The 112,118-nt window shown below is 26.7% G+C and overlaps 3 protein-coding genes across 7 annotated transcripts; 2 read left to right on the top strand and 1 right to left on the bottom strand.

Annotated features, from left to right (window-relative positions):
- Window positions 1-8,083: 8,083 nt before the first annotated feature.
- Window positions 8,084-13,873, top strand: LOC135928313 (uncharacterized). Its single transcript, XM_065464755.1, has 3 exons — window positions 8,084-8,860; window positions 12,970-13,089; window positions 13,145-13,873. Exons 1-3 carry the CDS (start codon window positions 8,239-8,241, stop codon window positions 13,741-13,743), a joined length of 1,341 nt encoding a protein of 446 aa, XP_065320827.1. The 5' UTR covers window positions 8,084-8,238; the 3' UTR covers window positions 13,744-13,873.
- A 10,207-nt stretch (window positions 13,874-24,080) lies between these two features.
- LOC135929151 (uncharacterized) lies at window positions 24,081-24,660 on the top strand. The gene is made up of 3 exons (XM_065465667.1): window positions 24,081-24,214; window positions 24,275-24,372; window positions 24,488-24,660. The coding sequence occupies exons 1-3, from the start codon at window positions 24,109-24,111 to the stop codon at window positions 24,653-24,655; spliced, it is 372 nt and encodes a 123-aa protein (XP_065321739.1). The 5' UTR covers window positions 24,081-24,108; the 3' UTR covers window positions 24,656-24,660.
- A 21,658-nt stretch (window positions 24,661-46,318) lies between these two features.
- Window positions 46,319-99,250, bottom strand: LOC135928988 (uncharacterized). 5 transcript variants are annotated; one of them, XM_065465468.1, is made up of 22 exons: window positions 99,208-99,250; window positions 83,221-84,897; window positions 79,515-81,380; window positions 77,020-77,171; window positions 75,323-75,511; window positions 75,179-75,254; window positions 71,281-71,379; window positions 68,199-68,580; window positions 67,351-67,457; window positions 66,156-66,350; window positions 60,404-60,905; window positions 56,796-56,907; window positions 54,772-54,912; window positions 54,543-54,658; window positions 53,444-53,560; window positions 53,329-53,396; window positions 53,152-53,214; window positions 51,025-51,421; window positions 50,390-50,535; window positions 47,357-47,459; window positions 47,231-47,288; window positions 46,319-46,988 (listed from the first exon to the last, which is right to left on the bottom strand). In XM_065465468.1, the coding sequence occupies exons 2-22, from the start codon at window positions 84,746-84,748 to the stop codon at window positions 46,908-46,910; spliced, it is 6,498 nt and encodes a 2,165-aa protein (XP_065321540.1). In that variant the 5' UTR covers window positions 84,749-84,897; window positions 99,208-99,250; the 3' UTR covers window positions 46,319-46,907. The 5 variants fall into 5 exon arrangements, with proteins under 5 accessions (XP_065321540.1, XP_065321541.1, XP_065321542.1 ...); XM_065465469.1 differs by having other exon boundaries at window positions 51,025-51,418; XM_065465470.1 differs by having other exon boundaries at window positions 79,515-81,353.
- Window positions 99,251-112,118: the final 12,868 nt, after the last annotated feature.

The following is a 112,118-nucleotide window of genomic DNA, read 5'->3' as shown; positions in this document are numbered from 1 at the left end:
AATGCCATAGCAATTCTATGGCTGGCCCAGCTACATAATTAATAAGAGTCTTAAAATAAAAACTTCACCCTCTTTAGGAGGAACTGTGCGTATACGACCATTAATCCACATAATATCGTATAAAATCTGCATAAATATATTGTCTGGCACTTGTTTCAAAAGCATTAATTTTAAACCATTTCTTTAATGTTGTACCAGGAATATTAGCTAAGATATTGTTTAAATCAGCACTTTAGTAGAAAGGATCAATTGATTTGGTAGACGAGTCTAGTGATAGACTGTCGGAGAATGATCCGGACTGTATAGCAGAAAAATTTGGATACGATTATATGTACATGCATATTTTTAGATAAAGGCTTAGTATAAGATACCATCCAACAGTTGTTAAATATAAATCCGTTTAATTTTTATTCGGAAGCTAACGCCATCATTTCGTCACAGATATAAAGGATAACAATATTATCCATAGAAAGGTGTCCATCAAATTATTTAGGTAGTTTTATCGACATTTTATGAATGAGGCATAGTTATGCCTTTGAGTATTGGTAGAATAATAGGTTTTTATGCCATTTAATATACTTTATCTAAAATTAATTAAATTAAGACATTAGAAGGATATATTATTTATTACTTTGCAAAATTTGTAGCCCAGCAATATTTACAATTGATCTTGATATAGTAGGTATACTCAAAATAATTAAATATTCTATTAAAATTGCTAAAATTTATTATTAGAAAAATTTACAATCATTTACTTTGCAAAGTTGAGTATTGGTAGAATAATAGGTTTTTATGCCATTTAATATACTTTATCTAAAATTAATTAAATTAAGATATTAGAAGGATATATTATTTATTACTTTGCAAAATTTGTAGCCCAGCAATATTTACAATTGATCTTGATATAGTAGGTATACTCAAAATAATTAAATATTCTATTAAAATTGCTAAAATTTATTATTAGAAAAATTTACAATCATTTACTTTGCAAAGTTGAGTATTGGTAGAATAATAGGTTTTTATGCCATTTAATATACTATATCTATATATCTATTTTACGGACTGAACCGAAGAGAAAATTTATACGCTTATATGTACATCATATTTTTAGATAAAGGCTAGTATAAGATACCATCCAACAGTTGTTAAATATAAATCCGTTTAATTTTTTTGGAAGCTAACGCCATCATTTCGTCGCAGATATAAAGGATAACAACACGTATCCATAGAAAAGGTGTCCACAAATTATTTTAGGATATATTTTTGAACATTTTCCATCAATCATACAGGGACTATAAGGAAATGTTAAACCACATGGTCCATGTGTGTTACAATTACTAATAATTTGAAACAGCATAAGCTCAGTAAATACTTCAATTTATCAAGTATAAGACACATATGACCCTCTTTTCTGGAATTCTATGACATCCACATTAGCGATTACTTTTTTAAGAACATGATAATAAAGCAAATCATTTTTAAGACATTTTAATTATTAATGAAAAACGCGACAAACTAAATCTGGGCGTTTGTTTGGAGTCTGATGAAGAAATAATTCGCGCATAATTTTATCCCATTTAGGGTTGCAGGTGAAAGTAATAAATAATGCAGGCTTACCAAAGCAGCGTACAGTAGCCATTGTGTCCTGATAAAGCTGATGCAATATGCCTTGAGTCACCGGTAAAAGAAGTCAAAATGATTATTCTGCCAAGAGTGTAAGCTTTTCTACCTTAAAATATTTTGCAAGGGGAGAAGGGGGGGGGGGGGTAAACATAGCCTATATTTTGTCAAATAGTTGTAACCTTAATGATGATTAGTTGTCTTCTTTATCTGATTGGCAACCTCTAAGGTCCCACGTTTTTTTAAAAGTCGCTGAATCTATGATAAGAATAGAGAATAAGGTGCATTTCTAATAAACCACCTATTCATCAATGTAAGTTATTCTACATTCCTTTCATACCCTTCCCCCTTCCCACACCACCGACACAAAAATAAGAAAATCCAGTAAATATTTTGCAAAAATAAAAATAAATCAAAATTATCACATCCCCTAACCCCTTGCATTTATTTATACACTATACCCCCCCCCCCCCTTTTTAAAAAAAAATTTATCTTGAGGAATTAACTTAGGATTTAGGAAATTAATAGAGAATTTTATCAAATCATTAAATACTAGAACCATATTAAAGCTTTACGAAAATTAATTATTTATATTTATAGATAAGTTGTGACATTTGATAGATAAATGCTTCATCTAAAGCAGAGATGCACCATACTCACGGTATCGAGATTTTTCAAAATAATAATTAACCTATAAAAAATTAAATTAGCCTATCTAAGCTATGAATTTCTAAATAAACAGGATCTACCAATTTCTTAAGATTAGAGGAAATAAATAAAGAATAAGTAAAATATTAAGCTCCATCATACTGTTTATTGAATGTCTAATATTTTACTTTTAAATAATATCCAACATAAAACCTATATCATTAATAAAGGAAGCGTTGTTAATTCTTTTCCTACTTCTTCTTACTTTTATCATTTATAGTATTGTCCTATATTATGAAGAAAAATCACAGAAGAAAATAAATTACGACTACAACCTTCATTAAAATTTAAAGGCATTAGGCTATGTCTTGATTTGACTTAATTTTAATACTTAATGCTGTTTAACTTGGGCTAAATAGTTTTAAAACTAGAAAAACCTATTTTGGTTATTTTTAAGTATTTGGTGGCAATGTTATTTTTCCTATTTTTTTTTCGTTTTTTTGTATTTTTTCCTTTATTTTTTAGGCTATGCGAAGCTATATAGCCCTAAACAGCCGGTAATTTAGTAATAAGTTGAACTAGGACACCGCCTTAAAGCTTAAATTAAAAATCAAAATTGGTATATAAGAATGGAAACAAATCGTATAATATTTTTTTCTTCTAATTTTAAATGAACCTAATTTTTTTTTGGTTATATTATTTTAAATAAATGTTTCGGTGCATCCCTTAATGTTAACCTACATAAAAATTTTAAAGAGAAATTTTTAAAAATTTAAATTTTTGTAAATCAGAGTCCAAAATATTCTTCTATTTAAAGATTATTTGTAATTTTTAATGAATGCTGAAACTAAAATATTTTCTATAACAATTTCGTCATAATTTCTAAAATTAAATTTCTGCCTAGCTCCTCTAAAAGTTCCTCCTCCAACGCGTTTATGCGTGACAGCAGCTATTCGAGTTGGGATATATGCTAGAAAGTTCATATTATATATGACATGTGTGAAAGGCGTAATTTGGGAAAAGGTTATATCATAGTTATAAATAAAATAACATTTATTTTATTAAACGTTTGGAAATTCATTCGTAAAAATAGCAATGACATCATAATATAAAAATTATAAAATTTACATTTTTTTATAAAAATTTTTAAAATATTATTTTATGATTTTCGACTTCTGTGGAATTTTTCAAAAGATTTTGAAAAATTTAGTTTTCATGGGATATTTTCAGGAATGTTGGTCACGTTTTTAGATCGGGCCGGCAAACAAATGAAGGCTAGATTTATAGTGGAGCTATATCGTGCAATATAACAGCTGATCGAATGTATAATCCATTATTAATCCAAATATTTCTTTTTTAATAATAATTATACATTTTAATAAACTTGTATTTTTTGAAATATAATTAGATATGTTAAAGAAAAAGGTAAATATATATATTTAAAAAAATTTTTTTATAGGAATTAATGATAAAATTAATATTAATATAATAAAAATTGATTCTCAGATTTTATAAACGTACCACTCTAAAGCGAAGCTAAATTCTTAGTCAGCTGCTATAATAAAATGATAAAAAGTATAGTAAATTCAACTCTATAAATCAAAACGTCCTCAGGAATTTGGAAAAGGATAGTAGAGATATTATACTTTTTAAGTAGCGGAATCTATTAATTTAGAAAGTAGCGAAGTTATAATTAATTCTAAAATCATATTCTTTTTATTTAATCTAATTTTTAAATTTATATTTAAAAATCTGCATTATAAATATAGTTTTCAATAATTTAGAATTTTAAATGTCGACGATAGAGATCAGATTATATCGACAAAGTGATTTCCTTGGAAAATAATGATAATATGAAATTCCCTTTTCATAAATTCTCAAAATATTATAATCTCAATAAAAAAAATTAACACCATTTATAAATTTCAATGTATGATATGCTAGAAGGTTTTATCATCAAGCAAGACTTGTAGCTTAGACTTGAGAAAAAATTTATAAGTATTATTTCTAAAAAATTTATCAATGCGTAGCCCAGTCCTTAATCTTTAAAATAAAATTTAAATCAAAGCTGTATCTATAACAGTTTCAGAACTAGATGAGCTTATGTGAAAGTTGATTTTCTGGCACAGTCTAAACATGGTATGTTTCAACTGCCCATAAGTAAATTATTATCTTTATTATCTGGATGTTAAACATGCTTAAAATTCATTTATTTATATATTTAAAAAAAATTATTTCAATCCTTTCACATTTTGACCAATTTTGAGAGAAATTGGTTCAATAGATAAATAAAGGGTGGTCCTGGCCAGTCAGCAAACATGATTATTTATGCCACTTATCTACTATATAATTTTTATAACTATTGCTGTAATATTTTTTGGACTGACCCTAGCCAGATAAAAAATGCCACCTACTATAGATGATTATTTTAAAATAAATTGTAATACGATTGAAAATCCTCTAGACGCATAAAAAATAATTATATTTATATTTGATTAGTCATATTTTTATACATATATTTTTTATTTGTGGAAATAGAGATGCGTATAATATTTTTAAAAAAATTCTAAAGTAGCGTAAAAGGTAGCTAGTGTGTTACGTTTTTAAAAAAATAACGATAGCGATAGTGCGATACTTTTTTTGTAAAATATCAGTAGTGATAGCGAGCTACTTTTAAAGGTAGCATTTTACAACAATCTTATTAACCCTTTGATGTTATAAGATAAAATAATTAAATAACTCCATGATTCTATTTTGTTTAAAAAAATTAATACATTTCCGATACAAATACAAATTTTTTTTTACTTCATATTAGAAATTTTTATTAATAATTAACATATAAAAAAAATTATATATATTTATTTGATTTTAAAAAATAATATATTTTCAAATTTTTATCAAGGAGTCATCCCTATCAATAAAAAATATATTTTGCAAAACTGACTCTAGGGTTCTATTGATGACATAGATGAAAATTTATCAAAATTAAATAATCAGCTATTTAAATTATATAAAATTTAATATTTTTTAATTTTGGTAATATAAGAAAAGCATCGCAATAAACTAAAAAATATAAAAAATCCGATATCGTATGATGATACAAAAGACTTATTAGATAGAGTATCGCGAGACTTTAAGAATTCTGAAATTTAAAAAGGGTTTACTTTTTTATCAGTAAAGTGTATAATTTGAGAATGTTCATACAATATACAAGTGGAGATCCTTTACTCCCCCCCCCTCCCCACCCTTTAATTATAGCTTATAAGCTAGGGTTTACTACAGCTTACAAACCACCCATCAAACTTCCGAGTACAGTCGTTTCCGTAAAACATTTACATTTTTTGATATGGTATATCCGCGTAAAGAAATTGTATAAGAACTGTTGTTAAGGAGCCATATTTAGTTGAGAATTTAACACATACCTCCTTAGCCATAGATTAGAGAAACATGGGTCTAAGTCTAGATGAATTTATGTCTATGTCATCAGTGTGAGAATAATTACTTCTGTATAAATAATATGTATCTCATAATTAATTACTGTTGGAAACACATGATGGCAGGCTAAGATTAAGAAAACTATTTTATTAAAATAAAAATGATTTTTACATTATGATTAAATATATCTAAATTTTTAAGTTTATATAGTATTATAAAATAATATAAATTTGAATATAAAAATAAATGAAATAAGTTAGTAAAAATCGCCATATATTTTATAAAAGGTCATAAGTAGAAATCGCGATATACAGTGTCGTGATAATTTAATGAAACATATTGACGATTAAATTAAAACTCATCCATATAATATTATTTTCTTTGCAAAAATAATTAAAATAATAAAAGGAGTAATAAAAGAATTTTCAATAATGCTTTGCCTATATTTTAATTATTTTTGCAAAGAAAATAATTTTATATGAATGGGTTTAATTAAATCATCAATATGTTTCATTAAATCATCACAACACTGTATTTTATAAAAGGTCATAAGTAGAACTCGCGATATATTTTATAAATGGTTATTCGAATATTATAATTATTATAAATTATTTTAATTAATATTATAATTTATTTTAATTAATATAATAATTTATTTAAATTAATTTTATATTATATTTTTATAATTATTATGATTATTTTATAATTTATTTTAATTTAATTTAATTTTATTTTAATTAATATTTTATTTTATTTTAACAATTACTAAGATAAAAAATATTATTTACTTGTTTTTTAACTAAGGCTGTCCAAATTAGAAGGGGGCAAGGACCGTGAAATTATGCGTGACCTATCGTGTCACGGTGGGTCACGGCGTGAGTGTGAATAAATTAAATTATTAGGCGTGACGGGCCTTCTCAAATTTTCCTAGGGCGTGATCGGGCGTGAACATTAATTTCCGTGAATTACGGAAATTTTAATTTTTTAAATTGTTTTTTTATAAATATAAATTTAAAATTTTATAATTATAATATATATTTTCTAGTTTGGTTCTTTTTTTAGAAAAGAATAATTTTTGAAAACAAAAAATTTCCGCATTTTATAAACAACATCATCTGGTTTAGGACTTTTTGCTAAATTTTGTTTATACTATTTACAAAGTCAGTTATATTTTATTTGTAAAGATCTTCGATCTTTAAATGCAGCAGAAAGTAAAGGAATATACAAGCTAGGCCAAGAGTTAATAAATGTTAGTGTTACATATGGACAAATTATAAAAGATATACTTGTGAGCCGGAAAACTCTTATGAATATTATAGCTCCATAAATATACGATGAAATTAACATTAAGATTAAAGGCATGATCAAGAATAATTACTTGTCCATAACCACTGATTTTTGGACGGATGACTATAAAAATCGAAGTTTTTTAACCATTACAGGACATATTATCATTAAGGATTTTGAATTATAAATATTTGTTTTGGCCATAATGGAAATGAAAACAGGCGTCAATATTAAAAGTGTAGTCAATTCAATTTTAGAAGAATATACAGAAGTAGAAAAATATTTAAATAAATGTATAGTTGTGTGACTGAAAACGGTCATTCCAAGTTATTATGGGCGTATTAAAGCTAAGAGATATAATATATGTTTTTTTTATTATTATTATTAATTCTATTCTCGTAACTCATAAGAATAATACAGTTATCTTTGAAATATTTTAAATGCTGTCATTATAATATACATGGCATAATGATTGGATCATTTAAATTCATTTTTAAATAATTTCCCCGAAAGTATAAATATTGATAAATTAGACTTAAAATTCATTAATAAGAAATTTGAACCTTTATGACCTATCCTATCCTAATCTTAATACTAAAGTAATAAATTATTATATCATATAAAATATGAAGAGATTTTAATTTTATTTATAAGTGAATATATAATTTTATTACACATCCGCGATTTCAAAACGAGTTTGAAATAAACATTATTATTTTATATTAATGAATGATGAAAAAAAAGATAATTTTATAGCTTCTTTTCCATCTTATATTTAATAGGTAGATAGATAAAATGTTTAACACGTCGCACTCGTACCTATTCTCTATTTTCACATTTTACAATAAAAATTGAAGTTTTAGAGTTGATATTTAAAAGAGGAATTCAAAACTTTTTTTGACCTAATAAATTTATTTATATCTTTATAAAATTTAAAATTTTGAGTAAAAATTTAAAATTGGCACCTCAATAAAATACCATTTAGAATGATCATACTATTATGGGTAATAAATTGAAGTGCTAATATTTATTTAAACCGTTATTTATTTATTTTTTATATATCTTATATTTATAATTAAATATTTCTAGATATATTTGACTTATAAAATATGTTTTGGATATACAAACGTTTCACGAAATGAAAAAACAAATCTTAGCCAGCTAAACTCTCATCTTAGAATAAAAAATAATATACTAAATAAATTCCACCCCTTTATTAAAGGTCCGCCGAAAATCTTGGAATACGAAATGCCATTCTCTAATTTTTTAAAAATAGCGCATCCGCTGATACGAAATTTGACTTCTGATTCGATGAATAAATCAGTGGAAATGACATTTTATGATCCAAGTGTGGGGGCTATCCAACCAAACAAAAATTCCTCTTTTAAAAAACAAGGTTCCTCTAATGAATTTAATTCAGATTTTTTAGGAGTACTAAGAAAGATGTTAAACCTAGAACAATGGGTTACTGAATCATCAACTAATAAAAGTAAAGATTTGAAATTAAACAAAACTATTAATCGCCAGTCAAGACCTACTTTAAAGAAAAATAGCAATGATTTCTTAATCAAGCAGCAAAATATTAACCATACCTCAATAAAAAATAAATCAAAAATCAATTTGAAAAGGAATCGAATTCAAGGCGCCTTTAATTTAACTAAAAGGCATCGCACTTTTAAGAATAATATATTAAAGATCGAAAAGGGGATTAGAAAATTTGTTAAACAAGTTAATATCTCCAAAATAAATTATAATAATGTGAAAGTGAAAAATGTATCTATGATGTCAAAATTTCCAAATAAATCTAAAGATAACTTCATAAATCAAATTCGAAATTTAGATTGGAGAATGCTATGGAATTTAGTAAATGGTAAATTTGTAAAATTTAATATTACTATAGCTATATTTTGACAATTATTATTTATTGGTATAAATATATTTAAGCATATTGATATTAAATTTTTTTAAATTTTTATAATGAGCCTCCGTTCAAATATTTTTATAGTTGTTCTATGAAACATTACAGTAAAACTTTAGAGTTAATTCGAATTATAAATAAATTTTCGTTATTGTTAACAAATTTGAAAGTCTAGCCAGAAGCCTGTGTGATCTGAGAGTAAATTATTCATTTAAAGTTAATCTTTTTAATTAACTCCTAGTGATTGTAAATTAAATTTTATTAACTCAGTGCAAAAATATTTACACCCCCCCCCCCCCCCCCCCCATTCTAAATCGAAATTAACAAATAAAAATAAAATTATCTAGATTAACAAATTAATAAAAAATCAAATCAAAATTAGAAAAAAAGGAAATCCAAATCAAAACTACCCCATCCTACCCCCCCCCCCCCAATTTTAGTGACTATTACGTCATATCACCCCCCCCCCCCCGTTGTAGAAGTCGTCGTTTCTCTCTATCTAATAATATTTAATATAGTAGTAGGGTAGAATAAAAACCAAAATGTCCCAGATTTATTTAAAAAAATTATTAGGATGAAAAAGCAAGGTTGGATAATACTTTTGAAATGATAATATAAAAGAATATCCTACTACATTAATCCTTAAATTAAAAGTAATAAAAGATTAAAAATTGTCCCATCCAGTGAAAATAAAACAATAAATAAAAAGTTCTTATATTTTGTAAATAAAATAATATTATTAATCGAAAAAATGTTATATCAGTTAAATGTGTCATTATTAAATATACAACAAAAAATGGTAAACAAACAAACATAGTTTTTATATTAATTTTAATTTATAACATATTGGAATTAAAAAGAAATAAGCTTAAATTTCATGTTTAGAAAAGAAATTATGTTGGAAATTTAATTTTTTTTTAAAAAAAATTTGATCTTGAAAAAAACTTTAATTTGAACTTAAAAAAGTGGAAGCAATTAGTCGAGCTAAACATATTTTAAAATATTAAAAAGAAATTATGTTTGAAATTTAATTCAGTATGATAAAATATCACAAGAATGATCAAGTAGAAAACTTCTTTGCAAAATGTCTTTTGTGAGTTTTTATGCATAAAAAATCTTTCATGATGAAATCAAATATTTTTATCCAAATATTCGTTCTTCAATCATTTTCATTATCTAACATGATGAAATTTCAAGATATTTTCTCAATCTGCATATAACTTTGTCTTTCTTATCAAGTTTATAATATTTGAAAATTTTTTAGAATTTCTTAATGTAATCTATTTTGTATCCATTTATTTCGATAAAATATGATATATACTATAAACTTTTATAAATAATTTAGATATAACAATAAATACATAAAAAATATAATTAAAAATTTGTCAAATCATTCCATTTGTTCCTCGACATCGATGATGGCACCTTTTTAGAATATAAAACAAAGCCCGACACGCTTCGACCCGATAAAAATTTTTGCACAAGTTGCACGACCCGTTAAATCTTTTGCCAGGCCCGCTCTGGTATATTTTTAAAAATTTATCCGCTCCGGCTAGCGGGCTTTTTGGATCTCAATAAGTATATTAGGTCATAGGGTTATAGGGTCTTCAAAACTTAATTTACCAAACCGTTGATTGAGAAATTATTATTTCTTATTTTTGGGATTGGTCGGGAAAAAAATTTAGAGTGGTTCGTATTTAAAAATATATTATTTTTTAAAATTTGAATTTAATCGGTGATATAAATAAATCATGGTTCGATTCCATGTTATTTAACAATTTCGTTCATTTTAGTTTATTCCTATCGTTTGTCCGCGATAACTCCTAATATCAAAAAAAATTAAATTTGTGATTTATCATAATAATATTTAATTTCTAAAATAATATCTTTTGTAATCTTATCTAGCACGTTGGTCATAGACCTGCCCAAAGTGAGCGGTAAATTTTATGAAGGCCCACCCTTTATAAAATTAAGCAGATTTTTTTCTCAATGATACTAACAAACCTTGTACACAGTTGTAATTTAACAAAAATGAGTGGAACTTACCCTTTCCGATTTGTATTATAAAAGAAGATATAAATTTATTAATCTTATCAATTTGAATCCATAGAATTACCACATTAATAATATAGAATGAATTAAGAATATATAGTAATTTCCATTTCATCGTTAATTTTTAATTCATTGAATCTAGAAATAAACATAATTAAATAAAATTTAAATACTAGTTCAAAATACAGAACAACCACTTATCAATAATACTAGATCATTACATCCAACTTTGAAAATAATCCTCCATCTTCTATCTTTTGTAATATTTAAACATGAAAGTAATCTTATTTAATTTCTTCCCCCTTTTAAGTCAAATTATATAAAATCTTTGTTGGTTTCCCCCTTTTGTATATTTAAAAATGAGACATAGTTCACTGTAATACTGGTGATGATTAATTTATTTTAAAATGTCTCATTGTATTGATATTATTTTATTAGTAAATGTTTTAAGGGCGGGTAATGGCCTAAAACTAGCCCGCTTATTATTTTTTTAATATAAATTTCAACAAACCACCGGACAATTTTTTTGCCAAAAAATTATAGCGCTCACTTATTTATCGATTTAATAATATTTTTTCTACCAACCCGTTGTTCTAAATAAAATTTGATTGGTTGGAGTTCTTTATTTTTTTTGGTTACTTGATTATAATATATTTTTTACATACACTTATAAAATGAGCAAAATTTTGAAATAACGTATTTTATAACATAAGCCCACTATATCCACCCATTCCAATAGGTTCAAACCAACCGACCCGCCATTTACTTTGAAATTGTTTTTTTACAAGCAGCCGCCGGTCCATTGTTTGAGTTTTTGTTTATTTTTTGGTTATAGTTTAAAAAATTGAAACATTTATAAAAGTGAAATGTTCAAAGTTTAATGATAATATAACAGTATAATTATATGTTGAAATTTATTTCCAAAAGCATCCCTTTTTTTATTGTCCAAAAATTTATTTGAATTTATTCCAAAGATTTAATTTTTTCCCAATTAACCATAATGTAATAACATATTCTTCCTTAAAAGTCTTTTATTCTTATTATAGTATAACTTTGATAAGTATTTTTGAGTTACAAACCCAACTTAGTTTGATTAATTTATTTTACCATAATTTAAAAAAAGAAATTCTGTTAATAAAATTTTAAATTTCAATGGATAATATAAATGAAAATCTTCTAGAGTAATTTGTTAATATTATCTACTTTGTAGAATATTTATAATAACTAGATCCTATGAAGTGGGCGTCTATGGAATGCCTACATGGATGTAAAAATTGGTATATATATTATAAAGATTAATAATGGTATAAATAAAATAAAATAACATGTTTATTAGACCACATATCCAAAAGATGGGAGTAACAGTAACAACATGTTTTCTAACGGAAAGGGAAGGGAACGGAAAGGGACGGGAATGCAAAAATGTATTCATTCCGGGTCCTCCTGCTTTATGGAGCTCACATTTCTAATCATTATTATTATTATATTTTAGGGAATACACTATTTCTGCAACTTAAAATTATTTTTAGTTCTTAATCAAAACGCGCAGTTTCTTTATAGAAATGAGCTATTTAAAAAAAATTTTTTTTTTATTGGTTTAAAAATTTTTTAAATAATATTTTATAAATATTTTACTAGTCTAATTTAAACAGTTAATATTTATTAATTTTTCAAGCCTCAATTTTATATATTTTTTTCTGAAAGCCCTTTCTCGAGCAGGTATTTTAGGAAACTGGGTAGGGTTAAGTTTGGGTATATATAAGTTAGAGTTAAAATTTAAAAATGTATTTTAAATATTTTATTTTAATGGGTTAATTTTTATTTTAAAAGAAATATAATTTTAAAAAAACTGCGCATTTTGAATATAATACTACGCAATCAATTATTTCTAAAACTGAGAAACTAATGATTTCAAAACTGCGTATGTTATTATTATACTGCACATTTAAATATTACTTAATTTTATAACATTCTTGTATAGTTATAATAAAAAACACTTTATTTTTTAGCTTATTATTTGTGCAGGGATCCCCTACCAAATGTATCTTGCAACATGCATAACCCATGCCCTACGAATTATAGATGCGATATTAGACTCAATTTTGATGATTATGGTTTTTGCTGCAGTGGTAATATTATATAATTTAATCAAATATCTCAATGTTTATTATTATTTTATCACAGATTATAATGGTGTTAAACATATATCCAAAAATTATTTAGAAAATATGGACTTTACAACATGGCAACCTTTGTTATCACCTAATAATAATGATCATTATTTAAATATAGCTAACAGGGCTAGAAAAATCAATTCGTATAGCCACGCAAAGCTTGATTTTAATCAAATTCTGAAACTTAATCATCAAACTTATCTTCCATATACCCGTACCCGTCTTTTGAATAGGAATAAACATTTTTTAAAAAACAATATCCAAGATTATAGACAAAATGCTTATAATACTAAAAAAGAATTTATGCGAGACCCCCAAAACAAATTTTCCAATTTTCTCGATGTGTATTTTAAATTATCCCAGTTGAACGCCAGTAATGTAGCATTCAAGAACAATTTATTACTCATGGATAACAAGAATCGAAACATAAATACGTTGACAACAGGAAAAGTTAAGAATGGAACATGTCCTGCCATTTTGGAATATAATGAATTATATAAATGCAATTCCATAGGTAATTTATGTTACGATGATTTGGGATGCGGTATCAATAATCATTTCAAATGCTGCCCAAGTCAATGTGGACTTCGATGTTTTAAATCAATTTAGATTTTACAATACTGAATACTCTGGTTTATATGTATAAAGCATTCATAATTTTATATTTGATTAAGATCTCCTGAAACCGGTTAATTTCAAAACTGAATAGATTTCTATTTGTTGTTATAATATATACTATATGGTCAATAAAAAACAAGATTTTATATCAATAATAAAAATAATTACAAATAATTTATTAGAGTCTATATAGATATTAAATTAACTTAATAGTAAGAATTTTTTATAAAGCTGACAATTTAGCTTTTAGCACATGATGAGTAAAATTTAAAATTTTATTAAAACTATAAAAATAATAAAAGGTGTTTTAAAGTATCCCAACATTATGGTTGTAATAAGTAGCCTTTATCGTTTGTGCTCTAAGAATTCCTTTTTACCTCTCAGGCAAATATTGCCATACTTACAATCTTAGTATTTTATTGTAATTTATGTGTTTTTTGTTCTATTGTGCAACAAATTAGATTTGCCTTAACGATTTTTGAAGACTAATCAAGGTTATACATAAATTTTCTATCAAATAAAAACTTAAACCCTCTTTTATAGCAGCTTATATTTTTATCATGACAGTACATATAACAATATTAATAATATTAGTTTTTTTATATCATAAATAAATAATGAAAATCTGCATCTAGATAAAAAAAAATATAGTATCTGTATCTAAAGACACATTTATAAAGTATCTATATCTTGATACGTATTTAGAGGCATCTATATTTAATTTTAGATAGATTTTGATAAAATTTTATTTTAGGTTTTATTATATTAAAAATTAGATAATTTAGATATAAAAGGGGCTCGTCTGGCCTCTTCATTAGACACATTGGCCCCCATTAATTTTAAAAATTATATCCGATTGGCTATGAAGAACCCCCCCCCCCCCCCACATCAGGCATCTACAACTGAATTACCTGGTGTAAATCGCACATTTTATCCAATAGAATTTACCCCAGAGGAAGTGAGAAAAGCAATCTCAACCTTTCAAAAAGATTCTGCACATGGTTTTGAAGGCATGGGACCGATATACCTTCAAGACCTAACCATCCCTCTTCTAAATTCTCAAACTACCCTACTCAACAGTATAACTCTCCTTTGTAACAGGATCTTACATCCTATCTTCGCCCAACCAATTATGATTGGAGCAAAACTAATCGCTCTTACAAAACCCAACAAAGACCTATGCCCAAATGCCATAGGCACCCTTAGGAGATTAGTATCACAATTAATTAGGCTTGAATCAATGAGAAAGTCTCCACAATTCTTACTTCAACTCAACTAGGGGTTGGTGTCAAAGGCGGCTGTGAGTTTGCCGCTCATATAACCGCATCTATCTTTAAAATAATCCTCTATAAACACCTAATTAAAATTGACTTTAACAATGCATACAACAAAATAAAACGGTCTGTCTTCCTAAAATCCTTCATCAATAGTTTCCCATGCTACTCCAGCTACATTTTAAGCTACTATGCGAATTCCTCCATCTTACAATATGGTGAATATAGGCTTTCTTCTTCAGAAGGAATTCAACAGGGTGATCCCCTAGGGTCGATATTATTCTTTCTAGGAATAGAAAAAAATTAAAAGCAGCTGCCTGTTAGATTTTCATCTCTGGTACATAGATGATGGGATTATAAGCGGCAGCCCAAAAGAGATAGACAAAGCCCTAGAAATTTTGCAAAAAGATGGGCCAGACATAGGCAATCTCTTAAACATCGACAAAACATAAATCTGTCAGTTCACCTCTCAATCTCCCAACTGCCACGCCTTTAAAGAGGTTATGGCCGAAGAACTAACACATCTTGGCTCACCAGTTGGAGGTTACTTAGCAGTTGAAGCCTTTTTCCAAGCTACTTCTAATAATTTAAACAATATGAAGGAACTACTCATACAACTTCCCACACATAAATATTTCTTCTTAATTAAAATTAATTCAATATACCCAAGATTCTATATGCTCTACGGCCAACTGCTGTTTTTAAACATCCTAAACCCTTAAAAGCATGTGAATCCATAATAAAAAGCATCATGGAAAAAATAACTAATCTCAAATTTAACTCCAATTCGTAGCTTCAAGCCACTCTCCCCTGCAATAAAGGAGGCATAGGGTTACGATCACCCATAGCCTTATCAATTAGTGATTTCATCTCGTCCAGATTGGCAAGCTCCAAAATAATAACTGATCACCTGTCCTTGCCAGATGCACTGCTTGACGAAGCCTATAATATATGGAAAGCCTCAGGAGATGAATGTCAACCACCAACCTCCAATAAACAAAAGGATTGGGATAATCCGATGGTTGCAGGGTCCGTTGATTACCTCTTTTCGACCCTGCTATCTAAAGATCATGCCCTATTAGCTTCATTCAACCAAGGTTCAGGACATGAATACTTGGACGCCATCCCCTCTAAAAATCTTTACCTCGAACTTTCAAATCAAGAATTCAGTTTTGCTGTAGCCATTCGCTTAATTGTGACAACCTCAGTTTCATATAAGTGCACCAAGTGCAATAAGCCAGTAAGTCAAACTGGTCGTCATTGCCTCCAATGCTTCTTTAGCAGTGGACGCTCAATCCGGCATGACAGATGCATTGCTCTCATAGAACGAGCTTTACAGTCCGCAGGCTATCCTGCCACTTTAGAACCCCCAGGTCTCTTTACGGATGAGGTCGACCCGATGGAATTACACAAATTCCTTGGGAGAATGGCCGATATCTAGCGTGGGATGGGATTTCTCCTGCGTTGACCCCCTCTCACCCTCCAATATCAATAAAAACATTTTAAAATACACATAAGATTTTAAAACGAATAAATATGTGGATATTCCTGATGAGTATAAATTCGTACCAGTTGTTAGAACAACCTTAACATCCTTTGGAAGTAAGGCTCTTAACATAATTAAAAAGATTGGCAGAGCCTTAAGAACTAAATCAGGAGCCCAAAAGAAAGCGTCTACTTACGTCAACGTATAAGAATTCAGATTATAAAAACTAATTTCACATGCTTCATGGGTTCATTCCCCGAGGCGATTAATCTAGATTTTCTTCTTCTTCCCTTAATTATTTAGAATCCCCCCCCCCCTTCTTTCTCATATAAACATTTGCACTAATTATAAATGTAATAAGTTATATATAATTTTAATAATTTGGTGATTAATTTAATCCATTACAATGTATATTTAGAACCATTTAGTTTTTCGTTTAAATAAATATTGTATAATAGAAATACTATAATGTAATTATTTGTGATATTTTTTTATAGACATGATAAATTATTTTTATATTTGAATTAAATTCATTTAATAATATGTCCGAGTTTATTTCATTATAAAAAGATTACCAGACAATTTTATTTTGCAATGTAAACAACATGATAAATTTTTTATTATAATTTATTTTATTTAATTTTTAATTATCATAATTTTTATATTAATATTTCTAGATAATCCCTCAAAATAAATCAAAAATATTAAATATTTTGGGCACCCTTTAGATGATATAAATGTTGATAAATTTTGACACTCAACATTTGAATAATTTTTTTAAAAATGAGTATCAAAATTTTATACATTTAATGATAATACCAATATATTTAAATATAGCAATCACTCTGCCGTCGAGTGTATCGATAGAAAGAGTTCAGTATGGCTAAAGATGTCTCTACAGACAAACTAGGGGTGCCAAATTTTGAGAATTTTAATTATTAAAATTTAACAATAATTTAATTTTTCTAAACACTACAGAAGTTTAATATAATTTAATTAAATATTTTGTATATGAATAATTAGAAGCTAAGCATCATTATCTTATTTATATGCCTGTGTATAGATATGATATCAGCACTGTAAATTTTTTAACTTACTTCGAAATTTAATGCTCGATAAGATACTAAATTAAGCATTATACACACCTTACATAAGTAAAATAAAAATGTATCAGTAACTAGATACGTTTTTAAACGATGTATCTGTATCTAGATCCAGTTTTCGACGATATATGTGTATCGGGATCTAGATCCATTTAATAAGTACATTTTAACCACTCTGATGTGTATAATCAATACTTTCCCAATATCTACTTTTTGCAATTTCTTGTTTAAATTAAACATGGCACCATATTATATTAGAAAAAGGAACCATAATAATGTTGTGCGACGGTTTTAAGCACAAGCAATGCAGGGAGCCGCCTAAGGGTGTAAAATAAAGTTATTTTTTAGAGAGCACTTATTTTAAATTTTTGATAGTTAGTAACAAAGTTTTTTAAAAATACTTTTCAAATAAATCGAGAGATATTAGATTCCATTTTTTTCGCATTTGAATGTAAATTTATTTAATTAACCACCCCAAGTATATGTAATATTTTTTTAAATATATGGATTTGGTTGGCTATGAGATCGCGAATATTATTATATTACAACTTAGAAAAATAAGAGATGATATAGACCATTTCACGAAATTTATGTTATTATTGAGGCGAAAGCGAAATTATATGATTCTGAGATTTGCAAGCCTCGACTTTCATCTAGACTGGACTCATTTGATGATTACTATAAAATAACTAGTGCTGTAAATATTACTACAAGAAAGAAACGCGTTACCGTTACTCGTTACATCTGAAAAAAGGAACTCGTTACCGTTACTCGTTATCTTTTCAAAAAAGGAACGCGCGTTACCGACTTTTCCAATAAGTAACGGGCTACTCGTTACTTAAAAAAATTAAATATATACAAAAATAATATTTATTTTTTTCCGACAATATATAATAAAATACTATACAAAAAGAATATATAAGATCGTTTTATAAAAAAAAATTTCATATATATAATTATAATATAAATAATAAATAAAGCTTTGGGTGTTCTTTCTATTTTTATAAAAAAACTTTTAAAATACTATAAATCTATTTAAAAAAAGAAATAAAATTTAGAAGGTGTTGTGCATTTGCATTGTTTAAAAAAAATTATTTAGAAAATATTATAATAACGTAAAATAAATAACATAAAATAAAAAAGAAAAGTAAAAAATCGGATCGGTTTTTTACAGGTATCGCGATCCGATATTTTTGGAAAACGCTAAATATCGGTGCCGATCCGATCCAATATTTAATATCGGCACAGCCCTACTTATATTTTAATTCCATGATTAAGCTTTTCAAAATATTATGAAAGAATATTATTCTATTCTCTTATCTTATCTTATCTTATCTAGCACGTTGGTCATAGACCTGCCCAAAATGAGCGAACGTGAATTTTATGAAGGCCCACCTTTCATAAAATTATGCCGATTTTTTTTCTCAAGGATACCAACAAACCTTGTACCCAGTTGTAGTTTAACTAAATGAGTGGAACTTACCCTTTCCGATAATGTAATAGTAATTTAATAATTATCATTATAAAGAAACATAAATCTTATATGTTTTTGAGTCTTGAATAACCATATTCATGATAAAGAGTGAGTTAAGAATATTTGAATCCATAGACATCAAAATTCCATTTCATTTGTTAAGTCATATTCTTCCAAAAAATGAACCGGAAAATCTTCGCCATTTGGGATGGATAGATAAAATCATAACATTTATATAAAAACTTTACATATAAAAAAAAATAATAATGTTTAAAATAATGATATTTATTCATCTTTTTTTAAAGTTTGTACTGCTGGATATTGAGGTTGAAATATTTGCGTTGGTATATAATTTACATTTACAAAGTGTAGACTTGGTACCATTAATTTTTTTTATTGGTTTAAAATATATCAAATTGGGGCCAAAGAAGGGTTAAATCATCTTCATCTGAAGAAGTAAGTACAATAGACATAATATTCTTAAAATAAATTATAAGATTAATAATATCATTGTTAACATTTACTTTGAATTTTGATTGATTATTAATTTCGAAAAAAAATTTAACAACGAGAATTTAAAATAAAAATGAAGGAAGTGGTTGATATGAATTAAAACTCAGCTTAAATTAATATTAAGAATTAAAAAATAAATAAAATTAATTTTATAATACAATAAAATATATTTTTCTTTTTGTTGATATTTTTAAAAAAAATATATAAAGTAACGAGTAAAGTTTTACGTTACCATTACTCAAAAAAAAAGAAACGCGTTACCGTTACTCGTTATCTCAAGAAGATGGCAACAAATGGCGTTCCTTTACTTCAAAAAAGATAAATCTTACTAAGTATTTAAATCTTGATATAAAAAAATTAAATAATTAGCTAAATTTTAATTGGAGGATATTAATATATCTAAAGGCCTATTAATTCAGAATTTAAATCTCGATGAAAGATTAATTTTAGTAGATAATCCTCCAAGGCAATGGAAGCATTGCATACTTTAAAAAATATTTTGGAATTTCTAAATGTATGAAAATTACTGTACATTTTGGCAACAATATCAATTTTTTAAAATATTTTTCTATCTTTATTTATTTTATCTAAAAATTCTATCAGAAAAGCACAAATTAAAGGACCTTTTCTTTATTAGGGAGAATAAAAATCTATCTCATAAGTACGACATCTTAAAATAAATTGAATTGAATCGACTAGCTTTATATTTAATATACATCAAGAATTTAATGAAAGTGGTGCAATCGCATAAAAGATAAATTCATTTATGGATGTTTAAAATCATCATATAATTTTTACTATATTTTGATACCGGTTATAGCTATATTTTTTGACAATGTTATATCGCTCATAAATATTTTGTATTTTCCAATATTTTATTATTTGTGATCCAAATTATCATTTTTAATATAATTGGCTATAATAAATTTTATATTAATTAGTTCAAATAACTTTTAGTGTTCCAAAAAATTTATTTCAATATAAAAACCCCACAAAATTATTATAAAATTTTTACTTGTTTGATAATCAAACCGAGGTCTTCATCAGATTGCCGGCGAACTCTACAGTGTTATCAATGTAATTTCAAACGGATATCTGCCCTTGCAGGAGCTCACAGAACTTGTAATTCAGCGCTTGGTAACTTCTATAATATTGGAAACAATAGATCGTCGAAATAGAAAATTTAAGAGATTACTTCAACCGTGAATGCCAGAAAAATTAATGGATAAATCCGTAATGCAGATTTCATGATAATCCTCAATCCAGAGATTATTTCCTTCCCACATTTGATAATATGACTGCCAGGATAGAATGTTGAAAATTTACGGTGACTGATCTCAGGGATGTTTATTTTCAGATTCATTCGGTTTAATAAATAATAAATTATCACTATATATGAGTGAATTTTCAATATTTGAGAATGTCATTTATCCATCATGTGCCCCCAATCCTTCAGAGATATATGGAGGATTTTTTAAGGAGTTAGTTAATATATATTGGGATTTACCCAAAATAAAGGAATTATTATTCAACTGAGGGAAATCAAGTTCCTACAAAATTCGGTCCATTTATCTGAAATCCACAGAACTCATAAAAAAAATACATTTATCCTATGATCGTTTCTAAGGCTAGTAAATTATCAATTTAGGCCATAACTACGTATGATAACCCTACCCTGGTATCAGTCAACGAGTCGTAAATTGGCATAGAAATATTGGTCACCCGGAGAAGATATAGAATTTATAAAAGTAAAAACTGCTTTCAGGTAGGACTCCCATATTCGACTGGTTGATAGTAATTTTTGAAAGCAACACATCGATATCGGATTTGAAACTGTTCTTTTGTTATAGCTATAAAACAATAGCAGCGATTGCCTTTGGATAGAAACATCAGCGTTTGAAAAAATTACTGATCCATTTACAAGAAAGTTCACGTCCTGCTCTTCGGTATCGTAAAAATTAACCAATTATATGCAAAATTTTGTGTCTAAAAGAAAACGAATCACAAATAATAAGATTGCAGTAAATGACAAAAGTGAAACCTTAAAGGGAGTTTATGATTTTAAAATTTGATACAGGCAAATCGGATAAGTTGGCGGATTTTCTATCGCGTTTACCAAAAATGTCCAAGATCTCAATAAATAGGTTGAATAATTGAGGGTTATCTCTTTTATACTTCTGGGAAACATCAATAAGATCTGATATAGGTTAAAACACGAGATACGAATAGATTCAATACTAAATAATTTTTTAAAACCTTATTGATGGGCTCTAAAAAGAATTTGTATCATTTGGTATCTTATTTTAGGCCACAGAAAAGAACCAAATTGAATTTCAGAGTAATTTAAAATTTTATATGCCACCTGAAAATAAAAGGACTGGTAGAACGTAATGCATTGTTTTACTAAATATTAATTATTTTATATCATATAAATGAAAATGAAATAAAATTTATTGATAACAAATGATTTATTAATATTATAAATAGCAACCACCCTACCAAATGCTTGCGTAGTCGATTTCCTAAAACGTTTTTCAAAGTTTTTGCGAGGCAAGTTTTTCGTAAAATTTTACTTCCAAAACGACTTTTACAGCTGGTTTTTATAATACAAAATATTTTTATAAATAATATAACAAAATAGTACGTCCACAGAAAATACCAATGTTGGGTCATTCCATGTCAAATGAGCCAGAAAATCAAGATTTTCGGCCGACCCCTTTCAATTTCGATAATAAGTTGTAGACTGGTTATATATGTTCACATTAGATCATAAACAAAATTTTAGCCATTAGCATATATATTAGCGGAGATAATCGGGGTTAAAGGTCCAAAAAATGTCTTTTTGCTTTTTACTGATGTTAAATAATTAGTTTTTAATTTAAAACTAAATATGATCAAATATTGAATCTAATATCAATAGCTAAGTCAATAATTGATAATTATGGCGAAACATCAAAATTAATTTTTATTAAATATGGGTCATCTTATGGTCAGTAGAAAATTTGAAATTAATATTTGGAAATAAATATGATCTCCAATTTTTAATTTTTTCAAGAAATATTATTTGTTTACTATTTTTTTAAATAATATCTTCTACTATTAGAATGGCTGGATATTTATTTTAAAAATATGCGATTTTATTCTCTTAAAAAATAGATGGCGCTATATATAATAGATTTAATATGATAAAATTCATTTTTATATTGCTTAAAAATATTCTCAAGTAAAATATATCATAAAATTCGGTTATATAACTTTATAAACCTCATTCCCCTGATATTCGCAGGATTTAATAATTTTTTTAATATTTAAATGTAAATTAAAAATAATTAAAAAATCCGATAGCTCACGAATAAAAAAGAAGGATCTAAGGAGTGTAGGAAAATTATTAAGGGAAAAATCGAAAATCACATTAATAACCAGGTCTAATATTCTTTTATGGTTATTATCTTAAATTATTTTAAAAAACCAGAAATAAACAAAATTGTAGTTTTTTTCGCAGATCAAAAATTTTTTGCTAAAAATTTATAATTTCAACTTGAAAAGTTTTTTAAGCAATATAAATAACAAAAAATTAACTTTATAAAATTTTGGGTATCAAATGAATTAGAGCATTCTCTATAAAATCTTTTTAAAAAAAATTTCTATGATCAAAGTCTTTGAATTTTGAGCAAATGCTTAACACTAAAATGTTTTTATCTTTTAATATAAAAAATAAACTAATTATTAAAATTAATAAGCGAAATAAATCATGAAAACACTAACAATAAATCGCAGTTGCTAAAAATACAAATTGATTTCTTTAATATTTTTTCACAAATTGTAAAAATAATACTTGATTCATTTCTTTAACATTTTTCTAATTTAAAAAAAAACTAATTTTTTATATTTTTACTGTTGTGATAATTAGAAGCGCATTATTTTTGTTGCATTTAATTAAATAGTTTTGTTTATATAAATTTGAATATTTAAGAAAAATAGTTTTTTTTATATATTAAATTGAATTTTAAAGTTCATGTAAAATTTGTGTATACGATAGTGTTGTGTAATCGGCTAATTTTAGCCGACTATAAAACGGCTTAGCCGAGATTTCAGGTGAATAAATCGGCTAAGCCTAAAATTGGCCCTAAAAATTGGCTAAAATAAATTAGTCAAAAATTCTGCATAGATGCCTAGCATTAATTATTATTTATTTATTTTAGTAAAATAATTTATTTTATTTATATTTAATGTAAATATTTTATTATTATCAACAAATAAACATGATATGATTTAATATTTTTTATTATAATCTTCTACATGAGCATAATGAAATAAATATGAATATAATGGAGAGAAAAACAAAATGCGAAAAAGAAATAGATATAATAAAGAAAAGAGCTAAAAATTTTCTAATTGAAAAATTTAAAATTCATATGCTCCATAAAGTTTCAACATTTTTATTACCAAAGTTCCGACAAATGAATATGTTGTCGTCGGAAGAAATTAATGAAGTAAAAAAAACATATGGAAAACTTGTTAGATTTGATTTGCATAGAAGAATGTAACATCGACGTAGATGAAAATTTGATTTTACCCATTTCCCCAAAAGCAAAGAAAATCCAATTAAAAGGTATTAATAAATTATAAATTCGTTTAGCTACTTATTAAATGTAATATTTGAAATAAATAGCATCCACATCAAAATTAAACCCCAACAGATTGGGGGATGAGGTTGTTACTGAGGATAGTACCGTACATAATGACATAACAAAATATTTAAATCTTAAAGTAACCATTTTTGATAAATATAATTTAGCATAATTTTAAGATGCATATAATATAATTAATATAAATTTAAATTACTTTTATAAATTTATTAATATTGGTTCACTTTTATTTAAAGATTTCAATTGAGGAAGAGGATATACTTCAAAAGGATGTCCTACTTTGGTGGAAACGACAAGAAAAAAATTTGCCAAAGCTTTCAAGATTAGCAAGAAAAATATTAGCAATTCCTGCAACTAGTGCTACTTCTGAAAGAGGATTTAGCATAGCCGGAAGGTTTTTATAACAAAGAAGAACGTGTTTTTGAATCCCGAAAATGTGGATTCATATTATTTTTGCATTATAATTACTTATAATATTTATTTTATATTTAGATTTTATAAATATTTTATTTGATAAAATAAATTATCCATAATTTAAATTGAATATTTTTTAAGCTTAATATAGTAATTTCCTAAATTATAAAACTTATAGAGATGTAATGTTGAAACTATTTTCATTAGATGCTTAAAATAACGGGCTTGGTTAAATTTTTTTTATAAATAATGGGCGGGCGGGTAAAAAATTTCTGACTAATGGGCGGGCGGGCAAGAAATTTTAAACTAATGGGCGGCGGGCGGATAAAAATTTTTAGATTAATGTAGGGCAGGCGGGTATATTTTTTTGAAAACTATGGGCGGGCGGGGTAAAAAATTTTTTAAACATTGAGTGGGCGGACATATTATCCAAAAACCCGAATGCAGACCTCTAGGTACATCTTCACTTTTTATCTAAACATATTATTATTACTTATTTTAATCTATTTTCGTCAAAAAAAATCAAAAAACTTAAAAAATAACGATTATGACAATTGTCACATTAAAATATTATCCTTAAAAAGATCATATAAAAGTTGATGTTATCGGCTCGACTTCAGCGATGGTTATTGTTAGTAAGAAGTTTTGATTCGGATTTAAAATATCGAAGGGGAAAAGAGAACCAGTTATCTGATATTTTGTTGAGGTTAGGTGCGGGCGAAAGTTTGGATGAATCAGTGATTTTGAAAATTGATAATCGGGAAGAATGTCTTGTACGTACGGTAATGAGAAGTATAAAGGGTAGCCCAACGACGTGGGAAGATATACAAAGGTTTACAAGGAAAGATAGAGAATTAGCGGTAGTTAAATTATGTCTAATGGGAAAAAGATCATGGAAAGATGATGATAAAGTTTTCAAAAATATTAAACAGAATTAACTATAGTGGACGATTGTATTATGAGGGGACCCCGAGCTGTTATACCCCGGAAATTGAGGGAGAAAATTTTGAATGTTATACAGTTACTCGTATGAAACAATGGGGAAGAGAGTACGCATGGTGGCCGAAAATGAACGAGGATATTGATAAATTGGGAAAAGAATGTGAGATTTGTAATGCATAGTCTGACATGCCCCGTAAGGATAAAAATAGTACAAGGCCAAAAGTTGTAGAACCAGGAGAGAGGGTTCATGTTGATTTTTTCGAATATGAAGGAAAAAAGTATATATTAAGTTTAGATGCGTTCTTCAAATGGGTAGAATTTGAAGAAATTCATGGGTTAACGGCTAATATTGTGATTAAACATTTTAAAAAAGTATGGTCGTAGTTTGGTATTCCGAAAACTGTGGTATCGGATGGTGGACCAGCTTTTATCGGTGAAGAATTCAAGAGATTCTGTGAAAAAACGGGTGTATATCATGTGTTAACGCCACCGCTATCATCCCAGTTCCAATGGACAGGCGGAGCGGATGGTAGCGACGGTTAAAGGATGGTTGAAGAAAACCAAAAGTGGAAAAGAAGAAATGTGGGTGAAGCATTTGTATTATAATAATGCGATGGGTAATGATGGTTTGTCTCCGGCAGAAAAAATGATAGGCCGGAAGGTAAGAATGTTTTTGGATATGTTAGTATCTTGTAAAACGAATGTAATTGTGGAGGATATTGATAGAAGGGAATTGGAATATACTGTAGGACAGTTAGTATGGATTAGATTATATGGAAGTACTAAAAAATGGGAGAAAGGTGTAGTAATAGAAAATTTGGGAAACAAATTAAATAGGGTAAAATTTGATGATAATAGTGAAGGTGTCAGGCACAGGGATCAGTTGCGGAAGAGAGTGCATAGAAATGGTTGAAAGAGGAAATTGTAAAAAAAGAAAATATTTAAGGATAGTTCCTGGTTAATAAAGATGCAGATTTCAATGGTTTCAATGGTGTAAATAATCGTCTAATCAAGAAGCAACCACTACCCACGTACATCATATGTCCAACGTAAAACAGGAACGACACTATGTTAGGAGGACAACAAGTTATGACGGATACTACGAAAATCGCCTAAAAGAAAGGAGGATGGCAACGTTAGAATCGACTTTCTTAAACAATACTGGGATGATTATCAAGATCTGATTGAGGGTATGAAGTGATAAAGAAGAAATACAGACATAAAAATATTGTTTAAACAAAAAATATGGGAATCATTTATTGAATTCTTATACGCTGATTGATTTTTTTTGCATAGTGATATAACAAATATATATATAATTTTGCCCAGGATTTTTGTTAAGGGGGCGTGTTGTAGTATTCTGTGTATTTAAATTATTATTACAAAAATGTCAAGGATATCTTGTATTTTTATATGAAAAAGAGATAATGTGAAGGTTGTAATTTATTTTATTTGAAGAAGAAAAAAATGTTTTTTAGTTAATTTTTTTTTCGCGTAAAAAAGAGAATTTTTTTTATAAGAGGAATTTTTTTTATATAAAATAATTTTGGTTATAAAGAGTACATTATAGAAATAAAATTATAAGTATTTTATCGTTTAATTAACCCAATCTACAAGAAGTTATAAGAAGTTACAAAATAAACATGTTATCAATACTTATTTTAACATATTTTCGTCAAAAAAAATTAAAAAAACTTTAAAAATAACGATTATGACAATGGTCACTTTTCTACGGTACATCTTCACTAAATTTAATTTAAACATGTTATCAATACTTATTTAAACATATTTTCGTCAAAAAAATTCAAAAAACTTTAAAAATAACTATTATGACAATTGTCACTTTCTATGGTACATCTTCAAACTTTAAAAATAACGATTATGACAATTGTCACTTTTCTACGGTACATCTTCACTAAATTTTATTTAAATATGTTATCAATACTTATTTTAACATATATTCGTCAAAAAAATTCAAAAAACTTTAAAAATAACGATTATGACAATTCTCACAATTAAAAAATATTATCCTTAAAAAGGTCATATAAAATAACATCAAAAAAGTTTAATATAAATATTTTTAAAAAATTATTTTAAAATATCATTTAATAAAAAAATAAATTATTTTACAAAATTGATAAAACAAAATTATAAAAGATTTCACCTAAAAGATGTTTTTTTTATCTAATAAAATATACAATTTAATTCATCAATTAAAGATGTATTTACAAAGAAAATTGTGAAAATTACTAATATATTATATTAAAAAAAATATTATATTTTTACAATAGCAGCATATTATTTTTTTTATTAAAAAAACATCAAATAAATAAATTTATTTTCATTTCAAAATAAAACAATATAAATAAAAAATATTAAATCATATCATGTTTATTTGTTGATAATAATAAAATATTTACATTAAATATAAATAAAATAAATTATTTTACTAAAATAAATAAATAATAATTAATGCTAGGCATCTATGCAGAATTTTTGACTAATTTATTTTAGCCAATTTTTAGGGCCAATTTTAGGCTTAGCCGATTTATTCACCTGAAATCTCGGCTAAGCCGTTTTATAGTCGGCTAAAATTAGCCGATTACACAACACTATCGTATACACAAATTTTACATGAACTTTAAAATTCAATTTAATATATAAAAAAAACTATTTTTCTTAAATATTCAAATTTATATAAACAAAACTATTTAATTAAATGCAACAAAAATAATGCGCTTCTAATTATCACAACAGTAAAAATATAAAAAATTAGTTTTTTTTTAAATTAGAAAAATGTTAAAGAAATGAATCAAGTATTATTTTTACAATTTGTGAAAAAATATTAAAGAAATCAATTTGTATTTTTAGCAACTGCGATTTATTGTTAGTGTTTTCATGATTTATTTCGCTTATTAATTTTAATAATTAGTTTATTTTTTATATTAAAAGATAAAAACATTTTAGTGTTAAGCATTTGCTCAAAATTCAAAGACTTTGATCATAGAAATTTTTTTTAAAAAGATTTTATAGAGAATGCTCTAATTCATTTGATACCCAAAATTTTATAAAGTTAATTTTTTGTTATTTATATTGCTTAAAAAACTTTTCAAGTTGAAATTATAAATTTTTAGCAAAAAATTTTTGATCTGCGAAAAAAACTACAATTTTGTTTATTTCTGGTTTTTTAAAATAATTTAAGATAATAACCATAAAAGAATATTAGACCTGGTTATTAATGTGATTTTCGATTTTTCCCTTAATAATTTTCCTACACTCCTTAGATCCTTCTTTTTTATTCGTGAGCTATCGGATTTTTTAATTATTTTTAATTTACATTTAAATATTAAAAAAATTATTAAATCCTGCGAATATCAGGGGAATGAGGTTTATAAAGTTATATAACCGAATTTTATGATATATTTTACTTGAGAATATTTTTAAGCAATATAAAAATGAATTTTATCATATTAAATCTATTATATATAGCGCCATCTATTTTTTAAGAGAATAAAATCGCATATTTTTAAAATAAATATCCAGCCATTCTAATAGTAGAAGATATTATTTAAAAAAATAGTAAACAAATAATATTTCTTGAAAAAATTAAAAATTGGAGATCATATTTATTTCCAAATATTAATTTCAAATTTTCTACTGACCATAAGATGACCCATATTTAATAAAAATTAATTTTGATGTTTCGCCATAATTATCAATTATTGACTTAGCTATTGATATTAGATTCAATATTTGATCATATTTAGTTTTAAATTAAAAACTAATTATTTAACATCAGTAAAAAGCAAAAAGACATTTTTTGGACCTTTAACCCCGATTATCTCCGCTAATATATATGCTAATGGCTAAAATTTTGTTTATGATCTAATGTGAACATATATAACCAGTCTACAACTTATTATCGAAATTGAAAGGGGTCGGCCGAAAATCTTGATTTTCTGGCTCATTTGACATGGAATGACCCAACATTGGTATTTTCTGTGGACGTACTATTTTGTTATATTATTTATAAAAATATTTTGTATTATAAAAACCAGCTGTAAAAGTCGTTTTGGAAGTAAAATTTTACGAAAAACTTGCCTCGCAAAAACTTTGAAAAACGTTTTAGGAAATCGACTACGCAAGCATTTGGTAGGGTGGTTGCTATTTATAATATTAATAAATCATTTGTTATCAATAAATTTTATTTCATTTTCATTTATATGTTATAAAATAATTAATATTTAGTAAAATAATGCATTTTATCATCAAAGGTATGGCAATGTAGACGTTCTACCAGTCCTTTTATTTTCAGGTGGCATATAAAATTTTAAATTACTGTGAAATTCAATTGGGTTCTTTTCTGTGGCCTAAATTAAGATACCAAATAATGCAAATCACTATAAATCTTGAAATAAGGCAGCGTCATATACTTATGTAATTTAACTTTCACCCATTCGAAGTAAGCATTCACCCTTATTAAGCAATAATTGAATATCCCGACTAAGCAAAATCAATAGTTTCATTCATTATAATTATCAATCGCGATTAAACCACCAACAGTAAAAGCGACCTCCACTCCCATTTGATTCCTATGCATGGTAGTAAGTTTTACCTAAATGTATGAGGGACATAAACGCTGCCCTCCCCATTTATTAACTATGGTTTATAGATAATCCATTAAGTCGATGAAGGGATGGAGAAGTACTAATGTGAACATATCGTTGCGTAATAGTATAACAGTTAACTTAATTAGACTCAGACGATTTTTTAGGTAATAACTCGTCTTATGAAGTTGGTTAAAATTAGCCGAACCAGCAATACTCAAATTCTTTTTAGAGCCCATCAATAAGGTTTTAAAAAATTAGTTAGTATTGAATCTATTCGTATCTCGTGTCTTAACCTATATCATATCTTATTGATGTTTCCCAGAAGTATAAAACAGATAACCCTCAATTATTCAATCTATTTATTGAGATCTTGGACATTTTTGGTAAACGCGATAGAAAATCCGCCAACTTATCCGATTTGCCTGTATCAAATTTTAAAATCATAAACTCCCTTTAAGGTTTCACTTTTGTCATTTACTGCATTGCGCTCTGCGCTAAACATCTTATTATTTGTGATCCGTTTTCTTTTAGACACAAATTTTTGCATATAATTGGTTAATTTTTACGATACCGAAGAGTAGGGCGTGAGCTTTCTTGTAAATGGATCAGTAATTTTTTCAAACGCTGATGTTTCTATCCAAAGGCAATCGCTGCTATTGTTTTATAGCTATAACAAAAGAACAGTTTCAAATCCGATATCGATGTGTTGCTTTCAAAAATTACTATCAACCAGTCGAATATGGGAGTCCTACCTGAAAGCAGTTTTTACTTTTATAAATTCTATATCTTCTCCGGGTGACCAATATTTCTATGCCAATTTACGACTCGTTGACTGATACCAGGGTAGGATTATCATACGTAGTTGTGGCCTAAATTAGTAATTTACTAGCCTTAGAAACGATCATAGGATAAATGAAATTTTTTTCTGAGTTCTGAGGATTTCAGATAAATATGACCGAATTTTGTAGGAACTTGATTTCCCTCAGTTGAATAATAATTCCTTTCTTTTGGGTAAATCCCAATATATATTAACTATCAACTTTACCCCCAATTGTAAGATCACCTTGATACGTTCTGGTCATCGGAGAACTCCTTAGAAAATCCTCCATATATCTCTGAAGGATTGGGGGCACATGATGGTCAAATGACATTGTCAAATTAAAATTCACTCATATATAGTGATAGTTAAATATTTATTAAACCGGAAATCTGAAAATAAACTTCCCTGAGATCAGTCACCGTAAATTTTCAACATTCTATCCTGGCAGTCATATTATCAAATGTGGGGAGGAAATAATCTCTGGATGATTATTATGAAATCTGCATTACGGATTATATTAATTTTTCTGGCATTCACGGTTGAAGTAATCTCTTAAACTTACTATTTCGACGATCTATTGTTTCCAATATTATAGAAGCTATCAAGCGCTGAATTAAAAATTCTGTGAGCTCCTGCAAGGGCAGATACCCTTTTGAAATTACATTGATAACACTGTATAGTTCGCAGGCAATCTGATGAAGACCTCGGTTTGATCATCAAACAAGTTAAAATTTTATAATAATATATAGTATATTTTACTAAAATCTCCTCTAACCCTGCTGGATTTAAAGTATCTCAAGAATACCTGCCCTAAATATTAATTCACGGAAGCCGAAAGGAGGGCACATACAACTTGGTAACTACCTCTGTTGATTCCTTTTCATGATTTGTAAATCTACTAATGCTTCTGCATTTTCTTAAGTCATGTGCTACCTTTGCCATTCACCGTTGATATCCTATCATTCGTACTCATAATTTCAGGGAAATAAAAAAAATTCCCCAATTTCTCTAATCACTGAAGATATGAATTCTAAAGAAGGTCTTTGTTCTGGCCAGGATTCTTTTTTTTGAGTTTGTTCATTAATAATTTTTAAAATTATATTAGGGGAAACTGGATCTGAACGGCATGCATTTCACTCTTTAATAATAAAAATTATTTTAGATCAAAATAAAAGAAATATATTAATTTGGATATGCAATAATTATGCTTAAAAAATATGAATTTGCATTATTCGATGATATTCGATTCATTACGAAAATTAAATCCTTTGAAAATATTTTCAAAAATGAATTATTAAATTTTTAAAAGTTATTTATAGATGTGGAAAAAAGTAAAAAAAACAAGTTCAACAGTAACATACATTTAAGAATAATTTTAAATAAGGTGAATTCCATATCAAATCAACAAAAAAAGTAGATTTTCAACCCAACTCCTTCAGAATTTTTTATAAATTATATTAGTAGTATATACAATAACTAAGAAAAATGAAATTTTACTTCCATATACTACTTACTCACTAAGATATGGGCGTCTAAAAAACGGAAAAATGGTGCATTTTTGACTAAATGCCATTATTAATTGTTAAATATCTCAAATTAAGTTAGAACACTAATTTAAATTTTTATATAGTTTAATAATAGATCTTTGTGAAATATGAATAAATTAGATAGAAACCCGATTAATACCTAAAACCGGAAGTACAAAAAAATGGTCATAGAAAATAGGGTATTTTTTCCAGTTTTCTGTAGATATATAACTAGACTGCTATATGTTTGTACAAAATCCTAGACTAGGCTGAATCTGGTTCTAATAGTTATGACTCTTTATATGGCTAAAATTGATCAAAATTTAACATAAATATCATATTTAAATTTAATTACCTATGTAATAATTTTTATTTAAAAATTGTCTAAATGAAAGGCCTGTTATTATTATAAAAAATTATTTGAGAGGTGAATGAGGCGGGAGGGGGGGGGTGATTGGTTTATTTAACACTTTGGTTAAATTTTCTCTTGAAATTACGTGGCAAAATAAGTTCTATAACTAGGTGTAATACAATCAAAAATTTATAATATTATATAAAATATATATATTGATTCACCCGAATATTTGAATTAATTTTCACTTTCATTTTATTTTCTTCTAGTAGAATAAAAGTATAAAATATTGTGTTCCAGAAATGATTTTACGTCAATAACCTGTTTTTAAGATGATTTTTCATACTTAGATATTCATATAAACGCTGCAAACTATGTCGAGCTGCTAACCATTTAGTAACGCTTCCGAAACTGTCGCAGGGATTTTTATCAAGTGTTGTTGCAAATAAATGCCACTCTGCCTTTATCCCAAAATAACTTTCATGATTGTAGAGGTTAATGAAGTATTTTTCTTTTTATATTGGGTAACTGCCCTATCAGAAAATAATGAACTTTGAGTATTCTGCCCTTTCTTTAAAGAATAAGATTAAATTTATTTGAAATAAATAAAATTCACTTGCGTTGTGCTTTAATAACAACAAAATTTAATTGCTTAATTAAGATGTCTTAACGGTAATAAATCATAAAAAATAGTGGCCTGATTATTAGTCCAATGAAATCTTTGAGCATGGTCCTACACTACAAAGTCATAATATTCTGAAAGATCAGTAATAACTAAGAATTCATCAACATATAAATAATATTTTAAAAGTTTTAAAATAAGGATTGTTGTGAAGCTAAGAATGAGGAATCAAATTAATTAATTTTCCGATTAAATAATCTACAAATTAGTTGGCGGATTTTGTCAGCGTTTCAAGAAATGTTATATAATTTATTGAATTCGCGTCAAATAATAATAGTTGTTCTTTAATTTTTGATTTATGCTAAAAAAGATTTAAAATATTTTGCCAAATAAATTTAAGAGAAAATTTAATCAATGTGTTAAATAAACACATTCACCCACCCCACCTCTAAGGGCTTTTCATTCATGCATAATTTTTAAATAACAATTATTAAGTAAGTATCTATTAAATTTAAATATGATGATATTTCCATTCAAAAAAAGGAAAAGTGTCAATCAAAAAAGGAAAAGTCCCAAAGACTTAAGAAAAAGTTCTATCATAAAAGGAAAAGTGTCAAACAAAAAAGGAAAATTCTCAAATGGAAAGGAAAAGTGTCAATCAAAAAAAGAAAATTCCCATTCAAAAAAGGAAAATCGTAATTTTTTAATTTTTTTTCTTGTCAATTTTTCTTAAATTTTTATTTATTTTTGTTATTACTTCTTATTTTATTTCTAACTTTTTGCGATTTCTTTACTATTTACTTCACCTTTTCTCAATTTATTTTTCTTCTCGTTTTTAATAATTGTTTTGTATTTTGAAAAATAATTTATAAATTTTCCCCTTATTTTTCTTCACCTCTCTCCTTCATTTTTTTAACAATTCTTTACTTTTTTTTCATCATACATACAGTATTCTTTTTATAATTTTTTCTCCTTATAGTGTAATCTATAACCTACATTTCTAAATTTTTCAATCTCTTTAAAGTCATTTTTAATCTTTATTTTTTTGATCTTTTCTCAATTATTTTTCTTATCATTTTTGATAATTCTTTTTAGGAGTTATATTTAATTTAGATAATTTTTTATATTAGAATTTTTTACATATCAAATTATTTAATTACAATTGCTAAATTAAATTAATCGTTTTGTTATTAAAATTAAATAAGTTTGAACTGTAATACGACTCATTCAATATTTTTGAGCAAATAAATAATTTTTTGTAATTATTTTTAAAACTATATTATTTGATTTATGAATAACTAAACGTAAATTGATGTAAATGTTATAATCTAAAGGATTTTAGTCATTTTTGTTATTCCTTCTATTTGTTGAGTATATATTTTAAAAAGAAATTTTTTTTTATAATAAAATATAAAATTATGAAGATATGGTAACAAGAGGAAAAATCATTAACAGTGAAACAAAGGCTCCAATAATTTACGCGTTAAAAAAGGATAGTATCAAAAATATAGCACCATGTTTTAAAGTAAGCTATAAGACAGTGACAAATATTAAATACTCTCATCTCAAAAATGGAATAAAATATAGTTTGTTCAAAGGAGGTTCACGTGCATGCAAGTTAGAGAAACCGAATCAAATATCAGATTCGCAAAGAATACGCGAATTGATTTGTAGATGTAGCCTATATGAAAGAAAAATTTATATTTATCGATGAGAGCAGGTTTTCAATATCAATGAGGCGGTTATATGGATATTCACAAATAAATAAAAAGGCTATTAAAAATGTTCAAGGGATAAAGACAATAAATTTATACTATCAATGCGGATCTCACAATTGCTGGAATATTTAGATTCGAAGTTCTTGATGCCCTTGCAATGCTATATATTTTAGCAACTTTGTAAATGAAATATAAAATTATTTTGAAGAAGGTAACATGATTTAATATTATTTTTGTGATGGATAATGTTCCATTTCATCATAACCATAAAATTAGAGAATCGATAGAAAGAAGTGGGCATTTATTGAAATTTTTACACACCTTACAGTCCTTATCTTAATCCTATTGAAAATGTGTTTTTTTAATGGAGGGAATTTGTCAGAAATATAAATCCCAATAACGAGGAAGAATTAATTTGTTTCATAGAGCATGGAGAGAGAGGAGGAGAATGCAAAAAAATTATTTTAGAAATATTTTTTGTTTAACACTTTTCCTTTTTTTGATTGGGATTTTTCCTTTTTGAATTAGAAACCCTGTATGTTAAATTTTGATCAATTTTAGCCATATAAAGGAGAATAACTCCTAGACACACGTTCAGCCCAGTCTAGGATTTTGTACAAATATAAACAGTCTGGTACGCATTTACTGAAATAAAACTGAAGAAAAAAAAACCTTATTTTCTATGGCCATTTCCTGTTTTATACTACCGGTTTTTGGTATTAATCGGGTTTCCATAATATTTATTTTTATGTCACAAAGATTCAGCTATATAATAAAATTTATCAGTGCTCTAACCTTTGGTTGATTTAATATTGAATAGTATATATGAATAATTTTGAATATTTATGAATAATATAAAATATTTATACATATGATAAGAATATTTAGGAATAATTTCTTAAATTTACAAATTATTTTCTAATAATATAAATTTATATGTATAATTTCGAATAATATAAAAGTATACGAATAATTTAGAATATAAAATTATGCTAATAATTTTGAATATCGAATAATTTGATCAAATAATCGATAAATTATTCAATATATTTTCCTCATTCGTATTAGATTCGAATTTATTATTGGTATGCGTAAAATACGAATCGAATATCAAATAACGAATAATTTATTTTAGTAATATGGATAGTATTATACTTTCTTTCAAAAATTATAGGGGTGGCTATATAAGGTTGCTCGTCATATTTTAAAAAAAATTTGAACTGGCCCAATAAATTGGGGTCAAAAATAAAAGTTTTTATAATATAAACTATTTCCTACCTAGTAATTATTTTTCTAATGAACTACCTGTAAAATTTATATTCATCGTGCGATTTTCAAATGTTTTTTAATAAAATTTGGACAATCTGTAATAATCTCTTTTACAGCTCATTTGTTATAAATAAAATGATTACCCTTGACCTAAAATGTTAAAAGTTAATTTAATATTTATTATACTTTTTGAAATTGCAATAAATACCTTCTTACCTTATAATTGACAATATTTTTATTATCTTATTTAAAATATAATTCATTTCATATATTTTAAATAAAGTATAATAAGAAATTGAATGAATCATCTAATGATCAGGATACGACTAGCATTATAATAAAATAATTATAAATTGTAGAGTTCAAAAAAATTTGAAAAAAAGGAACTTGCTAATGCTCCTTCGTCAGACAAATAAAAAAGGAATAAATTCTAAATAAAAATATTAATGTTATTTTATAAATTTTCTGTGATTTTTATATCCCTTTTATCCTTTTCAATGGTCATATCAGCTAATTATCACAACCAAACAAGTATACTTAATATCTATATTTTATGTCTATGTTTACACCCTACCAAATCCTCCCTCCCATTTAAAAAAATAAATCCCCACTGTTCTAAGTGTATTGTAATTTTAAAATAAATATATATATATATCCTATATATAATCTCCATAATCAAAATATGATCATTTTTGTATCATCTTATAATGTTAAAATATGATCTCGTTTCGTATCATCTTAACGTTATTAACGTTAAAACATGATCGTTTTCATATCATCTTTAGAAATATCTAAATTTAGATTTATGATAGAAATCATATTGGGTAAAATTTAAAATAGAGATGCTTGGAAATTTTTTAATTTTAAATATGGGCTAGACATAGACCTGAAAATTATTTTTGTAGACATAGCAGGCCTGATGTAAAAACCAAGTCCCATGTTCATAGGATTTTGCCACTTATTTCTATTGTAATTTAATAACAATGTTTTAAACTTAATTTTATATTTAGAATAAAATTTAAATTTGTGATAGAAATCATATTGGGTAAAATTGAAAATAGAGATGCTTGGAAATTTTTTAATTTTAAATATGGGCTAGAAATTGACCTGGAAATTTTTTTTTGTAGACATAGCCAGGCCTGATCAAAACAAGGCCCATGCAACTTTCATATTCCGAATGTATTTTTAAATGAATTATGACTTTATATTTTATTTCAGTTCTTAACTACCAAAAATATTATGGTCTTTGGCGAGCTAAAATTTTCCCAACATTATTATGTGCATGAACCTGGCTTGGGAATTTTTTTTAATATTAGATATTAGGCATAGGTGTAATATTTAGCACAGAATATTTATATGGGTCTCAGGTAACAGCTAATTTAAAAATATTTTTACTCAAAAAATAAAATTCACTCTAAGACTTAATGGGTTGTTAGCCTGAAGTAGGATTGAGCGGGATTAAAAGTATAAAAAATAGATATGGTTTTTAGAGATTTACATATCTCCAGGCTTAGGAAAAAAATTTCAAAATCATTATGGGTTGGCCAGGTTTGAGAAAAATTTTTTAAAATTATTACAGGTCGGGCTGGGCTTGGAATAATTTTATAAATTATATAAGGCTGGGCTTGGGGAAATTTTTTCAAAATTTATCATCTTGTGAGTAGTTAAAACTAAATCAGAAGGAGATCTGATGCCGAGACCCCTAAATTTTGTTGGGAAGAATCCATTAAATTAATTCATTATTAAAACTAATGAGATAATGATACAAATCTCCCTTTATAATTAATTATAAATTTATATTACTTGATTGTGTATATATTATAATATTGTTCTTTTTAACCTAATTTAATTATTTTTACTATTTATTTTTATTGAAAATAAATTATAATTTAGAAATAAATATCATTAAGATTAAATAATACTATAGGTAAATTTCAATTATTGAAATTTATATATTATTATTTAATGAAATTTAAAAAAATAAAATCTATTAAATACATGCATGACAAAAATTAAAGACGTAAGTTAAAAAATAGTAGGTATATATTCCTGAATAGAAATCCTCTGGACCTGCAAATTTCTAGTGAAATTTTTTGTCTCAGATATAGGTTTTATTTGGGTTCCCTATAATAAATGGGTCAGGCTCGGACCGAAAATTGAACCTTCAAGGCTCTAATGTAAAACCATAAAATTTCTTAAAAAAGTGTAAATATAACTCGACTTAAGGCCTGTCAAGCGGATATGGGGGAGAAGTGTGGGTCGAGCGCCATAATCTCCTCATTCGAAAATTTTGGCTAGACCTATTAGTGTACAAAGAATAAAGATAAATAAAACTTTTGATTATTTATAATGGCATCGTAAGCTCCTCCTATCATTTAAGCCTTCTAAAAACTTTTATTAAAAAAAATTAAAACATACTCAAAAATACAAGTTGCTCAAATCAAATAGATAATATTTTAGGCGAGTTGAGCACGTTTTCGCCCATCTCTGTTGATATCTGTAATTTATTACCTCGTTAAACTCCAATATAGGAGAATTAATATTTAATTTTATATTTATTCCTAAATTACAGTATATCACATAAACGATGATCCATATCCGTGCCTTTTAAAATCCTTGTGTATCTATGAATTCGAATGGTTGTGTTATGAACGATGTTACCAGAGCTGCAAACCAGAAAGATGCTTCAAAATATGTATGAAACGTTATATGAAAAAGGGCTATTAGTGATATCGTTAAAAGGGAAGAAGAATATTTATAATGTACTTTACATTTAAATTATGTTTATAATTTAAAATCATAAATAATATATGTTTTTTTATAAATAAAAATTAAATCTATTTCATTTTATATTTTATAACAAACAAATGAAAAGTTTGATAAAAAAAATGATATAAAAAAATGAGCCTAGTTCGAATACAAGTAAAACCTAAATATTTTGCAAAACAGCCTGGTTGGAGGTAAATAATAAATACCTAATTTAAATTTATATAGGGGAAATGTGCCATGAATGGGCATTTTTGAAAAATAATTAAGCTTTGGGTTTAACCAAATAAATTTTATATCAATGTGTAGATTAATTATTAATATTTAAAATAAAATTTGAATCAGAGCTCTATCTATAATAGTTTAAGAGCTAGATGAAATTATGTGAAAGTATTTTTTCTGGCCACTATGTGTTAACTGGCCATAATATATTATTTAAGAATTTTATTAAATATGAAATAATACAATATAAAATATTTGAAAAATACCTATGATAATGGAGGTCCTTGAAGTTGGCGCCGACTTGAGGATCAATTAGCAAAACCCATGCCAATATTTAGAGTCTTAATTGATCCTAATTGATCTTCAAACCCGACATCAGCGGAATCATTGGTAAATGAGTTATAAGTAAAATAAGGAAGTAAATTTTGAGCTGGCGGAAATTTGAGGATCAATTACTGAAACTTATACCATTGTGTAGCCCGTTATGATCTTAATTGATCTTCGATTCGGACAGCAGCAGAATGAACTGTTACTGAGTTATGAGCAAAATAAGAAAATGTGCCAACGAAAATATAAACGATCATGTTCTGAAACTTGGCAATTATTTAGTATTCAATATGCACGTTAATAATCTCCAAACCGCATATCCGTATCAATAACCGTAACCATAACCGTTTTAAAAGCTTGAAAGCGAAATTATTTTTAAAAGTGAGGATCAATTACCGAAAATTATGCTAAAGTGTAGTGCTTTTATTGATCCTTCAAACTGTATACCAGCGGAATAAACCGTTCGTGAGTTATGAGCAAAATAAAAAATGTTGGCATTTTGCCAAAATCTAAAATAAAAATGTTTATGTTTTGAAATTGGCAATTATTTAGTATTCAATATGTACGTTAATTATCTCTAAACCGGATATCGGTATCACTAACGTTACCAAATTATAACCGTTTAAATAACGTTAATTTAACCGAATTATTTTTAGAAAGTGAGGACCAATTACCGAAAATTATGCCAATGTGTAGCCCGTTAATTGATCCTCCAAAATCTTTAAACCGTATATCAGTGGAATAAACCGTTCGTGAGTTATAGGTAGAATTTTAAATTTTGGCTATTCGAGCAATCATTTTATAATTAAAGCCAATATTTAGTGCCTTAGTTGATCCTCTGTATTCTTTAACGGAATGTAAAAAAAATTTAAGGAGAGTGAGTTATCAACAATAAATATTTCAAGGTCAAATTAAGACCTGGCAAATTATGGATGCATTAAATATGAAACTTATATCATTTTTTTGTACTCTGTTGATATAAAAAAAAATTTTCGACCACCAAATGGAGTCTGACTTGTAATTTTATTAATTACTTTGTCATTTTAATAATTTCTAGAAAAGAGTTTGGATATAATTGATATCTATCTATAGAAACTAATATAACGATAAGCAGATGATGTAAAATCCTATGAGGTTGAGAAATAAGGATTTCAGGATTTCTATCTGCAGTATACATATAGAAATTGACATTGTAACTCTACAAACAAAAAAGGGTTTCGGCACAGAGTTAAACCCTTTTCGGTAGGTAGAGTTACAGCGTCAATTATATGTCTTTTCTCATCTGTTTTATCTACTGAAGTGTTTAATGCCTGCAAAGATAGTCTTTGGATTAAGGTCTTCAACCGTTATTAAAATAAGCGCTTGTAATCAGTGATTTGAATATGGATATAACTGTTACAGTTAGTGATGCCGATATCCTGTTTGAAGATTAATAATGCACATGATGAATGCACTAAATAATTGCGAAGTTTCAAAACATAATCTTGATTATTTTCGGTTTTGGCAAAGTGCAAACTTTTTTATTTTGCCTATAACTCACGAACGGCTCATTCTGCTGGTGTACAGTTTAAAGATTCTGGAGGATCAATTAACGGGCTACACGTTGGCATAATATTTGGTAATTGATCCTCACTTTCTAATTCTGCTAACTTCCAATTTTTAAACGGTTATAGCTCGGTTAACGGTTAGTGATACCTTTATCCAGTTTGTAGATTATTATCGTACATATTGAATACCAAATGATTGCCAAGTTTCAAAATATAATTTTTTTTATTTTGCTCATAACTCATGAACGGTTTATTCCGCAGGTATACGGTTCAAAGATTCTGGAGGATCAATTAACTCACTACACTTTGGCATAATTACCTTAATTGATCCTCCATTTCTAAAAATATTTCCGTTAACTTCACGTTTTTAAACAAAGGTTATATCTCGGTTATGGTTAGTGATGCCGATATCCGGTTTGTAGATTATTTATTAATGCACATATTAACTAAATAAGTGCCAAACTTCAAAATATAATCATTTTTATTTTAGGTTTTAGCAAAGTGCCAACACTTTCTTATTTTGCTCATAACTTACGGTAATTGATTCTCAAGTCGTTCCGCCAGCTTAAATAATTCTGCCAGCTTCACGTTTTTAAAACGGTTATGACTCGGTTACGGTTAATAATACCAATATCAAGTTTTGAGATTATTAACGTACTTATTGAATACTAGATAATTGCCAAATTTCAGAATATGATCTTTTATATTTTCGGTCAACACTTTTTTATTTTACTCATAACTCACGAACGGTTCATTCTGCCTTTTTCGGATAGAAGATCAATAACTGGCTACACAAAGGTTAAGTTTAGGTAATCGATCCTCAAATCGTTCCGCCGGTCAAAATTCACACTTTCTTTATTTTAGTTGATATCTCACTTTCCTTTAATTTTTTTGACATTCCGTTTGAAGAATACGGAGGATCAATTAAGGCACTAAATATTGGCTTTAACTAAAAATGATTGCTCAAATTTTAAATTTTGGCATAATGCCAATACTATTCTATTTAGCCTATAACTCACGAACCGTTCATCCCGTTGGTATCCGGTTTAAAGATTCTGGAGGATCAATTAGCGCACTACACTTTGGCATAATATTCGGTAATTGATCCTCACTTTTTAAAAATAATTCAGCTAACTTCACGCTTTTAAATCGGTTATAACTCGGTTACGGTTATTGATACATATATGCGGTTTGGAGATTATTAACGTACATATTGAATACGAGATAATTGCTAAGTTTCAGAACATGATCTTTTTTGGGAAAGTGCGAACACATTCATTCACTGCTATCCGGATAGAAGATCAAAATGGATCAATTAACGTGCTACACAATGGTATAAGTTTTGGTAATTGATCCTCAAATCGTTCCACCAGCTTCAAAATTTCACACTCTCCTTATTTACTTATAACTCATTAACCTTTGATTCCCCTGATGTCTGAAGATCAATTAAGACTCTAAATCAGCGTCTACATGAGCGGGAGGGGTAGGAATAGTTTGCATCCTATTTTGTTAAGGGGGTAGGGGGTAAGCTGCTTTAATGGGGGTAGGATAAATTTTTTGGAGGGTTATCTATTAAATTTTGAGATGAAATAGTGCAAAATTTATTGCTGTAAAAATTATTCTTTTATTATAGTATTATTATAATACAATTCATCGACCAAATCTATATATTGATAACAATCATACACATTGTTTTCCAAATAAACTATCCTTTTTAATGTAATTTAAAAGGTTTAGATATTTTAGCAAGCTCATAATGCCAGAATAACTAATTTATTGTAAATAATGGAGGTTTTAATTGAATTTATTATCTAAAAAATAAATTCCTTATATTCACAAAATATAGATAGTTGGTAGTAGATATAGATTAATTTAAGTTATCCTTTATAAATTCTTTGAAAAGAGTATCAATAAATAAACAGGTGAAAATAATAATAAAGAGACACCTCCGCCGAAGACGATAATTTTTTTAGGGGGGTAGGCAAAGGTTTTTGAAGGGGGTTTGCATCCAGTGAAAATCCTGTCATGTAGACGCTGCTCTAAATATTGGTATAGGTTTTGAATTGATCCTCAAGTCATTCCGCCAACTTCACGGACCTTGTTAATATTTCTATATTTTTTAGTTATATAAAAAATTATTTATACACTAATTTAATTAGTATTAAATTATCTCAATTTATCATTATATAATTAATGATAATATTATAAATTAATATCTTAATTATCTTTTTGCTAAACATTCTTAAGTTTGTTCATTATTTAAAATTTCACCAAATGTTGTTTTGCACTAGATTTTCATTTCAATATAATTATGTGAATGTGCGTGGCCAATCAATACATGGCCAGACAATACTCACCTCTCTATTATTATTAAGCGCTTTTATATGTCTATTAAATGAAACTTTTATAGTCAAATTTTTTGTGTGAATGATGTTAAATGCATAAGGATAATATTTATATAAAATATCACAATTAAATTAGTAATTTTTTCACCAAACAAAAAAATGTGTAACGTGATTATTGCTGAAAGAGGTACTAAAAACAGTTTATTTAAAATATTTTTTTATTGGATCTATTCAATAAGTGAACTTAGTTAAGGTACGTATCATAAATATAATCAATTTGACCAATTTTGAGAGAAATCGGTCCAATAGATAAAAAGTTAAAGGGTAGTGGCCAGTTTTCAAACATGGCCATTTATGGCAATATTTCCCAATATATTAAAAGGAATTTTACTTAAGTATCTTTCATGGAAATTATTCCCCAATTCAAAATATCCCTAAAAATTATTAGGTAAATATTTTTGCCTACACTACACATAATAACTTCTAATTCATTTAATCTTCAAATTTTATTTTTCAAAACTTGTTAATTATACTTTTTCTTAATATTAATCCAATTTTTATAATCAAATAAAAGGGCTGATATAACAGACACTTCTATGAGCATCCTTAAAACTGAAGGGGGTAGGAAATAGAGGTGGGCGCGGGCCTAATTTTTTATTCAGGGCCCGCCCGCTCATGGTTGGAAAAAAAACTTACCCCATTTCAAGCTTGCTGCTAAAAAAAATCACGTTTTAATTTTTTTTCTAATTTTCTCAAAACTTTATTGGTACTCTTACGCTTTTTTGAATTTATTCTATCATAGTTTTTTATTTCTTTAATTACATATAAACAAAATAATTACCAATTATAAATCAAAATTTTTATTTAAAAAAAGAAAAATGTCCTTTTTTAATTTTGTTCGTTTTTCTTCTAATAAGCGAATGGCTATAGAAAAAATAATCTTTCACCGGAAGTCGAACATACTGGGGATGATAAAATTTACTAGCAAATTTTCTCAAAAAAGGAAATGAATTTTCCTGCTTCCAAAACTTCAAAAACTTTTATTATTTATTTTATGAGCGATGTTTTAAGTTCATTCTCACAACTTTCATAAGTAAAAATTTCCTTTTGTTTTCAAACTCGGATTTTTTAAAAATTATTTTGGCCCGATTCATATTTAATTATTCGAATTTGGTGATTTTAACATACTATATTTTATAAATTGTTTTAAAAGGAAATTGAAAATTTGAGGCAAATTAATGTTAAATAAAGCAATGATGAGCTACGTCACTCCATCGGTCTAAGATTTAATTGCGATATGGTAATACCCTATCCCTGCATCCTTTGTCAAACGCCGGTCAACTCCAAAGGCCGTCACTCTTTACACTGCAAGCGATGTAGAGGCAGATTCATTAAACATTCAAAATGCAATGATACTATTGCCAGGGCCCTAAAATCTGCCGGTATCCCATCAACCCTCGAACCTACTGGACTCTACAATTCTGATGGTAAGCGTCCCGATGGCTCTACCATGATCCCTTGGAAGAGGGGGGAATTTCTAACCTGGGATTTCTCATGCATCGATCCCCTTGCCCCTTCCAATATAAATAGAGATGCTCTAGTAGACGCCGAGATAAATAAACTCGCTAAATATTCGCCATCGCTTCCGGCCAATTACACATTCCTACCACTAATCGCCACGACTCTAACATCGTTCGGCTCTCACGCCCTTGCCTTCTTTAAAGAACTGGGGAAACGGATCTCTACTAGGACCGAAGATCCCAACGAGGGTTACTACCTACGCCAAAGATTAGCCTTCAATATAATAAAATCCAATTACCTCAGCTTCATATTCTCAATGACTGATACCCCCTAATCACAGAATTGGCGATGAGAAAAGCAATTATATATCATATAATAAAATTTAAATTATGATTAAATTGAAATGAAACACTATTATATAAAATTAAAACTTATTGTTCAGAGAGAGATAATGAGATTAATAATTAAATATATAATTTACTAATCTTGTTAATTGATATGACTTAAAAAATCTGACCTTAGGCCTGGATTTTGTAAAAAAAAATTAAAGTTCGACATATAATTACATCTTAGAGCCCGTTCTGACCTGAATAAGGAGCGGGCTGATCTATATAATTGATAATTACTTTTCATTTTCCTCGACCATATATATTTATTTATCCGATAATTTTAATATCGTTAAGTCTTCATTACAAGTTATGCATTTATCAAGCGATGGCCATAAATAAGATTGTCAAAATCTCTAATATTGTCTATTATATATAATATTTGAAAGGGTTAAATATTTGGAAAAGTTGCTTAAGTCTACCGGTAAATTAGGTCTACAATAATATTTATATTCTATTTAAAAAAAATAATAATTATTCCGGATAATTCGAATATTCAATTATTCAAATAAAACAAATTATTCAAATAATTCTTTATTCGTATTCAAACAAAACAAATAATTTCTTTTGTATTCGTTATTATTTAGTTTTTGAATAGGTTTATAGTATATTAATATTTTTTACTCAGAACTCTATTAAAAGAGGTTAATCCGAATAAAACGTTAGAAATTTCAAAAGTGTCAATCATAATTATTAAATTTATTTATACATGTGGTGTGGTATATAAAAAAATATAATTATTAAAATATATTTTAATATAAGTTTACAAAAAATTAGTTAAATAAATAAAAATTTAAAAAATATATATTAACAACATATTCATTGTAGTGTTGTAAAAAAACGACCTTAAAAATTAGCATGATGTTTATAAATGTTTATGTTGTAATTAAAAATCGAAGCCTAATATTTTATTTAAAAAAATGTTTTAAACAGTAAAATCATACTCATACATAACCAATAAAGATACTTTTGAAAAAAAATTTAAATATTCATGTCAGAACTCATATTATACAACTTGTAATGAAATTTATCATATAAAAATCTTAATCTTATTGTTATTGAGAACATAAATTTAATAATCCTGAGAACTAAAATATAACAATAGCGTATTTAATAATATTTTATAATTAATTAAACTTAATTATTTATGTCAGCTATTTATAAATGCTGGAATAAGATTTTTAAAAGGAAGATTTTGATTTAAATATAATATTATTTTTGGTTGCCAATTTCTGCAACTCTTTGATGCATTGTGGGCGACAAAAATGTTCATTTTTCTTCCAATCGATCAAGCAATTTTCGTTTTAATTTTTCGTTTTCATTGATAAGTGCTTTAATAAATTGAGATTCCTAATATTAAAAAATATAAGAGCTAAAAATAAACCGATTTAATAAACATGACAATAACATTCATAATTTTTTATTTTTTACATCACAAAGGAAATTTTTTTATGGATTTTAGAGTTTGAGGTCGAATATATACAATATTTTCCTTCCCTTTTATTTCAATTTAATTTTGCTCAAATTAAGGAGAATATTATATTTATAATAAATAATTAAATGTTTATAGAAGTTAAGCAATATAAAAATACTTTTTCGGATTTGATTTCTAATTTTTGGCATTTGTTTTTCAAATTTTGTATTATATTACTAGATTAAATAAAATAAAAAAGTAGCAATTTATAAATCAAAATAAAATATTAATAAAATTAAGTTACATTTTTTCATCACACAATAAATTACTAAAATTTATATCGTCGTATATTTCATTTGCGCGATCAAAGTTTGTGCCTTTACTTGACTTGGGATTATCTTCGCACACTATTTTTATTAAAATGTATAATATTTCATTGTAAGAAAATTTATTATATTCCAATGTTTCGAGAAATGGTATTACATGTTAAATCTAATAAAATTTTCCTTGATAAAATTCATTTGGCTTATAAAACCAATCATGATAAATCAGGCGCGTAACCAATGGGGGGGAGGGGATTTCCCATTGCAAATTTGACTGGTTTCATAAATACCATTTTTAGCTAATAAAAATTTTACCTCCCCCCTCCCCATCAAAATTTTACAAATATTTGAATATCCATTTTCCTACATACAACTTAATTTTTATAAATAAATTTTATTAAAATTTCCTTTCCTTACATTAACATTATTCAAAAATATTAATAAAATGGAAAAATTTTAGTCAAAGAGATTGAAATCAAACGGTAATTTATTTTAATATTATATATAATTATTTAATTAAATTCAAAATTATTAGTGAGTTAGAATTAATAAGTATTTTTAATTATTAATAAATATCTATTATTTTTTTAAATATTTTTCATTTTTACTTCCATTTTGTAGAACAGAATAGAAATACAAAAGTTAAATAAGGCTGAGCATGAAAATAAGTAATGTGTCGTCAAAAGCGATATCATTATTAAATTAAATTGATCAATAAGTTTATCATTGCTGCTAGTTGCATCAATAAATTATTTTCTTATAGCTCACTACTTTGTAGAAATTTACAAAAATCAAATTTAGATTTGGTTAAGGTTATTGATATGGCGGAAAATATATATGAACAGGTAAGATACAATAAGAATGAATGTAGATGAATATTTTCATAATATTTATCTCGACGTTGAATCGAAGGCTAAATTTTATGATATAACACTAATTAAACCTCGTCTAGCACCTAGGCAATTATTGAGATGTAAAATAAATATTGGCTCAACTGAAGAATATTATAAAATATCCATTTTCATCCCATTCTTAGATACCTTTTCATCGCAAATAAAAGTACGGTATTTAGATAAAAAACAAGTCTTTAGCAATCTTCAAGTTTTATTACCCAAAGATCCTTCTTCGTTTTCTAATGTCACTATTGGTAAAATAAGATATTTAGCAAAATTTTATTCCTATGATATAGATACTGAAATAAATTTAATCAGCGAATTCGAATTGTAGTTTAATTTAAATATTTACTACGTTTAGCTATTTTACCTGAGCATGCTATTGATGCTCTCAATCGGTGTAAAGAAACCTTGGCTCAATTTCATAATATTTTGAAATTGTTTTATATTCTTGCATGTTTGCCTATTACAACATGTACGAATGAAGACTTTTTCCAACTTGAGATGAAAACATATTTACGAAGTACTACTTCCGAATCTCGGCTAAATGGGTTGGCTCTGTTAAATATCCACAGAGATTTGGTTCCAACGACAAACGAAATTCTTGATGAATTGGCAACATTCCCATGAAAATTAAAAATCACATTATAATTATAGTATTTAATAAAATTTTTGTATAATATTATATTTGATAAGAAATTTAAAAAAACTTGTTTTTTAAATTATTTTCTAGTCAATATTTTATACACATTACTATTAGTATTTTCAATAAAAAATTATATTCTACTTATATTGTATGAGAATTTAGGCTGAGGGTAGTTTTTAAAACAAATTTTATAAAAAAAATGACATTAAACTTTATTTCAACTTTACATTTAAAAAAACTTTATTAAATATAATATACCTAACTTAAAATAATAAAAAATAGGCTTGTAATATCCATAAGCACGAATTAGTAACAAATAGTTAAAAATATAATTATTATTAAATTATGAATAATTTAATAGAATAGCTAAAACATAAAGGACGATAGCCAGGTAAAGGGGGTTTGGGAGCGAAGTCCCCAAAAAATCTCCCCCCCCCCATAAGAAAATCCTGGATACGCCACTGTGATAAATAATCTTTCTTCCTTATATTCTAAGTTCAAAGAATCTTAGTTTATATTTAAAACTAGCTTTGTGCTGATGGAAGCTGCTAATTCTTTTAATTCGCTTTTCTCTTGTATGCTGCTCCTTACTAGCATCTGATTATTCGACTCAACATCTTCATCTCTGCCTTTCAAAACTTGCACTCTTGTATTTTTCCTTATATAAGTCTCGGAACCATATAAAAATGTGAAATCATTGCTTGCATAACTAACTTTTTAATTTTGTCGTATGAGGATGCCTATATAGGCCAACCAAAGTCATTTGACCTATCCCACTTGCCTTATCATTTTTTTTATACCTTAACCCCAATCTGGTTGATGTATTTATTTATTATATTAGAAAAACGTGTTATGCCGTCAAATTTTCCTTTTCATAAAATTATTCCATTTATTATACTAATGTCATAATTAATTGTTAAAAAATAAATCCAGTTGAACAGGTTTTAATATGTCTTTTGTAGGTAATATCTCTCTGTATCATTTATTTAAACATCCTACTTTTAACACCTCTCTTATATTTAGAATTTCATATCTAATCAGGATTATATATTAAACCGATAAAAACGAAACATTTTAAAAAGTCACTAATCGATATATAATTCAGACGCTGCCTGAAAAGAAACCACAGCCCAGCAAGTAGAATGTAAAAAAATTGTATTTTCTGACTATGAGAATGATCACTGGTCGAAATAATTAGCCCGGATAACCATGTCGGTTTGATAGCATATTGAAATTTTCTCATTCAACTATTGTAAATTCTATTTATTAGAAAGGATCCATAAATAATAAACAAAAAATTAAGAGTTATTTAAGTTTTACTTCCGAGCCCTTTTGACTAATAAAAAATTTAACCCACCATTGATCAAGGTGGTATTCAAAAAATTTTATACATAAATTATTCATAGAGTAGAATGTAATAATTCATAAAATAAAAATACTATTTCTGAAATATTTTAAATCACAATTAATTTAACTTTTAATAGCATTAGTCGTAGTTTCAACCAAAGAATTCCAATCTTGCTCCTCCCAACTGACATTCTTTAGAACTGAGTTTGTGACGTCAATTTTGTGATTATATTGAGAAGTTACAGTTGAATCGGGTAATGGTTTTTTTGATAAGCTATATAATATATTCGTTTCAATTAATAATTTAAAAGAAGTCGCATTGAGTAATCGTGGTTGTAGCCAACATTCCTTGCTCAATTTTTTTTTATCTCTTGGTATTTATTTTTAAGTTAGGCTCAAAAATCTATATTAAACAGATATTTTATGTGTAATAAAAAAATAGCTTGGTCCTAATCATAAAAGAATATACCAATTATCGTTTTATTACAAAAAAAGAACCAATATTAATTTTAATTTTTAAGCCGTACATGATTTTCAAAATTTTTGGCTTAAATTACCTCAGGTACAATTAAACTTAAGCAAAAATTTTTATTGTTTAATCTATCATAGAATTCTTCTAATCCTTTCCAACTCGACTCAGCCATTTAACCCTAAAAACAAACTAAATTACTGTAGCCCCTCTCATCGTTACACAACCTTTATAACTTATACTCAAACTTACAACAAAGAAAAATGTAATTATTATCACAAAACATTTTATTACAATGGCTTTTGTAATAAACAAGCTGATTTATCCAAAGTGGGGGTCTCATCAAAATCAATCAATTTCCGAAGGTGTCCTTCCAAATTTAACAATCCAGATCCATTGGTAAAATCCCTCAAAGAGATTAATGATTTGTCGGGGAAGGTATTGTATCGTTGGTTATTGGTCATTTTGACCATTTTTTCACTTCCTATCGGTGTAAGCTTTTTATTGTTGTTATTATTGCAATTTAAAGAGCTGTATTCGGAACTAATGATGCAAGAGTCCATAGAATTTCTATGACCTAAATTATTAAGGTTAGGTACAGCAAATGATGGGTGTGGGCAAATACTAGAGATGCATTTTTGCAAAGGTGAATGTTTTATTGGTTTAAAGGCTGTTGATAATGGAGTATCTGCTGGAAATTTTTTTATGGGAATGTAAAATTTTATACACAAATTATATGCATATATTCTTTCTATTTAATCGTTATAATTTAGTATATAAATTGATCATTCATAAAATAATCCTTTCAAAATAACCCACCCCAAAGATGTCTCAAATACTATAATTGAAAATTGACAGCAATTACATCAGTTAATAATATTTATATTTGATAATTTACTCGATTATTCATTAGTTGTGTTATGAGTTAAATATTAACTATGCCATATTTAACCATAGATTGATAATTAACGATATATTAATGGGACTTTTATGATCTACTGGATTTGAATTTATATGGCTAAAGAAATATCATGGTTAATCACTTATTATAATAATTTTGCTTGTGATATCAATATTAGAATTAGATTATTATTTTTGTTATATATAGCTGAAATGAAGCAAACAATAAATAAAACAGTTAAGCGGTTTGTAAACCTATTAATTTTAACTTGAAGATTTAATGTAATTTGCAGATCTAATGAAAATTATCCTCTCGCATGAACATTACTCAAAAATCTTAAATTCTACTTTCAATTACCATATTTTTTTATTTTATTTTGATCTTAAAAATTTCAATTATTCCGTCATATCAGTTTTGAGACAAACTAAAAACAATTGATAAATATTTTAATATCACCTTTCATTTAAAATAATATTGATCAAAAATATGAAAATAAATCAAGTTAATTTAATTATAAATTATAAAAAAAAATTAAATATTTTACTAAATATTACATGAAAATGGTATTAGTTAATCAAACAATTGATCAAAAAATTATTTGACTTGAAAATCGGTTTAAGAATTACCATATTAATAAAATTGCTATATATATAAGACAACAATTGTCATAATAATTAAACATTTTTTTAATAAATATTTTTAAAATACGCGTTTTAAGAGTTTAAAAGAAAGGTTTTTTGCATTTTTATTATTTGGATCGTCACTCCCAAACAAACATGGTTATAATATAATACAAATAAAATCGATGTTTTTAGTAATATCTTTGCCTCAGCCGCTATAGATATTGATTGTGAAATTACTTTATATACCTATAATACATAAACGAACTATTCGTTATTAGATCAGATTCAATTCGTATTTTACGAATATGAATAACAAAATTATTGCGAATAAGGAAAATATATTATTTGTTCAATAATTTTTTATCCATTATTCGATCGAATTATTCGTATAATTTATTTTTTTTCATATTATTCAAAATTTATTATATATATATTAATTATTGGTAAATATTAAAACTTATTTTAAATATTAAAACTTATTTTAAAAATTTAAAATTATTTGTTAATACTTTTTTCAAAAAGGTAATGCCGTTAGTAATAATGTTACTTTACAGCACTACATATATATAAATTATATTATTTTTAGCCTTAATGATGGTCAACATTGCAGATATGCAACAGTTAAGATTTTCTATTTATATTGTTTTTTCGAGCGAATTTTTATATTCTTAGTTAAACTATAAAAATAATATTTAAAAATATTTTTTCATAGGCTGGAAAAAGTGTGATGTTTCTGTAACTTAATTTGTTATTTATTAGTCATATTTTATAATAAAATTAAGAAATTCATTCCACTAATTTTCTCTACTTCTAATTTTTCTATTTTTTTTTAATGGGTCAATTAAAAAATATAACATGATTAATCGAAAAAGAAAAATTATAAAAACCGAAACTAACCGATATGAATTTCCAAACCGGAACGAACTGCGATATAAATTTGTTTCAAATAACCGGAAAGGACTAAAATGATTATAAAATTTAAAACTAAGAACAGAAATGAAACTGTAATGGTTTGACATTCTGCATTCTATGATGTACTATGCACGATATATTTATATGAAAATTAATTATTACATTTATCAAATTTGAGGGTAACTGGATCAATTGCTAGATTTTCATATGCATCTGGAATGTTTTGATTTCTATCATTATAAACATTTATAATAAATTTTTTATATATTTCATTTACTGAATTGTTATTGAGTTTTGACTTAGATTGTCCATCATATAACCTGCATCTTCAAAATTTAACCTTATACATCTGGAATGCAAAGGGGATAAATTACACGTTAAATTTTGGCATGACCTATTTGTTAATTAAAATTATATATTTTAGATAAATATTAAATATTTATTCCAAAAAAATATATTTTGTAAGTTCAACGATATCCAAAAAGAAAAAAGGAAACAATTTCGATTATTCTTATATTATATCTACCTTTAAAAAGATTGCGATATAGACCCTGAGAGGATGGGGTGGGGAAAATGAGTAAAGTACTCAAATTTAAGTGACATTGTTGGAAGGGGAGGGACAAAAGTCAGCATTCCTAAGGTATTATTTCCATTTAGGCAAAACGTTTCCATATATACAATAGAGAAATGATTAAATTTTAATTAAAGGCCGAGAACCCCGACCTTGGAGATTTAGTTAGCCTGAACAGTTCATTGAATGTAGGGTTCGATATTTTTATTTTTTCATTTTAATTATTGAAAACATTTTTTCGGAGTCATTCTTATTATATTATGCAGGGCATACCTACAGTTAGCCATTAATGATTCCTTAAAACAAATTATGCAAGAACGATTTTTGAGAGGTGATAAAATTTTGCTCAAAATTTTAGTGATTTTTAAAATTCTTCATTTTTTTATCCAAAATTTTGGGTGTTAAAAATTTCAAATGTGCTATTTTTGCACCCTGTAAAAAAATTTGATGAACTTTTCACTGTTTAAATTAATATCACGTAATAAATGTAGGTGTAACAAAAATTAAATCATTTGCTATGACTCAATCATATCTGGATTACGATTAGATAAAATTATTTGGAACGCATTATGTGGTGTAATTTTTTTATAAAAAAAAATTATCAACACAAAACATAGCCTTTCAAATTTAAGTATTATTAAGGATAAGAATTTATTTTCATCAAAGTGGAGTAAAAATTATACCAAGCAAAATATAAAAAATAAGGATATTCTAAGGGGGTACGATTTAAATATTCGATTATATAAGTTATGTGGTGATTCGTTATTAAATAATAAAATATAGCGATTATTCACATAAAACTCACTTTATCGCGGTACCATCTGCTAAAGGAGGTATAGCTACTATTTTTATTATCTTCATCTTTTTAAGCAAGTTTAGTATTCTGTTTAATTTCATTGTAACTACGAACTTGTCACAAATCTTTAAAATTTAACAAATAGTCATCATTAATTTATAATCCGTTACAGAACATTAAATGAAAATATGTAATATTAATTTAATTCATTTTAAACAAATTAATATAATGATATAACTTCAACAATTCTGAACCCTTTACGCAGCCCCATATTCCATGCTAGACCGCCCATTTCTATATCCGTAATGTAGCCGCCTTTCTCGATATAAAAACCTAATTGAGATTCCTTGTTATCCTTTTGTATCTCAAAAAAAGAGACCTAAAATATAACAAATTTCTTTTATTCAAAATTTTATATAACATAATAAAAATTATATAACTTTGATTATTCCATAAACATTCATAAATCATGATTAAAATTTTTATAAACTTTGAACGTGGAAATTTTATAAATTCATAATTAAACATCGATAATCGAAAATAATGATTAGATTTATTATTAAATTTTATAGAATTTTAAACATAAATCACTGGTTGTAAGATAATACCCAACTGTAATGTTTGGTTAATTTAAATTTTAAAAAATCGATTTTTTTTATTTAAAAAGTCAATTTTAAATACATTAAAGGTTTTTATATCAAATAACTAGAAAAAACTAAAACTAAAGGTAAAAAAATTTAAGATTAAATGATGATCAAATATTCAAGTATCTAGGATTTTTAAATTGAATAGGGTTTTCTGGAAGCCTATAATTTAATTGGTTAATAGTGTTATATCATGATTTTATATAATTAAAATATGTTGCGTATTTTTTTAGTTTGGCAGCCATCTAACTAAAAAAATTTATTTAAATATTAAAGATTCCCGAATGTAAAATCAAAATGTCACAAGGAGAAGTCTTGAAGAAAAAAATGGTTAATTAATATAACTGAATCAGAGTTCATCCACTCAAATTCTAACAGGCTAACATTCGGATCAGGGGTAACTTTATTTATAGTTTTCAGTTACAAATGAAAAACTCGTTTTAATGAAGATCTATTTGTCGGTAATGAAAAAATCATTATTTAAATTACAGCTAGTGGGTCAGGGAGTTGAAAGATATCAAGCGAACAGGGGAAATCTTTTTCCGAAAATTTGTCCGTTCTCGTAAATATCATTTTAAACTAATTCTCCCTACAAAACAAGAATCTGAAAAATTAGTAAAAGTTATAATTATTTTTTAAAATAACGACTATAATTCAAAATTTTTAGAAAATAAGCCTTTTTACATAAAAAAAGTGAAAACCCAAAATTATTTTTATAATCTAATACAGCCTAATTAGACCTACAAATCTCCAATAAATTTTATGAGGGGGGGGGCGCCCTAATACCCCTTAACAATGACTAGGCTAATGGCTTCATCATTGCTAATAGAATTTTTAAATCTTTCCCAAGTGCAGCCCTAGATAAAATTAAGTATTTCTCATTCTCCTAAAATAGATTTATTATAAAATATTTTACAAAAAATTTCTCTTTACTCTGTCACATAAATAAGATTTTATGGATTTATTAATATAATATTAAAACAAATTTTTATATTAATAACATCTATAATCTTTTCATTCGAATAAAAACAAATACTTAAGCAATATTAATAAATTTAGCTTAAATGATAAATTTCTTGACTTTTATTACTCAATCTTTGACGCTTTTGATGATAAAATATAAAAGGTAAAAGGATGCTCATTTCTATCATAAGAAAGGGCCATATTTTTTAGTTTCCACAAGATTTATATATTTTATTTATTTAATTATGCATATCTTTGTTGGGTGTGCAATAAAAACAAGATGTGTGTTATTTAAATGGGGGAAGGGGGAGGGGTGAACCGAAATTAATATGTACTTGAAATTTTACAAGATATTTATTAACTAAGGAATAATGAACAAATAGCAAAATATTTAAAAAGATTCAGGATATGGCTGATATATTTGGAATTAAAATTCCCAGGATAGCTTTTAGACAAAATTGTCGGTCGTTTCCTACGACCGACATTGAAAGGTATTATCAACTTTATAATTGACACTTTTTATTTCAATCAAAAGAAAGGTTTTAAAAAATTATATTATGAAACACATTTTTTTATCAAATAAATCTGAACTTCCTATATAAAGATTTCATCATTTAGCATATTGAAAATAATAAACATTCATAGTAAAACTCACTTGTTTTCCAAGGGATATCTGTTTTAATCTTTGAGATATATGACCAATATTTATAACTTTTTCGTCATAATAAACAACAACAGAGTTGCCTTCGTTAAAGTATATTGTGAGGCTTAAAAATAATAAATATAAAGAAAACACATAATATTTTTTATCTTTTTGAAAAAATAATATTGTGTAAATTGAAAATAGTTAAAAAATTCATAGAAAATAACAAATATTAACAATAGAGCCCTATATAATTTTGGAACCTATAAATTAAAAATTAGAGACTGCAAATCGTAACGGCCTTAAGAAATATCTAAAAAGTTGGGCCTGGTAAAAAATACAATTGATCATTTTGCCTCTTATTTAATTATAATAAAATAATAATTGGAGTATTAAAATTAATTTTTTTTAGGGAGTAGAACGTTATAAAATAAATATTGTCTTTTATATTGACTAAAGTGAATTTTAAAATAAATAATATTAAATCCATAATCGGAATATTCTCAGGGATTTAGGAGAAAGCAATTTTAAAATTTTTAATTTTATTAGTACATCGCCCTAGTTTTAGGGCTGGGAACCAATAGTAAAAACCCAATATTAACAAAATATTGTATTGGTATTGGGTCTAAAATATTGGTATTGGTTTAAACAATATTTTCTATTTCTTGTATTGGTATTGCTATTGGTTTATATTGGTATTGGTTTAAATTCAAATTACCAATTAAAAGAATAGAAATAGTGATTATAAAACCTTTAATTTCTAATTTTAAATAAAGATGGGAAAAAAAATCATGATACCATAAAAACAGGGCTAAGAACCAACTCTCAAAATTTTACTGAATTCAAATTCTTTTTTTAAACTAGGAATTTATTAGGTGATGTGAATATAAAAAATTTTGATTTAATCATGTATTTTTTGTATCAACAATAATAAACGTATTGATTTTGAACCATTTTATTTATCACAAAGAACATAGTAAAATAAGTAAACTAAAAATGTAACATAACTGTCTATTTATACAAAATATAATGCAAAAGAATGATATAATTTTAATATAAGAAGAGGAAATAATTTTATGTATTTAAGAAGAATCTTGCATGCGAATCCAACTTTTTAGGCACAGGCAAGCTTGTATAGTATGCTCATCTAGTGAACAACGTTGGTCTGTTATAACATACCGTCCTTCTGAAAATGCCCTTTCAGAGCTAGATGAGGTGGCCGGAATTGTTAGATAATCTCTGGCAGTTTTTGATAATACTGGATATCTATTTTTATTTAATTTCCACCAATCTAATGGATTTGTATCATTGGAAATTGTGGCTTCATCTACGTATTTACTATTTCTAAGTTGACATTATTATGAGGTTTCACCTGATAAATTTTGTCATAAAAGGATAATTTTTTGTTATTTTGTGCTTCATTTGTAAGTTCCGCTGAATTGTTATTATTTATTTTATAAATATTGTATTCATTAGTAAGATATCCAATAAGAGTTTCCATATTATTATGCTTTAATAAATGACTTGATAGTTTAAATCTTGGGTCAATCATTGTTGAAATAATAAAGAGGTGTTTATTATAATTATAGTATTTATTAAGTTTTGTTAAGGCAGCTAAAGAAGCTGTCTTTAAAATAGCATTAGGATTATTATTATAACTCTCCACATGCTCAAAAATACTGAAATATAAAGGAATAATTGTTGAAATTGTTGGAGTATTAGCACATGAGGCCATCTCTGTAGCAAAATTAAATGGTTCCAGAAATTCTCGGTATATTTCTATATTATTCCAGGCTAAGGCACTAATATAGTTTTCTTGATTGGTATTTTGTAAATGATTGGTATATGTTGTCAAATAGGGTTTGAGCAATATTGCTCTTTCAAGCATTTGGTATGTTGAATTCCAACGTGTTGGTATATCCAAAATTGGGTGAGAAAATTTTAAGTGTGGATTTTTTCAAGATATATTTTTTCGAGTTTATTAAATTTAGATATAGAAAGTTTAAAAATTTTTAAAAAATTTCTTATTTTTTTTAAAGTTGTATTTAAGGGTTCCAATGCAGCCATGACAGCCAAATGTATATTATGGCAAAAGCATTAGCACACATTATCAAAATTATCTTTTTGTTTTAAAATTTTTAGAAATGCTAAATTATTACTTGCATTGTCTAATGTAATGCAAAAAAAATCAATTTCAAATTTTACTTTTAATACAGAATTTTAAAAGGAATAAAATCTAATAAATGATTATTTAATTTAAAATCATTATCAATATAATGAATTGTTATGCCCATAAAGGGTATTTTATTTGGGTAGGACCAAATGTCCATTGTTAAGGAAAATTTAGATGTAATGTTAGAAAGTACAGATTTTAAATTGATAAAGAACTATGATAAAGTTTCATAATTTCTATTTTTAGTGTTTTTCTAGAAACTAATGTTAGTGAAGGGTTACAATATGCTATTAAATTTTTAAAAGTGATATACTCAACTTTTAAATTAGCTTTATTATTTATATTATTAAGTAAAAATGATTTTATTGTCTTAATTATTTATATTATTAAGTAAAAATGATTTTATTGTCTTAATTTTTTTTACTGCCAATATTTATTTGCTCACATTTCTTATATAATGTTGGGTGGATGGATTTAAGATGTGTCCATAATCCCGAGGTTCCAAAATTGGGAAGTGATATTTTTTTTTACATTTATTACAAATTGCCTTTTTTTTATTATCACAAGTAGTATAAAATTCCCAGATTTTTGCTGAATTTCGTCTTTTATTAGATATTGATAATTCTTCTTGTTTTTTATCGCTATTATTATTAGTACCAACAGCATCTATATTTATTAACTCTATTTGGTCTTCATTTATTATAATATCCTAAATAAATAGATAAAATTGATAGATATCATGTAAAAAATTTACTTCCATAATAAAAATAAACTATAATTATAAATAACAGAAATATTGATACAGTAGTATTTGGAAGAAATAACAGATGTAATCAGTTTTTGCAATGAAAGTAAAAAAAATATCACGATTCCACGATAAACCCAAATAATTATGTTATTTTTAATATTGGTATTGGTTAAAATTGTATTTAAACAATATATCAAAACCAATATATTTAGGTAATTGGTATTGGTTGTAAAAGCAATACCAATATTTAAATATATATTGGTTTATATTGGTATTGGTATTGTAAACCAATATTATATTGGTATTGGTCCCACCCCTACCTAGTTTCAACTCCATAAATGTGTTAATTTATTATTTTCAATTAAAAATAAAGGGCTGGCTCGGGTTTAGGCTTAAATAAATTAATAGAATCCTGCTCACAACAAAAAAATTAAATTTGCAGGGCTCTAGTTAATACACCAAAAAGTTTAAATACCTATTAAAAAATATCAGAATTTAAAAAAAAGATACTTTCTTATGCCCATTTCAAACTAAGCAAATTTATCCTTATTTCGCCTGTCAAAATAAACATAAAAATTTGTTAAGTCTACAAATTACATTGAATTCATAGATGCTGCGATTTCACAAAGAACATTCTTATTCATTTCGCTTAGTTTAAGATGGGCCTTAGAAAAATCATTACTTTAAATCATTCCTAACCTACAATCTTCGAGAAGAATTTTCCAACCAATTATGCTACACGTTGGTATTGCAAATACTATCCTAGGATGCTCGATATTTAGTAAACTATTGGAGTCAGTGTTATCTTCATAATTCTCAAAAACATTGCAAGTTATACGATTATTTTGATTAAATGCATCAATGTGAACCTCTAACAGGCAGCACACGTCATTGGATAGAGCCATCAAATGGGTTACCGATCCCTGCTTTTGGACCCTATTATCCCCTTCGCTATTAACCCTATTATTACTTTTATTCACGAAATGATAATTTTCATTGTTTCGATCTGCCGTAATTTCGCTAACTTTTTTGACATTGTTATTCTTCTTTAGGCAATAATTCTTAACCCCCTTTAGAGGCCAGTAAAGAGCTCCAGATGAAACAAGATAAGGTTTCAACTGTTGAGGGAATTTGTTATTATTAATCATAAATTTGATATCACGCTTCTTTATAACAGCGGAACCCATAAGTGAGAGTTTGTCTAAGTAAATATGAAAAAGTAAATTAAATTTTAATTATATCATGTGCTGGGGTTTATTTCAAGCCATAATGGTTGACTAGTTATATAATAATATATTATACTATATATATCGTAGTATTTCCATCCGCTATATAATATAAGAAAAGGTATATGCCGAGTGGCGCAAAAAAACGCCACATTTTAAAATCCTTATAGTAAAAAGGTTAGTTTTTTATATTTAATATTTGTATGAAGCATCCTCAATTTTTTTAAAAATTTTATAGTAATTAACAAAAAATAACTAAAAACCGCCAAAGAAAATTTTTGTCAAAACAAGCGATGGGTTCCCATTGTATTGAAATATGGCCAAACGCTCACCCTTTTTCAAAAAATTTCCTACGTCATAAATTATAACACAAAATATTTTGGTTATCAAACAAATCTGATTTTGTCGCAGTTTCATACTGCGAATAATATTTTTTTAATGAACGTCAATCAATATATATTTGTTTTTTAATTTATTTTTAAAATAAAATTATATTATTGGTTGTGTGAGTTATTGGTAGGTATGTTGGGTCATGACAGTGTTGCTCGTGACCCAGGATCAGAATTATTCGGAGTGATGTGGATTTATCTAAATAAACAGGTAAGTAAATATTTTTACATATATATTAATTTAATTTTCTTTAAAATTATAATTAAGGGTAAATAATAGCGCAATGTACTGATTGAGGCCAGTTAATAAATAGGTTTTGAATTGTTAGTATACGGATTTTTGTATTTTAATATTTTAAAAGTAATGATAAGGTTGGTAGATAATTTAAGAATAAATTTTTCAAAGACAAATATATGGAAAATACTTTAAAAAAATATATTTAATATTCAACAACATATATTTATTTAAGGGGGTTATTGAGGTAACATAAAGAAATTAAGAAGGTTGGTATATATATTTATGATTAAATTAATTAAAAAGACAATTATTATTGTTAAATGAATTTTAACCTTATTTTAAAGAAGGTTGTAAGCAAGTAAATTTAATATCATAAAAATGAACTAAAAATAAAACAAAGAAATTTAAATACAATATTTGGATATAAATAATGTATCAATTTAAATGAAAAAATATTAATAGAATTAAATTAGATGAATTTAAAATTAAAATTTATTAATTAACATATGTTATATTAGAAATTTTTATGAATTTAGAAATGATAAAGTAAAGTTAATGTTGAATTTGATAAAAAAAAATATAAGGAAAATTTGGTTCCATTTGAAAGAAGAGGAGTGAAATTCAATAAGTATGTTTATTTGTAAAAAAAATTTTTTTTTAGTTGTTTTAAAATACTGAGCAACTTAAACGACAAGATAGTAAAGTATGGGTTTAAAAGGTTTTCAATTGTCTTAATTGAGCGAATTAAAATAAGTGATAACATGGGTTTAAAAGAGTTTATTTTAGAATTTGATGATATATAAGTGAGTTATATATTATTGTGATCAAATTTTTTGGAACCACTTGATATGGTTGGGGTAATAATAATTTGTGTACCATTGGATATGGTTGGGGTAATAATAATTTTTGCACCATTGAACATGGTTGGGGTAGTAATAATTTCTGAATCAGTTTCCCAAAAATATTGAATCGGGCCGATACCTGATTGACCGAAACGTATTTGATAGGTCAAATATGGTCAAATACGGTCAAATGTAGTCAAATTCAAATATATGTTTTTTTAAGTTAATATTAACTTTATTTTGAATATAATAGTAAAATGAATCTAAAATATTAATTTTTTAAATTCATTGTCATTCAATAACTAACGTGTAGCTATCTGTAGCAGAGTTTTGTTCTGATTCATATTCAATATTATCATTTTCTTTAATATTTTTTAATCAATTTTCCTGATGTCTTAGATCTTCAATCGATTTCTATTAGAATATTAACCCAAATCGACCTATTTCTTTCTAAAGAAGAAGTAGAACTTAGTCTTGATGGGCAGGGTAGACAAAGTTTAATCTATTAACTACAGGTCGGAATTCATTGTATCTGGAAATTACTAATTTCCACATAATTTGCTATATTAAACATGCTGTTTTTGCTTCTGAAATTAATTATATCACTTAAAATATTTTGGTCATCACTTCCTTGTAAAATAGCTAATTCTTGAATTATATCACATACTTCATTAATTTCACTACTAATGAGTTCTCCTCTTGATATTGTGGACATAAAAAATAAGCAAACATTTTTTTCCTTTTAAACATATTTTTAATTTATTTTTCCTTTAATTTTTTTAGAGTATTTGACAGTATTTGACCGGTCAAATACTCCTCCGGTCAATAGACCGGTCAATTGACTGAATTTGACTGGTCAATTGACCGACTTGCCAACCCTGGTAAAAACCGATCCGATTTTTTTTTGTTATTTTATTTATTTTACATTAATAATATTTTCTAAATAATATTTTTTTCACAACACCCCTTAAATTTTATTTATTTTTTTAAATAGATTTATATTTTAAAAGTATTTTTATAAAAATAGAAAGGAACACCCAAAGTTTTATTTATTTTAAATCTTTTTAAATAATAACGCCAATTTTATTATTTATACTTTAAATAAAAAAATTTTTTTAAATATGATATCTGAATTATGGAAATATTTTACATAAGACAAAAATTAATTTCAAGGGGAGGAATAATGATAAATTCATTTAATACTACCAATATCTGTAAACTTATTTAAATTATTGTAGAAATAAAAAAATTAAATTATGCATAATTCGATTTTTTGTATAAAAAATATTAATTTCTTAATTACATTTGGTTCAAAGGGGGGTGGTGAAAAATCAATATAAATATCGGATCGGTATCAGATTTTTGAACCAATATCGGATCGGATCGGTGAAAAATGGATCTTAATATTAAATTTTGGATTATAATTAGCATTAATAAATATTTTTTGAAATAAAATGTTTAAAAAAAGGATTGTGATAATATAGATATTTTTTTTGGAAATTTTAAAAGGTGTGGATTCATAAGATATATCAATTGGTAGTTTGAAAAGTAAATTTGTACTTAGCTCGTTTTTCTTTTTACGATTCATTAAATATTTCTGTCTAATTTCGGCAGGTTCGTATTGTAAGGTTTTGTTAGCCACATATAATTTCTTTCTACTACTCCTTAAATATTTTTGTCTAATTTCGGCAGGTTCGTATTGTAAGGATTTGTTAACCACATATATTAATTAAAGAGATCAGGAGAGGAAAAGAGTTCAATGACATATGTATTTTTAACAAAGTTCATTGATTTGAAAATGACCTTAAATTAAAATAAAAAAAGAAACGCTTATCGGGTCATGTATACAAAATCTATTAAATTCATAAAAATTAAACAATTTATTAATATATATGATTACAAATGCACATTTAATATTTAACCATTGATTTATTACGGGGTTATATAAATGTGAAATATAAGAGTCTTAATGGACATAGAGTAAAAATTATATATTAAAAAAGGACGAAGGAAAATCGATAAATTTAAACTTCTTAGAGGATATGGAGACTGGGTTTATGAAGGGTGGGCGTATCGCAGTTGCATACTGTGAATAATATTTTTAACGTCATCAATATATATTTGTTTTTTAATTTATTTTTTTTATAAAAATATCACTATGTGAATTTTGGTTTTAAGTTGGAAAAATAAAATATTGATATTATTGGTTGTTTGAAAAGTTATTGGTAGGTGTGTTGGGTGATGAGAATTATAATTAAGGTTTTTTGTAGCGTCCAACAAAATCAGGCGAAAATTTTGTAAATCGAAAATGATATCAAAAGAAAATTTTATATTGATAAAATGCCTTATTGGCATATTAAATATGATTTCTGTGAAAAATAAGCTCTCCGGCATACCATTTTATCTGCATAGGAATTTTTATCTGATAATTCCTTAGGATTTATCAAATTTGCTCAATAACCCTCTACAATCCCCTAACTTAATCCACTAGATTAGCATTTATTTTTCTAAAAAAAAGGATCAATCTATTTCTAAAAAATTTGAGGACATTAAGTTCCATATACCCTTAAAATATAAAATTCTATTTAAACGAGTGGCGCAGAATTATATAGTTTTAAAACGTGACGTTTTTATGCGTCACATGGTAAATATTCAATTTTTGCTCATATTTCTAAATTTTCTCTTTTCTTACCAAAATATTGATATAGGTTATAATTAATATACATACTTTTACAGACGGTGTAAAAATAAAATATTATTTATTAATGATATAAAATTTGGTGTGCCAATAAAGGCACTCCATGGAATTGGAATAATACTAGGGATGTACGATATTTTTTATCGGATCGGGCCGATATTTCATCTTTTTAAAATACAGGTTATCGGCCAATATTGTAAAATTTTCCGATCCAATAAAGCGTCTTCATTTTTAGAATTTGTTTCAAATTTCATAATATATTTGTTTGCTATTTATTTGTAAATAGATTAATGTTATTATATAAATGAATGATTTATCAATAAAAATATTTTATATACTTTTAGATTCATGAGTATAAACAATAACTGTTATAATATTATTAAATGAATTATACTATGGTATAGTTAAATTATAGATATTATACTATTAAATGGTATATGAGATGAGTAGATGTATGTAGTGATGCAAAATCACTCCGTTTGAGCCGATTTTTAAAAATGGTATTGACTAAGCCTCGAGATTTAGCTAATAGATGTTCAAACCTTTGTGCCACCTATGAGCAAATATTCAGACTTGCGTAATATTTTTCTCGATAATGAGTTAGCCGTTTTTTAAAATCGACTCAAATTAAATTAAAACGATTATTGTTTACAGAGCACAAAATTAAATATGACGGATCAGTTATCTGCCGACGTCAATTTAATATCGGTAATATCGAATAGGCCTCCGAAAAGTGTTATTGGTACATCCCCAAATTATACAAATGAAAATATATTCGTATTCGTAAAATATAAATATAATCGATAATTCATTTGTAGACCTAAATATACGCACAAAGATTAGTCCAATTAAAATAGTAATCGATTAAATGTATTATTGGTATTCGATCTATCTTTATAATTGTGTTGGTCATTTTCGTAAAATAAAATAATTCGTTCTACAATCCTGAGGTAATATAAATGGTCTCAAAATATTTCAAAATTTTAAAATATTATATAACTACACATTCGCAAAACCACTCCAACTATCATATAAAATAAATACGAGATTGGTCTCACAAAATATGTTGTTAAAATTAGCTGAAGTGGGGCCAATTTCCTCATTGTTGGTAAACAGCTCTTTTTGGGCAACGTCGCTGATACAAACATTGGATGAATGGTTTAATGACAAATCTTTCAAACATTCAAGCCTAGCTCGAGTTGCCATGGTAGCAAATTTCTCCGATTTTTGAGCTGAATTATCCGCGTTTATACCTAATATATTTTTGTGTTTAGATTATATTGTCAATATTGTTTAAAATATAATATTTATTCTTATATTTCCAAGGAGAAGTTATTATATATGGGCAGTTTTTAAATTTTGATTGCGAATTTTTTAAAAAAATTAATTACTCAGTTATTTAATTATTATTTTAGTTTTTTTATTGTTTGGAAAGTCTTTGAATATTTGTGTATTTTTTATTTGCAATTTTATCATTGTTTGTTTTTATTTATCCTAACAATTTTTTTAATAAATTTGCAGTTTTTTTAAATTCGATTTTTCGATCATAAGATAATATATTATATTTTATAGAAAGATAAATATTTTATTAAAATAAATAATACTAAGATAAAATAACCTAAATATTAATTTTTGCTTTAAAAAATATTTGTTTATATGGAAATCTACTCTTAAAGAGCAAGATAACTATCATTTTAACACAAAAACGAAAAAACAACGTTTGTTTCTTTTCCCGTCAAAAACGGTTACAAAAAAAAAGTTTTTTGATCCCTAATAATATCTAATAAAATTATATGAAATTTAAATTCATAAAATAGGTATTTTATAAGCTGGATATATTTGTGATAAAGTAAAAATTTATCTAAAAACGTGCTAAATAAAGGAATTTAATTTGTAAAATAGTAAAATAATTTGTTTTAAATGTGAAGATCTGATTTATAGGAAATGTATTCCAGTAAAATAAATTTCCTATAAATTTCAGATAATTTGGTCAACTTTTTTAATTTAATAAAGCAGGAAAATGCGTATTGTCACAAAATTTTCATCTCCAGAAGAATTATTAAATTATTCCTCCTATCTATGATAAAATTTTCAAGAACGATGGGTATTAGATTTGGTACCAGATCGGCACCGGTAAAAAAAATGTAAAATAAAAATAGCCAATTCTATAAAAATAATAATTTTGGCTCATACATAATTATAAATATCTTTAAAATAACGATAATGCGTAATTATTATTCTTTATAATCTAACATTTAGCGAGTAAAAAGTTTCGAAAATCCGTAGGATCGTCAAATATTCCATCATCAGGTAAAAGTGGCCCAAATGGTTCTACATCCTTTGACCTCGATACTGCCATTCTATTTTATTTTTAACAATTTATTCTATATTTATGTTGTAATAATGAGATTGAGATACCTACGTGATTTATATTTTTAAGACTAATTAAAAATGTATAAAAAGCATTCTAAGTCTAAATTGAATACATAGATCAAGTTATTATAACATAATTATGAGCCAAAATAATTTGTCAGATTTTTCTTAAACTTACATGCCAAATAGATCATTTTGAAAAAAAATATTTTAAATTTAAGATGTAAAATTTTATAAATAAATAAAGAATACTGCATATTTATAGAATGGATCAGAACTTTATATACAATGTTGTGCAGATTTAATTTAAAACATTTTCATATTTTTTAATTTCGTTTGTAAATAAAATTATTTAAATTGTAAAAATTGATAAGAATATATAAATATGTTATTTTAACAATTTTTTGCAAGTCAAATAATTTTATTTTCAAATAAATTAAAAAATATGGAAATGTTTTCCATCAAATCTGGTCAACACTGTAAATGAAATAAAATTATATCAAAATTTCTGACCAAAAATTAATTGTGCCAAATGATTACCAAGTTAGATCTTCCCTCCAAGTCCCATCTCATAAATAAAGAATAATTAAATTTTCTAGATTGACATTAACCCTAATTTTTTATAATGAATAAAATGAATTTACAATCTGTCTTTTAATAATCAAGGTTACGCATTTTAAAAGTCTGATAGGAGGTGGGTTAATATTCAATTCTCAAAAAATAACTACTTGTAACTGGGAAATGTTTCACCACAGTAACCAATGGGGCGATCATTACTAAATGAGAGTATCGGCTTCACTACCAAGAAAACGTGTTGAAAGTGAGAACGTATGCGTTTGGGGGAGAAAGGAGTAGAAGAAAGTGCAACTTGGGTAGATGTAGTTAACCTTGAGTTTGAAGTAGAGGAATGTGATTGAGAATTGGAAGGTAAGGTGTAGTCAGCTGGCGGGTCTTGGAATACTATAGTAACGACGTCATTGCCAATATGCCTCTTGCGGGGTAACTGTTGTCGATTATTGGGAGTGAATGGGAGCAAAGTTGATACATGAAACATAACTTGCACGTCGGGAGGGATCGACGTATATAGCGAATAAAGACCCGTTGATTCAGCTATGATAAAGTAAAATATGGCGTATAATGTGTTTTAAAAAAATGACATGACTATATGATTGCATTTTAAAAAATTAAATATGTTTGAGTTAAGGGTTAGTCGAAAAAAAGAGAAGAAAACGCAAAATGTTATGTTAATATAGATTAAATTCGAATAATCATAGTACGTGCATTGACTGATTAATATCTTAGACTAGTGTTGTTAAACGGCTCATTTTGAGCCGATTTTTATAAACGGCTAACTCAATATTTTAACCAGAAAAATATTATACAAGTCCTAAGATTTTTGCTCATAGGTGGAACAAAGGTTTGAACCTATATCAAAGAAATCTCGAGGCTTAGACAATTATTTTCTGGCTAAAATATTGAGTTAGCATTTTTAAAAATCGGCTCAAATCGAACCGTTTAACTACACTATCTTAGACAGTTCACATATAAAATTACTCAAATGTTCATAATTAAATTTCCTGAAATTTAGAGGATACATACTAGAATACATTTTTGACAAAATCGGATTTTCATAATGTCACTGACGTATCCCGGGATTTTTGTAAGGGAAACCTTTAGATGGTTTTCTTAACTATAAATTTTATTTGATATTTTTAAATCATTTCCCGTTTCCGCCCACCTTTGGTTAAGCTAATGTATAATGTTTAAAAAAACGTATCAACTTTATTGTGCTATTGCTTTAAATCATTTATTTAAATTTTAATAATCTATTTTTTCTGAAAATACATTCAAAATGTGTTAAATACTTATCCAATAAATATCAGGCAATTGTAAAATATTAAACACATTGACTATCAGGAGAGGACTGGCCATAAAACCAAGTGGGCATTTTGCCCACGAGGCAGCGAAAAAATGTCTATTTTTGAGGCCGATCAGTAAAAAAATGAAAAAAAGAGGCCGATCAGGAAAAATATATTCTTTCTTTTTATCATATAAGTTATGACTTTCTCATATCGTTTTCATATATATGTATATATAAAGTAATCATTTTAGCATTTAGAATGTCATACTAATTTTTTGAGAATTATCATTTAGATGCTATTTATGGTTTTTATTTTAACAAAAAAAAGCGTTTTTCTTTAAATGAAAGTCTTTATACATTATTTTAAAATCTTCAATTAGCTTTAAAATGATAAATGAAAAGAATCGAGAGATTCGCAATAATATCCATGTAATTAAACAAATATTTGAAATAATAAAGTTTTCATGTAAAACAATTTAAGGATTAGACCACAATAAAACACTTAACAATCTTGAAAATATAATACAAATTATATTAAAAATTGGTAAAATATTTAGAAACCATTCAGAAAAGGCTATTTTTAAAAGCAAACGTAGAAAATGAAAGCTGAAACTTCAAGATAAATAAAAATTCAAGGGAAGAAATTCCCTAATAATTTTAAGTCAAAGACAACCGTTATAAGTTAATGGTTCTCGGTAAAATTAAGAATTTAATATAATAGGTAGCAAACATTAGTTTGCAAATATATAGTACATGAGAGCAGCTGATCTTGGCGAAAATAATTATTTGGGTAAATGTGGCTGTTTAGTTACAAATAAATAGGTGAAACAAGGTGGTAAGCACGTGAAAAAGACCTTAGATAGTTATATGATAAAGAGAAAAGCAAAAACTAACCTTATAACTAGCTAAATCTTTAATTGAAAATCTGGGTAAATTTAAAACGTTAAATTCACTTTGATTTTTTTGAAATACAAGGCAACTCTATTATATCTACATACTAAAAATTTGAAGATTTACAAAATGAAATGCTATCAACTAAAATAATTCTAACAAGGAAAATAGCGATGAATGCAAAGATGAACGTCCGAAGATCCAAATAATATATATTTTTATAGAATTTCATCCTATAAATGATCAAATTATAAATAGTTTAACAGCCAAAATATTTTCGGTGAATAAAGAGTTTATATATGTGCAATATTAGTATTCGAAAAATTTTAATAAAATAAATATCTAAGGTATTTCTGAAAAGCCTTAAAGAAAGTTACACAATTTGAAAATGTATTCAGCGACAAATTAGGACTTGATTTGTCTTCATTTGTCAGTATTTATAAAGATTTAATAAGCATGTTAATGAAAATATTGATGATATAATTTGTGATAGTGAGGAATCTAATGAGAGTTGAAATATTACAAGATAAAAATAACTCCAACCAAGTGTAATCAATGATGTGTTTATAAGAATCTTTGATGCTATGATATGCACACAATCAGTTTTATAGTGCAATATGTAATAATTTTATATGTGCAATTCATATTATTTTCTGTGTAATATTTATTTAATTATAGGCGCTATTGCGTTAAGTATGTTTTTATGTTCAATTAGTATGATATTATATGTGTAATTCTTAAAATAAAATATGGATTATCATTTCATAGAGTAGAAATGTGATAACTGTAATATTGTATTTAACCAATCGTTTTAGGCATTTTTTCCCAAAAATATAAGAAAGAATAAAAACATGTAAAATATGAACAAGCCAATAAAAGGGTCCCGGCATAAGGTTGGGTAAAAGCGAGCCGAAGGCCCACAAATGGGAGTATGGAGGCGAAACCTCCATAAAAATGAGGGTTGACAAAGACGTACTTCGCGAATTGACTAACGAAATATATAAGAATATATTTTTAATTTTTAAATTTCAAAATATTGTAATTTAAAAGGTCAAAACTTTTGGTATCCAATTCACCCTTGTATTTATCAAACCCCTTGAGTAGTACCTTATCCCCTAAGAGTTTTAAGAATTGTTCAAAGTAAGAGCTAGTTGTTTCTATATTGTGTTATTATTATAAAATGATTAAAAATAACATTGAGACAATTTTAAAGATTAAAATGTTTGTAGTATCAAAAACAGAAAAGTGTCAGCGCTTTTATAAAAAAAAATTCAAAATTAAGTTATTTGACAATTTGTTTTTTTCTTATGATTAAAATATTTTATCAAGTTGCTCAAATTCTTATCATTTAATCAATTTTTTTTTAATTTTAAGTGTCCTAAATTAGTTTATTTTGAGATGTGCGCTGAGCACGTGCCTTTATATATCGACTCTATTGTAAAACTTTACTTGAAATGAAGGCGTTTTTATCATAATATATATATATGTGGTATTGGGATATGGAATCATGTGGGATTCGGAGTCCTAAAGTTGGGATTCGAAATCTTGAATCCCCACGTTTTATTTGGAATCTTGTTTTTTTAAATATATTTTTTCTAAATATTTAAAACCTATGGGGATTTAGAATATTTTTTTAAAACAATTAAATAATATTTTTTTTCTTCCTTTTTTTGCCGCCTAACCGGCACTAGAGATATTTTGTTATAATAAATAAATTATATAATCAAAAAGGATAAGAGAATGTTTAAAAAAGTAAATAGTATAAAATTAAGGAATATAATGAATGAAAAGGAATAAGGTTAAAAGACATTTTTTTGTAAATTTATAATCATAAATATTTTCATATATTTTTAAAAATTTTATTGCAACAATTCAATGCAATATGACATTTCGTTGAACATTTGATGTTGTTCTTAAAACTCGCACCTTTTATTCATGCAACCCATTTTGCAATTGTATAACGATGTTTTCCCATATTATGTGACATTCCGGAAAGTTCCTAAATATTTTTAGTAGTTTAGATAAAAAATTAATACATTTTATATACATGAATTAATTTGAGGAATATATATGGTTACTATAAAAATAGCTTAAATTGCCTATGATTGATATATTTTTGTGAGGAACTTCAACATTCTTTAATTTTAGAGTTTAATATAGACTAGAAGCTATAAATGAAATTCTTCCAGCGCACGTTCCTACCCATTATTTTGTTCAATTTTTAATACTTTCCCTTCTAAATTTTTAGGACAGATATTTGTTATATCTGTCCTATGGATAGATAATATCAAGTGATGACCTAAGATAAAGTTATTTTGTCCAGTTATTTGAGAATAAATTATGTTTTGACGCCCACGATCATTTAAATATAAAATAAAAGAAGGGGTCCTTTTTAAAATATTAGAAATACTATTCCCAATATTATTGACAGCACAACTATTTTTCCATGTAATTTTATGGCCAACATTTTTTGAACAAGGACTATTAGTAATATTATGAACAATTCGAAAGCGCGAATCTTTGATTGAAACCTTTTCTATTTTAGTAGCAATTAGGGATGTACGATATTTAATATCGGATCGGGCCGATATTTTACCTATTTTAAAATATCGATTATCGGCAAATATTATAAAATTTTCTGATCCGATCAGATACAAAATGGCGTTTTTAACAAAAATAAAATATTATTTAAAAAAAAGTTATATAATCCAAATCCATTTTTATGTTAAATTTTTTTAATAGTAATAATTAGTTAATAAACATTCTGCCATATTGTTATTTTTTTGCATTCTGTTTATAAAAGTGTGCAATAATCTCTCAGAATCTGTTTTTAGTGAAGCTAGTGATATAGTCCCCATCACCGCAGACTGACCTCTGATAAATTGAAACTTTTTGTATTTCTAAAAAGAAATCTTTGATGTATTAATTTTAAATATTTATTTCAAATTTTATAATATATTTGTTTATTACTTATTATGTAAATAGATTAATGTTATTACTTATTATATAAATAAGTGATTTTTCAATTAAAATATTTTATATACTTTTAGAATTGCAATTGAATTGAATATAAACTAACTGATCATTATAATATATTTAAATGACATGTTATGGTATAGTTAAATTATAGATGTTATACTAATAAAAAGTATATTAAAAATTAAAACCATTGGTATCTTTACAACAAAATTAGATAAGATATCGGATAGGTAATCGGCCGATATCAATTTAATATCGGGAATATCGGATAGGCCTCCAAAAAGTGGTATGGGTACACCTCTAGTAGCAATGCATATAGCTTCACATAATTTTCCTCATTGATAAACAATAAAAAAAGTGATGGAATCGTTAAAAATATTATCTACATTACTTTCCTTATATTTTGAATAGATTTGTATTTTGGTGTTTGAATATGTTTTATATAAATTATATTCTGTAACTGTTTTGGGTAAAAAATTTGACGCATTAAAAAAAATTTTAAGCTAAGATTAAAAATAAAATAATTGTATATTAATATAAATTTTCAAATGTAATAATTTAAATATTCCATGAAAAAAAATCCCGTCCAATAAGATTCTTAATTCATATTAAAATAAATTTCATTTCAAAATGTAATTATTTAGAAATTCTATGATAAAAAATCTCGCCCAATATAATTAATAATTATTATTAAAATTAAAATTATAGATTCATATCAGTTATTTCAGAGACCTGCAGGTCCGCCCCTAAGCCCAGCCCGGGTATACACGGGTCATGTCGTATTTTAATTTTTTTAATATAAATACCCAGGCTGGGCCGTATATTTTAAACCCAAATATTTTAAATCGCCATTAAAAACAAATATAATAAAAAAAATCCGGGCCGAGCCGTGCAAATGGCACCTCTGCAGGTCTCTGGGTTATTTTATTTCTAAAAATTTAGAAGGGAAAGTATTAAAAATTGAACAAAATATGGGTATGAACGTGTGCTGAATTTCAGCACCATTCATTGCCTCTAGTCTATATAAAACTATAAAATAAATGATTTTGAAATGCCTAACAAAGATATATCAATTATAGGTAATTTAGCTATTTTTATACATATACTCCTCAAATTAAATCATGTACATAAAATATATTAATTATTTATTTAAACTGCTAAAAATATTTGGGAGCTTCCGGAATGTCACAAACTATGGGAAAACATGTTGCATGAATACAAGGTGTTAGTGTCTCAAGAACAACCTTAAATTTCAACAAAATGTCATATAGCATTGAAAAATTGTTGCAATAAATAAAAATTTTTTAATTCTGATTTTTTTAAAATATATATTCATGTGAAAATATTTAGTATTTCGGATAAATTTACAAAAACAAAAATGTTTTATTTTTCATTCATTATATGCATTAATTTTTTACTATTAACTTTTTTTTTAATTTTCTTTTTAAATCCCTTATTTTGGCCTTTTAATTATATGGTGCCAGCCAGACGGCAAAAAAGGGAAGAAAAAGTAATTATATTATTTATTTATTTTTCATGGGGATATAAAACGTGGGGGCATATAATGAATGAAAAATAAGGTTAAACATTTTTGATTTTGTAAATTTATATGAAATATGAAATATTTTTACATGAATATATATTTTTAAAAAATCCGAGCAACAATTTTTCAATGCTATATGACATTTTGTTGAAATCTAAGGTTGTTCTTGAGACACTAACACCTTTTATTCATGCAATCCATTTTGCAATTGCATAACGATGTTATCCCATAGTTTGTGACATTCCGGAAGCTCCAGAATATTCCCCACGTTGAGATTCCGAATCCCACATGATTCCATATCCCAATACGACATATATATTATGCTCATATAAAATTTGATTTTTCAATATAAGTTTTAAAAATTTTTTTAAATGAATTAAAATAAATTTGATATTTAATTTTATAAATTATTAAAGAAATTAATAGTATTTTACCATTATTATACATTTCCTCTTCAGTTGTTTGACCAGATTTGCAATAGAGTACTCCAATTTTATAATTTCTTTTAATCTATATTTTTAAATATTTATATTAGCACAAAACAACTCGAAAAATAATAAATAAAATATTTTTTTTACCAATTGTTCATCGAACCTTATGAGCTTTTCTTCGATTTTAGCTGAATTAATAACATAATCCCATAATTTGAGACAATTGATATTGATAAAGGGGCAAACATACTCAATTACATCTTTATGCGAAACGATACATTGTTTATTGTTTGTTGGTATAATTTCTTCGGCAACGCTTCCTTTGATTGAGCACAACTAATATGAAAATACAATATATAAAATTTATAATATTTCTCATCTTTTTTTAAACTCAAAATAATTATTCCAACACAATTTATAGCCATCACCATCTTTCCATTTTATTTCTTGTATACAAGCAATACTAACATTTCTAAAAGTACCCATATAAATATCCAAAAATATAACATCATTTCAGCCCTCAGCCTTTATTATAATCAATATTTTGTTGTGCTCATTTAAAGTGATTAATAGCTCACTGGCAAGATCCGACTCACCAGGGGTAACAATGCCTCGGTTCAAAGATTTAATCAACCGATTTTAAAATTAAATTGGGAGTTAAATTGAGATCACTCTCATCTTTTAATTCAAATGCAAGATTATAAGTATAACCTAACTAAGGTGGCAATTACCATATTAATTGAGCAGATCAATATTTTCACAGTTTAATTAACTATAGCATCTTGATAATATAATAATTCTAATTATAAGACCCTATAGCAATAATTTTGCATTTTTAATATTTCGAAAATATAACTAGATTTGCCTAGACTTGTTCGCCGCGCCGAGGTCATGCCCTTTTTAGACATTTCACGGAGCGGCCAATTTTAAGTAGCGCGCCGCCAAATGGCGCTTTTTTATATCTTTAAATAGAACAAAAAACTTGTACAAAAATATTTATAGTAAATTAAAACTTATGCTAATATCAATATCATTTGCATTTCTTAAAATTTTTGGAAACAAAAAGCTAGAATTAATCTTTAGCAATTCTTGCTAGAAAAACACTTACCATTCTAGCTACCTCACCCCGAGTGAATGTATTTTCTCTATTGTTGGTTTGATATTAAACTCAAAAATATCTTCATTATCTCCAAGATAACTTGGATAAAATTATATTTTTACATAATAATTTATACTTCTGATATAAATTTAATTTGTAGCATTTATGTACCCATTATGGTATCCCTTTTTATAAATAATGTGCAATTTTCACTCATGTTGTTATGCATTCCTTAAGTTGATGATTCAATTCTTTATCTCCTGTTATAGATTTGTGAAAATTTATATTCATATTTTGTTTGGGGATGTATTTATATTTTGATTCTTAGGGTTAATTTTATTGGAAATAATATACAAACAAATTCACACAGTTTATCATGTATGTTTTATCGGCACGTCCATTTTTATTGCGCCGTCGGTATATGCAAACGCGCCATCTCAGCTGAATAAAAAAATCGGCGCACAGATTTACCCATAAAATAAAGATCATACATGTCATTTTTAATATATTTTTTTTTGAATTACCTTTTTTATTTTTCCTTTTAATTTAATGTTTTTAAAAAAGGTGTTTTTTAAAAATTGGAAATTTATAATAATTCTAAAAATTGAAAAATTAATATAACAGCATATAATCCTAACCCACTTTAGATAAAGTTCCTATAGGAAAGCATAATTTTTACAACACGAAGAGTAAGAAAGCTCTATTATATAAGAGAGATATATTAATATAAAAAATAAAAATAAACTTGATTTGTTCTCATGATGATATAGTAATTAAACATTTCGGAATTAATGTGATTAGAGTCTGGGTTAATAGCTTGGGCAGGTACACTATTTCGAACTAAACTAACTGCGATTGGGCCGAAATTTTCATCAATTCCGAAATAATTGGAATGTTCTAATAAATTAAATATGATTTTTATAAAAAGATATTCGATATGTATTGCAGAGGCAAATCTGTTTTTCTCGTGGGATCAAAATTTTAAAGAAAATAAAAAAAAGTTAACCAAAAATATTGTAAATGTTAAGATTCATGGAATTGAAATCAATCAACATACGACAAAATAAATGATGCATCTGAAGAGAATTTAAAAAACTAAAAAAAATATAATCTCTTAAACATGTAAAGTCATCAGTGATATTTATAGAAATTGAGTAACTTTATTAAAACTTGAACCAAATATTCGATTTTTTGAATAAGATTAATAATGTTTCCGCCATTTATTATTAATTTGAATATTCATTTTAAAAAAAATTTCATACATGTACTTTTTATTGTCCAACATTAAATTTTCCATTAATATTAAAGAAAATAAGTTAATTTCTAACTATATAATTATATATGTTATGTTGTAGGGGTTATGCAAATCTTTAAATTTAAATCATTTATAGCGTGGATATTTTAATTATAAAAGAACTCAATTTTGTCGGATTCGTATTCCAGCAAGTATAGAGTAGAGGTGAGCATTGTTTTGATTTTTTTTAACGCCCGCCCGCTAACTTATAATTTTTTAAAAAAAAATTACTCGCCCGCCTGCTAAATGTTTAAACATTCTAATAGCTGGTTTCGCTCTTTATTTATTTATTTTAATGTATTTTTAATTAAACATATATAATATGCAATATGATGAAATAAAACTCTCATTTTTAATAAATTGAAGTCTGTTCTACTCATTTCGCCTAAAAATTATTTAAATTCACCTACCCACGCCCGCTCATTACTTTAAAAAATTATTTAACCCGCTAGCCACCCGCCCAATGTTGCAAATATTTAGGAAACCCCGACTACGCCCGCCCGAAGTATGGGCGGGCGTGGGCAAGGGGAGCTAAAACCTACCCATTGCAGACCTCTAGTATAGAGTACCTACCCTGTGAATATCAGACAATTTTACAGTAAATTTTTGAACTACCATTAATTTATATTAATTTTTATAAATATATTTTCTAGGGATGTACCGATATTTTATATCGGATCGGGCCGATATTTCACCCATTTTAAAATATCGGTTATCAGCCATCATTATAAAATTTTCCGATCCGATATAAAATGGCGTCTTTAAAAAAATAATGTTGTAAAAAAAATTTTAAAAGTTATATTTAAAATCATTTATTTTTATAAATAAATTCGAAATCCATTTTTATTTATATTATTTATAATAATAATTAATTTATAAACATTCTGCCATATTGTTATTTTTTTGCGCATTCTGTTTATAAAAGTGTGCGATAATCTCTTCAGAATTTCTTTTTAGTGAAGCTGGTGATATTGACAGTTACCTTCGCTGCAGGCTGACCTCTGATAAATTTGAAATTTTGATATTTCTAAAATCTTCGATATATTAATGTTAAATATTATTTTAATTATTTATTTCAAATTTCATATTTGTTTACTACTTATTATGTATATAGATAAATGTTATATAAAAGTGATTTAACAATTTTATATACTTTTAGAATTGCAATTAAATTGAATATAAAATATAACTTGATCATTATAATATATTCAAATGACATATATTAGGGTAGAGTTAAATTATAGATGTTATACTAATAAAAAGTCTATTAAAAATTAAAACCATTGGTATCTTTACAGAATACAAAATTAGATATGAAATCGGATCGGTAATCGGCCGATATCAATTTAATATCGAGAATATCGGATCGGCCTCCAAAAAGTGATATCGGTACACCCCTAATATTTTCTATATATTAAAAAAAAATATATAAAATTTCATAGGAAAATTGTGTGATCTTAGGGATTAGGCATTTTATGCACTTGGAATATGAATCAGTTTACAATCAGGTTTAAAAGATAAAATGACAGGCTAGAAATGATTTCAGTTTTAAATCCTCTAGAAACTCGGGTCTAATGAATTTGCTAAACCCCTTCGAATATGATGTGAATAAGAAATAACAAATTAATTAAAATTTAATGTATGTATAAAATATACTATTTTTTTAGAAAATGAATTTGACCAAATTAATTAAATATATTGAAAATTTATTTATTTAAAAAATAAATTTCTAAAAACCGTTATGAACCGGTTTAAACTGGATTGTAGGTATTTATAATGTTCGGTTCTGAGAATTTCTTATAACGGTTAGGTTATAGTTCAAAAATTTATAACGGTTCATTTCGGTTTCGTAGTTCGGTCTGGTTCGACCTGCTTTTAAATATTTTTTTCTAATAATGATTATATAGTTAGCTAATTTAAAAAATTAAAATAAATGAAATAATTACCTCTTCCTAAAAAATAGATACGGTAAAAATAAGCGCCAGAGTCCCAATTTTCAATTATGTAACCGGATTTACTATGTATTTCGTTAAAGCCCATCATGCTTTTGTTTTTGATATTGAGAGCTGTCATGTTTCCCATAATTTGATTATTACCCATTCCGGTGGATACAATATCTATCACGATTTTGTCGCATAATTGCGGGGCGTGCTTCCTAAAATCTAACACGGAAATACCATTGCAAATTGGTTGCCTAGTCAAAGGAGATAAAAGTATTGATGTGCGGGGCGTCGCTTTAATTTGAGATGCAGAGAATCGGGATGAAATGGAAGATGAGGACAGTGAAGAATGGGATGAGATGGTATCATAATAATGACAAAAATTCTCTACGCGATGATGTCGATTGCCACTACCACAATAATTTTGATATACCCTCGAATCGCCACAATTATCTGACTCAGTTTTATCGCGGGTGAGAGTTCTATCCTTCGATTGAGAAAGGTATTTTTTACTGAGGTACCGGAAACTGACCAAGTCTAGGCATTCAAAGGATTCGCCACCAATTTCATTGCGAAAATAGGCGCAATTTTCGACGAGCTCATTTCCTCTTCCGTCCCCGATATCTAAAGTCCCAGACAGTTTCCTATCTGTGAAAAATATTTTATTCCTCGCCTTATAATCGAGCGAATCTTGGCTCGATTCGTTTGACATAGAATTTCGATCGTCGGTGTTTATAAGGTTATCACTGGTGCGGTCATTGCAGGGGCTTTGGTGTTTGAGTAAGAAGGTAGTGGCAGCTAGAGCGGCTGAGGCTCCCGTGAATACAGTTTTACGAGTAAACATATCTTGATGATTGTTGGAAGTTGAGCACCACTTCCTATAGTTAAGGCAATTATTATTGGAATTGCAGGATGGGTCGCCCGCTGATTCTGTCTTGTCCTTGGTGCGAAATGGACGCACGTTGCCTTTCATGAAATTATTTTGCAGGGAAGTTAATCGATTGGTGGAGGATCCCGCAAAGTTTTTGCCATCTTTGTTGTTGGCCAAAAATCGAAGAGATTTGATGTATAAAATGTATATTGCCACCACGCTTTGGGCATCAAGGTGTTCGAAATAACTTTTATCGAAGTGGCCAATTTTAAGAATAGAGTTTTTCTTTTTGAAATTGAGGGACCTTTCGCAAGATGAAGAATGGGAAATGGGTTTATGAATATTTTTACTCGATAGTATATCGTATGATTTCTGTGTACACATCGATAATTTTTTATGACTGTTTAATAGGTTTCGAGATAAAGATACATTGCTATCCGAGTTGTTGCTGCCCGAAGTCAATGAAGTATACTTGGAAACCGGTTGAGCATCGGAATCTATGGTATTAGTTTTTGAATCTTTATTGATTCGTCGTTTAACTGCTGGAAAATCGAGATTTTCGCCTGAATGATAAGACTCCGATAATAAAGGTCCAGAAGATGGGCAAAGATTAGTTAAGGATTCTGGTAAAATTATCGGCGATTTATTTGAATCATGGTCAACTTGAAAATTTATGTTTTCAGCAGAACAAGACCTACGCCTGTTGGTATCGTAAGCGTCATTTTTATTTATCGCGTCTCTCTCCATAGATTCGTTGATGGATTTATCAGTTTGTATTCCATTTTTACGCTTGGCGCTTGAGCGAAACGGAAACAAAAATTTGGAATATGGAATAAGCGTGCTAAATTTATGGTTCGAAAATTTGCGTTGGTGTGTTGACACGGACGAGGAAGATGATGAGGGGGACGATACGAATAAAATCGAATCCGAGGACGGGGAAGAGGTAATAGGGCATGCGTTGTTTGACGAAAAATCTTTATTCCGATCATTTTTATAACTTGCTATATTTTTTTAATTGACATTTTAAATTGTACTGATAATTTTTTAAAGGCTTATCCGATAATCAAGTTGATATTAATATTATCAATAAACCACATCAGCCATAGACATAGTCTTGCAACGGGGAGGGAGCATTTTTAGGTGGTTTTTCCCGTAAATTTTATTGGAAGACTTTAGGCTCACTTAATATTGGTAGGGTTACATTAAAATGATCATTTTGGTTTTCACCTTTTCTTTATTAAAATGTTTTCTTTGATGAAATTTTTGAATTATAGTCATTATTTTAAAATAAAATATTAACTTTTATTTATTTTTCTTTTAAATTTTTGTTTAGAGGCATATTGTATACCTTTTTGGGGGAGAGGGGAATGCGGAAGGGTGAGGGGAGGATTTTTTATTAGAGCATAATTTTATTTATGAAAACAGGCAAATAAAACGCCTCCCCCTGACTATGACATTAGCTAATTAGCTATATTTCTTTATTTTTATATAAGACAACGTACTAAATAATGTTTAAATAAATGAAGCAAATAATAATAATAAGAATTTTTATGGAAATAAAGCCGCGCTAATCATTGAAGAAATTATTAAAAAAATAATAAACGATAAGGAAGAAAAATATTAAAAACGACCAGAAATCATAATTTCCTTGCTCATTCGACATGGAATGGCTACTCTTTATCCATTCATTTATATTTAATCAATTTTATAACAGTTTGCAATGATGGTAAAATTATAATTAAAACATTTTTTTGCACTGATAAAGATAATTAATTTTACAATAATTTACCTATTGTGATAATTCATATCGTTTATTAGTGCTATATAGAAACGCGTTACTTAAGTGTCGTTGCTATTAATGGCGTTACTTTTTCCGATAATCGGTAACGGTGTTACTATTCCAAAAAGTAACGTACTAAAGTAACGTGTTAATTTTTACAAAAATAAATATAGAACCTAGTTTTTAAAACAAATTATAAGGGTATTTCATTTCATTTTCTTCTTTCAGTTATTATTTTTATTGGTTTATTAGATGTCTTCAATTATATTAGAGCAGTGTTAAAGATAATATGTGAATATCTTCATCATTACATTAAAGGCCAAATGGATAAACGATATAGTTTGAGGAAAGATATTCATATAGAGGAAATTAGTGCCACGCCTCATTCTCAATATAAAGGAAAAAGTGTTTTTCGATGATATGTCTGATGAACTATCTAAATTCATCAAGAAAAAAAGATACATCTTTAGAAAAAAAATCTTAACCAAATATTAAAACCAATTTAAAAATATAATATACCCCTGCCATCCTCAGCACCTAATGATCAGGTGTTTAGTAGAGCAAAAGCGATGCTGAGCGATAAATGATATAAAAGCTTTTAAAAACAATCATTAAAATTGTTTTAAAAAAAATTATCAGTATATTTATAGCTTAATATTAAAAAATCTATCCAATTATTTATTCATTCGAATTTTGGGATTTGTGTAATAAATATATTATATATATGTATATAAAGAAAATAATTTATTCAATCTTTATTACATGGTAACTGTCGGTACTTTAGGAAAAATTAAAGTAACCTTGCATTACTATTTTTGCAGAGTAATGTAAAATCCAAAGCCGTTACTTTATTGAATAACGTCGATAGCTATTAAAAAATATCGACCAATTTCGATATTTTAAAAAAAAGGAACGATTCGAGCCAATTGATATTAAAAAGTGCATCCTTAATTTTATAATATAAAAGGATATTATAATTTAAGATCCATAAAATTATTTATAAGGTTTTTAGATGTGATAAAAAAATTGAATAATAGAAGTATTTTATTTTATCTACAAACCATTTAAAGGGACATCGTTTATCAATATGGTACATGAATTTTTTTTGACGTTTCGGTATTTGAACTTGTGCTCCTGGCATGTATCACTTTTAAGAATCGCGGAGGTGTTTAATGCATTACGGTCTTTGAGGGAAAGACGTGATAGCTTATTCCTCATGAAAGATAATTTGGGGCTGAATGAGGAGCCGACCGATGAGAATGAGACGCAACCGGTAGATTTTTTATCCTCGTTCGTCGACATTTTAGCAGGTGAATTGGATCGACAAGACGATGATTGGGTCAAAACGGCATGGGTCGAAAGGAAATTTTGTGTAGTGTTTGGGTAGGTGTATACATTGAGAAAGTCATTAGTTTGATCGGAAGATCCTTTTAACAGAACCTCTGTATCGGTTAAGGTGTCATCTTTGTTTCTTGATATGGGTGAATTTGTGCATATATATTTTTTGTACTTTACCGGAGAGTTGTGTATATCGGGAATTAAATTAGAATAAAATTTGTCTTTGTATAATATTTTATCGAAAAATTTTATATTATCCGCTAAAAGTCTATTAGCGTAGTAAGAAGAACCCTCATCGTAATTGAAACGTTTCATGTTTTTATCGATTAAAATATTCGTGGGTGTCTTTTCATTGTCATAGGTGGGATATAAACGAGACGGGCTTTGCGCGTTGTTTGGGATCGTTTTAAAGAATCCGTGGTTATCTCCGTATGCGAAATACGGATCTTGCTTCTCGCCAGCGAACGCGGGAACAGAATGACTACTTTGATGATGGCAATAATGAGTAGGAGAAATGTTTTTTGCGTGAGCAGATGTAGTGGTTAAAATTAGGGAGTTATCTCTATTCGCGTCCCTGTCGAATGAATGGTTCTCCGTGATATTGCTGCAGGATTTTATTTTGCATATGGCGGTGGTTTTCGGTGAGATTCTAATGTTGTGATTTGGGGAGGATTCATTATCAGCCTGGTTCGTCGAATACACACTTATGATCTCTTTATTATTTTCAATATATTTATCGATTTCATTAAAACCCCAATTATTTCCCGTGGGCCATAGTACGTTTTTATTGAGTTTTATGTTATCCTCGTTTTCGTAAACAATATTCTTCCTAGTAATTCTATCGTTATAATTATTATCATTAAATCGATTATTAGGCTGTAATAAGCTCGCGTTGCTGTCCTTAAGAGAGATATGCTCGGAAAGCTGTTGATTCGATTTTGACTGAACTTCGATGTTTTTAAAAAGGGGCATGCTAGAATTACATAACTTTTGAGGCAACGAAGTAGTGTGGGGAAAAACACCCAAATTAACACAGGTCGATATTAACGGGTCTGCTAATTGATGACATTTAGAAAATTTGTAAGGGTTCGTTTTATTGTCCTCATCTCTGTTTGTGTCATACGACGTGTAATCGATGTAGTACTCGTTAGAGTTGGGTATGTTGGGATACGTATTAATAATGTATGGAAATTTTTTATTGACTACATCGTCTATCTTGTAATCCTTGGATTTATTATCGATAGATTCCATTAAAAATAGGCCGTTTTCGAGATCAGCTTCAGGTTTTGGTGGATTTAAAGCGAATTCAAATTTTTTATCATAGGTGCCTCTTCATATTCATTCGCGAATTATACGTACATCGCAGGTAGATAAGAGTAAAAAAAATAACGGATCTTAATCTATAATATAAGAAATGCATTAATAACCAACGAGTAAATAAATAAATTATAATATAATCACAAATTTAAATTAACTTATCTATATCTAGCATACAATGCTAGCAATAATACTAATTAAATTAATGTTAAAATCGTTTAATTTTTTCTTTATACTTCCTTTAAATCAAAAACGATCGATGACAAAAATTTAGATGGGTTTTGCTTTCTTTTTATATGTAAACTGAATAAATTTTAATTAGAGGAACAGCGGAGACACAAGATTTTCCACCTCTTTCTTTATTATAAAAAAATTTATAATTTTATAATCCAATAATTTAAATGTCGATAATAAAATCAGATTTATAAGTAAGAAATAGTATCCTACCGATTTCACAAATCAGTGAAAACCCAAATAAACGATCTTTTTTTAAAAAAATTGTTAAAAGTAGAGCTATGCCTATACTAATATCAGATCGGCACTGATTTTTAGCGTTTTAAAATATCGGATGGGCCGATGAAAAAACCGATCCGATATTTTTTAATTGGTTATTTTATAATGTATATAAAATCATATTATTTTTTTCATTTCATAATAATCTATAATATATATAAAAGCCTTGTCACAAAAATACCGTTACGCTGACACTGTCACACTTTCAATCTATAATATATATTTAAAAAATCGTTAATTTTGAAAAGTGCCTGTGGCCCAATCGGCATGAACGAACAAATCTGGATTATTGGACTTAGGTTCGAATCCCGGCAAAGGTTTTTTTCCATAATCTGGCAAAATGATTTTTTTTCTTAATCTGACAAAATTAATCAAATGGAAGTTACGATTCAAAGTTTGTAACTAGTTTAAAATTCAAACTATTATAGATATTCTGATATTTTAATTTTTACATTTTTTTAAAAAATTACCACAGAATCATATTAAACATTCATCCATCTTCCATTACCAACTAACTGAAAAATTTTTTTGATTTAATTACTATTTTATTATATTTTTAGATTCCTGCACAAGATACCATTCAATAAAAAGATACTGAAAATTCAACAATCAAATTGTACTAGAAATCAAAAGCAATGTATTATTGTTTCAAGATCCTTAACAGGAAATTTTTGTTTCATTTAGACATAACTGATACATTATATTATATTTATAGATTCCTGCCATTCAACAAAAAGATACTGAAAATCAACAATCAATGTAGTACTGAAAATCAAGAGCAATGTATTATTGTTTCAAGATCCTTAATAGTAAATTTTTGTCTCAAATTTAGACATAACTGATTAAGTGAATATAAGTTAAAATTCAAACTATTTAATAGGTATATATTTTTAAATTTTAATAATATATCAGCATAAGTAGAAAGCGAGACGGAGACAGGAACTTTGTCGGAGCAAGAAAAGACAAGAGCAAAGTCTTATTGCATCAATATCAAAGTGTAGTAGTACTGAAAATCAAGATCAATGTAATATTGCTTCAACATCCTTAACATGTCTCATATTTAATTTTATATTTAGAAATAAAATTTAGATTTACGATAGAAATCATATTGTGTAAAATATAAAATAGAAATGCTTGAAATTTTTTTAATTTTATATATGGGCTAGACCTTAGAGTGAAAATTTTCTTTTGCAGAAATCACCAGGCCTGATTAAAAAACCAAGCCAATGCAACTTTCATTGGTTTTATTTTTAATTGAATTATGACTTTTATATATTTTATTTCAATTCTCAACTAACAGAATTATTATGATCTTTGGCGGGCTTGAGAAAATTTTCCCAACTATATGGTTTTCAGAGATTTACCTATCTCCAGGCTTGGGAAAAAATTACAAAATTATTATGGGTTGGCGAGGTTTGAGAAAAAAAATTTCAGGCCAATGTCTGGTCCATATGTAAAATTAAAAAATTTTCAAGCATATCTATTTTATATTTTATCCAATATGATTTCTATCACAGATTTAAATTTTATTCTAAATATACAAATTAAATTTAAGATATTATAAAATTACAATAGAAATAAATGGAATAAAAAATTAAATTTAAGACATTGTTATTAAATTACAATAGAAATAAATAGCAAAATTTATGAAAGTTGCATGGGACTTGGTTTTTTAATCAGACCTGGCTATGTCTGCAAAAAAAAATTTCGGTCAATGTCTACCCCATATTTAAAATTAAAAAATTCCCAAGCATCTCTATTTTAAATTTTATTCAATATGATTTCTATCACAAATTTATTCTAAATATAAAATTAAATTTAAAACATTATTATTAAATTACAATATAGAAATAAATGGCAAAATATTGGGAAAGTTGCATGGGACATGGTTTTTTGATCAGGCCTGCTGTGTCTGCAAAACAAAATTTTGAGACCAATGTCTAGCCCATATTTAAAATGTAAAAATTTAGAAGCATCTCTATTTTAAATTTTACCCAATATGATTCCTATCACAAATTTAAATTTTGATATTTCTAATACCCTTAATGCTCACGGGTTACATTGCAACAATTTTATCTCTTTTTCTACTAAATTTTACTATAAAGCCTATTTAGTACCATATATACAAACTAACTAATTACCCCTCAACCCCGTCATTCTTGACGGGTTATTAGCTAGTAAATTAATAAAAAGAACTAATATACAATTTATTTGTAAAAAAATAGTTTAAAATTTTACACTATTTTTTTTATATTATCTGCAAAAAGAAAAGGATTTTAAAACATCTAACATGTCACATTCAGTTAGTGTTGCTAAACGGGTCGATTTAGCCAATTTTAAAAATAATTAACTAAAAATTTTAGCCAAGAGTACATTACCCATGTATTGATTTTCCCACAGATATCAGAAAGGATTGGATATCTGTTAGCGGAATTTCGAGGTATAGACAATAATATTTTGGTTAAAATTTTGATTTTGCCCTAGTCAATTTTTAAAAAGGGTTGTTAAACAACACTACATTCGCCCATAAACATTGCAAATATTGAATGAGAATATTAACTTATGAAAAATAAATAAAATAAAATACACTTAATCATTCGTGAAAGTTAGTTGTTTTTTTTTTAAATATTGATATATTTATGACATTGATACAAATGATAAATATAAAAATCAATATGAATATCAGATCGGTATAGGATAGGTTTTTTATTAATATGGTAAATATAAAAATCAATATAAATATCAGATCGGTATCGGATAGGTTTTTTAGTAATGTCGGAAAATATAGAATCCAGATGAGTGAGAAATTTGTGGATCGGCACAACCCTACTTAAAAAGTTCCTTGGAAACTCAATAAGATTCTTGAAAAGTCAAAAAGATTATAAAATTTTAAAATGATGGATGGTCCAGCATTTATTTTTGAAATTTTGTAGACTTGATATGCCCCATTCGCTGAAACAACAAAGGTGGAAGACTAAGAAGGCGAGAGAAAGGCCATATTAATTTCCTAAATTTTACCTTTCTATAATAAAATAATAGAATGCATTCCCATATTTCACAAAAATTGAAAAACAAATAGAATTTCAATAAATAATATCCATATTTTTAGAAAATTTTTAAAAAGAAATTATGAAAATTTAAGTCTAAACTTTTCGAAAGGATTTAAATTATGAAATTTTTAAAAATATTTGTTAAAAATAAATAAAATTGAGGATCTTTAAGATTTTTCTTAGTTATATTTTTGTATCGGGGGGGGGGGGGGGAGGGGTGATAGTTTTCACTTTCTATCATCTATCATGTTATAAAAAAATAATTTATGATTGAAGTGAGAATTTTAAACAAAAAACAAAACTAATACAAATAAATCAGAAAATTTTTCCCAAGAATAATTTCAATTTTTATCAATTCTATATCAAGTTAAATTAGTCATTAATAATTCTTAAAATATACTGGTAAATTTAATCAGTAAATGTTTGAGTAAAAACATTAATTTCGAATAAGTGCTGATTAAATAATTTGAATAACACTAGGCTCTCAACCTTTTTTATTTTTATTGATAAATCTATTTTTTGTACATTTTTATTTAACATTGAAGAATAGTAGTGTTAGTCAAAGGTCCGGCCGGACTGACAGTTCGGTCTAATCCGGTCTCTTTCGAAACAAATCCGTCAGTTCGATCTGGGTCGACATGACGACTCGATATTCCAGTTCGACCGTAGAAATTAAAAAAAACTGATAAAAGTTCACTATGGGAAATATTAGGAAGTTGTATTGTATAAGAATTATATTTGACGATTATTGGTAATTTACCAACTGCAGTTCATTTTTTAATATATTTTAAACCAGAGTAAAATTATTTTATAAATTGACAAAAAAACATATTTTTATTTAAATTACATTTTGTATATTTAAAACCTTTTTTTACCAGCTTTGTTTTATATAAATCAGAGACATGGAGGCCCGGCCCTAAGCCTGGCCGGGCCATTTTTTTAAAATATACCCGGACTGGGCCTTTTTAAAAAATACCCGCGCCGGACCTAAAAAAATTTTTTCCATAACCAGGCTGGGCCGTATATTTTAAATCGCCATTATTTATAAAAATAAAAAACAAAAATTGGGTATCGTGGAACAATATATTACAATCATTCACTTATATTTCCTATTTCCATTTTTTCGATCCTTAGAAAATATTATTTAATTTATTATTGACTAATCATTATTTCAGGTGATATTCAATCAAATTAAAAGGAACAAAGATACACTCGATATTAAAAATATATGATAAGTATCATTTTATCTCTCAAAGGGCTATGTTAAATTACAAGAGGAGCAGAAAAGAATTACTATGGACCATTAGATAATTTGAAGTTATTATATATGGATTTCATATTCGCTGAAAAATGATCAGTAAGAAGCCGAATAGATATATTATTAATTTTTTAAGACCAAGGCCGTAGAAAAAATTTACATACCCTAACCGAAATTTTTTTTAAAGAAATCTAGGTTGAAATTTTTTTTGAAAAAATTCGCGCCAGGCCGGGCCTGAAGACATAAAACCTGTACCGGGCCAAGCCAAAAAAAATTTCTAAAAACTCTGCAAGATCTGCAGAGGTACCATTTGCACGGCCCAGCCCGGGCCAAATTATTTCTTAAAAAATTTTCCGGCCCAGCCGATTTTTTTCGACCCGGCCTGGATTTTATATTTTCAGGCCTGGCCCAGATTTTTTTATAATATATTTAATTTTTATAGCTAATAATGGGATTTTAAATATTTGGTTTTAAAATATAAGGTCCAGACCAGGTATTTTTTTATTTAAAGAAATTAAAATACGAATTTTAATTTTAATGCAATAAGAATCATATATATTTATGATATTCGTTATATTTGTTATGTATGAGAGCAAGTTAATTTTGTTGGCTAACAGCGTTAGCTCCTTCCTGGTCTTACTATTACCTTAATTTAATAAGAACTAGCATCAACTAATAATAAAATAGTAAAAAGAAATGTTTTTAAACAGTTATTGTTTAACAACAATCGCCTTGATGAAATTCATAAATAGAAACGTTAACTTTTATCTTGCTTAGCTTATATTAGATGGGACCAGACTGGACTGAACTGACGGTTCTAATGTCTGGTCCCATCCAACTTGACAGTCCGTTATCTTTCTTTTTTCTTTCATTCATTCGTAATATGCAAAGTCGTTAAAATAACTTAAAAAATACTGTTTTATTTTATAATGTATGAGTTGATTTTTTTTAATAAATCATTAAATATATTATAAAAATAAAAAGCATCAATTGCCAATGTCTGGATAGGCCATTAAATTTTAATCTCGTTCTAAAAATATACATAAATTACAAGTATAATAGTTAATCGACATTATTATTCTTATATGGATATTTACTCCATTCTTCTCTATTTTGAGCTAATATAGCCAACTGAAAACAGAAGGTGATGATTCATTGTTTATTATTCTAAATATAAATGGGTAATAGTTTTATTTAGGGGGGGGGGAGGGGTCCTCTTGTCCTATATAAATTTAGATATATTTTAAAAAGATTCCAAGGCACGACACGACCCGGCCCAAATTTTTTTTAAAAATATTAGGCCCTACCCGGCCACACAAACTAATTACCCTTCATTCCCGTCATTCTTGACGGGTTATTAACTAGTATATTAATAGTTTATATAGTTGAAAGAAATTAAATTTTTAATGTATGAATTTATAAAAGTAAAGTTAATGTTGAATTTTAAAAAAATATAAAGAAAATTTGGTTTCACTTGAAAGAGGGGTGAAATTCAATGTGTTTATTTTAAAAAAAAAATTTATAAGTTATTTTAAAATTAATAGTTAGAATGTAAAGTATGGGTATAAAATGTTTTCAATTGTCTTAATTGAGTGAATTAAGATAAGTGATAACATGGGTTTAAAAGAATTTTTTTAAGGTTTATTTTAGAATTTTGAGATGTTTAAAAAAATTTTTTGGGAACCATTGGATATGGTATATATTACTATGATAAAAGTGTATTTTGGAAAAAAAAATTTGAGAACTATTGGATATGATTGGGGTAATAATAATTTTCATACCATTGAATATGGTTGGGGTAATAATACATTTTGTGATATATATTTTGATTTCTGTTTTTGAAAATAAGTTTTATTTTGTATTATTTTGTATTGTAAGCCTTAAGACTCAATGAATGGTATTATAGGTATTCCATCATAAGAAATGAAGACCTCAAGATATGCAGGAAAGAAAAGATTGCTTAATATTTAAATTTTGGGATTATAATTAGCATAAATAAATTTTTTTTGAAATATAATGTGAAAAAAAAAGATTGTGATAATATTGATATTTTTTTAAAAAATGGTGCATTGAAAATGGATATGAAATATTTTGCCAATGTTTAAAAAAAATGAAAAGAAAGAAATGTTTGAATAATGTTGTTTATAAAAAAAGATGGATAAATGAAATAAAAACGAAAAATTATTTGATGAAATTGAAATATGCAAATCCCAGATATGAAAGTTAGATGTTAAACATATTCTAAAGATGAATTGAAAGTCAAGAATGGGTTAAATAGTTCAAGTTTTTAAAAAGTATAATATTAAAGGTTTACATATGTACATGTGTAATATTATATATATCTAAAAATAAATTAATAAAAATATTTTTGATTTTATGGATATAAAGTGGATTTATAATAATGGAGAGAGCCATTAGATAATATTATAATATTTTTATGTGTAAAATTTTGAAAGTTATATAAATGAAGAAAATTGGCCATTTATATTATTTTAGATCCAAGGGGGAAAGTAGTAGTTTATCATATAATAAAAGGACTCTTGTTAAAATTTTGTGTTTAATATTTGAAATGTTTATCATATAATAAAAGGACTCTTGTTAAAATTTTGTGTTTAATATTTGAAATTTAGGATTATGATTGATATGGAAGAAGTGTATCTGAGATAAAGTATAAAGGAAAGAATAAAGAATACATTTTGGGTATAATTTTTAAAAAAATATGACTTTCTCTTTGTAATATTCCTTCCAGTCACTAATGATTCTACACAATTAACTACAATTATGCTAGATTAATAATACCAAGCTTAAGATAGAATGATCATGACTGACCAATGATGCAAAGGATAAATCAAGGTACACACCGTCAAATTAAATGATAATCAACAGCACTATGACAACTATTACGTATGGTTAAGAACAAAATGGGTAGCAATAGCTCAGTGAAAATTATGTATGGTCAAGAAAAAAATGCAACTTCCTAGAGTAGAAAAAAAATTTAATGAAAATAAATAATAATAATTTTTACATTTCTTTTTGATCATTTATAAGAATTTATGTAGAAATTTACTTTGATTACATATATGCATAAATTTTATTTCTTTACTCAGTTTGATTTTTCAAGAAAGAGGGGTCAATATATTTTTTTTGAGAAGAAATTATTACTGTTTTTGAATCATGTGATTCTTTAGTTTATGAAAATAATTATTAAAATTTATGAAATTTTATACCTTGAGAATATTATTATGATTGCGTTTGTTTTGACAATAAAGAAAATATACAATTTGGAATTAATGATGATTATTTAATGTTTCGAATACACATATATATAATAGTATCCAAGTTACAAGATACTACATTTCAAAAACCTGCAGAACTAACACGATGATTTCATATTTTCAGGGCCGGCCCAGATTTTTTTAAAAAAAAATTTATTCCATTTATTTTTAATTTTTATAATTAAATGGCGATTAAAAATATTCAGTTATAAAATATATGGCCCGGCCCGGGTATTTTTTAAAAAAATTTAGGCCCGGTCCGGCCCGATTATTCTAAAAATATTAAATATGGCCCGAATGAAAACGCTAAATATTGGTGTAAATCCAATATTTAATAATGACACAGACAAATATAATTTTATAGTTATTAATAAATCTTCGATCTGAGTACCCTAAAATATTTTTACACTAAGTATAAGTGTAAATGAGTTACATATGATATCATTAACAAGAATCATAAAATTTTTTTTAAAAATTAAACATTGTATAAAAGTTTAAGTTCTCGTAAAAAGCATTTTGCCATTTTCAAAAGTAAAACCGTAACGAATATCGATTCGGTTCAGTTCATAAAAATTATTATATCTGTTCGGTTTGAATTTTTAAACCCCAGTTCAAACTTTTTATTACAAGGGTATAATTTATAAAGAAAAGAATTTTTTTTCAAATTTTATCACAATTCTTACAATTAAAATACTTTCAAGATTATATTTATATCATGGAGGAACTATTAATTTTATGGCTGAGAACACTTACTTGGTTAGCTGGGACGGCCAAATAGCATTATACAAAAATATCTAAAAATAATTAACGATTTATCAGCCAAAACTCATTATATATCAAAAGGTTCACCCGATTCACAAGAATTTTTAAAGCTTCGGTTGACAATTTTTTAAATGTTAGGTTCGGTTCAGCAAATAATAACGGTTAATACCAGTTTAAGGCCTCGGTTTGAATCCTTGCCTTTTCACGTTTATTGAAGAAATAAAAAAGAAAATTATTATATGAAACAATAAAACAAATTTTTTTAAACCTTGTTGGTAATAAATATCTCAACGATAAATAACTGTCATCTATAGTTTAAATTTTGCGAGCGCACATTTTATATTTAAAACTTTTTAAAAAAGTTAACCAAGTAAAATTTATTTTTTTTAACCTAAAAAATTTGGTCAGTAAACATAAATAAGTATTTGGACTATTTTTTTTAAAAATTAAATATAAATGCTTCATTTTACTCTATGTGGGAATAAATAGGATATTATTAATTTTCTTTTTTCCATGTAAATTTTTGATTTTATTGCGTGGCAGACATAATATAATAATGTAATCTACCAAATTATCGGTTTCAATTCATACTTTTAATGTTTTTAATAATAAATAAAATATATTAAAAGGGATGGATGTATGTAAAATTATTTTATTGTATATTAATAAGTCAACAAGAGGTTATGTAAACAACACTATTGAACAAATTAACCAAATAAGTTTTTTTAAATATAAAGTCAAAAATCATATGCGCATATTTTAAGATTAATATTCACACCTTCTTTTTAAACCAAAGTAACCACTCAAGCGCGGTTCCTATATTGTCTAAATGAATAATTCGTGATTCCTATTCAATTCAGTTAGAATTTTGCGAATGCGAATAAAGAAAATAACTAATCGACGAATAAGATCATTCGTTATTTTGCCTTATCGGTATGTAGTTGATATTCGAATCCAGAATTTTGCTAAGAGGGTGGGAGGGAAGCACTATTAGATGAATTTTTCCTCATAAATTTTATTGGAGATCTTAAGGCCCACTTAGGGGAAAAGATAAGAAAGAAAAATCCGGACCTTCTAATTCCTTTTCTCTTTACTTACCCAAATGTTATATCTTAAAATTCATTTCACGGTTAACTGCTACTGGTCATAGCTATAAATTAGGTCATAAGAAAGTATGCGTTGAAAAATTAGAGTTTTGTAAGAGGTTATTTACCATTTTAAATTTATATTATATCAAATATTTAGGGTTGTGCCAATGTTAAATATCGGATCGGCCCGATATTTCGCGTCTTCCAATAACATCGGATCGGGCCGATACCTTTAAAACCCGATCTGATCTTTTTACTTTTCTTTTTTTTTGTAATGTATATTTATTTTGCATTAATAATATTTTCTAAATAATTTTTTTTTAAACAATGCAAATGCGCAACACCTCTTAAATTTTATTTCTTTTTTTAAATAGATTTATAGTATTTTAAAAGCTTTTTATAAAAATAACCCAAAGTTTTATTTATTTTAAATCTTTTTAAATAATAACGCCAATTTTATTATTTATACTTTAAATAAAAGAATTTTTTAAATATGGTATCTGAATTATGGAAATATTTACAAAAGACAAAGAAAATTTTGCAAAATGCGTTATCTGCGGAATTCTAATTTCACGGGGAGGAATAATGAAAAATTCATTTAATACTACTAATATCCGTAAACTTTTTTTAATTATTGTAGAAATAAAAATTTTAAATTAAATGGCCAATTTTATTATTTATACTTTAAATAAAAGAATTTTTTTTAAATATGGTATCTGAATTATAGAAATATTTTACAAAAGACAATGATAATTTTGCAAAATGCGTTATCTGCGGAATTCTGATTTCACGGGGAGGAATAATGAAAAATTCATTTAATACTGCTAATATCCGTAAATTTTTTTTAATTATTATAGAAATAAAAATATTAAATTATAATGCATATTCGATTTTTTGCATAAAAAATATTGATTACTTAATTACATTTGGTTCAGAGGGGGGGGGGGTGAAAAATCAATATAAATCTTGGATCGGTATCGAATCGGTTTTAAACCAATGTCGGAAAATATCGGATCGGTGAAAAATATGTGGATCGGCACAGCCCTAATTATTAATAATATTTAGGGCGCCATACATGTACATGAGATTCTGATTCATATATTAAAGAACTCTGATTGAACATATTTTATTAAAAATCATAAAATATATTATATGGATAAATAAAATAAATTATAAATGATGTACTAAGTTGAATTTCTCTTTTATCGATTGACAATATTGATGGAAACCCCCATTGATTATTATCTTCACTTAACAAGATAAATAATCTTTTAAATTATATCAAATAAGTTAAGTAAAACTTAAGGGGGTATTAATAATTTATAGGCAGCTTTGCTCCTTGGAAACCCCTTTTGGAGAGCCTTCGGTCCATTTATTTCGGGTTTCGGCCGGATTTTTTTAGACTATATAGCTTGAAATTTTTTTATGAATAGGTTAATTTTAATAAAACCTTATCTTTATTTAAAATTTATGAAATTGTTTACCATAAAGTGGTATCAAAAATAAGTTGTCTTGAACAAATAGGAAATATATTTTTATTAGTTTGTATAAAATATATTTTTATTAGTTTGTATAAAATATATTATTAGTTTGTATAAAATATATTATTAGTTTGTATAAAATATAATAAAATCCATATATATAGAGGAGACCCGGTAAAAGTTTAATATTTTGCATATTTATCATAATATTTTGGAATATTATCAAAACAGAACAAATTAAATATTTATAAGTATTCAAATCCCCATCTAAAAAAAAAACATTTCGCCATATAAGTATTCAAATCCCACCATCTAAAAAAAAAAAACATTTTCGCCATTTTACCCTACATAAAATGGATAAGCATCGGGGTAAAGTAGTCAAAATAAAATTGAACATAACTATATTGTTTAATTGAACAAAATATTGCAATTTTGACAGCTATTGATCAGTTTTAGTATTAACTAATCAATACAATACTGGAATATAAAAAATTATATCAAAAATGGCACAGTGTCCATTTTAGGCACATCATACATTTCAATTATTTTTCCCTTTTGCAACTATTCAAAATATTTATTCCAAATCCAAATAACACAAACTATTAATGTTCCTTTTTACCCAAAAGTTTTGTCGATGTTAATACTTCTAAGTGATATATACTCGTGACTTGTAATCATAATATAAACATTCGATAAATTTTATTTTATAGCTATGGCTTTAAGGAACATGTATACAAATTTTTAAATTCTGAGCCTTAATATTTGCTAAAAGCAAAAAAAACTAGGGTAATATTTATAATTTTTGGGTAAAACAATTTTAATTATATATAAAAATACATCTTCCACCAAATTTAAAGTCTATATGCTCAAGAATTAAGAAATTTTTTATTAGCTTAAAATTATTCACAAAAAGTGACAAATTTCTGAAGGAGTGATTCCCCCTGCCACTCCCTTTTGGCTACGTCTATCAGTACAACTATTGAAAAATTATTAATTTGTAATTTTATACAAAAATTCCCCCTTTTGAGAAAATATTCATACACTTTTCTATTCATTTTTATTTTGAGAATGAAGGCAGCCACCTCCCAGGCCAATTTTTTTTTATAAATATAAAGGAATTTTTTTTATAAAATTGAAGGTAGTATTGTTTCCAAGAAATTGTTTTAAATTCTTATATCATAAATAAAATGGAGGAAATTGGAAAATTTAAAAAAAATTTATCCAAAAGTATTGTACATAATTTTGATATTAAATTTGTTATTTAAAATTATGTAGTTTTTAAGATATGGTTTAATTGAATGAGGTGTAAACATATGTCATTTTTGCCACTTTGAATCCTAATATCTCCAAAAATATAAATGTTAGAGGTGGCTAAAATTTTAGTCATTTCTTAGTTACATTAACTTTACAATTAAAAAAATTGAAATGAAAATATCATTTCCTTGCTCGTTTGACATGGAATGGCTAAAACATTTTATACAATTTTTTTAATTTGGTTTAAGAATTTTATTTGAATTTATTTTAGCAAATTAAAGAAATGACCTTCATTTAGACTGAAATATTTAGATATTAATTAGTTAGATTTATAAAAAAATACAGCTATGTATATAAACTTACAAAATATCAAATTAGATTATGCAGTGGTATAGCCAGAATTTATATAGGGGGAGGGAGATTGGTGAGACTTTGCCCAGCCTTTGGCCATGCCCCTCCTATAAAAATATGATATATTATTGATATTTCAATAGTTAGTATAGTAGTGCATAAATCAAAAAATTATTAGCAACAAAATTTTGTCAACATTTGATTAAAAAGTTACTGAAAGCATTATTCTGACAACTTTAAGTGTTCAATGGTATTATGCTAGAAAGAAAAATTAAAAAATATATCTAGACTAATAATTTTAATTCCTCAATCAAATTTAAAACCAAAAATATTACCTTAGCTGGTTAAACACCATCATTTGTTGACAATTTATATTTTTAAGATATGAAACCTAACAATTGATGAGATTAAACTGTAATAAAATTTAATATTGATTATTTTAGTCCAATATTGACTAAACACATAAAAATAAATTTTAAAAATGAAGCCATCCACTTCATTATATCCAAGTGAAAAGTATAGATGGTTTAAATTTGTGATTATAAAATAAATAACCAATGTAGTTAAAAACAACATGTCAAAATTCCCAAAATGAATTTATTTTTATACATTTGAGTTATTGGAAACCCAGCAAGTCAATCTTGGGATTTAAAATAAAATTAAATTGGGTTATGCTCAGTCTTAAAAGAAAATTTCAATATTCTAAAATAAAATATATTAGATGAAGGTGTTTAATTTATATTTTCAATTAAAATCTCAAGCCAACTCAGGACTAAAATCAAAATTAAAATATAGCCAGTATCAGATCTAATAAGTATTTTAGGACAAGCTTAAGTTTAAAATTAAGTGGGTCACCAAAAATATTAAATTAGCAGGTTATAAAGGGTAACTAATTATAGAAATATACCATTAACATTGTAAATAGGGCTAGTAAGTTAATATATAAATAAAATAGTTTTTAAATTATTTTTTGCTTTTGAATATAAATATTGTTAAAAATATCTTTGTTAAAATTTATTTTTATAAATTATAAATAATATTATATTTTACTTACTATGGATTTTAAAAACAATATTGTTATTTAGAATTCCTAGATAAAATCTTTTTAATTTATTATAATAGTACTTATAAATGAAAAATGATCAATATAATATCAAGGTAATCCTATTTGTGATTAAAAATTGTATGAAGTTTAACTTTATAAATATAAATAATGATATTAATAACTTTCACTATCAAAAAAAATCTAAGATATTATATTCTTATATTAAATTCATTATAAAAAGGTGTATATTTAAATAAAATTACAAATATAACATAAAAGTGGCTCTACTAGGTTTTATATCAATTTATAATAATACCTTGTATAAAATTTTGTTAGGATCATGTTCAATTAATTATCCACTAGGTATTTATATGCAACACCACAGTAAAAGAATTTCTGAGAAAAGTTAAATTTAATTATGGTTATTTTTAGAATATAAGCGAAATTTAACATTATAATTTGCATTTAGTAAAAGTTAGAATCCTAAAATGTATATATTTATATTCTTTATGATCGGAGGAATATATATATATAAATTAACAATTATTAGATGTTATAAATGTAAAGGAATTTAGTTTCCAATTTTATATTATAAGTTAGGAAATTTTATCAATGATTCTCTACCGTAAGATCATTTTGCAAATTTTTCTTTTTCACTATCCAATAATATTTTTTAGGTGTATCAACCAAGGAGAAGGACATTACGTAATACTAGGGTGTATATGATTAATTCCTATATTTAATACTTAAAATGAAACTTTATTGCGGTACAATCATTTGTTTATTTATTTAAATGAATATATCTAATATGCCATAATAAAATAAAATATATTTTTTAAATATAATATTAATTTAAACGAAAAATATAATACTACAATGGAGAAAAATAAATAAATAGAAGAAATTTAAGACGATATCGAGAAACTGAAAAAGAGAATCTAGGAAGGGGAGAAGGTGATGTTGGAAAAGGTATCGGAGATTATTCGATGGAATAATTAATTATTAGATTTATAGCGAATATGTGAAGCGTCTTCATAAACGGGGGGGGGGGGAGGGGAGGGGGTATAAGCAGTTTGTATCAAATATTTTTGAGGGGATAGAGGTCGACATTTAATGGCGATAGGCTAGGAGTGGGATAAATTTAATGGGGGGTTATCTATTCAAATTTTAGATAATAAGGCAAATGTATTGCTGTATAAATAATAATACTTTTATTATAGATTTTAAATACAATGATATTGCTAAAAATCGACCTTATTTATATATTACACACAATCGTAGATATTATTTTCAAAAAAAACTATTTCTGTATTGCTTTAACTATAAAAAATAAATATATACATTTTCTTAAGAATATACCAATCATATTTATTATTATTAAGAAATATTATTATAAGTGAAATTTTTTTTACTTTTAGTATTTATAAATGTTGAAATAAAATAAAGAAATTGTAACTAAACTAAATTTAACGAATATATTAATTAATAACAAACTTAGTGCCTGTAAAACCAGGATATTTTGTATAGAGTTGTTAAATGGTTGGTTTTTTTCTACCAAGAACCAGAGTCGAAGTGGTAAAAATCGGCCCAACCCTAAGCCAGGGTCAAAAAATTGACCGCGACCCAACCCGTTCCATTGGGCCTGTTGAGCCGACCCAGGTCGGCCTGCTGGGTTGCAATGCTGGGTCGGCCTGCTGGGTTGGCTTTCTGGGTCGGCATGCTGGGTTTACTTGCTGGGTTGGCTTGCTAGGTCGGCCTGCTGGGTTGACTTGCTTGGTCGGCCTGCTAGGTCGAGTGGTTAGGTCGACCTGCTGGGTTGGCTTTCTGGGTCGACTTGCTGAGTCAACAAAATATACAGAAAATTAAACTAGTTTGTTTTAATCCGGGTTCAATGTTTTTGATATTAGAAAGATGTTCTAAAACTTTTGGGTCTAGCAATTAATTGGCACCGCTATTATATTTTACTCCACAGGAAAAAATAAATTGTGTAAATTTAAAAAAAATTTATCTTACGCCTAGTTAAAAGTTTTTGATACTAAAAAGATGTTCTTAACCCTTTGGGCCTTGTAATAAATTACTACTGTTGTTATATTTTACTCCACGGGGAAAATAAAATTGTAAAATATTTTTTTAGACGTTGTTATAAACCTATTTATATGTTTATGATATTAGAAAGATGTTTTAAAACCTTTGGGTCTAGCAATGAATTGGCACTTCCACTATATTCTGTTATATTTGAATGTTTATATATATTTTAAAAGGTTAAGTTTATATTTTGATAACTTTCTTACATTTAATATTATCTTATGGAGGTCAATGTAATTGGATATTAGTAGTAGTTAAATGACATAATTATAAAAGACTATATATAGGAAACAATTTTATAATAAAGAGTCTATTGTTTTGACTATAAAAAATGGCGATGAAATAAAAAAAAAAATCTAAGTCGCTCGGTTTTCGGTCTTCGGTCAAGTTTATTAATATATAGAATTATAAAAAAAAATTCTGTTTATAAAAAAAAATTATATATATTTAGAAATTAAGGATAAAATTATTCTCCAGGACTTTATGAAGGAAGATTGTTCTATCGAGGACTACGTTGATTATATCAAATATATACTAAATGTGAAAAATATTCCTCAAACTGACGCCACTTTAAAAAAATTATTTATAGCTTATGGAGGAATAAACGTTATAACTGATATCAAAAAATTACTCTATCCTAGGAATATAGAGGAGGTAGGATGGATTGTCATATATAAAATAGCAAAACAACTATATAAAGATGAAAGAACTATTTTGGCATCAAGAATTGATTTCATTAGATTAAGTCGCGGGGCTACTGAATCCATAATGAGCTATTTAAAAAATATAAAGGAGCTAGCCCGAAGATGTGAATTTGAAGACAATGTAGAACTGAGAATTCGAGATCAATTAATCGTCGGACTAAAGATATCACAACTGGATAAAGAACTACGATTAAGATATCCAGATACTAAAGACGAAGACCAACCGTTAAGCTAACAAAGTGGTAGAATTGGCTTTAGCGATGGAACGAGCTGACTTAGAAATAAATAATACTGCTAAAATGGTATATAAAATCAAAGAGCCGAATAAACATGATAATAATAATCGGATAAATCAACATGACAAAAATAATCAGCAGTATAATAATAATGATAAACGGCACTATCAAAAGGATAATAAAGCATATGTAAAAAGAGAACTAGTGCCCGGGTATAATAACTACCATACAAATAATAATAGTAATTGGAGAAAACCATGCTATTTCTGTAATCGGTTTCATGCTATTAGAAATTGTCCCGCCTACGGAAAATTGTGCAGTAAATGTAGGAAACCAAACCACTTCGCCGTATGTTGTAAAGCTAAAGAAAAGATTTATGAAACAAATTACAATAATAAAGAAGACGATTCGGATGTCTCAATAAGAAAAATATACAAATATGGGCAACATCCAACAATTGAGGTATTAATAAACAACCAAAAATTTAAAATGGAATATGATACTGGCTCGGCAATAACCATTATTAATGAAATAATATGGAATAAAATCGGAAGGCCAAAACTTAGAAGGGCTAAAGCACCAACTACATATGGAAATAATAGAATAAAAATTAAGCTGATGTAAAAGTACAATTAAATGATAACATAAAATGGCTTCCATTATTAGTCATTCTGGATTTCCATGGTTTATCGAATTTGACTTATCGTTACCAAAAAATGTAAAAATCAATATGATCAACAATAGATATAAATACAATGATAATGGTAACGTAAATATTGACAAACTATATAAAGAATTTGCTACGGTGTTTGATAATAAATTAGTATTAATTAAAAATGTAGAACCATTAAAACTACAATTGGAAGAAAATACAAAATTGCACTGCCAGCTAGAAGAGTACCGTTACCTATAAAAGTAGAAATTGAAAATTAACTGAAACATTTGGAAGAAAATAAAATAATCAAGAAAATAGATCCATCAACAACAAGAGTAACCTGGAGTACTCCAATGGTAGTGGTACGTAAAACTTCAGGTGAACTACGATTATGTGGAGATTTCAAAGTAACGTTAAATAAATTTCTACTAAAAGATTATCACATTCTACCAACGTTTGAAGAATTAATAGCAAAAATAGCGAATGGAAATAAATATACAACATTAGATCTCAAAGATGCATACCTACAAATGAGCATTGACGATGAATCGCAAGATTTATTAACAATGGTAACACCAAATGGATACTACCGCTATTTACGATTACCATTTGGTATAGATACAGCACCAATAATATTTCAACGATATATGGACGATTTACTGGCTGATTGTAAAGATACAGCAGTTTATTTAGATGATGTTATAATCACAGGAAAAAATGATACTGAACATATCGAGAATATAAAACAAGTCCTTAAAAAATTACAAAATGCGGGATTAAAAGTCAAAACAAGCAAAATAAATTTTATGAAAGAAAAAGTATCATATTTAGGATACATAATAGATCAAAATGGAATACACCCTTATAAAAATAAAATAATAGCAATGCAAAAATATCCAACGCCAAAAGATAGACATGATATAAAATCATTTTTAGGTATATTAAACTATTATACGGTTCATACCAAACTTACATGGAATCATAGCCGAATTATATAATAAAACTAGTAAAAATGTTAAATGGAATTGGACTAAAAAAGATGATGCATTATTTGAAAAAGCAAAAGGAATGGTAACAGAACACAATACTATACAATTTTATAAACCGGATCTTGAGTTAATACTAGAAACAGATGCATCAAACCAAGGATTTGGAACTGTACTCTTGCAAAAATATGATAATGGTAACGAATACCCTATAGTTTACACCTCGAGAATTTTACAAGATGCTGAAAAGAATTATTCAACAATCGACAAAGAAGCCAAAGCCATAGTAAACGGCGTAGAAAAATTTCATAACTATTTGTATGGACGAAAATTTAAAATACGAACGGACCATAAACCTTTAATAAAAATATATGGGGATAACAGAGATTTAAACGCCTTAACAAACCAAAGATTGTTACGTTGGGCTTATAAATTATCTGCATATGATTATGAAATAATGTATAAGAATGGCGCAAGTAATATAATTGCAGATGCTTTATCGCGAAACCCAATAGAGAAAAATGATAATAATATAACAAGTGAAAATAAAACAGTGAAATATATACGAAATCTTACTTATGACACATTAACTCTATCAAGAAAAGAACTTAGAGATGAAACTGCGAAAGATCCAATTTTAAGAAGAGTAAAAATATTATTAAATGGCAGTGGCTCCTACACTTTTTGAGCGAATGAAGCAGAATAATCCCATGAAAAGTACCCTCTTGAAAAGTATCCCCCCCCTTCGAAAAAATGATAATTATGACACCCATAAATTTCAAAAATAATTTTTATTGCATTAATTTTTAATATATAATATAAATAAAATGCAAAAAATATAACTTTATAAATATTATTTTTAAATTAATAATTTAGATAAATTAGGGGAAGAGAAAGCGAAAGAATTTATAATTTCATCAGTATTTAATTGTTTAAATAAAATTTTTTCCATTGATAATATGGTTAAATTATTGAGAAAAGAATTTTTCATGGTACTGCGCAGTCTTGTTTTAATTAATTTAATTTTACTCATAACTCTTTCGGCAGTACATGAGGTTGTGGGAATGGTTAATAAATATTTATATAAAATTCTTAAATTAGGGAAAGCAGAAAAATTTAAAAGTAAACGATAAGGTAAAATAAATGAATAGTTTTTCCAATCTGAATCGTAAGTCCCTGAATTATCATCATCATCATAAGAAGCTAAATAATGTATTGGTAAAAATATTTTAATTAAATAAATTTACAATTCTCAGAATCTGACAAATCTTTAGATTCTTGAACCTCTAGGTCATGAGTAATAATTACATTCCCCATTTTGGCCATCTTATAAATATTTCTAAACTTCAACATTTCTTCGAAAATTTGACTTGAATTTAAATTGTAAAATTCACAGATATCCTCGATATCTTCTTTAATAATTGATTTTTCTGTCATTCCCTTTGGCGTAAAAAATGATGTTTGATGTAAAAATTTCATGGAATCATCATTAAATCTTTCGTTAAACTGAATAATAATTAAATCGAGTGCAGCATAAAACACACCTATTTTAAAGCTAAAAAAAATTTCTATATTTAATGATGAAAGTATATACCTCTCCTTTTTGTATTGTAATGTTTGAAGTCTAGAACTTTCAAAATCAAAATGTAGATTTCTCTCCTTCATAAAATCTTGCGCCTTTGAAAAAACATCCAAAAATTCAGTGTTATTATCTATTAGATTAAAAAATAATTAAGATAATAATTTATATTATACTTTTCAAATTAATCAAGCAATCTTTTGTCAATTGAATTTGATTTATTGCATACCCTATATCCTTCGAAATGGTTTGCAATTTTGTACAAGCCAAACTTGTTATCAACAATATTTTATCCAAAACACAAAGTGATAAGATAAAATCAAATTTTTCTATTCTAAAGACTATAGCACTAGCCATAGTGGAAATGCAGGATCTTCAGAATCCTTTAAATTTGTTAAAGCTGCCCTCAAGGCATTATAAAGTTGAAAAATTTTTACAATAGATTTATATGACGATAGCCAGCTTCTAAATAAAAAATACATTTAAAATTTAAATAAATAAGGAACTATTACCGAGTGGTATTCTTGACGCGTAGAAATCGTTGCGATTTTTTCAGATCATACTGAAATTTTTTGAGTACCTCATATCTTTTTACACCATTAAAATAGACATAAATCTCATTTAGTATTCCTAGAACATTTCGAAGTTCTTTAATTGATTGGCATAATTGAACAACGATTAAATTTAATCGATGACAATAACACCAAATAAAAGCTGCCTTTGGCGCCTCTGCTCTAATCAAGGCTTGCACTCCATTGATTCTTCCACTCATGTTTGAGGCGCCATCATAACTTTGCCCAACTAGATATTCAAGGAGTAAATTCATCGAGCCAAGTTTGGATATTATATTATGCTTTACATCGAGATCTGTGGTATTTCCCGTACAATATATGTCAATCAGTCTTTCAACAGGCTTCGGCGTCTCACTATTTTCAACATACCTTACTATCAAAGCTATTGCTTCTGTCGAAACATCGTATGTGCCATCAACTATGATTGAAAAGCACCTGTTAAATGTAATCTAATTTTGAATTTTTTTATAACCATATTTTTCATGGTTTCAATGAGAATGTTTATGTTATTATATGATAATTGATTTGAATATAATTTCGTTTTTAATTCCTTATTTTTTTTATCCTTTTTTCTTTCTTCATTTTGCTGTATATACATTTTTAGTATAGGTTCAGAATCTGCAATAAGCTTAATAAGGGCCATCATATTGCCTTCTTGTTGCCTGTTCCCCTAGAAGGCGGTTACGAGATATTAAATAATCTAAACATCTTATTATAATTCTTATAATAGAACGGTTATTATCTACACATTCTTTCTGAGGTGTTATAAATTTTAATATCGAATTTTTATTATGAGAAAGCCTTCCATAATCGGCCATCATATGTGACTGTGAAGGTTCATGCAGAATAATATCACGATTAATATTTTGCCATTTATCTAGACCTTCACATGTCCATTTTGAATTAGCGTGTGGACCACCAAATAAGAGACATGATAGGGATTGTTGTATTGTTGCCGTCGACAGGATGTACTTAGGGATTGATGTGGTTTTAAAGGTAAAACATAATTTTTGTTGATATATATTTTATCTGTAGTACTAACCACGATACAGGGGGTCAGGAAAAGGTGAGATTAAGAGGTGAGTTTAAGGGTTTCTGTAATTTCATATTAAATATTTAACTTAAAAAGGTTAAGATAGAAAGTGTGTAATGAGTATTAGGATTGAAATTTGATTCATTTTGGCCCATTTAAGGCAATAGTATTGGTGGTATTAGATGTCTTCATTTTGGCCTTTTAAGACAATAATATTTGTGGTATTATATGTCTAGATGTATATTTTACAACCAATTTTGACAAAAAGTTTTGTCTTAATACTTGGTACGTCTTAAGACTCATTGAATGGTGTTATAGGTATTCCGTCATAGGAAGATAAAAGACCTCAAGATCAGCAGGAAAGAAAGGATGGCTAAATATTTAAAAATTTGAAATTTAGGAAATATATATGGAAATAGACTTTTGTAATAAAGTGTGTATTATATAATTATGCATTTTGGGTTTTTAAAGGGATGGACATGTGTGGGATCATTTATTATTAATTAATGTTAATATATTGTGTTTGTAATATAGTTTCCATTAAGGTTGGTATGTTATTAAGGAATATATTGAGGGTAAGTGAATGTTGTTATTTTGAAGTAATTAACCATTTTTATGAAATAGGGTGTAATGTGAATTACACATATGATATATTTAATTATGAATGATAATTTAAAGGAATTGAAGTATGATGAAGTCAGAATAATATCTATAATGTTAGATGTGGATAGTTATTTTGATTTAGTGTCTGCATTTAGTATATATATAAATTGGATAGGAATTTATATGATATACTAGATGATGTATAATATTTTTTTTTTCCAAATTATGAAATCTTTATATTTAATATATATATTTTTTTTAAATTATAAAATTTTATAAAAAGTTATATTTGCAATTATTATATTATTTTTATGGTATGCAATGATGTGAAGGGAAAATATTTTTACAGATAAGGTCAGTCCGGGTTGATGGGTATGCCTTGAGGTGAGAATATTGTTTAGTTTGCATACTGGAGAAGGTTTTTTTGTGTAAATTTTTTTTTTGTAAATTTATGCTGCATATTACATTTTTTAATCTTTGTAATAATTTTATAGCACATCACTATTTGCTATTTATTTATGAACATTTTTTTTAAAGAAAAGACTCAAATTATTTTATATTGTGAAGGTATATTAAAAATTCTTTACATATATACCATATAGCCCATTATATTCTCAATTTTTGTTACTTTGCATTCTACATTTTTGTGAGTTTGTGCTGATTGTGATGGCAGAGTTAGGTAGAAATGGGATATTTTTCTTAGGATACTGAGCAATTCCTAGATGGAAAATATTTTATTTTCTACATATTATATATTTTTCCTCCCTACAAAATATGAAATTTATTTATATACATATGTCTTGTAATTTTATTTAAAATCTTTGTTCGGCAAATTGTCACAATTCAGGAATTAATTAAGGAGTAAGGTTAGTGATGTACGTAAATTCTTATATTGTACTGATAGACGGAACTTGGAGAATAATCGAGTGTTGGGGTCGTTTAGAGAGAGAGAACTCATAGGGAAAAAGAGTAGAAATAAGATAAAATCTTGAGTTTCGAGGTAGAAGGGAGGATTGATTGCTATAATATATGCTCTGAGGATGTCGTAAGACAAAATGTCTTGGTTGTGGAAAATTTCATAACAAGAGATATTAAGATCTGCGGGTTGTGGCAAATTTGGTCATAATAAGTTAACAAAAAGGGGTGAGTCAGAATGTTTCAAATGTGAGGACTATTGATAGCGAGAAAATTGAAGAGGTTGGAATATCTAATGTAAAAGAAGCGGAGGAGCAAAATATGGATTGTTTTAGATGCCAAAAGGAGGAACATGTGGCAAGGGACATGAAATTTGTGACCATTAAGAGTGGCTAATGGGCTTCTGTCTCAGGGGAAAATAATACGAGGGGTGTGTAATATGCTACAAGGGGAGAGGGGTAGTACATGATCCTTGTTCTAGAGTGATGATAGATTTAAATGGGTGAATAATTCCCATGTTTTTATACAGGAGCAGCTATTTCGGTAATTGGATACAATAGATATTAGAGTATTTGCCCGGGGTGATTAATAGAGAGTGAGGGATTAGGAATAAGACAATTTGATGGGACCCAATTGGTTGCTATGTAGAAATTGAAGTAATATTGGGTGAGAGGGTTGAAGTAACAAATTTATGTATCATTTATATAGAAACTGGAGTATTTTCATGGTAGATTGTATTTGTACCAATAACTAGTGAGGAATATACAGTTATGGCGTTCGAGAGTGAAAATATGTTACCGGGAACTGAGACTATGTTGAATTGGGGAGAAAGGGGGGGGGGGAGGAATTATGTGAGAAAAATAAAATAATTCTAGAAGCGAGATAGGAGAAAATAATTCTGAACGAAAGGGGGCATAATTATAGGAGCGAAATGGGAAATATTTATATAAGAAATATAGGGGTAATATTCCTAAGAGCGAAATAAAAGGGAATTCTAAGAGCTAATTAGGGGGAAGAATTATAGGGGCTAACATTTTATGAGTGTAATGAGGGGAAAATAAGTAAAAATTACCCCAGCCGAAGTTGAACTTTTTAAAGGATATGGTAGAAGGGAGGAGAAAGGAAAAATTGGGGAGAGGGACGTTTTGCATTAACAAGAAAATCGAAAGGTTATAAATGCTGAGACCCAGAACGGTAAAGGGGAGTTGCCACATAGGGAAGAAAATTTATGGGGGGGGGGGGAGTTGAATTGGGAATAACCAAAGTGTAAGAGGTAGGAGGGAGTTCGATAATTAGTACAAAATTATAGAAATTTTCAACGAAAATTTGGAAATTATCTTAGTTTTCTTACATTTATTTTTTCGTTTATTTGATTGATAATTTTTTTGAAGAAAAAAGGTTTTATTTAAGAGTTGTGAATCTGCCAAACTCAAATAAAAGAGAAATAAAATTATAAAAGAGATAAGCCTAAACAAAAAATAAGTCACACAAAGAGAACAAAGGTAAAGTGCGATATATAAATATATACTTTTTTCCGTAAAACAAACTTCGTGAAAAACATAAAGAGAATATAAAAAAAATATCTCCCCCTCTAAATAAAATACATGATATTGTAAGTATTTGCGAAATCAATTTTGACTAGATTGGATGATAGTAGTTTTGTAAATAAATCCTGGCAGTATGGGAAACAGTCTTTAATCCGGTCTGGTCCTTATTCCAACTTCCAATTGAGTAGGTGTGAGATACCTGAAAGCCATTCTTGTACTGAGTCTATGGAAGGTCTTGCCATTTGCAATAGATTTGATCATTGGCGTATTCAGGATTTTCCTATAGGGGGGGGGGAAATTTTTTGGGGGCTTTACCCCAAATCCCCTTTGGCTGGCCTTTGGCCAGCTTTTCCCCCACCTTCGGCCTGGTCATATTTTTGAGCTATTCCTTTAAATTAATCATAATTCAATAATAATTATATTAATATTTTTAGCTTTTATATACTAATTCGCGCTTATGAATATTTAAAGAAGGAATAAAGGTTACCCAGTTTTTATTTTATTTTAAGTTAGGTATATTATATAAAAAAAATTTTAAATTTAAATTGAAATAAAGTTTAGTGTCAATTTTTTTATAAAATTGGCTTAAAAACTAGTTTTAACTTAAATTCTCGTATAATATAAATAGAATAAAAAATTTTTTATTGAAAATACTTATTGCAGTGTGTATAAAATATTGACTAGAAAATTTTTTAAAGAACAAGTTTTTATAACTTATTATCAAATATTACAAAAAATTTGTTAAATACTAGAATTATAATGCGATTTTTAATTTTCGTAGGAAATTTGCCAATTCATCAAGAATTTCGTTTGTCGTTGGAATCAAATCACTGTGGATATTTAACAGAGCTAACCCATTTAGCCGAGATTCGGAAGTAGTATTTTGTAAATAAGTTTTTAATCTCTAAAATTTGAAAAAGGTCCTTTCATTCGTATATGTTGTAATAGGCAAACATGCAAGAATATTAAATACCTTCAAAATATTTGGAAATTAAGCTAAGGTTTCCTTATACCGATTGAGCGCATCAATAGCATGCTCAGGTAAAATAATAAACGAGGTGAATATTTATACCACAATTCGAATTCACTGATTAAATTGATTTCAGTATCAATATCATAGGAATAAAATTTTGCTAATATTTAATTTTACCAATAATGGCATCAAAAAACGAAGTAGGGTCTTTAGGTAATAAAATTTGAAGATTAACAAAGACTTGTTTTTTATCTAAAAACCGTACATTAATTTGGGATAAAAAAAGTATCTAAGAATGGGATGAAATTGGATATTTTATAATATTCTCTAAGATTTAGTTTTTGTTTCAACTTCTATATAAATATTATGAAATATTCATCTACATTCTTCCTGTTCACATTATCCTCCAAATCAATATCTTGAACCAAATCGAAATTTGGTTTTTGTAAATTTCTACATAGTAGTGAGCTATAGGAAAATAATAATGCAACTAGCAGTAAGGATAAACTCTGCCTGATATTGAAAAATTTTGAGGGCACGGGGGGGGGGGTGTGTGGGGTAAAATTTTTATTAGCTTAAAATGATATTTAGGAAAACATCAAATTTGCGATGGGGGGTGAAATCCCCCCCCCTCCACATTGGTTACGCGCCTGGATTTGATATCTTGATTGAGTTTTGTAAAAATAACAAGTTACGCTTCGAATAAAATTAGTAGGACAAAAGGAGGGTTGTCGAATCTATCTTATTGCCTAGGGCGATCATAAAAAAGGAAGATGAATTTGATCATCTATATAAAGAGCTAGTAAGTCTAGGAAAATCCATAAGTCATTCTTAATGGAAAAGAGGATTCCCTACTTGACTTTCTCTTGTTTGAATTCAATTAGCAAAATTTTTTTTTGTATGATGTTTGGAAAAGCTTGATAGATGATATATATATATTTATATAGGTGGAGTTTTTGATATATATATTAGTCAAAATTGAACCAGCCAAATGGACCATTTATGTTCATATTATCAATCTTTTTCCTAATTGATTTTAATTATCCATTGAATTGGGAGTCAAATTTATCCTAAGTGGCGCCAATGAATAAAAAAGAGAAAAGTTTGCTAAACATGACTAAAATAAATATGCGAAATTTATTCAAAATGGTTACGGGCGTCAGTAGCCTAGGGGGTCCAAAAAAGTTTTTAAAAATATTTTCAAAAATACCTTTTTTTAGTTAACATTTTTACAATGGCCTATTTTTCTAACATTTTCAAAATGACCTTTATTTAGAACAGGGTATAAAAAATTAAAATTTTCAGGTGGCTCCTAAAATTTTTTCCATATATATATATA

The sequence above is a fragment of the Gordionus sp. m RMFG-2023 genome, chromosome 4 (assembly GCF_954871325.1).
Source record: "Gordionus sp. m RMFG-2023 chromosome 4, tfGorSpeb1-WG-v2, whole genome shotgun sequence".
NCBI lineage: Eukaryota > Metazoa > Nematomorpha > Gordioida > Chordodea > Parachordodidae > Gordionus > Gordionus sp. m RMFG-2023.
Note: the sequence above shows the minus strand (reverse complement) of the source record. Positions and strands in the feature narration are given on the sequence as shown.

Coding starts and splice junctions, on each gene's coding strand:
- LOC135928313 (XM_065464755.1), top strand. CDS start 8,239: ATGCCATTCTCTAATTTTTTAAAAATAGCGCATCCGCTGATACGAAAT. Junction 8,861..12,969: donor GCTATGGAATTTAGTAAATG/GTAAATTTGTAA, acceptor TTTATTTTTTAG/CTTATTATTTGTGCAGGGAT. Junction 13,090..13,144: donor TTATGGTTTTTGCTGCAGTG/GTAATATTATAT, acceptor ATTTTATCACAG/ATTATAATGGTGTTAAACAT.
- LOC135929151 (XM_065465667.1), top strand. CDS start 24,109: ATGGAAAACTTGTTAGATTTGATTTGCATAGAAGAATGTAACATCGAC. Junction 24,215..24,274: donor AAAGAAAATCCAATTAAAAG/GTATTAATAAAT, acceptor TGAAATAAATAG/CATCCACATCAAAATTAAAC. Junction 24,373..24,487: donor CAAAATATTTAAATCTTAAA/GTAACCATTTTT, acceptor TTTTATTTAAAG/ATTTCAATTGAGGAAGAGGA.
- LOC135928988 (XM_065465468.1), bottom strand. CDS start 84,748: ATGGAATCTATCGATAATAAATCCAAGGATTACAAGATAGACGATGTA. Junction 47,289..47,356: donor TTATTGTGTGATGAAAAAAT/GTAACTTAATTT, acceptor TATTTAATCTAG/TAATATAATACAAAATTTGA. Junction 46,989..47,230: donor TAGAAATCAAATCCGAAAAA/GTATTTTTATAT, acceptor TTTTAATATTAG/GAATCTCAATTTATTAAAGC.